Consider the following 110,770-nt stretch of genomic DNA (forward strand, 5'->3'; position numbering starts at 1 on the left):
CAAAATTTATAAAAATAAAGGTTCTCATAGGCCATTTTTTTCAAAGTGTATCTCTGTCTAATCGATTCGGAGAAGAAAACAAAAAATGTTAAAAAAACATCTTTCTTGAGACTTAACTTCTTTGGCAGCCCATGTCGACCTATACATAATTTGTTCCGTTGGTCATTTATAAAATTGAGAATGATAAATGGGGAATGTGTCAAATAAACTCGTAACATATACCAGGATTAAATTTGGTATTTACGCCAGACGCGCTTTTCGTCTTCAAAAGACTCATCAGTGACGCCCGAATCCAAAAAGTTAAATAGGCCAAATAAAATAGGAAGTTGAAGAGCATTGAGGACCAAAATGCCTAAAAGTTTTGACAAATACAGAGACAATAATCAGTCCAAAGAGCAGAAATCCTATTATCATTATGGTCTACATTTTATCTATAGTTTATCACATATGTTGTACTGATATGTACGTTTTTGCATGGCCAATAATAGCCGGAAGTCAAGGTTGGTTATCAGCCCTCGGGGCCGATATCGATATCAGCCCTCGAAATCCATATCAAGCCCCCGAGTTTAACTTCCGGTAAACTGTCAATCAAAGACTATTTGTAAACAAGTTGAACACAATGAAAAGAAATTAAGAAAGTTACGAATCTGCTGTAGAAGAAAAAAGTAGAAATCAACAGTGAAAATCACAAAAGTTCCCGTAAAATTTTGACGTCATAAAGAATTTATAAAATATATGACGCCACACTGGAATGAGTAGCGATATAGGATTCTTCTTAAGCATTTTTAACATTTGTAATGTAACATTTTAAAGTCGTTTAATATTTGCAATTCTTAGAATTAATATATTTATTGTTAATCATTTCTGAAACTTTTCACAAAACGTTGTTTACCTACTGTGATACGAACTTTTTTAAACTCACAGTGATACATTTTTTATTTTATTTTCGTTAAATATCTTTTTGATTTTTGATGAAATATCAAACATAATTTGGTGTAAGCTATTTGTTTTCTCTTGCTTAAAAATATGTGATAAATAGATTATTACATGTCATTTTTCATATGGTCCCTGGTATCAGCCCACGACCCATATCAAGCCCTCGGGCTAAAGCCCTCTGGCTTGATATGGGAGTCTAGGGCTGATACCAGGGCAATATGAAAAATGCCATGTAATAATCTATAAATATTTTAGGCAAATAAAGGCAACAGTTGTATACCGAGGTTCAAAAGTCATAATCGATTGAAAGAAAACAAATCTGGGTTACTAACGAGAAAATCGAGGAAAACACATCATTTATAAGCGGAAACAAAAGAATAACAAAAATACAAAACCAAGCGCCAACACACACAGACTATAACTAAGAACCAAATACCATACTTACAGACTGTTACAAAGAACCAAATACAATACTTACAGACTGTAACAAACAACCAAATACAATACTTACAGACTGTAACAAACAACCAAATACAATACTTACAGACTGTTACTAAGAACCAAATACAATACTTACAGACTGTTACTAAGAACCACAGACAATACTTACAGACTGTATCTTAGAACCCAAGACAATACTTACAGACTGTATCTAAGAACCATAGGCAATACATACAGACTGTATCTAAGAACCATAGGCAATACTTACAGATTGTATCTAAGAGCCATAGACAATACTTACAGACTGTAGCTAAGAACCACAGGCAATACTTAAGGCATGTATCTTAGAACCACAGACAATACTTACAGACTGTATCTAAGAACCACAGGCAAAACTTATCATGCTTATGGCATGTATCTAAGAATAACAGACAATACTTACAGACTGTATCTAAGAACCGCAGACACTACTTACAGACTTAATCTAAGAATCTCAGGCAATACTTACAGACTGTATCTAAGAACCACAGACAATACATACAGACTGTATCTAAGAACCACAGACAATACTTACGGACTGTATCTAAGAACCACAGACAATAGTTACGGACTGTATCTAAGAACCACAGGCAATTCTTACGGCATGTATCTAAGAACCACAGACAATACTTACGGACTGTATCTAAGAACCACAGGCAATACGTACGACATGTATCTTAGAACCACAGACAATACTTACGGACTGTATCTAAGAACCACAGACAATAGTTACGGACTGTATATAAGAACCGCAGACAATACTTATGGCATGTATCTAAGAATAACTGACAATACTTACGGACTGTATCTAAGAACATCAGGCAATACTTACAGACTGTATCTAAGAAACACAGGCAATACTTACATCATGTATCTAAGAACCACAGACAATACTTATGGACTGTATCTAAGAACCACAGGCAATACTTACGGCATGTATCTAAGAACCACAGACAATACTTACAGACTGTATCTAAGAACCATAGACAATACTTATGGCATGTATCTAAGAACCACAGACAATACTTACGGACTGTATCTAAGAACCACAGGCAATACTTACATGCAGAATGTATGTAAGAACCACAGACAATACGAACAGACTGTATCTAAGAACCATAGACAATATTTATGGCACGTATCTAAGCATGCTAAGAACCACAGACAATACTTATGGACTGTATCTAAGACCCACAGGCAATACTTTCGGCATGTATCTAAGAACCAGACAATAGTTATGAAAATGTTATTGAGGTCAATATCATCTGTTGCGATAATAGAAAAATATCCTTATTTTTCGATTTTGTACAAGTTAAAACCATTTTTAAGCAATATTTTGTACAGGTTATAACATGTATGAGGTACTTTTGTACATGTTATAACTTGTATTTTTGCATTATACAAGTTATAACATGTACAATATTTTTGTACATGTTATAACCTGTACAAAATCGCAACTTGTACACGACATATACATTGAACATAAGAAAGAAACATACATTTTGTGTAAATTGTGGTAAAAGTTTTGTAAATAGACTAGTCCATGTATGCCAACAGTATGTAATCAACGAATTCGATAGACTATTGTATACCAAAAGAAGAAGAAGAAAAAAAAGAAACAATTTGATTTAAATACAGGTCAATTTATAACTTGCTTTGGTTCATCGAAGTTAAGAACATAGTAAACTCACAGATTTATATATCAATTAAATTGTTCTCGAATAAAGGACGAAATTCGTCATCATCACAATTGTTCCAACATTCATGTAAAATATATGCAACTGGACGTACACTAATAATCCCCAAGGAATGTGAATATTTTCTAGGAAAACTATTGAGTATCAATTTCGGGATTTATTTTCTTTCTTGATATTCAATGACAGCAATTTAAAGAATAAACTGCTTGTCGGATATTTGTCCGCTTTACAAGTATTCTTGCAAGTTGAACAGACTTATAATAACATTCAAAAATAGGGAAAGATAACATTAAATTCGTTGTCTTTTAATTTTAAACATCGTTGATCAAATAGTTATTTAAGTATATATATACGTTGGGAGACGACGATTATTATAGTTGTCTCAGATTTTAATAAGGACGTTCCCCATTATGAATAAATTTGGTTGACGTTTATCACACTTGAAAAGAATATCTATTCGTAATTTTTCGATTCCATTACAAAAATATTTTTTTCTTTATTCGTACATATTATATTCCGCTTCGGTAGAGTTATCTTCAGATAGTTTCATATATTAATTAATACATGGCTTTCAAAAGTCTAAATGTAAGTGTTCTCGTACATTTTTTCGCCTAATAAAGACAAATAAAAATGATTTAGTAAAGCTATTTCTAATTTCTAAGTCCCCCTTTTTTATGAGACATAAATCAAGGACAAGACTTGTATATCATTTCATTCTGACATATGAATTAAGTTTCCCGTCTTTAACCGAAAATTGTGTATTTCTTAGTAAATTAACTTATTTGAATTCAAATAAATAATAGCACCAAATATAATTAAATAATTCCACGGCGACCAATTTTTATTTGTCACCAACTTGAATATGTATTTTTAATGTGTGTATTAAATGCTACCACTGATCCGAATAGACAGTCACACCTGGCAAGGTGTGCCCTAGAGGCGTGGTTAAATACCGAAGTGCAAATAACAATTTACCTTTCAACAAGCCATCTACGAGTATTGCCACAGAACCGTGAATACACACATCGTATAAACCTAGCCATAGCAGAGATAGTAAAAGGTCAATAATAGTACACCAACATATTGTCTTTACAGATTATTGTACTTTAATTTGTTCACCTTATCAGTCCGAAAATGCATTTATTAAAAATAAATTTATAACTTTTTGTGTTGTCTACAAAAATAATTCGAATATATACGTTTAACATAGATAATTTATCTCACGAATGAGTACAATTGAACGTCTGTGCGTTTTATCTTCTTATTATCGGATGGTTATTAGATAAAGCATAAGTCATCGGCGCGCTTACGATTACGTTAAAATATGATTAAAAACCAAGACTTTTAATGATTGTATTTTAAATCCCGGCATGCAAAAATCAGGAGAAAACGTCACGACCTACAGGAAGTAGTTGATATTTTTTCATTAATTATTGAATTTCTCCTTTATTACTGCACATATAGCGATAAAACTTTGTGAAAATATATATTATGTCATAATGAACATATTTAAACCATAAGTAAAAAATCGTGAATTTTCCCTTTAATAACAACTGCCATATTCCTGACTTGGTACAGGACATTTTAAGAAAAATGGTGGGTTGAACTGAGTCATGCCAAGTCGCTCCACTTATTAAAAAGGAAGTTATGCCGTTTAATTCATGCCTGCCAACTCACCCCACTCATAAATAAAAGAATGTGCAGAATTAAAGACTACCAACAAGCCCCACTTTTATAAATAAGGAATAAAAGAATTAAACTGTAATGAATTGAGGCCTACTAATTGGCCCCACTTGTGCAAACGTAACAAATGCATCATGTTTTTCTTTTCTTTTCTTTTGGTTAAAATAAAGCAGAAAGAAGTAAGCACCAGCATTTCTGTGACGATTTTTATCCAGGTATCCAGGTAATTATATTCAATGATTTATTAGATAAGTCAAGAATCATGTGATTTTTTTAAAGGCATGACTGTAATATTTTTTCTGTCTATGAAGAAATAACATAAAAAATTTGGTGCACACTGAATAACGCGCGTAGCGAGTTATTTAACAGTGTGCACCACATTTTTTATGTTATTTCGAATAGACAGAAAAAATATTAATTCTAAATTCCATATTAAACCGTAGAAAACCATGAAAAAAACGTTGATGACGTCATGGTCACATGACTAAATTATGTCTATTTGACTCCAATCTCCGGCGCAGAGTTCATATCCGTTCCATACATGCTCCGCAATACTGCACTTAATATTAAACAAGCTATTGTCTGGTAAAAAGAACAATGCTTCTTTTTTACCCTTTTTGGCCCATATTTCCTGCATGAATTGGGTAATTACCTCCAAACTCAATCCCAGCCTTCCTTTTGTGATATGGAACCTTATGGTAAAATGTCAGATTGATCCATTTACTTACACACAAGTAAGTGGTCAGAAACTACAAAAATGCTTTTTTTGGCCACTTTTTGGCCCTTTTAAAATTCCTAAAATTTTTGCACCATAACCCCCAAAATTAATCCAAACCTTTTACTAATGGTATTAAACATTGTGGTATAATTTCAGAGCAATTGAAATACTTATACACAAGTAATTATACTAAAAGTAGAAAAATGCTTGTTTTGGCCCTTTTGGGCCCCTAATTCCTAACCGGTTGGAACCATCATCCCCAAAATCAATCCCAACCTTCCCTTTATGATATTTATGGTATTGAACCATCTTAATAAATTTCATAGAGATCCATTCACTGAAACTAAAGTTATTGTCCGGAAACAAAATGTGTATTCGGAGGACGAGGACGACGCAGACGACAACATCATACCATTATACGATCCCAAATTTTTTTTTGCGGTCGTATAACTAGACATTGACCAATAAAAACTGAAAATTAGGTCAAGGTCAGAAGAACCATGCTAGTCAGACATGTACAGCTTACAATCCTTCCATTGAGCTAACACCGCCGCCGCCGCCGCCGGATCACTATCCATATGTCGAGCTTTCTGCAACAAAAGTTGCAGGCTCGATAAAAATGATTCTTCTTGTCTCATTTTGGGTCAGATATTGAAGGTCAAGGTCAGATGAACCATGCCAGGCGCAGACATGTACAGCTAACAATGCTTCTATACAACATATAAAGTTGACCTATTACTTATAGTTTAAGAAAAAACAAAAACTTAACACTGTGCAATGAACCATGAAAATGAGGTCACGGTCAAATAAAACCTGCGCGACTGACATAAAGATCATAAAATATTTCCATACACCAAATATAGTTGACCTATGGCATATAGTATTTGATAAAAAGACCAAACCTCAAAAACTTAACTTTGACCACTGAACCATGGAAATGAGGTCAAGGTCACATGACATCTGCCCGCTAGACATATACACCTTACAATCATTCCATACAACAAATGTAGTAGACCTATTGCATATAGTATGAGAAAAACAGACCAAAACACAAAAATTTAACTATAACCACTGAACCATGAAAATGAGGTCAAGGTCAGATGACACCTGCAAGCTGGACATGTACACCTTACAGTCCTTCCATACACCGAATATACTAGCCCTATTGCTTATAGTAACTGAGATATGGACTTGACCACCAAAACTTAACCTTGTTCACTGATCCATGAAATGAGGTCGAGGTCAAATGAAACCTGTCTGACAGACATCAAGACCTTGCAAGGTACGCACATATCAAATAAAGTTATCCTATTACTTATAATAAGAGAGAATTCAAGATTACAAAAAATCTGAACTTTTTTTTCAAGTGGTCACTGAACCATGAAAATGAGGTCAAGGACATTGGACATGTGACTGACGGAAACTTCGTAACATGAAGTATCTATATACAAAGTATGAAGCATCCATGTCTTCCACCTTCTAAAATATAAAGCTTGTAAGAAATGAGCTAACACCGCCGCCGCCGCCGCCGGATCACTATCCCTATGTCGAGCTTTCTGCAACAAAAGTTGCAGGCTCGACAAAAATGATTCTTCTTGTCTCATTTTGGGTCAGATATTGAGGATGTCCATCATTACTTCTTTGTTTGTCCAAAAAACACATCATGTAGAAAAACCTTATTCAATAATCTTAATTGGCTATCCGAAAACTTTGTTTTAGATCAAAAGAAAAAATTAAAAAAAATATGAATTTGTGGACACTTGGAACTTTCGAACGAACGAATATTCAAATTTTCAAACATGTTCAACATAAAAAGGTCAAACAGATTTCTTGTGCCTTCTTAGATGTTATTGTTACTGGCACAGAACATGATCATCATCAAAACACACGTCATCAACACAGAATTATATTGTATGAAGATCTAAGACATGCACTTTTTATTGATATATTGTGTCATAATGATATGTTTTTAAACTTGTCTGATGAAGAAAAATGTATATATATGTTTAAAAATACCAATATTTGTAATATTGTTGCCAAAACCTGCAATAACATTTTAACAAGGAGAAACAGTATTTTATATCATTAACTACTGTATTTGTAGTATTTTATAAAACGAATAAGTATTATTTGTATTTTAATAGTCTCTCATAATTCTTTTAAGAATGGCACATACATGTATTTAATTGTTTTAACTATGTTTACTGTATAATTAATTTTATAATTGTATCTTGTTTTAATCATGTTGTATGTGGTGAGACTTTAATAAACTATTGAATCTGAATCTGAATCTCTTCAAACTTTCTTTTTTCTTTTTTTTCTCTCTCTTCTTTTTTACCTTTGATAGATAGTTATTATATTCTACAAACTATTTGCTTTATATGCATGTACATTACATGTATATAAATATACTATTATTGTAAATTTATATTGTATTATGGAGAAGACTTCATATGTATGATTTTACTTGTGTCTAATTCATTTTGCTTTAAATCAGGAAATAAAATGTTTAAACTAAACCTGTTGCTTAAATTATAGTTAATTTATTATTTAATTATGTATAATTAATATAAAATAAATTAAAGACAAACAGACCAAAACACAAAAACTTAACACTAAGCAATAAAACGTGAAAAGAGGTCAAGGTCAAATAAAATCTGTGAGACTGACATTTACATCATAACATATTTCCATACACCAAATACAGTAGACCTATTGTTATTGCATATAGTATTAGAAAATCAGACCAACACACAAAAACTTAACTTTGACCACTGAACAATGAAAATGAGGTCAAGGTCAGATGACACCTGTCAGTTGGACAAGTACACCTTACCATCATTCCATACACCATATATAATAGACCTATTGCATAAAGCATAAAAAAAAATCAGACCAAAAGCCAGTTCACACGCTGGTTCTTTACTAACCATTAATATCTTATTGTTAGCCCTCAATATAAAGCTTTGTTACAAGAAAATGTTTCGCTGTGCAATATGTTGCAAAGGTACTTATTTCAGTGAAAATAGGTTTAAGTAGAACTTATTCATTGATTTCTTTGAAATATGTACATATTGGTCTTAAACTAATATCACAGGAACTTATTTAAAACTCTTAATATTAACTGGAACAAAATTCATGGAGCTATGATATTTGTTCCGGAACTTATTTCATATTTGGTCTAAAAATTAGTTCCGGAACAAATTTTACAGTGTTGGAACATATTTTCTGTGATATAGGTTCCGGCGGAACATATTTCCTATGAAATTTGTTTCAGCGGAACAAATGTCACGCCGGAACATATTTTTTGTTACATTAACACTTACCTACAGAGGTCGTATTATTATGTCTGTACCAAAAACACTGTTATTTGGCTCCAATGTCTCTCAATCAGAAGTTGTCTTGAGTGACAGTTCTGATGTAAATAACAATAGAAGTTATCTCAACATTCTGAACATTTGTGCCTCTCAGCCATATTTTATTTATTAGACTAATCTGGCATTTTTATCCGAAAATGATTTATTTTCAGACATGTCAGCCATGTTGGTTTGCATCTGGGGTCATCGGGCACTATTTCTAATCATTCCATACACCAAATAAATTAGACCAATTGCACAGTATAAGAAAACAGACCAAAACATAACCAAATAACTATAACCACTGAACCATGAAGATGAGGTCAAGGTCAGATGACACCTGCCAGGTGGAAATATACACCTTAAAGTCCTTCCATACACCAAATATACTAGACCTATTGCTTATAGTATCTGAGATATGGATTTGACCACCAAAACTTAACCTTGTTCACTGATCCATAAAATGAGATTGAGGTCACATGAAAACTGTCTGACAGGCATGAGGACCTTGCAAGGTACGCACATACCAAATATAGTAATCCTGTTACTCACAATAAAAGATACCAGTATATAATCATTACAAAAAACTCTATAAATTTTTTTTTCAAAAAGTCACTGAACCATGAAATGAGGTCAGATATGTGACAGACGGAAACTTTGTAACATGAGGTATCTATATACGAAGTATGAAGCATCCAAGTCTCCCAACTTCCAAAATATAAAGCTTTTAAGAAGTGAGCTAACACCGCTGCCACCTCACTATCCCTATGTCTAGCTTTCTGCGACAAAAAACAATGACGACTAACCACAAACTTTGAAAGGAAATCTGGCATTGAAAGTCAATTAAGAAAGCAAATGCCAGGAGAAGGGTTTGAACTCACAACCTCAGTGTTGACAGGTTAGTAATCATTATTGCAACATGTATATAAAATGATCTTCTTAGACCAATCAGCCATTGAGGCATCTCTGAGGAAAGAGTAGGTTTATTGCCATGAATTGTCAGCGTCCACAATAAGCAAGATGGAGGGTTTTCAGCAAAAAACATGGTTAATTACTCATGTAAGAAACATGCTATTCAATGATTGTTCTTTTCATGCCTATGTTTTTTTTCTTTTATATTATTTCATACTTTGTCTAGGTCTTTCAAAGCAGACTATTGTATGGGTTTTGCTCATTACTAAAGTCTTTACAGTAACCTGTAATTGCGTAGAACTTGTAAGTCATTTGATCCATGGTGGACAGATGTCTCACTAACATTTATACCACATCTTATTGCTTTCAGAAACCTATCTAATTGATCAACAGTTTTGTTTCTTCTTGCATGGTTTGGATTTTGCTCGTTGTTGAAGGTTATACATTGGCATTTGAATCGCATCTTTTTTTTATGTTAAATTAACGACTGGATATTCCACTCATATTCACTGAGGATAACTACATCATAAAAGAGATAAATATAGTTCTTCAATGGTACCTAAGCTCTCAGAAATCAATTGGACATTTGGTGCAGTAATCCATTCCTCTTAAAGGGCACTAGCTGTCAAATTCATGTTCACCAATTTTAATGAAATTCACATAGTTGATTTATAACAATGTAAAACATTTACCCAAACTATCAAAAGTCTAAAATAAACAATTAACAGGGCACGGGCAAGAAAATACATAGGTTCATTTCGTGTGTGTTTTAGTATAGAGGACATCTAATTAACTATCAAGTTGACCTCTAACGTCATCCGATTACCATAAAAGCGATGTAAACATAAAAAGAGATATAAATAGACTAAGCAAACTCGTGCTGTTTGATTTTCTATGTCTTTAATTTCATATTATAGATGAACAAGAATGTGTCCCCAGTACACGAATGCCCCACTCGCACTATCATTTTCTATGTTCAGTGGACCGTGAAATTGGGGTAAACCCTCTAATTTGGCATTAAAATTAAAAAGATCATATCATAGGGAACATGTATACTAAGTCTGAAGTCGATTGGACTTCAACTTCATCAAAAACTACCTTGACCAAAAACTTTAACCTGAAGCGGGACAGTCGGACGAACTAACGGACAGATGGACGGACGCACAGACCAGAAAACATAATGCCCCTCTACTATCGTAGGTGGGGCATAAAAATAAATGTTTATCACCGTGTTAACTTGTATAACAAAGAGTTTTTGTGGCTCGAATCAGTCAATCAAAGGATTTACCTTTGTTTCACTTTCAATGTTGACATTCTTATCCTTTAAATAACTTTACACATTCAATTCACGTGTTATCCATCTCAAGGTATGGGGTTAAATTGAAGTTCACATGAATGCAGATTCAATGAGGTCCAATTATTCACTTGCAAGTGAATAATTCAATATTTTTTAGCTTATTTTGACAAAATTAAACCATACCAGCTGCTAAAAGCAAATTATTATTTCACTATTTCCATTTCACTAATGATTGAGCAAAAAAATATGTATAATAGATTTTTTATATATCTCGTAGCTAGTGCCCCTTTCAGTAGACTAGATTCTTTTTACAATTATAATTTGGATAAGAGAAAAAAACAAGAATGTGTCCACAGTACACGGATGCCCCACTGGCACTATCATTTTCTATGTTAAGTGGACCGTGAAATTGGAATAAATTCTCTAATTTGGCATTAAATTAGAAAGATCATATCATAAGGCACATGTATACTAAGTTTCAAGTTGATTGGACTTCAACTTCATCAAAAACTACCTTGACCAAAAACTTTAACCTGAAGCGGGACAGACGGACAGACAGACGGACAAACGGACGCACAGACCAGAAAACATAATGCCCCTCTACTATCGTAGGTGGGGCATAAAAATTTAAACCCAGTAATGCAAATTTCTTAACTGGACCAAACCAATTCACCCAATGTCCTGCAACTTTGGTAATGACTATCTGTACTTTAAAAAAAATATTCTGGTATTTTCAGATATATGTTATCTCAACTGCTTGAAAAATAAATAAAGAGTAATAATTGCTTCATAATATATTTTTTTTTATTAAATTTCCTTCATCAAGAAATTTACACATCTTAAATTATTTACATTTATATATCTATTTATAACTCGTGAATAAAAATTTGTTTCAACAATACAACATTTTAAATCTTTCAAATTCATTAGCAATAAGCACTCACACACATCTTTTCTTTGTTAATGATTACAACCACCTATAAAATGTCTGTTTCATGTAAAAAGGGAGACAACTTTTATGTTCAAAAATTGTCAACCATCTTTTATGACAGCATTACATAATCAGGGAATTCCCGCCCATTAAACATTTTTTATAATTCTTAATGTATGCCAACTTTTTTAATCCCTGTAGTTAGATTTTATAAGATTTATAATTTAATGGTTTAAAGTTAATCTTAAACAAGTTTTTTTTCTTTTACTGAGAATAGGAAAAGCGATATATATCAATAAGCATGTTTCACCTTACCAATGTACTGTACCAATACCTACATTTTATTGGTTAAACTTTGTACAAGCTACATGTATATATATTTTGTTTACTGTGAAATCAAAGATGCAGATATATAGCGTTATGTCTCAATTCAAAAACTTTATAAATGCAAAAATAAGACATTCAAATCAAATCAAAAGTCTACTGATTCCTTGCATTTAAACTGTGTTTTCAGAGAGATCTTTATACTTTACCAATAATTTATAATAGTGAATAATTATCTAATATGAAAGATGGATTAATTAAATCATTCACTATCAGATGGAATATAACATCAAAATCTAAGACACTTTACAAATACATACACTTAATTCATTCATTGTAACATACAGTATCTTAAAATTAAATACACACATATAATATGACATATTTACTTTTTTAAATTAAATGTTAAGAATCTTTTTTAAATATCTTTCATATCTTTTTAAAATATAACATGAATTATAACGCCATGAAAAGGTAATTCATTGTCATGCAGTTTTAATTCATTACTTCAAATGATTTAAATGTCAACTTTAATTTAACAAAAACATCTGACAGGAATTTCTACAAGAGTTCTTTTACCAACATACTACAATTTTACAGAAGAAAATTATACTAATGTGCCTCTGATTTTAATACTGTATCTACTTTTACAGGAAAACTTGTATATTGTTTTCTCCTTCTATTAGAACATGTCTTATTTGCCCAATACTGAAAAATAACTAAAATAGTAATTGGCAATGGAAATAAACATAACATTCATCACAATATTAATGGATTTAACACTAAGTGAAAAATCAACACACAATAAATAAATAAGAACATAAAAAGTCAACACAATTTTGGATTAAACTACAAATAATTAAACAATAAAAAGTAATGAATTCCAGCTTCTTTTTGTTATTTCTCTGAAATTTAGAATTTAACACACAGTTCATAAAAAAAACAGTTGATAGACTAGAGGATAGTGTCTATAATAAAATTACAGCTAATATTCTAATGCTTGTAGAGTTAAACTTTGGTTGGCTGCTTGCTGTGTTTGTAAAAAATGCTTTCTCAAGCTTTAATTTGTTATTAAGATTGCCATTTTCAAACAATATGTTTAGGCATAGATAAACCTCTATATATTATATTTATATTTGATTGGACATTGTCCTTATAACAATTGTCCAATATACAAACAAAGCAAGCAAGCACACCAAAGTTTTACTCTACAGGCATAAGGAAATTAGCTGTAACAGAAGAGAATACATTCATCCTTCCTCACAGCCTTGTTCTTATGGACTCTACCATGCCATCACCTTAGTCTGTGAGATGTTGAATGGAATTATGATACAATGAAATGACAAACTAATAGTCACTAACATCATTTGTTATAAACTACTTTTCCTGTGTCTTCTTTTCCTTGATATTTTTTCTTCCCATGTGAAAATGGTAAATATTTATATTTCAACATATGCTGCAAGAAAGAAAAATGTAAGACATTAGTTGAATATTTGACAACTCAAATGTTTTGCTTCATTACATTTGACTAACCTATTGTGAAAAATAAATATTAATTGTCTCTTAGTGAAGAAATTTTCTTGAAATATCTTGAAACATCATTTGTTTACATTTTTACACAACTATCTTGTGATTTGCAAGGAAGAATTATTAAAGTCTATAAAAGTTGAATTAGTTCTTCTGTTTTTAGAAATAAAACATACAAGATCACCCCCAGTTTTTAGCCAGGTTCGTGTCGCTTAGTCTTTTAGGTTTCTATGTTGTGTCTTGTGTACTATTGTTTGTCAGTTTGTCTTTTTCTTTATAAGTCTTGACGTTGTCAGTTTATTTTTGACCTGTGAGTTTGAATGTCCCTCTGGTATCTTTTACCTCTCTTTCTTAACAGCTTTTCATTTAAAAAAGTAAATAAATTTCACTGGTGTGGATTATTTTAAAATACACAGCTGGTTGTGGAAAACAGATAGTCTTATACAAATGTATATGTGTAATTTTTTTTTTAACTTTCTTAATTCAAATACAAATTTTACTCTTACCTTAATTTGTCTTTTCATGGTAATAACAAATAATAAAATGAAGTACATCACTAATATAGGCCAGAATACTGGTATGTTTAATGCATCAAAACATGTACATAGCATCGCAACGGTGATGGATTTTACAGCACTATACCTGAAAAACACAAAAAGATAAAAATATAATAATATAAATAATTTATTAATAAAAGTTTAATATTAGGTAAATATCTTTTCCAAATAGCATATTAACAAGAAAACATGTGCATACCATTTCTTTACAAAGATCCTACACAGCTTTAATATCAAATGTTTGCAGAATAAGCAAGAAAACTAGACATGGAAATGAACAGAATTCTTTGACTGTATCTACAAATCAATTTGGCACAACTTCTACACCCAGTTACTCAATGACAATTGTAAACGGGCTCTAGGTTGTGCATTTCTCACTGAAAACCATTTTTGTTACTCTTGACATAAGTTCAATAACTTTTGAAAAATTAATTACCAAAATCCTCAAATTGGAAAAGAGTTCACTTTCATTATCTTTTAATCGTTAATAACAATGTATAAAATTGTTCACAACTCTTTCCTATTAATCTTTACAAAAAAAACCAACATCTAATGAAAAAGCAACATGTTTATTTGACACCCTAAAATGTATCAAATTTTATAATAAAAAACAAATTGTTCATCATAACATTAAGACAGGTGGCTTAAAATTAGTTCCAGAGATCCCCAACACTTGGGACTATGACTGACAAATTTAAGGTCCACCTTTGAAAAAAATTACGGTCAGATGTTAAGATTTTCATTTCTAAATTAAAGACATGTTTGCAGATCAAGCAGGGGAAACTGACAAAGAAAGTTCAGAATCCTTTTTCTACCTGCATTTACTTTTGCACAGTTTTTTAAAATCCACTTACTTTATAAAGATGCAAGTGGATTAGAGGCTGTGCCTGTCACTTTTTTTTTTCTTTTTTTTTAAATTATTCACAACTTTCGCTAGATATACTTAACCACGAAAAGATATAATGTTATGCCTCTATAGTTAGATGGGCAGATGATTTAAATATGGTGTTTGTTGGATTGTTTCTCATGGTTGAAAATATTATTTGACAGGCATGAATATCCCACAAGACCCACAATGTTTTGAACTTGTATGCTAAAGTAAGAGAAATAAGTTCTAGATAGCACATTCACACATTTTCTAACCAAATATCAATCAAAGAAATAATATCCACTGTTTGCAGAATAAGCAAGACAAGAGTGCACACGCTGAAATGTCTCGCCTTCTATACTAATCATTGATATTATGTTGATAGTCCTAAGTATAAAGCTAAGCTTTATTACAACTGTCACATAAACTTAACATTAACCAAGATAACTAAACAAAGACCAATGAACCTTGAAAATGAGGTCAAGGTCAGATGAACCATGCCAGGCAGACAAGTACAGCTAACAATGCTTCTATACAACATATATAGTTGACCCATTACTGATAGTTTAAGAAAAATAGACCAAAACACAAAAACTTAACACTGTGCACTGAACCATGAAAATGAGGTCACGGTCAAATAAAACCTGCGCGACTGACATAAAGATCATAAAATATTTCCATACACCAAATATAGTTGACCTATGGCATATAGTATTAGATAAAAAGACCAAAACTCAAAAACTTAACTTTGACCACTGAACCATGAATATGAGGTCAAGGTCACATGACATCTGCCCGCTAGACATGTATAGCTTACAATCATTCCATACAACAAATATAGTAGACCTATTGCATATAGTATGAGAAAAACAGACCAAAACACAAAAATTTAACTATAACCACTGAACCATGAAAATGAGGTCAAGGTCAGATGACACCTGCCAGTTGGACATGTACACCTTACAGTCCTTCCATAGACTGAATATGCTAGCCCTATTGCTTATAGTATCTGAGATATGGACTTGACCACCAAAACTTAACCTTGTTCATTGATCCATGAAATGAGGTCGAGGTCAAGTGAAAACTGTCTGACAGACATGAGGACCTTGCAAGGTACGCACATATCAAATATAGTTATCCTATTACTTATAATAAGAGAGAATTCAACATTACAAAAAATTTGAACTTTTTTTTCAAGTAGTCACTGAACCATGAAAATGAGGTCAAGGTTATTGGACATGTGACTGACGGAAAGTTCGTAACATGAAGCATCTATATACAAAGTATGAAGCATCCAGGTCTTCCACCTTCTAAAATATAAAGCTTTTAAGAAGTGAGCTAACACCGCCGCCGCCGTAGCCGCCGCCGCCGCCGGATCACTATCCCTATGTCGAGCTTTCTGCAACAAAAGTTGCAGGCTCGACAAAAACTAGACATGGAAATGAACAGAATTCTTTGACTGTATCTACAAATTAATTTAGCACAACTTCTACACCCAGTTGCTCAATGCTAATTGTAAATGGGCTCTAGGTTGTGCATTTCTCTCAAAACAATTCTATCATTCTTGACAATAAAAGTCATGTAGTGTCTTGTAGATAATTGTCTCTTGAAGAAATTGCTTTGACAGACATTGATCCCATTTAAGAGCTGGACATTTATGCAAATTCATAGGTGAAAAAAAGTTAATTAATTAGCTCATTAACATTTTTTAGGAAATATAATACACATATAAAATCAACTGTTTGCAGAATAAGCAAGAAAACTAGACATGGAAATGAACAGAATTCTTTGACTGTATCTACAAATTAATTTGGCACAACTTCTACACCAAGTTACTCAATGACAATTGTAAACGGGCTCTAGGTTGTGCATTTCTCACTGAAAACCATTTTTGTTACTCTTGACATAAGTTCAATAACTTTTGAAAAATTCATTACCAAAATCCTCAAATTGAAAGAGATTTTTTCTTTTATTATTTGTTAATCGGTAACAACAATGTATAAAATTGTTCACAACTATTTCCTATTAATCTTTTAAAAAAAAAAAAAAAAACATCTAATGAAAAAGCAACATGTTTATTTGACACCTTAAAATGTATCAAATTTTATAATAAAAAAATAAATTGTTCATCATAACATTAAGACAGGTGGCTTAAAATAAGTTCCAGAGATCCACAACACTTGGGACTGATAAAATTAAGGTCACTTTTGAAAAAATTAAAGGTCAGATGTTTAGATTTTCATTTCTAGATTAAAGACATGTTTGCAGATCAAGCAGGGGAAACTGACAAAGAAAGTTCAGAATCCTTTTTCTACCTGCATTTACTTTTGCACAGTTTTTAAAATCCACTTACTTTTATAAAGATGCAAGTGAATAAGAGGCTGTGCCTGTGTGTAACTTGTGTTTTTTTTTTTATTATTATTCACAATTTTCACTAGATATAATTAAATAGGAGACAGCAAACTGTTAAGACTTCATATCAACAGGGAAATGATTTTAGTGAAGTGTTGTCTTTTGTCTCACATATTTACATTGTATCAGTGAGGGAAAAAATCTGGATGTCACATTCATATATTTTTTAATAAATAAAATCATACACAGAAATAATATCAAATGTTTGCAGAATAAGCAAGAAAACTAGACATGGAAATGAACAGAATTCTTTGACTGTATCTACAAATTAATTTAGTACAACTTCTACACCCAGTTACTCAATACAAATTGTAAATGGGCTCTAGGTTGTGCATAACTCTGCTCACAAACTGTTATGAAGTTTTATCAAAAACTTGAGCATTACTTTTTTAAATCATCAAATTGGAAAAGGTGCTATTTAATAATAACTTGTGACAATAAAAAAAACTTTGAAATTGGTTTTTTTAAGACATCAACATCACAAAACGTTTACTTCACCTGAAATGGTATATCTACAGGGTTTTTGTTTTCTAAATAAAAGTTTGTTTGCAGATCAAGCAAGGAATATGAACAATAAGTTTTCAAAATCCTTTTTCTACCTGCAGTTACTTTTGCAAAGTTTTTAAAATCCACTGACTTTGGAAAAAGAAAGTAGATTAGAGGCTGTGCTTATTATGCATGTACAATATTTTTAATTGAATATATGAAAAGAAGATGTGGTATGATTGGCAATGAGACAACTATTCACAATAGACCAAATGACACAGGAATTAACAACTATAGGTTACTGAATGGCTCTATAAAGTATAAGTAAGAAAAAAGTCTAGATATCACAATCACAGCTTTTCTTAGCAATGATCATACGGATATATTATCAACTGTTTGCAGAATAAGCAAGAAAACTAGACATGGAAATGAACAGAATTCTTTGACTGTATCTACAAATTAATTTAGCACAACTTCTACACCCAGTTACTCAAAGCAAATTGTAAATGGGCTCTAGGTTGTGCACTACTAACACAAATACTTTTATGAATAGTTTTGGTAATAAATGTATAACTCAGGAGTAAGTTTTTTAATTATCAATTTGGAAAAGGTACTATTATTATTACTTGTGACAATCAAAAACTTTGAAATTGGTTAGTTTAAGACATCACCGCAAAACACTAACTTCAACTGAAATGGTATATATTTGAAGAGGTTATTTTAAATATAAGTTTGTTTGCAGATCAAGCAAGGAATATGAACAAGATACTTCCAAAATCCTTTTTCTACCGGCAATTACTTTTGCAAAGTTACTTATTCAGAAAATATGCAAGTAGATTAGAGGCTGTGCTTAAAACTTAATTGTCAATTTATTCTAATGTTTCTAAGCTATCCACATCAATAGGAGCAGAGAAGTTAAAGTGAAGTGTTGGGTTTTTATTGCATTGTTTAAGACATTGCTTTCACAGACATAAATACCAAATAAGGACATTTTTTTTCTTCGATATATAAAGTATTAGTGAGAAAAAAATCAGAAATAGATATAATACCAAATGTTTGCAGAATAAGCAAGAAAACTACACATGGAAATGAACAGAATTCTTTGACTGTATCTACAAATTAATTTGGCACAACTTCTACACCCAGTTACTCAATACAAATTGTAAATGGGCTCTAGGTTGTGCATTTCTCACTAATCACCATTTTAATACTTCTGCAAAATATTTTTATTGAAAGATTTTTATTTTCAAATTGAAGGCATGTCTGCAGATCAAGCAAAGAATATGAACAAAGTTAGTTCAAAGTCCTTTTTCTACCTGCAGTTACTTTTGCAAAGTTTTTAAAATCCACTTACTCAGGAAAATATTCAAGTGGATTAGAGGCTGTGCTTAAATCTTAATTGTCAACTCATTTAAATTTTCTAAGCTATTCATATCAATTGGAGCAGAGAAGTTAAAGTGAAGTGTTGGGTTTTTATTGCATTGCTGAAGACATTGCTTTCACAGACATGAATACGAAATAAGGACCACAATTTTTTGGGGATATATAACGTAATAGCGAGAAAAAATCAGAAATAGATATAATACCAAATGTTTGCAGAATAAGCAAGAAAACTAGACATGGATTATGAACAGAATTCTTTGACTGTATCTACAAATTAATTTAGCACAACTTCTACACCCAGTTACTCAATGCAAATTGTAAATGGGCTCTAGGTTGTGCTTCATAATTATTTTTTTTATTATTCTCGACTGAAAATGTGCTATAACTTTACAATAACTAATTTTGAAGTATCAAATTTGTAAGCTTACCATTATAAATTGCAGTGTACTCCCAGGGTCTTTTAGCATCATGGTAATGTGATGTTATAATCTTAAATATGATGCTATCTGAAGTGGTTTTCTTATAGATTATTAGTGGATGTGATGCTATATTTTTGTAATTAAGATAGTATTTCAATTTCCCCTGTTAACCAGGATGCTAAATGAAATATCTGGGGAGAACACTGATTATTGTGACATTTCAAAATATAGGAAATTGCATGTTTTTGACAATAAAAGTCCCATAACTTCCTACTTCTAATTTGAAATCGTCTAATAAAAATAGGTATTTTCTATGACTCTATAAATTGTGAAAAAAAATGTTTTTTCATGCTTTAAAGAAAGAACTATTCATTCAAAAATAATATAATTGTTCAACAACAATTACAATTTTAAATATTCCATCAAATAAAAAGATCTTTTTTCACAATCAACATGTATGATAATTAGGTTAACTTTTTCCTCTAAATCTGCATGTCCACAAAAATTGTACAATATTTTAATTGAATGATTTTTATTTTCTACATTAAGGCATGTCTGCAGATCAAGCAAGGATTATGAACAAAGTTAGTTCAAAGTCCTTTTTCTACCTGCAATTGATTTTGCAAAGTTTTTAAAATCCACTTACTCAGGAAAATATACAAGGGGATTAGAGGCTATGCTTAAAACTGAATTGTCATTTTATTCAAAAGCTATCCACATCAATAGGAGCAGAGAAGTTTAGTGAAGTGATGGGTTTTGTTGCATTGTTGAAGACATTGCTTTCACAGACATGAATACCAAAAATAAGGACCACAAACTTTTCGATATATAAAGTATTAGTGAGAAAAAAATCAGAAATAGATATAATACCAAATATTTGCAGAATAAGCAAGAAAACTAGACATGGAAATGAACAGAATTCTTTGACTGTATCTACAAATTAATTTAGCACAACTTCTACACCCAGTTACTCAATGCAAATTGTAAATGGGCTCTAGGTTGTGCTCTATAATTTAAATCTATTTTTAATTATTTTCAACAGAAAAAGTGCTTAAACTTTATAATAACTAACTTTTCAAAATATCAAATTTGTAAACTTACCATTATAATTGTGATATTTCAAAATATAGGAAATTGCATATTTTAGACAATCAAAAGTCCCAAAACTTTCTATTTCTAATTTGAAATCAATAAAATAAAAAAGCAGGTATTTTCTATGACACTATAAATAAAATTGTTAAAAAAAATGTGTTATCATGTTATAAAGAAAGAACTGTTCATTCAAAAATAATATAATCCCCAACAATTCAAAAATTCAAATATTTCATTAAATAAAAAGATCTTTTTCAATATTCAACATGTTTGATTATTGGGTTCATTTCTTCCTATGAATCTGCATATCCACAAAAATAGTACAATATTTATAATTGAAAGATTGCATTATTTTCAAACTGAAGGCATGTCTGCAGATCAAGCAAGGAATATGAACAAAGTGAGTTCAAAGTCCTTTTTCTACCTGCAGTTACTTTTGCAAAGTTTTTAAAATCCACTTACTCAGGAAAATATGCAAGTGGATTAGAGGATGTGCTTTAAACTTAAGTGTCAATTTATTCTAATGTTTCTAAGCTATCAACATCAATAGGAGCAGAAGTTTAGTGAAGTGTTGGGTTTTATTGCATTGTTGAAGACATTAATGCTTTCACAGAAATGAATACCAAATAAGGACCACAATTTATTTTGATATATAAAGTATTAGTGAGAAAACAAGAATGTGTCCTCAGTACACAAATGCCCCACTCGCACTATCATTTTCCATGTTCAGTGGACCGTGAAATTGGGGTAAAAACTCTAATTTGGCATTAAAATTAGAAAGATCATATCATAGGGGACATGTGTACTAAGTTTGAAGTCGATTGGACTTAAACTTCATCAAAAACTACCTTGACCAAAAACTTTAACCTGAAGCGGGACAGACGGACGGACGCACAGACCAGAAAACATAATGCCCCTCTACTATCGTAGGTGGGGCATAAAAATCAGAAATAGATATAATACCAAATGTTTGCAGAATAAGCAAGAAAACTAGACATGGAAATGAACAGAATTCTTTGACTGTATCTACAAATTAATTTAGCACAGCTTCTACACCCAGTTTCTCAATGCAAATTGTAAATGGGCTCTAGGTTGTGCATTACTCTCAAAATCATTCTGGACAAAAAACCTGAATAACTTATTTTCAAAATATCAAATTGAAAAGATGACTGTATAATACCACACAATCAAAAGTGAAAACCATATGAAATTGCCTATTTTTTATAATCAAAATCCTATAACTCTTTACTATCAATCTGAAAAATATTTAAATAAAAAACTTTGTCTTTCAGGGACCTAAAATTGTTTAAAATTAGTAAAAATAAACAATTTATTTTAAAGTTTTTTTGAAATATATATAGTCTCAAAACTCTTACACCAGCAACTTCAAATCATTACAAATAGTTTTATAATGGGTTTTTTTAATAAGAAAAACAATCATTCAAAAAAATTGAGTATATATTTAATATCCCAGTTTGTAAAACAGAAAGATAGTTCTTGAACACTTATTTACTTGACAATTGATATCATTGTCACCGACAATACCACTATTCTAATATTCATTACAGAATACATATGCTAAGCAATTTTTGTTTTTCAAATAAATGAATGTTTGCAGATCAAGCAAGGGAAATGGACAAAGTATGTTCAAACCCCTTTTTCTATCTGCCTTTTTCTATTGCACAGTTTTTAAAATCCACTTATCGGTAATTGTAAAAAGATACAAGTGGATAAGAGGCTGTGCTAACATGGCTAACATGTAAATATAAGAAGCTTTTTATAATACACAACTTCTACAAGCTTTATGTTGGTAATGTTTAGAAAAAAAAGAAACTGCTATGGCCTCCATATTGAGAAGGTCTAATTTTTATAGACATCAATATCTATAATACTAAAATTACGAGGTCCAATTTGTCAGCCGTCATCACGTAAAAACGACGAATCACAGAATTCAACTTTATATATAACTAATATAGTACAAAGGTGTAGATTAAAAATTACACCACTCCAGGCCCTTTTGTTTTCCACGTAATTAACATTGCCAATAATGAAGAAGTTCCGGGTCGAGTCCGCTACCGATACCAATAGTATATTCACCTGTTACCTATTACCTTATCTGTACGTTCCGCATCTGACAGGCGCACCACCAAACGTTGTATTCAGGATTAATTATGCTATATACACGGGTCATAACCACAGGGTTGACACTACTAAATTGTCAAATTGTTACCTATTGTAGTATTTTAATCAGTTAGACTTTCTAAGATAACAATACGAATACTAAAAATCTGGACTAAAAATAAGGCGTATAGGTACAAATTTCAATTTGTTAGTGGGCATGAAGTAAAACAGCGAGGCAAAGAATTCAACTTTACTTATAACTTATATAGGACAATGCTGTTGATTAAAAAATACTCCATTCCAGGACCTTTTGTTTTCCAAATAGTTAATATTACCAATAATTGATAAGTTCCAGTTCGACGGGTTCAAACAGAAAAACTTGAAAGCAGAGAAAAACTGTGTATCTTATATTCGGCATGACTTTTAACAGATGACAATACTAATACTAACATAAGGCTTGCGCATAGTTATATACTTTAATTCAATCACGGGTGTGTTCTAGTTACAATTAAATGAAAATCACACTTATAAAATATATGAAAGCATCTTTAAAATGTGTTTAACTTATGCACTATAAACTGCAAGTTTAATTTCAGTACAAATACAGTATTTATGAATATAAATTTACAATCAAAACATTCATTTAAATCATGTCAGTACAAAACAGGCTACTAAGTATCCTTGTAGAATTATGATTCACCTTCAGCAGTAGTGTGATGCTAAAAAAATATGATTGTTTTTTCCTTGCACCTGAAATCATTTCTGGATGAAATTTTTGAAGGAATACTTTCAGATGTCTTGGTTATTTGTGTTCTTGGGTTACTGTCTCATCAAAAGATACCCTTCATTTCAAAATCTTTTACCATGTTTTTTAACAGGAATAATTTCTGATTGTTTCAATGTGTTGTGAGATTTTAATGAAAGTTTAATAGCTAGCTCATTTACATATATTTTTTAGTATGAATCATACATTGATATTGTATGCAGAATAAGCAAGAAAACTAGACATGAAAATGAACAGAATTCTTTGACTGTATCTACAAATTAATTTGGCACAACTTCTACACCCAGTTACTCAATGCAAATTGTAAATGGGCTCTAGGTTGTGCATAACTCACTAAAAAGACACTTTTATTATTCTTAACCGTAAAAGTCATTTAATCTCTTCTGGATAGTTGTCTCTTTAGCAGTCATTTCACAAATATCTCTATTAACAATAGCAATATTCCTTACCAAAATTTAAATTCTGGTAATCTTCTCATAAAAGGTTTAAATTCTTCATTTGACTTTGTTGGTAATGAAGGACCATCCTCTGAAAGAAAAAAAAAATCAAATCTTAACTGCAGAAAATTCTAAGATAGATGTGCCTGTCAAACATGAAATGTTGTGAATGATTTTTAACTTTTAATTTCATATTTAAATTTCAAAAATCATTTGGTAGTTTACTGCTTTGAGTACATGATTTATTTGATACACAGGTTGTTTTTCTTAATATTACTCCATGGCTTTGTTCTTTAATTCACAGTTGAGGCATGACTTGTCAGTTTTCAAATTCCCACTCAAACCAAGTGAGGGGTTGTCTTAAAATTGCGAGGTGTGGGAGTTTTGGTTTGTGGTGAAGGTCTCGCTATGACTTTTAGATGAAGAAAAGCCAATAAAGCATTGCACCTGGTCTTTTTGTGTATTTTGATGTGTTCATTCTCATTACATGTGAGGGACAAATTCCTTCATCCTTTACCATGTTTATTTACTTTCTATGATGTTTGCGCTTATATTTAAATGAAATTGTCATATTGAGTTGTTTCCTTACCTTCATCATCCATTATAGCTGGATCAACTTGTGGCGTTAAGAAAGCTATGAATAAATTGAGTAAGTATATTCCTAAGGCATATGTGATTATATACCACCCCTGAAAATAAAGTCCAACATTTGTTATTTAAATAGAGGTTGTTAATGTAGAAATAATGTTTAACAAATCATATAACCATGTATCTAGTAATGCGTATATAGTTTTATTTTATCCATACAAAACTTCAATATCTGAAGAACAATTTACAAAGGATTTTTACAACTTTTCTACAACTCAAAACTGTTTTATATTTATCTTTTTCAAGACAAGTGAAACCAGCAAGGCGAGCAAGCTCTTGATATCATTGATATGTACCTGATTATGATTGGTATTGAGTAGTGCTGTGTACAAGTAAAGCATGTGAGTTGTAAGTTACATTTATGTATTTCGTCAAGTTTATAGTCATTAATGCACATGTACAGCACATGATTTGTTGGTGTATCTTTATTTGATGTAAATGTAGTATTGTGTTTAATCTGATTTCAGAACAATATATTTTGTCTGAAGGACTGCTCTATATATTAGGATACAGAATTCACTGCCTGGTGGATCAGAGTGTTGTATGAAGCATGCAGTCATGCACTGCAGTTTTGTTTTTAGACCAGTTTAATTCCAATTGAGGGATGAGTTTACTATCTATAATTGCCTCCTCATACCTATAGTATTGTTCTTCACACTTCTAGAACTTTATTTTCATTTGTGATCATTAATTCGAATCAAGGTCATGTGCAATTGTTTTGGACATACTTTTTTTATTTACAAAATACTTTTTACATGTAAAATTAATCTCTTTTTATGTATGTGATAGATGTTTTAATAAATGTCTTATCATCTCGTAAGTAGTCTTTGACTGGAATCTTTTTACTTAATTTTAGGTTCTTTAGACTTTTTGTATATAGATATTGTAACGGATGGTGACACTTTAATGAAATAAGAAACAAAATATTTATTTAATCAAATTAATTCAGTCCCAGCCAATTTTCTTGTTTTCTAATTGGTTGGCATATAATCTAAACATTTAAATCATACCTGTAAAAAGTATACTCTTACACCATACAGCAAAAACCATACGACTAAGAATATCCATCTAGCTGCCAAATGAGGAGTGGCTTTATCTAAATAGCCTTGCTGGATCTGGAAATAAAAATATACATTAAAATTTATTGTATTTTTCAGATGATTGTTCTAATATGTACATGTACCACTTCATTTTGTTCTTTTTAGATCTATTTTTTTGAAATGTTAAGCAGTCTTACCTATTTAAATATAATTTCCTGTCAAGTAATCTTACCAATACATTGATCATATTAATAGCCCTGTGAGTAAGGAATGAAGGAGAAACTAAGAATTGTTTGGTTTTTATTCTCGATGTGCACATGTCAAGAATATACAATAATAGATTTTGTATCATGAGTCACTTAACTAGGAAATCTGTCTGTTTTATCTAAGATTTCTGATTTTGTTTGTACTAAATATGTACAATCCCTACTTTTGGAGGTGTAAAGAAACATGTGAAAATGCATGACCTGTGTCTCCCAAGGGTGTCATATCACAACGGTGCCATATGAAAAGATGTATAAATGCTGTTAAATGTACTTCAGGGAAACTGAACAGTGCCATCTGGGCCCTGGAAATACCAGGAAAGCACTGATAAAAATCATAAGGTGCAGTGTCATTTGTATATATTTCCTCAGATAGAATTTTCCTATCCTTTGACAAAATGAGATTTTACCATGCTTTTTTTTTAAATAATGAAAACAGTTAGTCACATGCTCCTTTTTCAAGCTAAAAGTTGTGCAAAATTTGCAAATTATTCAGGAAAAAAATATTTTTGAGCATGTTGAGTGAATCAAAAAGAATTTTAGAATTAAATATGAGAAAAGATAGTTTAATATTATGCTTTGAGTAAATAATATGCTTTAAGAATGTAATATTAAGGAAAAATGGTGTCACCAACATTGTTTCCTTGCTGCAAGAAAAAAAAATCTTTACCATTCCTTTAAAAAATACTGTTACGAGTTATAGTTCGAATTCTCCCCTTGCAAAGCTTAGCTGAAAAATTAATTTAAACAAGAACAAATATTTTTATTGTAATAACAGTCACATGAACGCAATAAATCACTTAATTTATTCAAATGAACAGTCATACACATTTAGACTCATCTCCCTCAAAACTTGCAGATTTAAGCAATGAACTAAACTGATCGTATACTCCTATTTTACAATCCGAGATGCTGATGGGATATATAATTGATTTACTTAAAGTCCTTAAACCATTTGTAACACTAACAGGTGTACACAAAGCTGCTTACACAAACTGTTAATGATTTCCTTAATAATCAAATCTATATCAGATTTCCGACACAAAAAGTACATCTCAAATATTCATCTTACTGTTACTACTTACCTCCCCTATTCTTTTAAAAAACATAGTAACTGCACCAGGCTGTGAAGGTGGGGTATCAATGCCCTCCATAATTTTACCTGAAAAGATATATTTTTATTTAAATAGCTGTTGATATGATAGGCATTTTTTTTCTTAACTGCAGAAGGTGTATATGTAAAAAATAAACTAAGTTGGGATACAACTTTGTGATGGTCCCTCTCAGGTAACAACTGGTTTGTATTGTATTGATTGTCCTTGATTGACATGGACAATATATATCAACACATCTATAGGTGAGTTAAAGGTAATGACTGAGTTGACAGTATCAAATGCAATTCAAGTGTTTGTTTATTTATACACCTTCTGCAGGAAAGAAAAAATGCCCATCAAAATAAAAAAAAATGTTTTTATCTTTCTGATATGCAATATATACATATTTGACTTTTTTATATCTAGTTGATACCAGGCCTTAAAACTTTCCAAACTACACAGGAAAATCTGTAAACATGTATTTGTCCATTTGTTATGATTAACCTTAATTGTAAGTTCGTCTTCGATCTACAGGTACAATTATATCCGATTTGTTTTGCTCTTATTAGTTATCAAAAGTACCAGGATTATAATTTAGTACGCCAGACGCGCGTTTCTTCTACATAAGACTCATCAGAGACGCTCATATCAAAATAGTTATAAAGCCAAACAATACAAAGTTGAAGAGCATAGAGGATCCAAAATTCCGAAAGTTGTGCCAAATACGGCTAAGGTAATCTATTCCTGCACATAATTGATAATCATGTCCAACACCGAAAAGTAAACATGGACAGTCTATACTAACATGCTAATAATTGATATAGAGTGGGTCTCATTGGGGTCTAAGTGTAACAAGGAATTGACGATTTTTAGTAAGAGTGACACGTGAAATTCAAATTATTGTACTGTGAATGAAGTTTAGACGGACACTGGAAATTACAAAATAAATGAGAATTGCTTATGTACATAGTGTAAGCGCCTGCGGGATACAGTTATCTGACAAAACAGTAAGCGGTATCCAGGATCAGATCCCCACCCAATACACATTATTGCCAATCCCTGCTGTCCCAGAATCGGTCCCGCTCAAACTATTGACGTCATACAACAATCACTTTTTCATTGTGGCCTCATGACAAAGTTAAAATTCAACAGGAACCTGTGTGATGTCCAGTAAAGGTGGACAAATTGCGTTAAGGTGTATGAGGCCCTCCCTAGACTGTCCCTGAGGTAGCCCCAGATTACTACGACGTCCAACAGCTGTTTTGCCAGACAAGCTGGGGACGTGGGAGGTCAGAAATCGTCCCATGTAAAAAAGTTGATATTTGCCCATCCAAAATAGATGAGCTGCTTCGTAGCTTCAGGTGCCAACTAACGGTCTTGGAATTATAAAAATCAGGTATCAATTTGTTCATTCTTCATTTATGTATGTTTCATCTACCTCTACATCTATCTAATCTCTAATATTCAGACAATTTTCACAGTGACCCACCAATTCTGGCATTTTAACTTTCATTTTGAGAGATTGTCATGTGATCACGAGAAAAAAAGTCTGGCACTACAGACTATGGGAGATGATGTATGCAGATGACCCTAGGTCAATATGAATACATAATCTAATACCTCGTTCATTTACAATGCAAGTAATGTAAATGTCTGAGAGCTTCCAAATATTATCGTGGTTGGCACTGAATTCTTAATACTGATCTCCTTTAAAGAATGCAAAAAATCGTGGTTGGATACTAAATGCTTAATACCGATCTCCTATAAAGGAGGTGAGAAAAGCATAAATATTTGCATATTTGAGTCTTGAGGTTGCGAAGCCAAAGTCTCTCGTAACTTGACGTCCATTTGGAAAATAAAAGTAAACATGTCTGAATCGATAGGTCACTGTGAAAACTGTCTGAATATGGGAGAATAATGGGTGGCAGGAACTTATATAAATTAAGAGATGAATGAAAAATTCAGATCAGAGGAACAAGCATTTCAGGGAAAGACTATCATTTTGGAAAAAATACAGCAACTTAAAAAGAATACAACATTAGCTTTCACTGATGGCTCCTGCAAAGGAAACCCAGGTCCATGTGGGGCTGGGGCAGCTATTTTAATATCAAACAGCACAGAACATGTGGAGTTAACACAGCCAGTTTCCAATAGAGGTTCTATTTTATTAGGGGAATTAGTAGCTATCAAGCTGGTAATAGATTTTCTTATAATTCCAAACAACAGAAAAAACACTGAATCCATCAAAATTTTCTCAGACAGCCAATCAGCAATTGGAATTTTAACTTTAAATTGGAAATCAGATAATTACGGCAAAACTATTCATGATATTAAAATCGGTATATTGGCACTAAAATCTGAAGGAATCATTGTTTCCATTGAATGGACCCCTGGACACGCTGACATACAAGGTAATGAACTAGCAGACCAACTAGCTAAAAAAGCAGCACAGGAGGCAGAAAAAATACAAAGTATTCCATTATTTACTAAACAAGATATACAAAAAGGAGCTAAAGACAGTGTTATGTTAAAATGGCAAAACAGATGGGACACCAGTGAAAAAGGAAGGAGATATTATGCATTTCAACAAAATGTTAAGAATACAATTCCAAAAGACAAACCGTCAACTGAAATATATAGAATAACTACTAGTTTAAGAACAGGATATTGCAATTTAAATTCATATAAGTCAATGATATGCCCAGCACTCATCGACAAATGCAGCTGTGGACAAATAGAAACAGTTGACCATTATCTTCTGGATTGTGAAAATTATGAGGAGGCTAGAGAAAAACTCCGCTCTGCACTCTATTTCATAACATCAAAACTAACACTTGAATCAGAAGTACTATTAGCAACAACAGAAAATGATAATTACAAAAATCACATAGAAGATATTCAAGATTTGTTAGGGGTTTTTATTAAAGATACTGGAAGGTTCACAAAATAGATAGTTAAGGTTTTATAAGGGTTAATTATTTATTCTTTTTTTTTTTTTTTTTTTTTTTTTTTTTTTTTTTAATTAATTATTTAATTATTTATTTAGTTTCTCTGCAGTGCCACATCATAAATACAAATGTACTAATGAGTTTAATACAATAGAGACATATAATTACCAGAGTGATCGAAATTACAGATAGAGATTATAGTGTCAAGTTGACACTTCTAAAGACTAAAGACATGAACAAATTGATACCCGATTTATATAATTCATTATTTCCTAGGCAGTTAGTCTGCACAAGAAGCGACAAGCTCATCTATTTTGGACGGGCAAATATCCACTTTTTGATATGGGACGAGCTCGGACATCCCACGGCACCAGGTTGTCTGGCAAAACAGCTGTTGGACGTCAGAGTAATCTTGGACCATCCTTGAGGTAAAAAGTTAAATCATTTGTGTAATTTTTTGCAATTCATTTTTAATATGGTTGGGGCCCTTTATAGCTTGTTGTTCGGTGTGAGCCAAGGCTCCGTGTTGAAGGCCGTACTTTAACCTATAATGGTTTACTTTTTTAAATTGTTATTTGGATGGAGAGTTGTCTCATTGGCACTCACACCACATCTGCCTTTATCTATTGGAAAGGATGTCCGGCCAGTGAGATACCAAATAAGAAATGTCATAACAGTACTTTCTTTAGAAAAAATAATGGTTCATCTGTGTGCTTCTAGGAAACATAATTCCAAAATTGGCAAAAAGGGATAAATGGTTTAATATAATTTACGGTATGCCGGTATCGTGTCTGAAGCAGTTGTTATTATATGTCTTACGTGCTTTTGTTTGGTATTTACCTGGACTAATTTTGTTATCTGGTTTAACCTTTCAAATTATTTCATAAATTATGTATTTGAATATTCTAGAAATAGAGAATTTCGCATATTTAGCCACGTTGCATCCCCAGGTTCATGAACGAATGGATTCCACTTCACTTCCGTTACAACGGGCATGCGCAAAGAGGAAATACGATTTTCGTTTTTGGTCTGAAATACCTCCTCTTTCTGGAGCACCACTGATATTGGCGAAACCAGAGACACACATCATATATATATGTATTGGTCGTATATTACTAGTAAAGTAAAGTAAAGTAAAGTAATCTTTATTTAAAGTCGGGGTTTCGTATATACATAATAACAAAGAACATGAGCTCTTAAGAGCTCTTTAACCGACTGATATTAATAAACAAAACATACATGTAATAACATCAGATACACATACAACACAAACATACAGACATCACATATATATATTAATACATAGATAGCACATGCAGAATAAAAGCTAAGCAAGATATATTAAAACAAATGTCTAATATCAGCACATATATAGTAGCACATAGTATTTATATAAGAGTAGCACATGCAAACTTAAACACTTTAAGCACAAACAAAAGACTGCATGCAGCTATAGCAAAGGTAATGCATAAGCAAAAGAAATAAATGGCTAAATAAAAAATAAAAATAACTGCAAAGAGATAAAAACATAAAAAAAAAAAAACAAACAGCAGGCTTCGAGATCAAGTTATGGGGCAGCAAGTAAGTACATTATTTACAAGAGCTGCATGTACATTTTTCTGAAAAACACCAGGTGGAGATAAAATTCTTGAACTGGCCAAAAGTTGATAAGCTCCTTGCCTCATTTGGCAAGGAGTTCCAGAGTTTTGCTGCCTCATAACTAAAGCTTTTCTTACCATACCTTGTTGTTTTTGGCCGTGGTATATCTGCTTTGCCTTTGTACCTGAAGTTATATGAATTTTCTTTAATATTTACTAAATTATGTAGGAATTCTGGACTTGATTTATTTATTATTTTATATGTCTCTAATGCCATGGTTCTCAATCTTCTGATTTTTAGTGCTGGTAGCTTAGATTGTTCAAGAAGTGTATTGTAAGAGTTTGTGTAGTCGTCATAAATAAATCTGAGTGCTCTTTCTTGTATTTTTTCTATTTTCTTTGTGTTTTGTTCACTGCAGAAGTGCCATGTAAGAGGACAGTAGCTGAGGTTTGACATGATAAATGAGTGGTATATTGTAAGTTTTGAAAGTCTGGTGAGATGAGTGCCAATTCTTTTTAGAACGTTTAGTTGTCGTGCAGCTTTTTTGCAAATATTTGAGATGTGAGTGTTGAAATCCAGTTTAAAGTCTATTGTTACACCGAGAAGTTTCACTTCGTCGTCACATTTTATGTTGAATCCATTTAGGTTGAAAGTAATATTTTGGGTGTGTGTTTTTTTGCCTATGGAAATTGCCTGGAATTTTTCTGGGTTTGCCTGCATTTTGTTGAAAGAGAACCATGAGATTAGGGAATTACTGTCTTCCTCTAAGGGTTTAATAACTGATTCCAAAGTAGTACCTGTTTTTGAGAGGGTGTTATCATCAGCATAGTTGTATAAATCACAGTGTTTGACAAAAAGAAAAATATCATTTATGAAAACATTAAATAATACAGGGCCTAGTATAGATCCCTGAGGAACACCTTTATATATATCTTGCATTTGACTGATACTCTGGCCTATTTTTACACACTGTTTTCTTGCACACACTGCTTTCTTACTGTCAGCTGTCAGGTAAGTATAGTAATTTTTGGACTATTTTGTTGGAGCTTGAATAAGTGACGGTAACCCATATATATATATTAATTTTTTTAAACGGAATGGAAAAAAATGCATTTGGATACGTTTATGATTTTTCCCGCTTAAAATAACTTTAAACAATATTATATAAAAGGGTTTGGATGGGGTTAAATGATTAAAGAATAATGCCCTTAAAAAATGAGGATTAGAGAATAACGGGCAAAAAAAATGAAGATTAGAGAAAAAAGGGGTTACTTTTTTGAAGATTAGAGAAAAAAGGGGTTAATTGTTTAAAGATTAGAGAAAAAAGGGATGAACATTGAATGTTTACAGTATAACAGACCCCCCCCCCATCCAGACCCTCATATAACAGTTCGTTATCTTCAATATTAATGAAGCTGTAACTGTATACCAGAAGAAGAAAAAACCTTGGAATATTTGATAATAGTCCCAGATTATATCATCTCTGTTCAAAATCTACTCTTCATCTATATTTAGTTGTTTCTGCTTTTAACTAGCTTTCAGTAACTGCGAGTATTTTTTTAAAGTTATATTTCGTCTCTCTATTTGTAATTTAATTATTCAAGCCTTGATTATTGTTTGGTATGACCTGAGACTACTATAACACTGTGTTATAGTAGTCTCAGGTATGAATATACTGAAATTTCACTTCTGCACTCGTACTATGAACAACAAAATTGTTTTTTTTTAAATATTCCGTTCTCCATTACCATGATTACTCTACAAAGTTAATTTCATTTACCTGTGTACTTTATTAGGTTAATCCCGATTGTCCCAATTTTTTAAATTTATAAGAGTTCTGATTGTCCCATGCACATGAAAAGTTCTGATCCACATGAAAAGTTCTGATTAAATTGTCCCACATTATTTTATGAAGTAAAATGTTCTTAGATAAACAAGGTAAACTGTTGTTTATTTTGCTACATAAACAGGAACTAATAATTGCACATTAAATATTGATTTATAAAAGTATAAAATATTAATTTTATAAAAGTATAAAGAAATAAGTGTTTTTTAAATCATTAGATAAAAGCACTTTTAATCTAAAAAAATATATTATCTCTGTTTTATGAAATACATCTACAATGTTACGTTATTTATAACAACTTGTTGATGGAGAGAGATGGTTTCACTACATGTAGTATTTGCAATTTTTTAAGGGAAGTCAGAGGACATTATTACAACATTATCAGCACTATTGAAGACTGCTAACACACAATGTTAGATTCACCTGAGCCAACAACTTTCTTTATTAATAACTCAGCTGCCTGTGTAGATTTTTACCAGACCTGCCTTTCCAGGAAATTCCGAATCACTATTAGATATTGTTTTACCAATATTCCCATTGTCTTCAGGACCGTAGCCAGAATTTCCAAAGGGGGGTTACATGGACTCGCGATACAAAATACCCAACATTAACAGTTACAATTCAACTCTTTTTCTGTCGTGTATCCATCGTTTGTCCATCGTTCACATGTCGTAGCTGATGTGACCACTCGAAACATTTTTTTTGACATTTTGCACGACCAACTCGATCTTCCACGATAAAAACAAATCGTACGATCTGTTATGATCCGGGCTTAACAAATTAACTTGTGTACCAAAAAATGAACGAAAAACAAATATATTAAAAAGCAACAAACTACAACAATGAATTACAGGCTCCTGACTTAGTACAGACACATACAGAATTTGGCGGAGTTTAACTTATTTGATGGCGTCAACCCTCTCAATAACCCGGGACAGTGTTGTAACAGTACAACATAAGAAAACTTAAAAAAAAAAAAAAAAAAAAACCTCACCAGATGGATACTAACATAAATAAAGAGTGGACGTGGACGCCTACTTATACATCCCAACAACAAAGAGACTTAATACAGATCTGAGATTACTCGCAATTACCCGCAACATCGCGCTTTAAATAATAAAATTTAACTCAGTGTCTCGAGTGGAGAAATATCGTAATACACTTGTTGCAGTTGTGGAATCTATATGTTCAGTGCATGGTTGTCGTTTGTTGATGTGGTTCATAAATCAGTGTTTCTCGATTCTCATTTCTGTATGGCAGTGTCTGCGCGTACCCGCATGCGGGTACGAATAGCAAAATTGCCGTTCGTAGGCTACGCGTACCCACATCCGGTTTTATAATAAATTGCCATCGGATCGGGAATTAAACGTAAAATATATACAGAAATTATCGCAATTAGTGAATAAAATTGATCAACTACTTAGAAGTTTTGTAAACATTTATATATATGTAAGAGGGGGGATAGGACCTTTATCGGGACTCCGGGATCAGGTGTTTTTAAGCTCGGGATTTCGGGATTGACCCTTTCGGGATCCGGGAATTCTTTTTTCGAATTTGGGGACCTCGGGATTTGGTGTTTTTAAGCCCGGGATTTCGGGATTTCGTATTTTTAAGCCCGGGAATTCGGGACCAGGACCCCTCCTACCCTCCCTCATGTAAGTGAACAGTTTTTCTCGGTTAATAATTTTTTACTGTATTCACGCGGAGGAAAAAAATTCTAAACAAGTTCGACAGGAAAAATTAAGGCCTAATACATTATTTCTGATAAACAAAGGCCGATACCAATAATCTTCTATGAAAGCTATTTTAATAAATAACAAAATGTTTGACGAAAATGTAAACCTTCAGCGCATCAAAAAATATTTTGCCTCTGAGGCGTGGAAGCAACTTAAAATTCGGATATTATATATTATAGGACTAAAGTTTACAGGGACTGTATATTTCATTTTCAATCAGTGTGCATTTAATAACTTATAAATACAATTCGAAAATATTATTTGTCATACCCTTCACTCGTTCTACTCGAAATCCCCATATTATCGATAATTTCTGTATATATTTCACGTTTAATTCCCGATTTGATTGCATTTTATTATGAAACCGGATGTGGGTACGCGTAGCCTACGAATGTCAATTTGACTATTCGTACCCACATGCGGGTACGCGCAGACACTGCCTTTCTGTATTGATTAGACCGTTGGTTTTCCCGTTTGAATGGTTTTACACTAGTCATTGTTTTGGTGGCCGATATAGCTTGCTGTTCGGTGTGAAATTAAGCTCCGTGTTGAAGACCGTACTTTGGCGTATAATGGTTTACTTTTACAAATTATGACTTGGATGGTAGTGTCTTATTGGCACTCATACCCTATCTTCTTATAAACTAACTAATACAATCAATATCAAATATCTATATGTAAAACTAAAACGGAATCTCGTAGTACAACAAAAACATAGTATTTTGTATTATATATGTCTCTGACCAGTGTTATGGAATAGTATTCTCAGAATAAATTTATGTGGCATTGTCGTCGTTATCATGTGTTCTGATGAATAGATATGATACTAGCCGGGAACAGTATAATATCTAACTATATCCAGGAGGGATGTACAATTAGCACCAATTGGAAAACCGACCGCTGTCGAAATACCAAACCTGCAAATATGTCGTCTGACAAATAAAAGCATTTTGATGGCGAACTTGTTGTTGGAAAAAGCATTGTTCTTAACAAAGTAATATGTCTAATGTTGTATCTTGTGTTCCAATTTTTGTAGAAACTTCTGTTTCATTAGACGATGCAGTCGGTCTGACCAACTGAACATGGGAAAACTTAGTGTAAAACGATGATTAGTGAAAACTTTTGATATTCCTTTGGAATTTTAAACATTGTGATCGAATATTTTAGAGTAGATCTTCAAAAATATTAATAATCCAGTTCCTATAGTTTTCACCTTTTTGAAAACGGCCCGCAAACTGGCAGTTACATGAAAATCATTACTTACATAACAAAATGCGAATTTCACGAAAATCAAGCGCTAAATGTGTGAATATTTTGCACATTAATTTTCACAAACTATTTCTGGGCTCAATATAAGTAAACAGCTAGCATCGTCAGCAGCCGCGAAAACTATTTGTATAAAGCTTCCTTAATATATTTCAAGGAAGAAAAACAACGGATGCTTCATACATTGTACACTGTGACAGATGCATCAAGTTTCCGTCTGTCATATGCATATGCACATGATTTTCGTGATAAAGTCCACATGCCAGACACTTTAAGCAGAAGTTCAACCATATTTTGAAAATGGAATAATTGTGTGATGTACATATAAAAAAGAAAATTTGGTATGATTGCCAATGTCTGTCTGTTTGAATATCTAAACTTGGAACTAATTTTCATTATTCGTTGGTTAATGTCATAAGTTTTTGTGATATTGTATGATTTTCAGATGCAGATAGTATAGGGAATAGGTCAATTATATTTGGTGTTAAGAATGATTTTAATGTGTACTTGTCTCACTCTGTTTTCCAGAATTCAACTGACATTGCTCTCATTATCAAGGTTCATAGGTCAATGCGAAGTTAAGTTTTTGTGTTCGTCTGTTTCTCGTATTCTGTAACAAATAGGTCATCTATATGTAGTGAATGAAAATTTTGTAAGGTTTACTTGTCCGTCTGGTATGTTTTACCTGAACTTGACCTAATTGTCATGGTTCAAAGATCAGTGATACGTTTTTGTGGCCAAGTCTGTCAGTCTGTCAAAAATCGTGAGCTAATATTGGGTATACTATTCCCAGGTTATTGGCAATTATTCGTCTAAGGGTTCAAAATTGCAGTTCCAGTAAAATGAATTGTTCTGTATTGTTGACTGGGAGGAATTGACGATTTTGTGTTCCATGCTCCATTAAGCCCACAGCTGGTTTTTCTTCACATTGAGCCTACCTTATTCATGCAGGTAATTTCAGAAGCATGGGTATATCATGTCTAAATTAATATGATTCTGTTATGCTTGTACTCTTCTTTAGTGTATGTTCTTTTTAATATGTATCTTTTTATTTGTACAGTCTACTTATGTCTATAGTTAAATATTTTGTACATACAATAAAGATGTTTTTTTGGGTAATGCTTGGTCTTGGGATTTTGTCTCCTTGATGTATTCATATTCTTCATAGTTAGTAGATATAGGAAGATATACTCACTATTTTAACATTTAAACAACTGTTGGTTCTTATACACAAGTTAAGCATATGCATACACCAGTTAAGCATACTAATACACTAGTTAAGCATACTAGTACACCAGTTATAAGCATACTATTACACCAGTTAAGCATACTAATACACTAGTTAAGCATACTAATACACTAGTTAAGCATACTAATACACTAGTTAAGCATACTAATACACTAGTTAAGCATACTAGTACACCAGTTAAGCATACTAATACACTAGTTAAGCATACTAGTACACCAGTTAAGCATACTAATACACTAGTTAAGCATACTAGTACACCAGTTAAGCATACTATTACACCAGTTAAGCATACTAATACACTAGTTAAACATACTTATACATCACTTAAGCATACTTATATACCACTTAAGCATACTTATATACCACTTAATGAAATTGAGAAAGGAAATGAGGAATGTGTCAAAGCAACAACAACCCAACCATAGAGCAGACAACAGCCGGAGGCCCCCAATGGATCTTCAATGTAGCGAGAAACTCCCGTACCCTTAGGCGTCCTTCAGCTGGCCCCTTAAAAAATATGTATACTAGTACAGTGATAATGGACGTCATACTAAACTCCAAATTATACACAAGAAACTAAAATCAAAAATCATACAAGACTAACAAAGGCCAGAGGCTCCTGACTTGGGACAGTTGCAAAATTGCGGCGGGGTTAAACATGTTTATGAGATCTCAACCCTCCCCCTATACCTCTAGCCAATGTAGAAAAGTAAACGCATAACAATACGCACATACAAATTTAGTTCAAGAGAAGTCCAAGTCTGATGTCAGAAGATGAAACAAAAGAAAATAAATAAAATGACAATAATACATAAATAACAACAGACTACTAGCAGTTAACTGACATGCCAGCTCCAGACCTCAATTAAACTGATTGAAGGATTATGTCTTCATCATATGAATATCAGGCAGAATCCCTCCCGTAAGGGGTTTAGTATCTTACTATCATAAAATATATGAGAAGAACATAACCCGTGTCATGCCAACAACTGTTTTTTAAATAAATGTGTTTAGTTCCGATGCAAATACCCTATAAGTGAATCAATATTAAAGCCAAAATATGCAATCTTTAATGACCTGACAACAGTATCGTAACTAACTTCTTAATAAGTCTGTTTAAAGGTATTGTAAGCTTTTGAGGTGAATACTGACATTTTTGTGCTTTGTAAAGAATATTACCATAAAAGATTGGATGTGAAACACCTGAACGTATAAGATGTCTGCATGTTGAGTTATATTTAAGAATTATTTCCTTATACCGATGATAAAATTTAGTAAATGTTTTGACTTAATTGTTTGTGATATCGAAAACCCTGGTGTAATAATTTTTCAGTAATACATAAATTTCTCTTGCTAAAATCAAATACTTTGTTACAAACACGAGTGTATCGTACAAGTTGAGATATATAAACACCATAAGATGATGATGTTCCCTAAAAATGGATAATTAACGATAGGAAATGAAAAATCATCTCTTTTATCATAAATTTTTGTATTAAGCTTCCTGTTAATGATATAGATATCAAGATCGAGGAAAGGGCAGTGGTCATTGTAAGTATTGTTAAATTTTTGTATCAAATGTTGTTTCGATGGGTCTTTGCTAATTTTAGTCATAAATAACATATTTATATTTATCAAAGTTGTACATATATCGATGCTAGTTGTTATGTTTGGTAAGGAACATGTGTTTATGCTATTAAAAGAAAGGTCTATTTGAAAGATTGGATATATAAAGTATGTGGGAAGAATTCCATGCACGGGTGGTTTGCTAGTAGTTAAAGTCATTCGAGTCATTGCAGTCAGGTGCTTTAGATGCTTTTTTCCAAATAAATAATTATAAAAACTATTTATTTACAGGTTGATAGTCCAAGAGGAGTCAAAAATATTGATGTTGCAGTGCCAGTTAGAGACAGACAATTTTCATAATTCTCATTGATATAAAATGAACTACGTGTACTTATTACCTGAATAAAAATTCACTTGAATTTTGCAAGTGGCTACTCCCATGTGAGTTTTGTATTATATTAATAAATGTTTTATGTTCAGTTGAGGTTACGAATTATAACATAATAAGGTATCATTTTCCATTGCTTTCATAAATTTTTGAGGAAATAGAATCAATCATTGACTAAAACACTGATAAAATACTTTCTTTTCAATCAAGAGAAAGTAGAGGGTACATGGAGTATTTATCTACCTCTAAACAAAGTTTGGCCTATGCTTCTGTTAAATGCAAAAATTGTTTAATGAGAAAATAAGGCTGCCTGTTGGGGCTGCATTTATTATTTCTTCAATTCCACGTGAGATTTTTGTAGAATTCATTAATCATATTGCCAATGGGTTAGGTTAAATTTTGTCTAAAAGATTAACACAAAAAATAATTGAAAATGTGATGTACTATTGTGTTTCCAAGGGAACTATTTCTACCTGAATGTCAGCATGCAGAGCTTTATTGTCAACATGTTTGCCATGCATCCAGTTTACATTAAAGAGAGTTATTTGCAGAGGTTTTCCCAATCACCAATCATAGACTTATTTCAAAAGGCCTATGGTAGCATAGTTTTTCATTTAATCAAATATAAAGGTATTTTTTGGTCAAGGGATAGATCTTGTACAATGATTTCAACATGCCAATTTTTAGCTCACCTGGCTTGCAGATTATCTGTGCAATTTACAAAGGAAGTTTTTTCAAAATTTGAAAGGATTTGGAACTGGGAAACTTTTCAAACTATCCCAATATATTGTTCACTGGATAGAAAACATGGAGGCTTTGTTGGCATATAAGTTCCCATTGAAAATTTATAACAATCTTATTTCCTGAAATGACTAGGCCAAAGTGCAATGAAATTGGCAGTAATGATTTATACAATGAAGTTTTTAATATATATAAGCCAAATATGGTTTTATTTCCCAGATATCATTAACTTAACATTGAAATGTAATAGGTGACAGTTTAAGTTTGAGGTAGTTTCTGGTCATATTGATTCATTGTTCAATACATATGCCAAATTATGGTTTTAACCTAGATTTCATGGTTCACTGAACATAGAAATGTAATAGGTTAAAATCTAGTTTCAGATAGTTTCTGGTCCCATCAATGTGAAACTTCACACACATGTTTATATTGAAGAAATGTTTGTTAAAAAATAGATATGCCATATCTATACTATTAAACGAGAAGACCTCATTTTTGGTGTCGCTTCTCTTCTTTCCACAATAAATTAATCAACACGCCTCTGTGTCCTATGGGTACAGTGCATAGTCGCATTTGTCATCCATTCATATGATTATTCAGATTGAGTTATTTTAGGAGAAAAACGGAAAAAAAGGCATCCGGATATTGTCCCGTCATTGTACGAAATTTTAAGTCAGATTTGACTTCCGGTTTGCGTTTTTCTGTATACTTTGAACATACATATACTACGAATAAAGTGTATTTTCAGAATTTTATCTCCTAACATTTTCAAGTTTACTATCCACGGCGGTCACAGAGTTTATAAAATAGAGAGGGTCTGTATACTATATCAATGATCACCATAGATCGATTAGTAAACTTAGAATTGAAAGTAAATACGCTTTATTTATATAGTAATGAATGTTCATAATATACAGATAAGCGCTAAAATTATTCATGTGAACTTTTGATACAGTCATTAAATCTTTTACAAAATTCATTGATTACAAAAAAAGAAGATGTGGTATGATTGCCATGTTGAGAAAACTCTCCACAAGAGACCAAAATGACACAGAAATTAACAACTATAGGTCACCGTACGGCCTTCAACAAAGAGCAAAGCCCATACCGCATACTCAGCTTCAAAAGGCCCCGAAATGACAATGTAAAACAATGCAAACGAGAAAACTAGCGGCCTTATTTATGTACAAAAAATGAACGAAAAACAAACGTGTAACACATAAACAAACGACAACCACTGAATTACAGGCTCCTTAAATGTTCATAACATACTAAATGTATATTCATATTGAAATTGATAGAAAACCAAAAATTGGGAACTTTGGAAATAAAGGTGGAGGGTAAAAAAAACCCAAATATTGGGAACTTTGGAAATAAAGGTGGAGGGTAAAAAAAAAACAAATATTGGGAACTTTGGAAATAAAGGTGGAGGGTAAAAAAAAAAATTTCCTGTCCCCAATAACCTATGACTTATGATACTTTTGCTGAAATTCTCCAGTCATTCCCAACAACACTTTACATACTACTACGCTCTGAATGCCCGCGATTTCGCGGGTGTGTTCTAGTTAGGAATTTAACTAGATTTCTTGATTAAATGAACATTGAAATGTTATATTTCTAGCTGGGTATGATGTCCAATGGATAATATTCTTGTTGTAATGTTAATATAAGAGAAATATATAAAGTCAGATCTTACATTTTATTAAAATATATACCAAACAATTTATATAAAATTACAATACAAGAGGCTGTCACAACGACAGCAAACCGGATTTATTTACATTTATTTGTGTCCTGGCAATATCAGATGATATCATTACTGATGAATGGTGAAAGTGAAAATCATCAATATCAAATTTGACCTCTATTTTGTCATCAGTATCAACATTTTGAAATAATAATATTTGAAAAGCTTAGATTGAATGGTTCATGAGTAAATGCGACAACGTGAATGGAAACGCCATTTTACGATCTTTCAAGAACCATAACTCCTGAACAGTAAAAGTCAAAATCGTCATTATGGAACTTGACCTCTATTTTGTCATCAGTAACAACATATTAAAATTTCAAAAGCTTTGGTTGAATGGTTCATGAGAAAATGCACGGACACGAAGGGAAACACCATTTTTCAATCTTTCAAGAACCATAACTCCTGAACGGTAAAAGTCAAAATCGTCATTATTGAACTTGACCTCCATTTTGTCATCAGTAACAGCATATTAAAATTTCGGAAGCTTTGGTAGAACAGTTCATGCATAAATGCACGGACACGACTGGAAACTCCATTTTTCAATCTTTCAAGAACCATAACTCCTGAACGGTAAAAGTCAAAATCGTCATTATTAAACTTGACCTCCATTCTGTCATCAGTAACAACATATTAAAATTTGGGAAGCTTTGGTAGAACAGTTCATGAGTAAATGCACGGACACGACTGAAAACTCCATTTTTCAATCTTTCAAGAACCATAACTCCTGAACGGTAAAAGCCAAAATCGCAATTATTGAACTTGACCTCCGTATAGTTGTCAGTAATAACATATTAAAATTTTAAAAGCTTTGGTTGAACGGATCATGAGTTAATGCAGGGACAACATTTGATTGCCGCCTTTCAAGAACCATAACTCCTGAACGGTAAAAGTCAAAATCGCCTTTATTGAACTTGACCTTTGTATAGTTGTCAGTAATAACATATTAAAATTTTAAAAGCTTTGGTTGAACGGTTCATGAGTTAATGCACGGACAACATTTGATTGCCGCCCGCCCGCCCGCCCGCCCGACCGCCCGGCCGCCCGACCGCCCGGCCGCCCGCCGTACATCCCCAAATCAATAACCGACATTTTTGTCACAAAAATCCGGTTAAAAATCTAAGAATATATGTTGGGACCTACATGTAATACTGGTACATATATAAATATATATAAATATATAAAATTCTTATATAGGACCTTCTACATGTACATATGAAATTATCATCACAACAGATATAAAATAAAAGTTTGCTTTAAAATAAAATAAAACACCACTTTCATAATTGATAACAGACAATTTATATGATTAATATTTATAAAAAAAAGTACCTACAGTTGTCATGTTTTGAATGTACAATCAAAATCTTGAATAAATATACAGCATCTATATTCTAAGAACAAGAATATGTGATATGTATGAATATTCTCATTTAACCTAGGGAGAAAGACTAGAAAACATGCATTTTTATGCAGACATATTTGTAAGAATAAATCAAACTGGAAAATAATTTCAACTCCCATTTCAAAACAACAGGTTATAAGTGCATTAAGATTGGGTTAATTAAATGAACTGTTTACAAAACTTTTAATTGTTTGAAAATTCTAAAGATTTTCTACCCCAAGAAACGATTGCTTTAGCTTTTATATTGGGCAAAACCTTTCAGAATTGTGGCTCCTAAATGCTCTTCATATTTTCACCATATTTGGTGATTTAACCTTTTTTTATTTGAGCATCAATAATGAATCTTTTGCAGATGAAACATGAGTTTGGCCTACAAAATTATTAGCCAGGTTTCTTTGGTGAATATGTTTTACATTATTCTTTGCCACAGTTTCATTTTGAATATACAATGTACCTGTGCTTTTTGTTGTCTTTATGTCAGAATCATTAGAGTCTAGTATTTTTTCTGAACTAATTTTTGTTGTACAATCTTCTATATAACTTTTGCTGTTTTTCTGACAAAGATTTAAAGGGGGAGGGAATTAACTGATCAAGGTTCGAAGGGGAGGGGATTAAGTGCTAAAAGCAAGTCAAATGGATAGTTCTTGTGCAAGCTAAAAATCTTGTCTTCTGGTTGCAAAATTGGGACACAGATGATGCCCCCACTTGCATATAACTTTATAAATGGGCATAACTAGAGAATGGTAAAAGAGACACCACCTATAAAATCATGTGAATATAAGATATCAAGCACACTATACATAAAAATGTATATAATATTATAAATATGTCATATATTCTTTGTGTCTTCAGTTTCAACTTTTCCATGATTGCTTGACAAGTTCAAATATAAATTATTACAAATTCAGATGAAAAGATAACTATAACAATACAATTTTAAATTTCACATTATTATAATGTTTTGTTACACATATAGCACCTACATATATATAGCAATGTGCACCAAGTAAAATTCTTCTTCCACAATACCTTATCAATAAAAAATATGAAATTTAAAAATGAGGAACATCAGCTTTTTTAAATTTCACTTTTTCAAGCTTTATGACTTTCTTGATATTTTCTTGAGAGATAAATAAAAGCATAAATTTGATTACAAAATGATTCTTTAAAAACATTTAAAAATATATAAAAAAGTTACAAGGAATAACTAATTCAATTGATGTACAAATACATACAAAAAGACAAATTCCTACGTATTCCTTATAAATTTGTGGTAGTAGTAGAATGTGAGTCTTCTACAAACCCAGGGTTATCCACCCCTGTCTCAATAAGCTGTGCTTCGTCATCCACTGTAGATATCTGTGTGTCAAGTGTATCCATGCTCCCCGGTATGTCAAGTGTAGCCATGCTTCCCTGGGTGTCAATGGTAGTCATGCTTCCCTGGGTGTCAAGTGTAGTCATGCTTCCCTGGGTGTCAAGTGTAGCCATGCTTCCCTGGGTGTCAAGTGTAGCCATGCTTCCCTGGGTGTCAAGTGTCCCGACACTTTCAATATTTTTAATTCTGAGTGACCCTGTCTCACTTGCAGAGTCTGCCAGACTGCTCATTAAACTTGTACGATCAATATCTGCTGATACTGCACTGTCCATGCGCTGGAAGACTTCTACGAGATCTGTCGTGGAGGAAACTGGTGGCCAGTGTGTTGACTGTGAAATCTCCTCTTCCAATGCCTTGTACTTTAATTGGCTATTGAAGAAATTCTCTTTGATTTTTTCTTGTAATTTTCTGCTGATTAAGTAGCTATCGCAGAAATATGACTGAAAATTTAAAAAAAAATATAGAAATAGAACATAGAAATGCTGTCAATGTTTTTGACAAAGATGATTATATTACAATGGTTCTTTAATATACACATCATTTGACAATGCTGACAGCCTCACCGTTGTGTTTATCCGGAACACAATTTGTTTTGGTCATGAATTGTTATCTGATACTCTCTGTTTTTACTATACCTTTCACATGGATATAATAATGTATGGTCAAACTAGAATACATTTCTATGGTTGTCAATTTTAATGAAAGTAAATATACAGGTACAAAATTTCAATACTTGCTCTGAAAAACAAAAGATGCATCTAAATGCATCAATAAATACATATACTGCAAAACAGTCTTCTGTGAAAACAAGCATTTTTCATTTCCAAAGTATTAAACAAAATTAAATAAAGAATAAATTTATTCAATTTTATTTGTGCTACAAATGTAAAGAAATTCATTTATTTTCACACATTGTTGTATCCACAATTTTCTACATAAGAAAATGCCTGTACAAAGTCAGGAATATGAAAGTTGTTCTCCATTCGAATGATGTGTTTGCAGCTTTTGATTTTGCCATTTGATTATGGACTTCCCATTCAGAATTTTCCTCGGAGTTCAGTATTTTTGTTGTTTTACATTTTACAAATTTCAAGGGAATTGAAGACAATGATTATTCCAGATTTGTTTTTTCCAGTTGTGGCCCTTTGATGTCAAAATTTACTAAATCACTTATTATTCTTACCTCAACTAAGAATGAAAGAATAAAGTTGATTGCAACAATTCCCAGATATATGAGTTTGTACTCCATGGAAGGTATGTCTGCCAACTGAAATATATATATGTACAAAATAAATCAGTGGAAAACAAAGCTTCAATATTTCACCTGGATCTTTACTGGTATATTTAAAATTTAACTGTCGAGAGTGGATAAATATTGTATTACATGAGATTTGGTGGTGGAATCTGTTTCTCTAATGATTTTCAAACAATACACAGGCAAACTTATTCTTTATTTGGGATGGATCTGCGAAAAGGTAAGTTCTTTCTATGTGACGTCATCAGGCATGGTCGGCTTTTTTCATGCCGTCACAATAGGAAATTTGACGTCATAATCAGATTTTAACCAATGAAGAACTGAGATCAAACAAACCACACGTTGATTAAATTTTTTTATACAATGGGTGCAGAAAGGGATAAATTGACGAAGAATTAGAGAAATGAGTTTATACTCCATGGAAGGTATGTCTGCCAACTGAAATATCTATAATACTAAAATTACAAGGTCAAATTTGTCAGCCGTCATCACGTAAAAAACGACGAATCAAAGAATTCAACTTTATATATAACTAATTTAGTACAAAGGTGTAGATTAAAAATTACACCACTCAAGGCCCTTTTGTTTTCCACGTAATTAATATTGCCAATAATTAAGAAGTTCTGGGTCGAGTCCGATACCGATACCAATAGTATATTCATTCACCTGATACCTATTACCTTATCTGTACGTTCCGCATCTGACAGGCGCACCAACAAACCGTGTATACAGGATTAATATGCTATATACACGGGTCATAATCACAGGTCAAATTGTTACCTATTGTAGTATTTTAATCAGTAAGACTTTCTAAGATAACAATACGAATACTAAAAATCTGGACTAAAAATAAGGCCTATAGGTACAGTTTTCAATTTGTTAGCGGGCATAATGTAAAACAGCGAATCAAAGAATTCAACTTTATTTATAACTTATATAGGACAATGTTGTTGATTAAAACATACTCCATTCCAGGACCTTTTGTTTTCCAAATAATTAATATTACCAATAATTGATAAGTTCCAGTTTGACGGGTTCAAACAGAAAGATTTCAAAGCAGACGGAAAACTGTGCATCTTATAATCGACATGACTTTATCAGATGACAATACTAATACTAAAATAAGGCTTGCGCATATAGTTATATACTTTAATTCAGTCACGGACCCGCGATATCACGGGTGTGTTCTAGTATATATATATGTACATGAATCAGGGCAAAGCAAAGCTTCAATATTTCAGCTGGATCTTCAGTGGTATTTTTTTGTCATCCCTAGGATTGTCAATTTTCCTATCAAAGGTTGGTGGTTTTCTCTAGGCACTATGGCTTCCTCCACCAATAAAAACAGGCCGCCACGAAATAGCCTAAATGTAGTGCTTAAAAGTGGCGTTAAAACACAAACAAAACAAGAATGTGTCCACAGTACACGGATGCCCCACTCGCACTATCATTTTCTATGTTTAAAGGACTGTGAAATTGGAATAAATTCTCTAATTTGGCATTAAAATTAGAATGATCTTATCAAAGGGAACATGTATACTAAGTTTCAAGTTGATTGGACTTCTACTTTATCAAAAACTACCTTGACCAAAAACTTTAACCTGAAATTTGCACTATCATTTTCTATGTTCAGTGAACCGTAAAATTGGGGTCAAAACTCTAATTTGGCATTTAAATTAGAAAGATCATATCAAAGGGCACATGTATACTAAGTTTCAAGTTGATTGGACTTCAACTTCATCAAAAACTACCTTGACCAAAAACTTTAACCTGAAGCCAAAAACTTTAACCTGAAATTTGCACTATCATTTTCTATGTTCAGTGAACCGTAAAATTGGGGTCAAAACTCTAATTTGGCATTTAAATTAGAAAGATCATATCATAGGGCACATGTATACTAAGTTTCAAGTTGATTGGACTTCAACTTCATCAAAAACTACCTTGACCAAAAACTTTAACCTGAACGGAAGGACGGACGCACAGACGGACACACGAACAAACGGACGCACAGACCAGAAAACATAATGCCCCTCTACTATCGTAGGTGGGGCATAAAAACAGTGGTATATTTTTTAGTTAAAATAATTGATGAATGAATACTAACCTCCATAAACTCTCTAAAGAATTCTAGGGGTTCTATGTGTAGCCATACTGTACAGGCCAAACAAAACACTATATTGGCTAGGAAAAAATCTACAATAGAAACATTTTATATAGGTCATATGCTTGGGTGCTGAATATACTTTCATTTTACCAATTATATTTTTGGAATTTTTGAAACAAGGAGTTATATTTTGGGAATTTTTGAAACAAGTAGTTATATTTTTTTGAATTTTTGAAACAAGGAGTAATATTTTTGAAATTTTTGAAACAAGGATTTATATTTTTGTTTTTCAATACCAGTAATTTATATTGATCAAATAAAACAGTTTTACAATAAACAAAGACCAACAAACTTCATGACACCACATTTTTTTCTGAAAAGTTTACCCAAGATGCTTCTGTAAGAGGATCAAAAAGGCAGTAAGCTCAATTCCAAAGGTGAATTTATGTATACAGGTTCTGGCACATTTAGAATGTAAAATTGTTTCTTTACAAGAATGTGTCCAAAGTACATGGATGCCCCACTCGCACTATCCTTTTCCATGTTCCATGGACCATGAAATTGGGTAATAATCTAATTTGGTATTAAAATTAAAAAGATGATACTATAGGGAACATATGTACTAAGTTTCAAGTTGATTGGACTTCAATTTTATCAAAAACTACCTTGACCAAAAACTTTAACCTGAAACTCCCACTTTCATTTTCTATGTTTAGTGGACCGTGAAATTGGGGACAAAAGTCTAATTTGGCTTCAAAATTTAAAAGATTATATCATAAGCAACAAGTTTACTAAGTTTCAAGTTGATTGGACTTCAGCTTCACCAAAAACTACCTTGACTAAAAACTTTAACCTGAAACTCCCACTTTCATTTTCTATGTTCAGTGGACCGTGAAATTGGGGTCAAAAGTCTAATTTGGCTTTAAAATTAGAAAGATCATAGCATAAGCAACAAGTCTACTGAGTTTCAAGTTGATTGGACTTCAGCTTCATCAAAAACTACCTTGACCAAAAACTTTAACCTGAACGGAAGGACGGACGCACAGACGGACACACGGACGAACGGAGGCACAGACCAGAAAACATAATGCCCCTCTACTATCGTAGGTGGGGCATAAAAATAAAATTCTTCACTGAGCACAGCCTGATATGACCGCTGAGGCCGAACCCTGAACAGTTGGTGCAAATTTGGACACAATATTCAAGCTTGAAACTCTCTGAATTTTGATTGTGATAAATTTTTTGACATATAGGTTTCTGACACAAAATAAATGTGGTCAAAGATCTTAAAAATCTATTTCGCAATACTGTTCATTTTGAAGATTTCTTGAAACTTTTCAAAAACTTTGAAATTTGAAAAATTTGGGGGGAAAAAATTTGCCCCCCCCCCCCCCCCCCCCCCCAAAAAAAAAATTTCTTGACCAACCCCAAACGCAATCCAAGCATTTCCTTTGTAGTATGGAACCTTGTAGTATTATTTTAGAGAGATCCATATACTTGAACACAAGATATTGTCTGGAATCTAGAAAAATGCTTGTTTTTGGCCCTTTTTTTGCCCTTATTTCCATCATGCTTGGGGCAACCAACCCCAAACTTAATCCCAGCCTTCCATTTGTGATATGGAACATGGAGGTACATTTGTACAATGCCAGATATATCCATACACTTCACACAAGCAATTGTCTGGAACTACAAAAATGCTTGCTATTTGTCTACCCTTAATTCTATCCAAACCTTTCTTTTGTGGTATTGAACCTTCTTGTAAAATTTCATAGAGATCCATTAACTTAAAATAAAGTTGTTGTCTGGAAACCAAATGTGTCTTCTAACGAGGATGATGCAGACCACATCATAGCATTATACAAACCCCAAAATATTATTCTTACGTATAAAAATTACACTCCTAATAATTCCAAAGTTATTCCCCTTGAATAAAGATAATCCTTATCTGTCAAAAACAACTATTATCCAAATTAAAAATGACTCACAATTAGAGCAGATGGTATTTCTGTATGGCTTTCCTTTAGAAAAGACAATAGCTAATATAATGTATTGGTATGAAGAGATCAGAAATACAGAAGCATTCTCATAGCTTTCATAGGCATCATCTTCATTGTCAACAAATGGTGTAAACCTGAAAATGAATAAACAATTTATTGATCTTTAAATTTTAATAAATCATTTATAGCAGGTTTCAAATACAGGATTTGGAAAAAGTGGGACTGACCGACAAGAAAAATTAAGGGGTGAGACTTGTAAAAAGTTTATACATTAACCATTTATGTAGCCCTATGAGGAATGAGGGCCTACCCCAAATCCTAACATACTTAATCCCTTCCCAATTCCCATAAGGATTAAGATACCCAAATATCTCCTTCAAAAAAGAAATTAACCAGGAATATAAAAACCATCCTTTTATTTTTTATAAAAAGTACCACATTATAAACCCTGAACTACCTGGGCCCTCGGTCATGAAACTTTTGGAGTCTAAGTATGATTTTTGTGTTTAAAATGTTTATGACCTCAAAGCCTGGTTATTAATTTTTAGTACTTGTCTTTTAAACGTACACTGTAGAATTCCAGACTTGTACAACATCTCACTTACCATGGTTGTGTCTGAACATTGAGGTAGACAAAAACCTGAGCTGCAGCCTGTATCCCTGTCTGTAAAATTAGAGTCAGGATTGGTCCAATACTAAATAGGTTAATCAGTGGTGGTTCTGGATGTAATTTATCATAGGCCCCTGTGGCTCCAACTGTATAAAAAAAACATTTTTTTATTAATTGTTTTAAATTCATTGACAAAACTAGCTTCCAATGTTTATAACTGTTTCATGTTTGTAGGACTAACTTGGCACAAACAGTTATCAGAATCAAAAAGCTAATACAAAAGTAACCCACTTTCCAATAGATTTTCAGCAAAAAATTATCAGAATACTTGAGAATTATTTTAAATCTAAAGAATACAGTATTTAATTAAAAATCTTCTGTTGCCCACAGTGGTATACTATTTTATCTTTCTTTCAATTAAAAAAAAAAAAAATCAACAATATTCAGATATAGGATGTTACCCTCTTGCCCCCATATATATCTTCCTTAAACGTGAAGACAAATCAGGGGTTACTTTGACATACATTGTACATTTATTCAAGTCAGTGAACTGTGATATATAAAACAAGAATGTGTCCCCAGTACACGAATGCCCCACTCGCACTATCATTTTCTATGTTCAGTGGACCGTGAAATTGGGGTAAACCCTCTAATTTGGCATTAAAATTTAAAAGATCATATCATAGGGAACATGTATACTAAGTTTCAAGTCGATTGGACTTCAACTTCATCAAAAACTACCTCGACCAAAAACTTTAACCTGAAGCGGGACAGACGGACGAACGAACAGACGAACGAACGAACGGACGGACAAACGAACAGACGGACGAACGAACAGACGGACGGACACACAGACCAGAAAACATAATGCCCCTCTACTATCGTAGGTGGGGCATAAAAAGGGTTATGAATTTAAATATAATGCACTATTTGCACATCTGACATCTAGACATTATTTGTTTTAAATAACCTACAATATATATAAACTTACATGTTATACTTAGAGTTGTTAGTATAAACAGATCTATATACAGGAATTCAAAATCTGTCAAGTTGTTAGAGATCTGGAAAACAAATGCTGGATTAAATAATTTACTCGTACATGATTGATAGCAGAACCCATTATAGAAATTTTGGTAAGTCAAGATAACTCATGAAATTAATGGTAAGCATCCTTAAAAATAAACACAATAAATATGATATTTATATGTAAAACACATGTTTTTTTAATAATGGTAATCTTTATAAGGTATATAAAACTAAAGGCTCTAAAGAGCTTGTGTTGTCACCTTGGTCTATGTGCATATTAAACAAAGGACACACATGGATTCATGAAAAAATTGTGTTTTGTAATGGTGATGTGTTTGTAGATCTTTCTTGCTGCTTACAATTATCTCTATCTACATTTTTGTATAATGAACTTGGCCGAGTAGTTTCAGAGGGAAATATTTTGTAAAAATTTACAAAAATTTACAAAATCTGTTAAAATTGTTAAAAATTGACTATAAAGGGCAATAACTCCTAAAGGGGTCAATTGACCATTTTGGTCATATTGACTTATCTGTAGATCTTACTTTGGTGTTAACAGTTCATCTCTATGTATAATAATACTCAAGATAATAACCAAACATGGCTAAATTTCCTTAAAATTACCAATACAGGGGCAGCAACCCAACAACGGGTCATCTAATTCGTCTGAAATTTTTAGGGCAAATAGATCTCAACCTGATTAACATTTTTACCCATGTCAGATATGCTCTTAATGCCTTGGTTTCAGAGATATATGCCAAAAACGGCATTTTACCCCTATGTTCTATTTTTAGCCTTGTCAGCCATCTTGGTTGGTGGGTAGGGTCATGGGACATATTTTTTTAACTAAATACCTTAGTGATGATTGTGGCCAAGTTTGGTTAAATTTGATCTTGTAGTTTCAGAGGAGAATATTTTTGTAAAAGTTAACGGACGACGATGGACGACGAATGCCAAGTGATAAGGAAAGCTCACAAGGGCCAGGTGAGCTAAAAAAGAAGATGTGGTATGATTGCCAATGAGACACATCTCCACAAGAGACCACATGACACAGAAATTAACAACTATAGGTCACTCTACGGCCTTCAACTATGATCCATATCGCATAGTCAGCTATAAAAGGCCCCAAAATGACAAATGTAAAACAATTCAAACGAGTAAACTAACTAATACTCATCAACAACAAAAAATAGAAAGACTTAAACACAAAATGTATGAGAGCATAGAAACAAAGGGACCTAAAGAGACTGCCAAAAATGTGCATATTGAATATCATGACTTTGAGCTCTCCATGGCCAAAATTATGAATCTGAGTTTGGTTCTAATGTTCTTATACTTTGTGACCATAAGACTTGGATAATAAATTACGAACACTGAATTAAGTCAAAGGCCTTTGACTGAAACTCCAGACTTCAGTTATAATAAGAAAATATCGTTAAGGGGGTTCGCGGGTCTAAATCATTTATATAGGATTTCTCTATATTTTTCTATAAATGAACTTTATCTTATAGTTAATAGAAAAATAAAATAAAAAAATGGGGTCACCGTTCATTTGCGCTCACAATCTGCCTTCGAAAGAAGCATACATCTTTGTAAAAAAAAAATTTTTTCTGTTGACCTAATAGGAGAAATAAAGGTAATATCGAAATAAAAAAAGAAATTTATTACAGAAATCGCTCAAATTTTAAAATAATTTAGTTTAAGTACAGCATATATCGAAATTATATTAAAAAATATAGGTCACCGATGAGTTAAAAGAGATATTTAAATTTTAAAGCCAAAAAATGGCATTTTTCCTCCAAAGGGAGATAATTTGGAACTTTTTCAATGATGTTTACATTTTAAAAGTCATCTGGGGCCAACACGAATTAATTGTTTTGAATGTTTTTTGTACCATATGATAAAGTAACAACTACAAAAGGTAATAAATAAAATTTGTAATGAAAAACAATTGTTTAATTTTTTTCTGAAATTTTTATACCCTCGAGCCTCCTTAAGAGTATTATAAGTGCACCATTGCAATCAGACAATGATTATATAGACCAATGCAGTTGATCTATTACTCATAGTGCTGTAAATCAAATTGTATGCGTAGATTCTTTTTTCCCTTTGAAACTTTCTACCTGCTTTTGCAGCGATTTATTTTAGCAATTTTGTTATTTTACTTGGGTATGTATTCAATCAGTGAGGCATGAAAATTATTACAAGGACAAATTTATATTTAGGAATGGCTAGGGAAAACTGAATGTTAGCACCATAAATGGTTATATTAATAACAGAACACCTACTTTTCTGATCCCTTACATTTGAAATCAAAATTTTTATAATAATTGATATAAAAACTCACCCAGCTGAGAATACAAACTGAGGTAAATTCTGTCAGACTAAAACACGCTGCACATTTAAATAATCCCATACATGTCTGCCAACATGCTCTTCCCTCTCTGTCACACCAGAAATACATATTTTAGTCATCAGCCAAAACATTAATTTAATTTAATTTTTTATGTCTTTCTCTTCTTATTTTTTGTTTGTTTCATTTTTGAACTACAATACTTGTGGCAAAATAAGATAAGAGTTATAAAGGAAAATGCATACACCTATTTTTTGCAATAGATCCAACATTATCAGTTTGTTTCAGCAACAATTTGACAAGATGTTATGATAATTGTTGGACATGCGACTTAAAACTATTCAGATATTGAATCGTATAAAAGGACTGAAGTGATTATATATCTTTTATTTCTTATTATATTTTTCTACAAAATACCCCATAAAGAGGCAAAGTCAAAAAAATCCCCAACAAATGCACAAACTGTTCAATGTTGAGTATAAGGGAATCAAAGTCTGCTAATCAATTTTTTCAATACAAAAGCACTGCAGCTGTAAAATATTTTTGATATCCAGGATCAATTGCCTTAGGTTTCATACCTAAATGCAAAATTTAGGTTATAGTTACCCAAATATTGCTACACAGCATTTCAATATAACTTAAAATTAACTTAAAATCGAAATAATTTGATCAGTTGTCAAAAAATAGGTGTTTTGTGGTCAAAAGATTTACTGAGATGCCATTCCATGAGTTTGATACTTTTTTTTTTTAAGTATCAATTCAAACCATGCAATATCATGCACCAGAACAAGGATAACAACATGCTGCAGCGGTATATTAACAGCCTGGGTTTCCATTACAAGTTACAACTGCAGGATTTTAAAGAGAAAACACAAGTGTGAGCATAATTACATACATATTGTACTTACTTCAAAGAACCTGTTCATTTTAATCAAAGACAAATACATGTATATGGAAAATGAAATAAGATGAGTAAAATTCCATGAACATGAAAAATTTCCTAATGAATATTACAAGAATAGACCTTATCGCTATTTCCACCTGACCTGATAATCTGTCCCACTTGAACTATTGACGTAATACTACAATCACTTTCCCATTGTGGCTTCAGATATTTTGTATTATGACGTCGAAATATTATGGAAACCTGCATGTGTGATGTCCAGTAATGGCGGACAAATAGGGATAAGGTGTATATTTAATGAATGGCTATTATTCATTTTGAATTTATTGAACCATAAAATTAGTTTTTGACTCTTCGCATTGAATAATCCGCAAAGCTATTCATTATACATAAATTTCTATCAAAAATAAGGCTCAAAGAACTTTTTATATTATTTATATTAACAATAACCATGTACACTCAGAGTGGGCGTGTCACCATAAAAATTGACAACATTGAAAATAAAAGTAATAATTTTAACCAATCAAATACAGTAAATACACCAAATTTATTTATTTAAATATAGTCTCAAGAACATCTTTATAATAATGGATTTTCACTTGATCAAGCACTGTTATCATGTTTAAATACATTTTTTTTTAATTTCGAATATTATAAGCATAATAAACAAACATTTTTTTCTAAATTAAGCTCAATAATATCAGATGATTGATTAAAAAGGATATATTACTGTAATTTCTTGGTTAAAAGCACTTTAATGCAGTAAGCAGTGTGGTTTGACTTCTTTGACCCTTTTCCCACCCTTTCTATGAAACTGTTATCATTTAAAATAAAATACCACTGAATACATATTTGTCACATTCTTTGCAAAAGAAATTCCTATGGCACTTCCACCTCATTTCTACAAATATTTTTCTTTTTGAGATACATGGTAACATTTGTGGAACTATCTTTGTTTTACCATAATTTTGATGTAGTGCAAATTACCCTCCAACAAATGTTAAAATATTCAATAGAAAAAAAACTATGAATATCAGTAGCAGGAATTTGGATAGGCTGGTGTTAATTTCTTATTGACTAATGTTGTGGGATGATCTGTATAATATAGGTATAGGTATTAAAATCTGGTTATTACTTTCTAATTACAGCTGTTTTATTTAATTTTCTCATCAAGTTGCTATCTAGAAGTTCTGATGGTTGCTCAATTTGTTCAAATTTGTATGATTTTTTTCTCTTTTGATATCGAGTACTTTTAAATAAATGTTGTAAAGAATAAAATTAATCAGGCTGTGAAAAAATATAATCTGTTTTTGCCAGAGTTATAATGTTTTCTCTCTATTATTTATCAATAATTCCAAGAATAGGGCCATTTGCCTTCAGATAAAAAAATCTACTTAATTTCTATCTGAAATTACTGCAAACCCTCACAACCATTCATGATTCTTAAAATGATTAAAAGAAACTAAACTGCTTACATTTAGTTGGATATTATTTTCAGTATGTAAATACATTTCTGAGTTAAATTATGATTAAATAAAAAAAATCCACCTCTAACTCATCCCTTATACAGTAACTTTCTTTAACAACTTGATGTAAAATTAAAAGAAGACAGCTTTGGTGCACAAAAATATTAACGACTTACCCAATATAATATACAAACTGTCAGAAACTGGATCAAACTGTACATCGCCATATACTTAAAGATTCCAGATGATGTCGTTAACGCTGCTCGACCTTCTCTATTGACGGAAAAAAAGCATGCTAGCAGACATTCTATATAGAAGCTATAAATGCTTATAAGCAGGATTGACAAACACAACATACATATACATCTTGAGAACAGTACCGGTACATGTTTTTCGTATTTAGAAACATTTGCACCAGAATTTTAAGTGGAAATTTTGAAGAAAAAAAAAATACAAAAATAAACAACTAGATGTGTCAAAGCGACACGAATAGCCCTGTCCCAAAAAGTTTTAAAATCTGCAATTTCAATATAAACACATGTGGACACAAACATGATGGTAGTCTCACATATCAAAATTCATCTCAAAATCTGGAGGGGAATAGAGAAAAAATCTGTATAACTGTGATTTTCAACAATTTCTCAAAGTCCAAAGCCCGTAATTTCGGCAAAAATTAGTGGAGCGGAACGAAACTTAAACTTGATCTGTAACTCATCATGGTTAACTCACATACCAAAAATCAGCCCAATATCTGAAGGCGTTTAGAAAAAAACTGCGTATAATGGTCGGCAAAAATTAGTGGAGCGCTGAACGAAACTTAAATTTGTTCTGTAACTCATCATAGTTAACTCACATACCAAAAATCAGCCCAATATCTGAAGACGTTTAGAAAAAAGTCTGTATAACTGTGATTTTCAACAATTTCTCAAAGTCCAAAGCCCGTAATTTCGGCAAAAAATAGTGGAGCGGAAGGAAACTTAAACTTGATCTGTAACTCATCATGGTTAACTCACATACCAAAAATCAGCCCAATATCTGAAGGCGTTTAGAAAAAAACTCTGTATAATGGTTTGTTGCGGAATGAAGGAAATACGGAATTACGGAAAGACGGAATTTCGGACAAGGGTAAAACTATATGGCACCGACAACTTTGTTTCGGGGCCATAAAAATGATGACGGTACATAAATTATTATTTTTTTTAATAAATTAATCAGTTACCAATCCAGACACAAGACATAAGGAAGGGATAACTGAAATTATAAATCCTTAAATTTCCTTATTTTGTCATTTCACTATGCGACATAACTCTGACAAGTTCATAAACATGCAGGACAACAATCTCCAGTCATATATCTTGCAACTAGGATTGTAATAGAACAATCTAAGAACTTAAGAATACATGCTTAAGCATAACCTTTTACCAAGGATATAGACTTATTTTCATTCTGTCAGACTGATTATGTAAACTTTAGCTGTTTTGTCTGTACATGTACCAACAAGTTTACAACATGTTTTAAGAGATACTTTATTGAGTTATCTCAATTGCAATGAAAGTATTTCATACCCATGCAAGGGGACGTCATCATATGCTAGATTTATTCAACCTATATATTTCATAACCTTTAACAATAAATACATTAATTGGATAAAATATGGAAACTAAACATATTGATGATATTGTTGGGTTGCTATATCTCATTGATGATTACGCCTTTTATCTTTTTATATACATGTGTAATTGTTATAATAATCCATGTTCATAATTCTTTACAATGCATGTACAAAGTATTCAAAAACTTTTTTATTTTCAATTTCATTTAAATCTATATTTTCATTGCAATATATTAAAATTACAATTAAAATAAAGACAATATTGGACAAAAATGTGAATGATTTTGACTGTAAAGTGAACATACCTGATAAGTGTAGGTACACATTCTATATTAGGTTTTTTAGAGGTAAAAGGGGAGGCAACTGAAGCCTCTGCCTCAGAAAGAGATATCCCTGCATGTGCTGTCTTCAGGGCCCCACAATCATTGGCTCCATCTCCACACATACCAACAAAGTAACTGAAATTATAATTCATATGTAAAAAATAATGCTCCTCCACCTTTTAAAAGGAATCCAATAAGCAAATTGAATTAAAAATGTTATTATGCCTTAAATTTTGCATGTGTGCTATATTTTTATATGTGCTTAATTTTAGTTGTGCTTTCATTTTTGGCATGTTTCGATATGTATTTTAGTAATGCTTTGCATGTATTTCGATATGCCTGTGCTGTTTCTATGCATTTAAAATTTTGATGCTTTAAGGTGGTACCCAACACGTTCACTAAAATTAATTTGGCTCGTTTAATTTTCATAAAATTTTGACAAAGTATTTACTTTGACCCTTTGACAAAAATATGAAAATTTCAAAAAATTTGAACCAACTGTTTTATCAGAAAAATTACACTGGTTATATAGCAGTTTGAGAAACTCCTATTTTGATCATTGAGATGCTTAATATTCCCTTAACTACACAACGTTATTAAAACGTTTAGCTGATTTTACAGAGTTATCTCCCTGTAGTGTTAGGTACCACATTAATATATCTTGTCTGCATGTTGTGTGTTTTAAAGTTGTGACTTGTATTTATGTTTATATTTTATATTACGTAAAAAGCTCTCAAGAGTTAAGCTTTTTCATCACATGATAAAATTACCACATATTTTCTTTACTCAAAAACTTACCCTAATTCTTGTAATGTCTCTATTAACTGTCCCTTTTGTTCTGGTGAAAATCTAGCAAATACTGTTCCCCTTACACATAACTGCAATATAAATACAAATGCTAAAATCTAGGAAATACTGTTCTAGGAAATCACTACAATATTATTTCTTGCTTTTATTTTAAGCAATAGATATCTTGATCTACATTCATCTTAAACTACAGAATCTCATGCCAAATGGTTTGTACAAACATGTAGGTAAGGGGACATAACTCATTTTTTTCAAAGAAATTTTCACCAACCTTTTGAAGGAGATCATCGAAGTGTGTCCTTACTACTGACCAAGATCGACCATCAATAGCAAAATGGAAATTATTCCCATCATCCCTGGATAAAATGTCAACTGCAACTTCCTGTAATGACAATTCACAGTACAGAATTAGAAAAATGATGTAGTTGAGCGTTGCACCTCCAAACAGATTACTTTGGCAATTGACTTCCTTTTGATCTACCACACCCCCTTTCTTTATAAGTATGTCTATGATTTTTTTTTATAAATAAAAGGGGAATCAAAAGGAATACTTATCCAACATGGCTTTGGGTTTCTATCTAAAACACAACTTTAATAAGACATAAATAAAAATATGACCTAACGTCTGGTGAAATTTTCAGCGTAACATTGTTACTCCTCAGGCCAAATAAAAATATATGTGTGGTTCCAGTTACATACTTTTAAAAAAATAGGGTCGGTAGGTCGGCATTTTTTTTTTTTTTTTTTTAATTTTTATTTTTGAATGTCAAAATCCGGAAAAAAATCGTGTGTTTACCGAAATTGTTTCCGGTATTATACACGCCACAACCGGAAGTCCACCATTTTTACATGTGCTTGGTTGTAAAATAAACAGTCATGATACTTTTTAGTTAATTTTGTTGCATTCTGTTATGAATTGTTGCATTTTAGCCATAACAGATACTTGTGATGGAAATTCAGATGACAGAAATGTATAAATTTAATTATTTTAATTCACAATCCTCAAAATTTGATCGTTTGAAAATTTATTTTTCAGAAGTGAAAAAAAAGTTCTAGGGTCGGGGGTTTTAACTAGGGTCGGTCGGGTTACTGGAACCACACATATATTTTTATTTGGCCTCACAGAAGTTCCACTGAAAACTTTGTTATTTACAATGATATATTATTTGTTCCAATTAGAACAAACATTTTATACTATCATTCAGTGCAAAGAATAAATTCCATAATATTTCTGCCATTTGGAACTAATATAATATAGGAACATCTACTGCAAGACAAAATATGTTTCTTTGTGAAAGTATTTGTTCATATGAAATCATAATTTGTCAGGACATTAATTCTGAAAAACCTTCCACTCTTGAGAAAACATACTAATCATTATACATGAACAAAAAGGTCAACAACATAATTTCTGCTGTAATACTTAGAATAAAACTACATATATTTTAATCAAAAGACTAAACAGTGTCAATTAAGATTTCAAGGTTGCTTCTTCATCTTCATATTATATATTTTAGTGAGTCAGAATTAACTTCTAAAAAGTCACATCTTAGTCTCTTCTGTCAGCGATACATTATCATATACAATTATGAATCAAAGAGCTGAAAGCTCTGAAGAAAAATGACGCCACTGTCTCTAATATTGGGATAGTTTTTATGCAAGTCTTGATTTTCACATACCGTAATTAGTTTAACAATGCAACATGTATCGTGAGCATATAATTGATATTCGTATATGTGTGTGTGTGTGTGAAGTGAAGGTGACAACTGGCTGGTTTTTTAAGACAAATGAATAGGTCAAGACTAGCTGAATTGTACAAATAAATACCGTAGAAAGGCTTGTATATTTCTCACTGGTACATAGTCTGAATCCGGGTCCGTTCGCTTCCATTCATGTTTGCGCCCACTCATTTTTACCCCCTTTCACTTTCACACCCTACATGTTCGCACCCAATCTTAATTGGTTTTGTGTTTAATAACTCTGTAAGCAAGTGTTTTCTTATAAGTATAATTGTTGTCATTGTCTCAAAATAAAGTGAGACAGCAATTTTGTTTTTGTGTTGAATAAATCTTAATCATGTTTTGGATAGGGTATTGCTAAAAATAATAATAATCCTTTCTAAATAAAGTGGTATTTTGTCAACGTTTTATTTTGTGTTGAATAACTCTTAATCATGTTTTGGTTAGTTATTGCTATAACTTGTTTCATTGACTTGTTTCAAAATGAAGTGAGATTCTGACTATGTTTGTTTCTGTGTGTTGAATAAATTTTATCATGTTTTGGTTATATTAGTGGATTGCTATATTTTGGTTTCTATGTTTTATTGTTTCGTTGTTTCAGATCAAAGGGACCAAGCTGTTAAAAACAATTATCTTTTGGTTTTTTCCTTTAAAATCTTCAATGTTTTACTCATACCAAGCTATAAATACATTCAGTATTTACACCAAAGCAATTTAAAACAACAACCATGATTTTCCAATTATTCAACTTGAATTTGAATTAAAATTGTCAAAGAATTCTAGTCAAACCGGCACCTAGTTAAATTGGCACATGGACAAATCAGCACCTGGTTAAAATCGACACCTGATATAGTCAATTCGTCACCCATGTTAAATATATATTTTTAACAGTATTTTAAGCAATAGGGTAAAAATAAGAAAGGGGTTGCCAGAATTTTTTTCAGTATTTAAGCAAAAAGAGTTAAATACTAACTTTCACATTTTTGGGTGTTCATGTACATTTTGTATATATTTATTTTTCTCAACTAAATGACTTTTTTGGTGTATTTTTAATGATATATATATATGAGTAGTCCAAATAATTATTATGTCTGGCAAGGCTTTTTTAATTTTATTCTGGAACACCTTCCTATGACCGCAAGGCTATGTTAATTTTTTTCTAGGACGCCTTCCTACGAACGTCGTAGGAAGGCGTCCCAGAAAAATAATAAAATAGCCTTGACAGACGTCATAATTATTTGGACTAATACATGAGATATTGGGTATTTTTCTGCATTATTTTAACCAGTTGAGCATTTTACAGGATTGTTGGTTTAATGCTGTTTAAACTTTACTGGAAAAAAACACCTTAAATTTGCTAATTATTTGGCATGAAAGTTTGATTTATTGAAAGGGACTCATAGTTTTCCATTTTATTTTAATAATCCAATTAGACAAATTGTCTTATTGTTAAAACAACAGCTTTGGTAAGGGCTTCGTTGTTTACTTTCATACACTTAACATATTCACTTTCGTTTCGTTGTTTACCAAAATACACAACAACATATTCACTATGTACTTGGTAACAGTAATTAATTAATTGAATAGAAAATATTATAACAAATATTATTGGATGCCGAATTGACGTCGAATAGGTGCCGATTTGACTAGATGCCAATTTAACCAGGTGCCGACTTGACTTGTACGTTTCAATTCCTCTGCGATCGTTTGCGGTATTTTCTTGAGAAAACCTATTTTCCATCATCAAAGAGAAGAAGAAACTGCTTTAAAATGATTCTGGAACGCTTCATGATTGTTAAAATAAGTTTAATTCACTCAAAAACAATTTTAAAACTTGCGATGTTTAAACAGGAAGTTTCAAAAGCACGTGTAAAAGAAGAAATTAACCGGTGAGAGTGGAAATCCGTATATGACAGATATCCCTATAGTACGACTTTGAAAGTAAAACAGTTCAATCCTTTTGTAAAACAGTCTTTAATATACCTATCACATTAATGTTTGAAGGGTCTTTAGCTTATTCAAACCATATAAGTCGGTATGAAACACCAAAACGGAATGAACAATAACCGATTACGTTTTGTAGTTTACAAATTCTAAAACTGGTTCCCGTCAAACTACAACACTTTGTTCGAGTGTAGTGGAATACAAGCAGAAACCAGTGTAAACTGGGTCCTGGCTGATTTAATACTACACAATGATGCATAATGATAACACAAGCAGATTCCAGTTTGTATGGAAAATAGTAAATACGAAACCAAGCGCGGTAGGCAGAGAAATGTAATGAAGTTCAGGTCGGCAGTTATGGAACAATGACTGCGTCATTTTCCAAAAATGGCAAAACTCCTTGAAGTTTTATTGAGATATATAGTTGATAATTTCAGATTTTTCAGTTAACAGTTACAAATATTATTCACTGGTAAACATAATTCTGGATTTTAAAAGTTTTCTGCACAAGAGTTATCATCAAGATTTGTTCACTAACATATTGATAGTGAATTGTAAATCAGCTTGTGAATAAAATTCTTTTGATTTCTTTTAACTTATGAATTGGTTTTGTATGCAGTGATCTTCAACAATTACTCAGTTCTTAACATTCTTCAGATTTAGTAAATTAAGTCTCACTCAACTATTTTAGGAATGGACTATCCCTAACCAGATTTCCCTGTTTAAAAATGGGATGGTCTTTTAAATGAACTATTCCATATACAAATGGAATGGTCTTTTGAATAGGCTATTCCATTTTGTTGTAGGCTATTCCATATGAAAATGGAATGGTCTTTAGCTATTTCACATCAGGTTTCACTGTTTGACAATGGAATGGTTTTTCAAATAGACTATTCCATATGAAAATGGAATGGACTTTTAAATAAGCTATTTCACTGTTTGAAAAACTTTTAAATAGACCATTCCATATGAAAATGGAAAGGACTTTTAGATAAGCTATTTCAATTCAAGTTTCCCTGTTTAAAAATTGAATGGTCTTTTAAATAGATTATTCCATATGATATTTATAATGGACTTTAGCTATTTTTAATAGTTATCCCACGATGACCCGGTGTGTCAGTGTAAGATCACTCCGATGGCCGGAGGCCAGAGGGTGATCTGACACTGACACACCAAGTCCCAATGGGATAACTATTTTACATCCCAGCTGTTTTAGATTAGACGAAAAACCATTTACAATTCATAAAATCTAGTTTAGAACGCCACACAACCATTATAATATACTTTATATATTACTATATGATGTATACCCTTTATGACCCCCGAACACGATAAGTAGATATCAAACAATGTCAAATCGCCCCACTGGCCAATCGGCCCATACTATATCGCCACTTTATAAAAAAAAATCGACCCACTCTTGTTTACCGACTCGCCCAACTTTTGAAAAAGTGTAAAATCAAATTTAACAATCAGTCTGACAACTCACTTATTAATGAAAAGGGTTTAAACCCCACTGAATAAAGGTCTGCCAACTCGCCCCACTTATAAAAATATCTTGCTTCCTTTAAGTATGTTAAATTACTGTTAGTTCGTACCCAGTCGTCCTGGTGTAGTGGTATGTGTCGTGGCTTGGTATAATGCTAAAGGTCTTGAGTTCGAATCCCAGCATATACACTGGATTTTTTTCTACGTGAATTTAGAAATTCCGTTTAATTAGTTATAAGTTTTATAGTAGATTCGACATTCCCGCCAAAATGTTATAGAACAAAGGAAAGCATGCATAACAAAGAAACTCAAACTGGGGTGATCTGGTAGGGGTGATCCGGCTCAGATCACCCCTGTTAGATCAAAGGAGCTGGGATGTAACATCAGGTCTCAATGTTTGAAAATGGAATATTGATCTTTTAAATAGACTTATTCCATATTAAAATGGAAAGGACTTTTAGAATAGACTATTCCACATCAGGCTAATGGAATGGACAATTAAATAAACTATTCCATATTCCACTGTTTGAAAATTATGAGAATGAATGGACTTTTAAATACACTAATTCATACCAGATTTCTTTGTTTAAAATTGAAATGGATAAAACTTAATTATTCAGAACCAGATTTCCTTGTTTTCTAATGCATTGATTTTTCGTGGATGAACCATTTGCCATCACATAACAATAGAATGATTTTAATAAAAAAAAATCTAATATAAAGTGAGCCATGAAAAATTACCAGAAATATCTACCCACCTATTCATATAAAAGTAGATAAAAAAAATCCTCCCAGATTGACCTGCATACCCTGTTTATGGTTTACATTTAAAAAAAAATACCAAGTTATTGCACTCTTTTTTAGTGCAAAATTAAGAAAATGTCTAAAAAAAAAAAATTTATGTTGAAAAGAAGGCTAAAGAGAAAATTATAGTTATCTTTGGAAAATTGCATTTATTAAATATTTTAGAAAAAAAATTTAAGAGCATTGGAGGGTGATGGTAAAATTATAAAAAATTATTTAAAAGTTGAAAGTAATTTTTACTTTGTTGTTACTACTATTCCTCTTTCCTTAATTACACACATCATTACTTTTCATATTTTTCAGTAGACACATGTCTTATCCTATTAATTGGGAAAACACCAGCATAGCCAAAATAATTTTAAACCAATCATTCATAACTCTTTAAAGGCATTTTAAAGCCATCATTTATATCTCTATAGATTGGAGGTATTCATAAAGCCATCATTTATACCTCTATGGATTGGAGGTATTCATAAAGCCATCATTTATACCTCTATGGATTGTAGGTATTCATAAAGCCATCATTTATACCTCTATGGATTGGAGGTATTCATAAAGCCATCATTTATACCTTTATGGATTGGAGGTATTCATAAAGCCATCATTTATACCTCTATGGATTGGAGGTATTCATAAAGTCATCATTTATACCTCTATGGATTGGAGGTATTCATAAAGCCATCATTTATACCTCTATGGATTGGAGGTATTCATAAAGCAATCATTTATACCTTTATGGATTGGAGGTATTCATAAAGTCATCATTTATACCTCTATGGATTGGAGGTATTCATAAAGCCATCATTTATACCTCTATGGATTGGAGGTATTCATAAAGCCATCATTTATACCTCTATGGATTGGAGGTATTCATAAAGCCATCATTTATACCTCTATGGATTGGAGGTATTCATAAAGCCATCATTTATACCTTTATGGATTGGAGGTATTCATAAAGCCATCATTTATACCTCTATAGATTGGAGGTATTCATAAAGCCATCATTTATATCTTTATAGATTGGAGGTATTCATAAAGCCATCATTTATACCTCTATGGTTTGGAGGTATTCATAAAGCCATCATTTATACCTCTATAGATTGGAGGTATTCATAAAGCAATCATTTATACCTCTATAGATTGGAGGTATTTATAAAGCAATCATTTATACCTCTATAGAAGCAGATCCTGTTTTAGACGTCTCCTGTTTGTATTCCTCTGCATAAACAAACTCTATATAAGCTTCAACTTTGCCTGATTCTGGATAACCTTGAACTAACACAATCTTCTCTTTGGGAGGAACCATACCAATCTCCCTAGCAACACTTAAAGCTGTTAACATGTTGTCTCCTATAAATAAGGTGTAAATGTCATTATTCATAACAATTTTTCCCCTCCTGATAAAATTTCAGTAGAAAGTATATCAAAACAAAGTTAAAATTGTACAATATGACAAAATGTCTGTTGTCTATGAATAAAGTCCCATAACTCTGAAATTAAGGTAAATATTAGCGACTTATTAAATCTCTACATTGTCAAGTAGATCTCAGTAGTGCAGTATTCTCTTCTAAAAATAATTCAACCAATGTAACAAATCTATGAAAATAAACAGCAAAGAACAATGTCTAACAACATTTACAAATGTTAATTTTTCTCAAAATTTGTTGTACTAAAAATGGCTTTTGTAATGGTCAGCAACTATGTACATTCCTTGCCAATTATAAGTCAATTAACTTACCTGTAACCATAACAGTTCTAATATTAGCCTGCCTTAGCTGTGTTATAACAGGTGTAGTTTCAGGCTTTACCCTGTTTTCTGTTACCAAAAATCCCAGAAAGGTTAATCCCTTTTCAACTTGTTCCCTGTTAATTGAAGTTTTCAAAATTGCTTTTTAAACTGCAGTATAACATTGGTCAAAATTTACATATAAAATTAACAGTAAAAGGTTTCTATTTATTAAACAATTGCTAAAATCTGTTTAACTTCATCACTATTTGTTTATACTTTAAACATAGTATAACTTGAAATATGGTATCGACATATTCATATTACTCTATGATGTTTTTTAGTTGCTTTTTCATGACACGTCATATCCTTTAATTCATATGTAGAAAACCAGAATTTCAAATAAAAATACAATTGGCAACAACTATTCAAGAAGAATTACCTTTGAATTCTTTGAATTTTAGTATATTTAAGCTTAGCTGGCAACTGTCTCCATGCAAGGGCCAGAACTCTGTACCCATGCTGTGTATACTTCATCAATTTGTCATGGTAGTCATTAGGAACTGAAATATATATGGTTCATATAAAAATATGTGTTGTCAATACATTTGTACCATGCATTAGCTTCTAAATATGGAATTCTGAAAATATGTATGCCAATTCAAATTATTCTTCATTGGCTAGAGGCATAGGGGAGGGTTGAGATCTCAGAAATCATTTTTAACCCTTCCCCATTTTGGCGCCTGTCACAAGTCAGGAGCCTCTGGCCTTTGTTTGTTTTGTGGTCTTTTTTAATTTATGGTGGATCGGGACTATTCGACTGCGCATAATTTCATGCATGAATTACAATGCACACGAAAAGTTTGTGTCGTAAATTCGATATTATTTTTTTTTTAATATTTTGATTGATTAGAAATGTTAAATCATTGTAGTTATGTCACTAAAAAATATAATTGTTATTATGTGTATCTTTGCAAGGCCCAAAATGACATTTTACCCAATTTCACCATTTTACCGCTAAAATTTGGGTTTTAAGGCAAAATATTTTTTTCCCTTATCAGTAACCTATGTTTTTTATTTGCTCATTCTTTGAAGCTATTTTTCATCTTTTTATATTACAGTTTTGGACTAAGTGTCATAGAACGTTTTTTTGATATTCCAATAAAAATATGTCAACACTTCTATTTTCCCTTTCATTTCATTGAAAAATAGTCCCTTTTACATACCTGTTTAAAAGTAAAATTTTGATCTTAAATGGTCCGTGACCCCCTATTTTTTTTTCAACCAATTTTATTCACTTTCTGTAAAGAATAAAATAACAAAAAATACGGCACTTCTGGTAGAAACTTCCAATAGGCCCGAGCCACCTTAAGTTCATTTATATATTTTGGAGTTTAGTGTGAAGTCCATTTTCAATGAACTAGTAAACAGGTTGTTTAGGGTCCAGCTGAAGCCTGCCCTCCAGGTGACGTATTTCCTCACTGTGTTGAAGACCCATTGGTGGTCTTTGGCTGTTTTATACCCTTTGGTCAGGTTGTTGTTGTTGTCTCTTTGACACATTCCCGATTTCCATTCTCAATGTTAGATACAAGTCCATTTCATGCAGCACTTAACTTAAAGATAAGAATTATAAAGTATACAAACGGTCAGAAAAAAACAAAAAAACAAAAAAACAAAAATGTGTCCATAGTACATGGATGCCCCATCGGCACTTTCATTTTCTATGTTTAGTGGACCGTAAAAATGGGGGAAATCTCTAATTTGGCATTACAATTAGAAAGCTCATAACATAGGGAACATGTGTACTTAGTTTTTAGTTGATTGGACTTCAACTTCATCAAAAACTACCTTGACCAAAAACTTTAACCTGAAGCGGGACAGATGGACATACGGACACACAGACCAGAAAACATAATGCCTATAAATGGGGCTTAAAAAGAAATTGAACCAGTTAAGAAATAGAAATAAAAGTAAGACTTTCCTTCGTTTTCAAACTCAAATTATATATTCATTTATTAAGGAGCCTTCCCTGTAAATACAAATGACTTGAAAAAATAGGCTTCCCCATTCCAACTAAAGTAAGTTGACTTACCTGTATCAGGTTTAGACAGTTGAATTATTTTCTCTGGGGCTCCCTTGGCAAACAGATCAAAATGTTGTGATCCTAACATTCTCACTATCACAGACATTCTTTGTAGGCTGGAGGAGAATGTAAACTGACGAATAATTCCAATCTCTTTCTGTAATGGCTGTAAATAAATGAATGAAACAATGAGAAACCTTGCCCTTATACATTTGTATTGAGCTTCATAAAACAAAGTCGTACTGTGGATTCATCATTTTTCAAGGGGATCCAATTATTGTGAGCTAATGTATGTGTTCGTGAACCACAAATTAAAAAGATTAAAAAAAGTATAAATTTTCTATTTTCTACTATGTAGACTTTGGCAAATACACAAACTCCAATATGCATGAAATTTCTTTCATGGCATTACAATAATCAGACTTTGAAAAAAATGAATATTAAATAAATGGCAATATTTAGCAGTTTTGGAGAACTTGTACTTTTTCCTGTGTCTGAAAATCTTTACCTTAAAGTGTTGGTCAAAGGATCTTGATTCATCAGATTTTGGCCTGACTATAGTTGGTGCAATCATGTCAAACTTGGATGAGTCTTCCCCTTCCTCGATAAGTTCCCATCCTGTAGCTTCAAACATGATCAGATCTAATGGGTCACCACTTAGAACACCCTCTATCCGAGTCAAAGAATGGCAGGTTGCCATGGCAGATATAAAACTGTCATTGTCTACTTTACTTAAGTCAGTGTACTCCTTGTCCAAACTGTATTTGAAGAATAGACAGAATAAACATAAAATGTAAGATGTAATTGTGAAAAGATTTTCTTTCTGAGTTTTGTAGTTTAATATATAAATTCTGTCAAATTTTACTAACCATAGAATTGCTTTCTCAGAGAAATGTTAGCAGCAATAACTCTTAATTCAAATTTGTTTATTAAAGAGAGTATATAGATAGTTGTCTCCCCTTTTTGTCTTTATAAATCAAAATTCATGTTACAGATTAATGAATTAAAATAAATACTATATCTTTCCAATGTTAACACTAAAGTGACTTACTTGTCATTTTCCACTGGAACAACACTATGCATATCCAAACCATCTTCTGTGAGGGTACCAGTCTGAAAAAAGTTCTTTCTAATTCAATCTCTAGGAAATATACTATAAGAAATGTGGTATCAACTTTATGGGTTTTGCAGTTTAAAAAACATAACGTTATACATAATGTAATGCAAATATTCCACAAATTTAGACATTTCAAAGTTAAAGCATACAATAAAAACCCTGAAATATGCAAATAATCTGAGAAATTGCTACTGAATAGTAGTAGTTTTGCAAAGACTTATTGGACACATAAAAAACAGGAAACTTTACAACAGCAAAAACATGCTTTTCTATAAAAGCACTTACAACAAATAAATTATTTTAGAATTTCACAGTTCAAGCAGTACTAGCCTTTGGATAAGACTTTATTGTAAGATGGTGATTTGGTTGGAAGGGAGACAATTGTAGAACTTTTTTTCATATCTATTGAATTCTTGAAATTTAATGCCACCACATTTTTATTGTCAACAATTAGCAATGTTCAGGTTAAAAATGACAAGTAGGTAAACTTTCATTAGGTGCTATTCATTGAAGATTTTTTTCATTTTTAGCAACATAATCAAAATGTATCAAATCATGGATCTTTGTAATCTCAAGAAAACTTGCAAGCAACACTAAACACCAACTCACCTTGTCAAAACAGAAAGTATTAATACTGCCACTGACATTGATACTTCTAGGACTAATGCAGTATACCAGTTGTTTCTTCAATCTGTACTGAGCAAACACAATCCCAATGGTGAGTGCTGCTGGCAAAGCAGGTGGCACTGCTATTGTTATCAAGTCAAGGGAACGAATTATAATGTCTGATGGATGTTCTCCTGCTTGTACCTGAATGTAAAAAATACAGATGAAATAAAAAAACTTAGCCATAACTTTTACTGTCTATAAGAGATATGTAAAAAAAATGAAAAACATCTTACCAAAAGATATTGAACTTTTTTGGCATCTTGAATTGAAAAATCAAAAAGTATTATAATCTATCAAATAACAGAAGTTTATTAGACATTAATCTGACAAATATCAGTACATTTATTCTTAATATTGAATTTTGTTTAACATATTTGCAAGTCTTATATATCAAACTTCTTAAATCTAGCAGAACACTGCAAAAACTACCAAATTAGCCTCAATTTAAGATTTTGTCACTACCATTAAGATACAAACATAATCTTTAACCAAAAAGACATTTTGCTACATAGTGTATCTATTTGAAGGTGATAACTGATTATTTATATTGCTAATTATTTTTTAACCAGAGGATATAGTATGATAAAAATCAAAATGGAGATGTTATATAGTGTCTTTAACAATATTAAGTGGGTAAAATTACTAGATTCAACTGGTGTCAATATATATCAATTAAATTAATTTGCATTGAAGTCTATGGAAAATCTAGAGGATTCTTAGCCGCATCACCTCTCAACATTGTTTACATAACACAAATGCTAATCATTGATTGGTCAGTTACATGTTGTGATGTCACTGCAGATCTGAGAATAAAGATGTTAGCTAAAGTATGTTAATATCTTTTTGAGTAAAGTTGTTACACATTTCTTTTTTGTCCAAAAACTGTGTTCAAAATGACCACATTTGGTCAAATATGTCAATTTCAACATGACATCATTGTGATACACGATTACACTTGAGCAATTGTTATATAAACAGAGGCTGATTTAGGGGGCAGGGAGCCTGGGCCCCTCATTTTGTGGGAAAATATTGTTAATTATATAAGGAATCACTGAAGCATGACTGGAGTGAGCCCCACCTTAGGCAGTCAGTGGGCCCCCACTTATATTAATTTGTCACTCAACTCTATGGATATCTTACCATCAATACAATAGTATAGATAAATCCTATACCAGCAATGGCTGCCAGTGCTCCAACAAATATATATGTATCTCTGTTAAACTTGAAGTCTACTGGTTTAGGATACATGATGGATCTTACCAGTTCTCCTTTAGCTGTTGTAAAACCTAATAAGAAATGAATATTCACATTACTGTGGATTCATTTATTTTCCTTGGTACCAATTTTCATGGGTTGAGGAAAACTTGCATTTTTCATGGATTTATAATTTTGTGGTTTTGAGAAGTCTGCATAAAATCAATAGGACAATTTGTAACTTGTTGAAGACCTGGTTTTGTGGTTTATCTGTAAACACAAAATCCACGAAAAATATGTATCCAACGAATAATAACGAATACACAGTAACCATTTTTATCAAATATTTATATAACTGTAAATATGATCTGAAAGCAGGGTTTTTTATTATTTTAAGCCATAAGTAACAATGTGATGAAGCAGTTTCGTTTTTTTTTTTTATATAAGCAGAAACCTCTTAAGGGATAAAGATTTTGATTAAAAATGATATATACAAAAAAATGGTGTCCCAAATAAGTCTTTTTAAATTAAGTTATTATATGTATTTCAGTAATCCATCAGCATACCAAGAACAACAACAAAATAATAACTGGAATATAATACAGGGAGATAACTCAAGAAAATTAAAATTTATTATCAGTCCAATAAAGGTAAAAATAAGTAATTGAATTCAAATTTTCTCCCAATTCATTTTTAGATCAACTCTTTGCATAACTGACATTTTTTTAAATCTTTTTAATTCATAATAAAAATTCAATTGATTATATCAGTATGACAGAAGGTAAAGAGAGGGTGGTAAAGGGTTATTTTCGTGCAACGTGTTTTGCCATTTTTATTTCACGTGCAGCCGTGAAAAAGGTTCGTTATTCACCATGTTTCGTGAAATCGGTAAAAAGATCAACGTGCAAGACATATTTAATTGTTCGTTCATCGTGAAATGGCAACTTTATTTCGGGTTCTTCCATGCAGATACCCCCCCTTTACGCCCCTCTAAAGAAGATATGTAAAATGTATGACATAAAGCATTTAGACAAATTAGTTCACTGTGAAAATGTTTTTATAACTAGACATCATTCCATCTGATGATGCCCATGGAGGATTGTAAAATTCAACAAATGCAATATACCTGTTCTCAAGACAACAGCTCTAACTTTGTGGGTTCCATAGTAACGAGTCTGGATGATATGAGTTCCACAAAACAAAACATGACGGGAATGTTCCTTAATTTGGAAAAAAATATCTTCTTGAGATTTAGACATTTTAGGATTTGGTAATGGTGTCTTTGTAACTGGAACACTTTCACCTGTAAAAATGTAAAAAAAACATTTTATCATTTCATTGAGATATGCATCTAAATATGAAAAAACGATCTTCTCAGGGAATCCAAAAATGTAAAAATTTAGAACTCACATCAACAATAGTGTATACATGTGGTTTCTTTTATTTTGAAGTCAAAAGCCAACATTACGGCACAGCCATTTTGGGCTTTATAGAAATTAGCACCACAAAGAAGAAGCTTTAATGTGTGAAACATGTTTTTATTAATAACAATATTAACATTTGCTTACCCTTCTGAAGCACTGAGGTAACTTGGTGTTGTGGGGTTGGTGTTGCTCAGTCTTTAGTTTCTATGATTGTTTTTGTTTGTCTTTTGGTGGTGTTTTGTTTTTGCCAAGTTATTGTAATTTCATTTAATGAGTTTGATTAATCTCTTCGGTATCTTTGGCCTCTCTCTTTTTATTAGAAATATCAATAACTCTTCACTCTCAAGTAAACATTAGAACCCTGCAACAATTCCTACCTGTCAGCATACTTTCATTGACAATACAATTCCCAGCCACTAATACAGCATCACATTGCATGATACACCCATATCTAGGTATTTCTATAACATCACCAGGGACCAGATCTTCAGAGGAGATTTCAATATATTCTGCAAAAAATGTACAGTTTTTATTTAAATTGTTTTAGATACAGAATATAGAAAATATAAAAACTTTCCAAATAGAAATCAAACATATTTTCCACTACCAACATTTTTATTTTTTTAAACCATCCATCTCAAGCATTACTGGGATTCATTTCCCTGTTTTTCCAATTATGGATGTATCCATTCAATAAAAAAAACATGTTTTTTTTGCTCTTGAGAAATCCCCAAAGCTCAATCTGATATAAAAATAAAGAATGTCATTGTATTAAGTGACTCAGTCACCATTCTAGTAAAATGAAGGGGATGCTGAGTTTAAAATTTTATGTTACTGACTGGAATATAAAACAAGGAAAAGGAAGACAATCCTGCTATCATTCTGCTCAACCAACTTAAATAATTTACCTTATTAATACATAATATGTTCTTCTCTTGTTCATTCCTATATTCCATATTATAAACATTTTTTAAGTTCAAAGACATTTCTCAACAAACCATAAGCAGCACAAATCAATAACATTTAAAAGATGCGGTATTCAAGGAATTGTTGTTCATCCAAATTGAAATCTAACTTTTGCACATTTTCAATATTAGATTAGAGCAAGTGATTGTACTAGGTGTGAACTTGGCCACATTTGTCAGATGGAACTTTAAAGTAGCATCAACAATATACTCACCATCACCTCCTCTACAAACAGTAACTATACTGGAGGAATGAATGGTGTTTCTCAAAGCTCTTTGCATCTGAAAACAAAAATAATATATTGATTGAATACTGCATTCACTTTTAGAATGAAGATTACATTACTGAGCAAGATGTGCATGATATTACGACATTTGTGTCACATTATCAAAGAATCATTTAAGTAAGATACACACATCTTACAGTCTTCACTTAAGTTAAGAGAGTACTTGATTCTAGACATTTAAATGTTTTAATTTTTTCTAAACAGACTATCTTACTCAGATGGTTAAAAGAAATAGGAACATCTCTGTCAAATAGAAATAAAGAAGCTACAAGTAAAAATGCATAACAAAGTTATAGCCTTCTCATTGTAAAATAAGACTCCTATTCCTATATGAAATTCCTAAGAGAAGCAATTTCTTTGTAATTTAAAAGACATGATAATAGTATTCATTGAGTACCATACAGAGCTACTCAACAATGCAACACCTCTCCCCTTTGACTGATAATGATGACCTCAAACTTACCTGTCTGGTCTGTATAATGGTGACTGTTATATATATGACAGACATAAGGAGGATTGTGGATGCTTATTTATTGTTAAAATTGGTTATCTGCAGAAAATTCCACACCTTTCCAAAATCACTTATGATGATGATGATGACATCAAACTTACCTGTCTGGTCTGTATTATGGTGAATGTTATGGATATGAAAGATACAGAGATGATAGTCGAGGCATAATAATAGTATTAACCAGTGTTCTACAGAAAATTCAGAACTAGTCAACACCTCTCTCCTCTACCACTAATAATAATGACCTCAAACTTACCTGTCTGGTCTGTATAGTAGTGACGGTAATGAATATGACCGTGTGAGGACAATAGCAGAGGCATAATAATAGTATTCATCAGCATACCATAGAGAACAACCAAACTATTCAACACCTATCCCCTTTGACTGATAATAATGACCTCAAACTTACCTGTCTGGTCTGATAAACAGTGACTGTTATGGATATGACCGACATGAGGACAATAGCTGAGGCATAATAATAGTATTCATCCGCGAACCATAGACAGCAACTAAATAACTGGAAAATGTAGAATGGCGACAACACCTACAAAATTTAAATTATTCAATAACATATTTGCATATATTTTTTAATGGTAAAAATGTCCTTGTGCATAAGCTTTAAGTTACAGTACTAATGTTTCTTACAATCAGAGGACCAAAAACTGTTATTATTACTATTCTTGGGGTACTAATTTTCATGGATTTTAGAGGTACTGTTGAAACACAAACTTAAATGTTCAAAAAAAATTATTTTTCTAAAGACTTCTATGTGGACTTTGGCAAATCCACAAAATCAACTATCCACCAAACCACAATTTTCCCTTATTCCACAATAATAGGTAATAATGAAAATAAACCAATCATAGAACTTCATATTCTAACCAACTACCTTATTCCACAATAATAGGTAATAATGAAAATAAACCAATCATAGAACTTCATAGTCTAACCAACTACTATGACAGCAACAAGTAACTCTTTAAAAATACAACACAGAAACAGTTTGTTCATATTTTGTTTAAATGACCTTAAACGTTTCTTATAAAAACAATCTTCAAAGTATAGTTTTAAAATGAGAAAGTGAACTTTCAGATACATCTGAATAAAAAATTTAAAAAAAAACAATTTAAGGAACAAAATTTTATCCCATCTGCTCTGACTGTTCAGTAGAGGTTTTATTAATAATTATCTATGATTAAATAAAACTGTGTAGGAATTCACAAGACGATACCCCCTTTTGCAATTTTATTCTCTCTCCTTGATGCATGGATGGATGTATACAAGGACTAATGGATTCCTATATACCTCCAAAATTTGTAAACATTGTGTATAAAGATCTAGTTATCTGGATAGGTGATCTTAAAATAAAATATATGATTGTGAATTTTTTTTATGACATTTTAAAAGACGATATGATAAACATACTGTGTATATATATAATTCTTTCTACACAGGTAACTGTAAATATCTTTGTATATAAATATAAATATAAATTTCATTTTACAACTGTATATAAATTACCACATAAAATTCTGTGCATGTTTGCATTTAATTCATAAAAAAGAGAAATCTGGTCTATTCCGGTTTAATCACTTTAAATTCATAAATATTATCTGGGACAGATATATGATATGTAATAAAAGGTCAAAGATGGACCAACTTACATGTAAAAATGTTAGAAGGTTAAAACATAGACTGTTTGAAATTTGTAATTTAAACAAATTATCTGAGATCATTTTATCTTATCTTATTTATGTACATCTTATTCATATCTTATCTACTGGAAAGCGCAAACTATGATATTTTGCAGATTTTGAATTTATTTTATATAATAACTTTGAAAAGAAAGACATGGGGTCTGAAGTATATGATACAACAAATCCATTAACAAAATTGTAAGCTTTAAATCCTCCCACGCAACAATAACTACAGGTACATGAATATCTTTTAGAGAAAAAAATTGCCATAAGTTGTAATATATTCTAATGCATTTTATTGCACTGATCTACTTTATTTTATTTGTGTTATTACTTTTTCCCCTATGTATATAAATTACAGTACATTTAAACTCAAAATTGTTTAAATGTTATGATATATGAACTTGAAGTTATTTCATGTTGGATGACCTTGAAATTTTTCTGTTTTGTTGTTTTTTTTTAAATCTTACCTCTTTGAAGAGTAATGTAATTATAGGTGTCACATGGATTTGAATAGAATTACTGCCATATACATTTCTCCTGTAAAAAATAAAAATAGGATATAAAGTATGTCATAAAATCACCCCCTCCTAAGAATCATAACTAAAAAGCTTCTTGTTAACATCAAGGCATGTTGCATTGTCTGCTCTTTGGTCAGGTTGTTGTCTCTTTGAAATATTCCCCATTTCCATTCTCAATTTTATATTTCATTTAATGTAGTACCTAAAGATTACATTTTAACTTAAGACTGATTATGCAGTCTCATATATATTTTGTTTGAAAAAAAATAACACATCAAAGATACCAGACTGATAATTTTCTACTGAATCTGAAATGCATAGATGCTGATTAAAATGCAAAAATAAAATGTTCTGAAACCATTGTACCATCTGATCAAAATACAGATCCTTTGTCACAGCTTCACTTACAAAAATCTGAAAATTCACCTTTCTACTCTCTGTTTTGATGATTTGTTGGGGTCTTCATGTTTCAATGTAATGAGATATACCTTCAAAAATTTAGAGACAGAGGTTTCATTGGTTAAACTGCTAGCTTGTAGATCTTTGTAAGCAAAGCATTGACAGGATCTGTATTTTAATCTGATTGGGCATTGTGTATTACTGTACTATAAGGAACTTACCTTTGAGATTGTTCTAAGTGACTAAGTCCCAAAGCTTCGTGGAAGTATGAGCATCTTGTTGAATGGTCTAATCCCCTGTTAAATAAAAAGTGGAGAGTTACAATAGACATAAGAAAAAAATCCATCTTCAATCAAAAGTTCCTAATTATCATAGAAATGCAGATAATTTACCAAACATGACAGTCATGCAAAATAGTTGTTGTCAAATTACAAACATTTTGAAGGGGTATTTATAAAACTATACATAATTGTTTCAATACACCCTATTTTAATCTGATAAAGATATCCAAATAAAAAAGCTAGGCACAAATTTTGATAAGGTCCTGTGAGAAAAAAGAACATTAAAAGACCTAAAGTCTACTTATTCCAGTTTAAAGCTAAGAGATGGTATAACTGGCACTTTCTCTTATATAATTTAGTTTTGAACTCAAATGAAATATAAATATTATAAAGATTTCATGTGCTTGACTTTAACATGGTCAAATACAACCTTGGAACTTGGGGGTTTGGCTGGCAACCTTGCAATCCATATGTCTCAATTAAAAGGACTTGTGACCTTAAGAAAGACAACAGCAGATAGCATACAACCATTTCCCTTCAGTGTCTTTAAGGAACATAACTCTAATAAATGGAAAGTGTATCCATGGGACACAGATATTGCCCCTGTTTGCATATAAACTTATAAAGGGGCAGGAATAGTGATGATTGACACCCAAGTTCGATTTTGATCGAAGTTTTGTGGTAATAAGCATTGTGTATAAGTTATATAACATTTTTGTTGAGGCACACTAAAGTAAGAGAACAGAAACCAATTTTGGCACATACAGGTGTTATGGATGGACAAGAGGTAAACCTTAATACCATCTACATTGAATCTGCAGAGAAATTATAAATTTGAACTACCAAATGGTAAATCCAAATTGTCTTGTAAAGTCGTTTTTTCAAATCGCTCTTAATTAAACTGAATGCAAAAAAACTGTGTACAAACTAACTTTGCCTTCTCAAATTCCTGAGAATTTGTGTTCCACACATATTTCACTTTCTTTGTGATAAAAAATCGAACAAGACTCTGCTCCCTCTGAAAAATACAAAAAATATGTTATTTGTTAAAAATTCACAAAAGTATTAGTTACTTTTTATAATAATTAACAAATTGTTCATTAAAAATATCAAGAATTGATTTTACTCCAGTATCAAAGACAAAGTTATTGAAGGTAAGATGGTTCACAATCAAATGTAAAGAATCTTGGATAGTTTTTATGTAATATTGTCAAACAAATCAATAAAATGATAAACTGCAATTTAAAACTTTTGTACTTCAGGGTATTGAATTAACATTTAAAAATTCTTAATATAATCGTAAAATTTCTGCAATTTTTCATGCATACAATATTTCATTGTTATTCTTTTATTGTCACTGTCAATTGAGTCAAAGTAGGTCAAGGCTGTACCTGTAAAAATTCCTAGTGTTGCTTTATGCAGGCCTGTATAAACCAGAATTATCATCGACTTTTTGTTTTTCAAAATTTTCTATGTTATCCTTGAACAAGGAAAAATTCATATAGTCATATATCAAGAATGTAAATTTCAGAGCAGTTTGTTTTTTTTACTTATATATCTGCTAATTTGTTGAAGATGCACAAAGGAGTAAGTTCGGTAAGGGCCGTATTTGGCCTGAATTATAAAGTTCATAGTTCCAAGACAATAAATATTCTAATTTACCTTAAAGACATGTGAGAAAGTTAAACACAACTGTTTTTGTCAAAGTTTAATTCTAACACGTGGATTATTAGATCCCAAAAAGGTCAAGATAAGGGACTTTCGTGAAATTTGACAAAATCAGCTGGATTTCAACCAAATTAAGGACCAGGAAACATAGAGCGCAGGCATTGACAAACTTAATATTCAAATAAGACATGTTAAATGTTTTCACAAACATTATTTTAAAAGATCTTTGTTGTCAACGTATGCGCTCTATGTTTCCTGTACAATAATCTATGGAAATTTACCCATTTTCATTGATTTTTCGTGAAAATCAATATGAGTACAATTTGTGACATCATAATGAAACGCAGTAGCGTAAAATTTTCAACAAAATGGCTTATTTCCTATCTAGTCACTGTATTAGCTATAGTTTATTGTGATATTTGTTAATAAATCCGAATTTGAAATTTAAGCTAAAAAAGGGGGCCATTTTAGGACATTACCGAACATACTCCTTTTACAATATACAAAAAGTTTATGCATTTAAATCCCACAAATAACAACCCCAGAATATATCTACAGTAATCTTTCAACTAATTAACATGAGATTATTACATTGTTTTTCCTATATTCAGCCAATGTATCAATTAGATTTCAAATAAAAAAAAAAAAAAAAATTCAAGACAAGAATCTTGAACTTAGCAATTTTAGCAAGCTCTTTAAAAGAAGTAAGCATTAGCAAAGCAATAACTTTAAGCATTTCAAATACATTAACTCAAGGTTGAAAAATAACCGTCAATTTGATAATCTAAAAGGAAGTACATGTACAGTGAAACAGTGTACCGGTAGATGGAACCATGATCAAGGCACTATTGAGAATGAAGATTTTGTAGAAGACAGGTACAAGAGTTTAGTTTCACAGGTTTTACTGTAGATATAAGCAGTTCATTTAAAAAATCATCCAACAGATTTTCTTAGAAACCTTGGAAGAATTCAGTATAATTGTTTTAGAGGTCATTTGAAAATTGCTACCTGAATTATAGAACTATAGCAGAACGTTACTAAAATCTCTGATAAACAAACCATGCGTATTATTGTAAAAATCCTGTCACGATTGTCAAATCTCACCCAACACAACTAAGCACGAACACTACAAGCTGCACACATATTCAGTTTAAAGTCACAGTGAGATTAAATTATCTGTACCATATCTTAAATACTGTGGATTCATGGTCTTTTGTGGAAAACAATTTTCTTGTTTAGAGACATATGTTTGCAGACTTTGGCCAATCCAAGATATCAAATATATATGTTGTGTACAAGATGTAGGTTTGTACAAATTATAATTTGTACAGAATTTTTGTACAAGTTATCAGTTTTTATGACCTCCTGAACAAAAATGGATGATGCAAGCACACAGTCTTTTGCTCCGCATATTTCTGTTAATTTTTCACAACTTCGTGATACAGTTTAATACTGAGCATTGATATAAAAACATTATAAGACCTCACAAAGATTTTGTATAGATATGAATATATTATAATTTGTACAAACTTACATCTTGTACACAACATATATATTTGATATCTTGGATTGGCCAAAGTCTGCAAACATATGTCTATAGAAAATTGACACCTCATTGAGCATTTAAATTTATGGTTTACCATGGCCATAACACATACGTTCCACAAAAAATCGGTATCCCATAAATAATAATGAATCCAAAATATATCTCATGTTATCATTAAAAATACTGCAAATAAAAATAGATGCATTTATTCAATTTGCACACAATTAAAAGTTTATTTATGGTGGGGTTTTTGTTTTATGTAAAATATAGTACAAATTCTTTAATTACCAGATCAACACTGTTCAAACATTCTAATAAGACTTCAAAGCAATCTAGCAAAAATAAACCAGAAATCCTGAATGCCCAAGCTAACACGTTTTATAGGACAGTTGTTTGAATGACATTAGTTTTTAACTTTACCTCGTTCAACTGAAATAAAATTATATTGTTTAAAGAAAACTTTGCTCATGAGGGATAGTGTTTTAACGGGCGATATCTTTTTGCGCCAAAAAGTAACTCATTTGTGCCACAACTTAATTGCGCCAATACTTCTTTTGCGCCACATAATTTTCAAAACTATAGGTATCATTTGCGCCAATGAAATAATCATCTAATTGCGCCAATTTTATTTATTTTTATTTATATATAACAACTAAATGATTGACTTCCATCCTCCTATTTTTGGGCTTGGGTCCGGCAGTTTACCGACTGTCGGAGTTAAAGTCATTTTAATAACGAAATGTATGCTGAATTAAAACGTTCACCCGTATTAGACAGTTAAAACCATATAAAATGTCTCTGTTCATCATTGAATTAAAGGCTGGTATTTGTAGTTGAGAATAGACACATATTCCTTTCTGCTTACTTCTCTACTCATTAGTTCTTTACAAATGCCTGACGGAATTTGTGTTCTTCAACAATGATGACCGGTTTTCCTCTATCAGACTCTAATTTTTGAATGGTATATCAGACATCTTGACTCGTGAAAAAATATTCTTTTACTAAACAATTTATTTTTTGGTGAGTTTTCTTAAATTTGATAAGTGTTCAGTTAAATCTTAAGTGGAAAGGTTAATTATAATACATGTATGATATTGGTAAAACATGTACATGTATGATATAGGTAAAAAATATTTACAGGTAAATCTGGCGCAATTTCATTTCATTTATTGGCGCAATTAATACCATCAAAATAAAAGACAGTGGCGCAATTAATACCTTTTCAAAACTGCAATTGGCGCAAATTGATTCTGCCCGTTTTAACTTTACCTTGGTCAACTGAAATAAAATCATATTGTTTAAATAAAAGTGTGAACATGAGTTTAGTTATAATTATTTATATATCTGTATATAAGAGCATAAATATTATTAGAATAAATTATTATAAAACATTAACAAACTTATGTTATTGTCCCATATTTTCCTAAATTTTTAAAATGATGTGGTTCTAAAAATTTGATGGATTTAAAAGAAGATCTGCATTGCAGGTTGACCTGTATATTCAATTAAAAAATATCAAAACCAAATCAACAAAATTGTACCTTTATAGCGAAAATTAAATAATATTGTAATGGGGCGATATTGGTACTAAATTTGTTTACACTTACTACTACATCTCCCTGTTTAAGTGGTGTATTTGGTAAATGTCCTTTCTTATAGGATATACCTTCTATTTTGGTCTCATGGTGGTTGTTTGGGTTTTGGCTGTAAAGAAACAAATACATAGTGAAATCATTTAATAATAAATTTCACCCCCATTTACAGCTCATTTCATAATTCTTGTAGATTAAGACTTTGGTTGGCTTGCTTTGTGTGTATAAAAGTTTGCTAAAGCATTGTAATTAAAATTGACATCTGTAAACAATATAGATTGGTTGGAGTAAAACCTATTAACATTGTCTTGTAATGTTTACACATTATTGTCCAAATCCCATAACTCCTATAACTAGAGGCTCTAAAGAGCCTGTGTCGCTCACCTTGGTCTATGTGACTATTAAACAAAGGAAGCAGATGGATTCATGACAAAATTGTATTTTGGTGATGGTGATGTGTTTGTACATCTTACTTTACTGAACATCCTTGCAGCTTACAATTATCTCTATCTATAATGAAGTTGGCCCAGTAGTTTCAGTGGAAAATGTTAGTAAAAATTTACAAATTTTATAAAAATTGTTGAAAATTGACTATAAAGGACAATAACTCCTTAGGGGGTCAATTGACCATTTCGGTCATGTTGACTTATTTGTAAATCTTACTTTGCTGAACATTATTGCTGTTTACAGTTTATTTCTATCTATAATAATTTTCAAGATAATAACCAAAAACAGTAAAATTTCCTTAAAATTACCAATTCAGGGGCAGGAACCCAACAACGGGTTGTCCGATTTATCTGAAAATTTCAGGGCAGATAGATCTTGACCTGATAAACAATTTATCCCCCTGTCAGATTTGCCCTAAAGGCTTTGGTTTTTGAGTTATAAGCCAAAAACTGCATTTTACCCCTATCTTCTATTTTTAGCCATGGCGGCCATCTTGGTTGGATGGCCGGGTCATCGGACACATTTTTTTAACTAGACACCCAAAAGATGATTGTGGATAAGTTTGGATTAATTTGGCCCAGTAGTTTCAGAGGAGAAGATTTTTGTAAAAGATTACTAAGATTTACGAAAAATGGTTAAAAATTTACTATAAAGGGCAATAACTCCTATATGGGTCAACTGACCATTTCGGTCATGTTGACTTATTTGTAAATCTTACTTTGCTGAACATTATTGCTGTTTACAGTTTATTTCTATCTTTAATAATTTTCAAGATAATAACCAAAAACAGTAAAATTTCCTTAAAATTACCAATTCAGGGGCAGCAACCCAACAACAGGTTGTCAGATTCATCTGAAAATTTCAGGGTAGATAGATCTTGACCTGATAAACAATTTTCTAATAGTCAGATTTGCTCTTAATGCTTTGGTTTTTAAGTTATAAGCCAAAAACTGCATTTTACCCCTATGTTCTATTTTTAGCCATGGCGGCCATCTTGGTTGGTTGGCAGGGTCCCTGGACACATTTTTTAAACTAGATACCCCAAAGATAATTGTGGCCAAGTTTGGATAAGTTTGGCCCAGTGGTTTCAGAGGAGAAAATTCTTGTAAAAGATTACTAAGATTTACGAAAAATGGTTAAAAATTGACTATAAAGGGCAATAACTCCTATATGGGTCAACTGACCATTTCGGTCATGTTGACTTATTTGTAGATCTTACTTTGCTGAACATTATTGCTGTTTACAGTTTATCTCTATCTATAATAATATTCAAGATAATAACCATATAACGGCAAAATGTCCTTAAAATTGCCAATTCAGGGGCAGCAACCCAACAACCGGTTGTCCGATTCGTCTGAAAATTTTAGGGCAGATAGATCTTGACTTAATAAACAATTTAACCCCATGTCAGATTTGCTCTAAATGCTTCGGTTTCAGAGTTATAAGCCAAAAACTGCATTTGACCCCTATGTTCTATTTTTAGCCATGGCGGCCATCTTGGTTGGTTGACCGGGTCAAGCCACACATTTTTTAAACTAGATACCCCAAGGATGATTGTGGCCAAGTTTGGTTAAATTTGGCCCAGTAGTTTCAGAGGAGAAGATTTTTGTAAAAGCTAACGCCGGACGACGACGGACGACGGACGCCGGACGCCGGACGCCGGACGCCGGACGCCGGACGCCGGACGCCGGACGCCAAGTGATGAGAAAAGCTCACTTGGCCCTTTGGGCCAGGTGAGCTAAAAATTGGATATGATCAACACGTCGGTATAATATCCTATAATGGTCAACAACACATAAAGGCCAACAAACTGATCCCAAAAGTGCTGAAAAAATATAAATTCATTATGTTCAGCAGATCCTAAAAAAATTAGACAGAAATATTTGTTGGACTTAAAGAGGGAATGACAGACAAATAGATGGACAAGGTGAATGCAACATGGACCCCAGTTTGTATCCATAGATATGTAGTAACTACAGCTTTCACCTGAATTTAAATCAAAGTTCTATCAAGATTTGGAGATAATTTTAATGAAATTTCATAGAGTCAACCAATAAAATTTAATCCATAAAAAACATCTCCTGCATAGATGGTTTACAAAATTGCCTGCTCTTTCAAGTGCCTTTCTACATTTGTTTTCAATTTAGTAAACAATTAATTTTTACCACTACCTTTATATTCAAATGGAAAGACAGCCCATTTTTCGGTACTAGTATTCATTGGTGCATGTACCGGTATGTTAAAGTATTAAATGTTATTTTTGTCGTAGGTGTAAATATGATAGAAATGACAGATGAATAGATTTTGTAAAATCTGCATTTTTTGGGGGTTTGAATATATAAACTTATCAAAGTTGTCACTATGGTTAAATTTTTTTTTTCAAACCAGATCAACAGTAAAAATTCATTTATGTTTTTTTTTTAATTTTTTGCATTAATCTAATGATGTAATGTACATTAAACTCAAAATGTGGCAAAATAAAAGAAATATGTTTTTTCAACAATTTCAAAAAGTGCAAGGGTACTTAGATCACTATGTAAATTAAAGAAATTTTTTTTAATGTCCCCTGTGTTGCACTTATTTAATATTTCCAAAGAGTATAACTCGTTTAAAAAAAAATGATCAACTACCATTATAAAACTTATCCGAGATATTGCTGATAGTAACTTATAGTATAAGTTATATAAAAATCTAGCAAGAATTGTACATGTGATAGTGCTAACAAGGCCATTTTCCATAAATTTCATATTTCAAAGGGACATAACTCTTTTCAAAAAGTCTATCATTGTCAACCATTTTAGAGTTTGTCCGTGACAAAAAGCTATGTACTGTATGTGGTTGATATATTTATTTTTGGTGGGTACAAATTTTTCATGGATTGCAGAAACTTTCCTTTTCCTTGATTTCAAGAATTTGCAGAATTCTGCATACAACATGATAAAAATTTGTAATGTATTGAACATTTACATTTTAGGTTCATCTGCACCCACAAAAATTGGTTTCTTATCAAATAATACTGAATCCACAGTAACTGATTACTTACACATCCCGTCCATTCCTCTCCTTCAATTTAACCTTAGCCACAAACCATTGATTGTACTGGTCCTATAAAAAAATCAAATTTAGTTAAAACATGTTGAATATGACACAATTCATATTTTTAAAATAGCTGTATAAATAAATATTTCATTTTATTTTAAGCTGCCTGTTCTAGTTTAATCTTTCTTTTCCTCAGAACAATATAATACAAGAGATTTGCAACTCCATTAAATGGCCATGTAATCTATTGAAATATCAAGAGACCATATATTCATGTAGCTCTTTCATCATACTGACGTATTTATTCCTTCTACATGTATTTACTTTTTCTCCCAAAATCATCGAAAAAAATTTCACAAAATATTTTTGAGATAAAGATTTATGAACTATGTCTATGAAAGCAAAGGTTGACATCAAGAACTAGAGGCTCTAAAGAGCCTGTGTCGCTCACCTTGGTCTATGTGACTATTAAACAAAGGAAGCAGATGGATTCATGACAAAATTGTATTTTGGTGATGGTGATGTGTTTGTACATCTTACTTTACTGAACATCCTTGCAGCTTACAATTATCTCTATCTATAATGAAGTTGGCCCAGTAGTTTCAGTGGAAAATGTTAGTAAAAATTTACAAATTTTATAAAAATTGTTGAAAATTGACTATAAAGGACAATAACTCCTTAGGGGGTCAATTGACCATTTCGGTCATGTTGACTTATTTGTAAATCTTACTTTGCTGAACATTATTGCTGTTTACAGTTTATTTCTATCTATAATAATTTTCAAGATAATAACCAAAAACAGTAAAATTTCCTTAAAATTACCAATTCAGGGGCAGGAACCCAACAACGGGTTGTCCGATTTATCTGAAAATTTCAGGGCAGATAGATCTTGACCTGATAAACAATTTATCCCCCTGTCAGATTTGCTCTAAAGGCTTTGGTTTTTGAGTTATAAGCCAAAAACTGCATTTTACCCCTATCTTCTATTTTTAGCCATGGCGGCCATCTTGGTTGGATGGCCGGGTCATCGGACACATTTTTTAAACTAGATACCCAAAAGATGATTGTGGATAAGTTTGGATTAATTTGGCCCAGTAGTTTCAGAGGAGAAGATTTTTGTAAAAGATTACTAAGATTTACGAAAAATGGTTAAAAATTGACTATAAAGGGCAATAACTCCTATATGGGTCAACTGACCATTTCGGTCATTTGACTTATTTGTAAATCTTACTTTGCTGAACATTATTGCTGTTTACAGTTTATTTCTATCTTTAATAATTTTCAAGATAATAACCAAAAACAGTAAAATTTCCTTAAAATTACCAATTCAGGGGCAGCAACCCAACAACAGGTTGTCAGATTCATCTGAAAATTTCAGGGTAGATAGATCTTGACCTGATAAACAATTTTCTAATAGTCAGATTTGCTCTTAATGCTTTGGTTTTTAAGTTATAAGCCAAAAACTGCATTTTACCCCTATGTTCTTTTTTTAGCCATGGCGGCCATCTTGGTTGGTTGGCCGGGTCCCTGGACACATTTTTTAAACTAGATACCCCAAAGATAATTGTGGCCAAGTTTGGATAAGTTTGGCCCAGTGGTTTCAGAGGAGAAAATTTTTGTAAAAGATAACTAAGATTTACGAAAAATGGTTAAAAATTGACTATAAAGGGCAATAACTCCTATATGGGTCAACTGACCATTTCGGTCATGTTGACTTATTTGTAGATCTTACTTTGCTGAACATTATTGCTGTTTACAGTTTATCTCTATCTATAATAATATTCAAGATAATAACCATATAACGGCAAAATTTCCTTAAAATTGCCAATTCAGGGGCAGCAACCCAACAACCGGTTGTCCGATTCGTCTGAAAATTTTAGGGCAGATAGATCTTGACTTAATAAACAATTTAACCCCATGTCAGATTTGCTCTAAATGCTTCGGTTTCAGAGTTATAAGCCAAAAACTGCATTTGACCCCTATGTTCTATTTTTAGCCATGGCGGCCATCTTGGTTGGTTGGCCGGGTAACCGAACACATTTTTTAAACTAGATACCCCAATGATAATTGTGGCCAAGTTTGGTTAAATTTGGCCCAGTAGTTTCAGAGGAGAAGATTTTTGTAAAAGTTAACGACGACGGACGACGGACGACGGACGACGGACGACGCCGGACGACGCCGGACGCCGGACGCCAAGTGATGAGAAAAGCTCACTTGGCCCTTCGGGCCAGGTGAGCTAAAAATGGTATTGGTAGAACAGATGTACAAATATCTGAATCTTAATGACTTCCTAATATGAGTGGACTCCCCAACATCAAATATTGGATTTGCGTCTGTTGAAGGAGTTATTCAAATATATTTCTGAATTCTTTTTTAGAAAATAATATTTTAATAAAGACTTTTATGTCACCAATGAAAAATCAAGAAGGCTTTTTGATAGTTTGAGATTTAGCCTAGTTGCCAATCTATATCTCTAATGAAAATCTTAAAAAGAGATAAGAAGATGTGGTATGAGTGCCAATGAGACAACTCTCCATCCAAACCACATAATTTGTAAAAGTAAACCATTATAGGTAAAAGTTTGGTCTTCAACATGGAGACTTGGCTCACACCAAACAGCAAGCTATCAAGGGCCCAAAAAATGACTAGTGTAAAACCATTCAAAAGAGAAAACCAACTGTCTAACAACTGAACATCAGATTCCTGACTTATACACATATATAATATAGTATTTCTTTGCATTTAATGCAGTTGTATGGTGCAATAATACATATTCATTCAGATCAACCTCAGAAAGTCAATTTTTAACCACATCCTGAAATAACAATATCTATTGTCAAGTGTTAAGTGATGGATGCACTTTTAATTGAGGATTAATAATTAAATAATAGCATGTTATTATGTTATTTATTAGTGTCATGGTACAAGATTATTTATTGCTTTTTTATAAGTGATTTGTGGTTTTTAACATTAGGTGCTTGACTAAACAAGCAAGTTATATGCATTTTATGTTGTACTCTATCAATTCTGTGGTTTTTAACAATTTCTTTTTTTTTTATATACAAATAAATATATTCCAGCACATATAAAGAGGTGTTGGTCTTTAAAAAAAAGAATTTAATCAGTCACACTAAATTCAGTTCAATTTGTAAATAATTTTTGAATTGGGATCAACCTTAAAACTATAAGGAAAATCATGCATAAACTATTGGAGGTACATGTGAGGGCTTAATGGTGTAATATTAGGGCTAAAAATATGTTACGTTTTTGGCCAATGGCAAGTCAACATTAGGGCTAAATTTTAAAATCTTAGATTTTATGTAAGTGAAATAAGTTTTAATTGCACTTTATAATGTTGAAAACAATATATAACCTGCATTTATAAAGTAGTTAAGATATAAAAAGGTTTATTGTGATAATGTCTGATCTCATTTGTAAACTCAGACAAGCATTGTTTTACAACTGGTCATGACTGGATTTATCTATATAGGTTGTATTTCAATAAGTAATTTCTAACTTATAATTTATATACATTATATATATTGACATAAATAAATTTTATATACCTGAAATTTAAATGTACAGGTTGAACAAAATTAACAAGACCACATGTAAACTTGACTCTGAAATACTTAGCTCAAATGATACATCTTGTTCACGCTTATAATTTACCCTCAATGCATTGCACTAAGGCTGTAAAGTGTCATGCAGCCTAATCAATTTATTTTTTTTACATTTAAAACATACATTTTCTTTTTAATTTTAATAAAGGATACATGTAGGAGGTAACATTTATTAGATAGCAACAAAGTAGTATTTGATGGTTGAGTGTTGTTTGCTAAATGTCCAGTGGCAAATATTTGATACATATTTAGGGGAGTAACAAAAACAAACCTAAAACCATACTCACTAAAACCACAAAAAACATGTCTTGTGCAAAGGAAAATAGAAAATAACTCTTTTGTGGGCATTTTTAATTAACCATACCTAACAAGATACTAGTAGCATAGAATCAGTTTCATCTGTATAGATTAAATCTTACCTTCAGCACAACAACTACTGCATGTTTTAATAAACTTTTCTCATGTGTGGCTGCTATCATCAGATGTGGGTACCAGAAGAAAAATAACCGTAGTAAACCTACTGTCAAGAAATATAAAATCCACATGAAGATTTCTTTCCCTTGGTTCTTGGCATACCCATAAATTTCCTGTCAAAAATTTTAAAAATGCAAGTGTTACGTGTAGTTCAAGAAAAAAATAAAATTGTTAGTCTGAAATCTTAAATGCTAGATTTCATCATTGTAAGTAGTTCAGAAATAAAATGTACTAGCTAACATATTTAACCCTGTCACATTCTGTGTGTGCCTGTCTCAAGTCAGGAGCCTGTTATTCAGTTGTTGGTTGTTTTACTGTATATAATATTTCTCTTTATTTGTTGTTACGGACATAAATTAGAACATTGGTTTTCTCAATTGAATTGCTTTCCAATTTGTTATTTCTGGGCGTTTAATAGCTTAATAGCTATGGGTATGTGATTTGCTCATTGTTGAAGACTATACAGTGATCTTATAGTTGCTAACATTTCTAGCGGATAGTTGTCTCATCAGCAATCATACCATATCTTCCTAATTTCAGAATGAAAACAAAAACTGCTACTAATAAATATATATCTTTTCTCTACACCCATAAAATGTAGCATTATTATTTGTTATGAGCAAAAAACTCATACAGATCGAATCCAAATTTAAATGCTATACTTATTACCACCTTATATTATATGACCTTCCAAGTAAAAGAGGGATGAAAAATACCAGAAGGAGAGTCAAACTCATAGATAGAAAATAAACTTACAACTCCATGGCTAAAAATAAAAACACAAACAGACAAATAATAGTACAGAAGACACAACATAGAAAACTAAAGACTAAGCAACACGACCCCCACCAAGAACTTGGGGTGATCTCAGGTGCTCCGGAAGGGTAAGCAGATTTTGCTCGACATGTGGCACCCGTCGTGTTGCTTATGTGAATACAAATCCGAAAATAGTCTAATTCGGTAGGTCACATTAGTGAAAAGGGAAAGGGTATTGTAGTAACAACATACCGGTAATAGTTGCAGGTAGTATTTTGTACTCTGATTTAAATACATGTACCAAGATACCATGTCTACTTCTTGAGGTATTCTTAAGGGAAATAATAGCTGAAGGTAGTATTTTGTACTCTGATTGTACTACAAATACTTTAATACATGTAAAATGTTTATCAACCAAAAGCTTTCAATCGTAACATAAATTTTAAGTTTATGAGTATATGTTGTTAATTTGATTTAAATAACCTTGTCAAAATTCTTATCAGACTTTTGATCATCTTACAAATTTAAGATGTATCTATATGTAAATGCACTGAGACTGATTTGGTCTCTTATGGATAGTTGTCTAATTGACAATAATATCACATCCTCGGTGGATATAAACAATACCTACCAGTCATATAAAAACGCTAGGATGAATATTTATTATTTAAAGTAAATGCTTGTACGTCTAAGTGTGATATTTTGGGAATCAACCAAAAAAAATGAATCTTAATCTTAATTTAATTTTCAACATACATACAACAATTAAAGTAACATCTAACACAAATCAATATCACATATACTACACAAAAATCTGACCTACTTATGAGAAAGGCAGTTAATATTATCTTAAACGTTAACTTTATATTGACATACACATTTGTACTATTAGTTTCAAGCTAATGCCATCAATGACAACATCAGAATGTTTGCTTGTCACATTGTTTTGGAATTTTTTATAGATTTTCAGAATCCTCTGGTTTTATCTATTTGAATTAATGCCTTACAAATTTGTCCAATAACCCCTTTTTTTTCTTTGTATAGATATTTTACATGTATAATTAATTATAAGCCATTTGTAAAAGTCTTATAAAATCTTTATAATTTTTAATAATTTTTGAAAACCTAAACTTGTAAATGATAATACTCTGAAAAATCAAGAGAGATTATTTCCCCGCCATCTTATCACAAGAGTCTGATTGCACAAGCTGAAATGTCTCACCTTCTTTACTAGTCATTGATATTATGTTGATAGTCCTAAACATAATGCTTTATTACAACTGTCACATAAACTCAACATTAACCAACAAAAATAAACATTGACCAATGATCCATGAAAACGAGGTCAAGGTCAGATAAACCATGCCAGGCACACATGTACAGCTAACAATTCTTCCATACAACAAATATAGTTGACCTATTGCTTATAGTTTAAGAAAAACAAACCAAAACAGAAAGACTTTACACTGAGCAATGAACCGTTAAAATGAGGTCAAGGTCAAATAAAACCTGCACGACTGACATATAGATCATAAAATATTTCCATACACCAAATATAGTTGACCTATTTCATATAGTATTAGAAAAAAAAGACCACAACTCAAAAATTTAACTTTGACCACTGAACCATGAAAATGAGGTCAAGGTCAGATGACACATGCCAGCTAGACATGTACACCTTACAATCATTTCATACACCAAATATATTAGACCTATTGCATACAGGAAAAGAAAAACAGACCAAAATACAAAAACTTAACTATAACCACTGAACCATGAAAATGAGGTCAAGGTCAGATGACACCTGTCAGTTGAACATGTACACCTTACAGTCCTTCCATACACCGAATATACTAGACCTATTGCTTATCATATCTGAGATATGGACTTGACCACCAAAACTTAACCTTGTTCACTGATCCATGAAATGAGGTCGAGGTCAAGTGGAAACTGTCTGACGGGTATACCTTGCAAGGTACGCAAATACCCAATATAGTTATCATATTACTTATAATAAGAGATAATTTAACATTACAAAAATTCTTTTTTTTAAGTAGTCACTGAACCCTGAAAATGAGGTCAAGGACATTGGACATGTGACTGACAGAAACTTCGTAACAAAAGGCATCAATATACAAAGTATGAAGCATCCAGGTCTTCCACCTTCTAAAATATAAAGCTTTTAAAAAGTTAGCTAAAGCCGCCGCCAGATCACTATCCCTAAGTTGAGCTTTCTGCAACAAAAGTCGCAGGCTCGACAAAATAACACAAAATGCACTGGTTTGTCACTGACTCACATTTCCCTGATCGGTAAAACCAGGAAATCATGTCAAAAACATCATGTGACATTTAGTTTTAAAAGTTCATATCCTAGTTAATATGACATGTATGTACAAAATTCAAGTTGTTGTGATCTCAACTTGAGGGTAAAACTGTGACTTTTATGTTTATTTTTTGAGAAATTACATACCAAAAAAAATATCAAAATTCAAAATGGTGGCTTTTTTTAAAAAGTTACGAACTGGTAGAATGTGGAATTTACCCCTTTAAAATATTTGTCAATGTCCAATGAAAATTATTGTTACAAACGAAATGCATTAGAATGCTCTTTCTATGGCAGATATTTGTGTTGATGGTTTCCTTTTGGAACCATAGGGTAGGGCTTCATTAAGTAGAAATTCAATTCTAACATGTTTAAAAATTTCAACTTGGGGATAGAGACTGTGATACATTCATTAATTAATCCTCACATCGTTTTTAATAAATGTAGGTGACTTAAGTCTCTGCTTTAATTATATAGTTGGATTGCTATATATCTATATAAAAAAAGAAGATGTGGTATGATTGCCAATGGTACAACTCTTTTGCTATAACTATATCTATTTTATCGTATAACCAAATTCATTAAATTATGAAATCAGGATAAGTCACCTATTTTTGGTCGGAAGCAGTTGTACTCAACCAGATTAAGTCATGCACTAAATTATGATAGCTCAGTATCTGAGAACATAATTCATACAGATATAAAACTTAAACCTATTTTTCCCGCCCAACTTTGATCTTATTTTCATGCAAAAGAAATTTCACTGTCATGTGTCATGCTTAAAAATTCTGGCCAATCCCACGTCACATCTAAACCCTAATAAGACCCACTTTTGATGTTAAGCTTTTTTTAAGAAACCCTAGACTAAGGTCCAGGAACAGATAATCTTAGCTGTAAGTTGTAAATATCCTTTAATTTAAAATTTTTGGGTCTCCAGTGCTCTTCAACAATGCACTTATATTTTTCTTTATTCAAGCGTAACTTATTAGTCTTTTGTAGACAAAACAGGAGTCTTCAATCCTAGTATCTATAACGAATCTATTTGCTGAAGCATAACATGCAGATTATCATGGCCTACAAATGTCAAGATGTTAATATTTAAGTTGGTTTCTGAGGAACAAAAAACTTGCCAATAGGCGGATCCAGGGGGACCCTGGGGGTTGCTCCCCACCCCTTTTTGGTTGATTATATAGGGAATCACTGAAGCATGACTGGAGTGGGCCCCCTTAGGTCAGTTAGTGACCCCCCCCCCCCCCCCCCCAGCCTGATGAAAAATTCTGGATCCGCCACTGATGCCTAACACATCAAAAACTCCTCTGGAATTTGACCGTCTTTTTCATGCTTTACTGAGGCCATGGGACAACCTTATCACCAATCAATATTATAAAATGTATGGTATTTACTGGAGAAAGTACATTTATATCTTGTAAAACAATGTACCAGGTCGTATAAATTGATAAATTTCTTTGACTTAAATGTTTTCTTTTAAATTTGCAGTTAAATTTATGCAAATTCAGCAAAATATGATTCACTTTGTCAATAAAAAAATTTAAAATTCTAAAATGCTTAATGATGTATCAAAAACTTCTCAAATAGTAAGGTTCAGTAGAAGTTCATGGTCTACAATAGAACATATGTCCTTGATTTGGGTTTAAAACATCATATTTTATAAGCTCAGTTAAGTCTTAGTCTTCATCAGATAGTTGCAAAATGAATTTCAATCCATTGAACTTTTTACCTCTTTGTTTTAGTTTGAATACTTTAACATGAATGATACAAATATATTGAAAATTCATTGGTGCCCTTTGGCTGTTGTCTGTTCTTCAGTTGAGTTTTTGTCTCTTTGACATATTCCCCATTTCCATTCTCAATTTTACATATATATATATACAACTCGTCTAAACATCAACCCAACAATGTTAGATCTGTAAATTTGCTTTCACATTTTAAGTTTTTGTTCTTCCCTCGTCGGGATTCAAACCCATGCTACTGAGATATCGTGACACTTAATTGCCTGCACTGTAGCCGTCCCGCTAGACCACACCACCACCTGGGCTTCACAATAATAAAGCTTTCAGTGTTCTTGTGTTACCTATTCTCTTCAGTTTTAATCTAGCGTCGTACTACAGTACATGATATATAAGGCATGGAGATGTTATTGTTACAGACCAGCTCAATTATCTATAGTATAGGATCCTAATAAATATATATATATATATATACGAGTCTAAATTGAAAACTACGTTCAAACCTATGATTGCATTGCATAAAAATCGCAATTTTTATATGTGTGCATGTAAAACAAATTTCGATGTAGAAGGGTCTAAATTATACAGCACAAACAACATTTTCCAAAAGACCAAAAAAGTGAAGAAGTATATTTAAACAAAACACATTTGACTAACAGGTCGAACAACTGATGTTCTTTAACCCTGCTGACTGCCATTGGTGATTGCCAAATAAAATTGATCACCAGATGTAACAAAATGGATCTTAATATAAATTTAATACTAAACAGAAAACAATTAACTTTTGGCCACGATGTTATGCCACAAACATAAGGTGTTAATATTTTTTTGTACACCAGATCCGGATTTCGACAATAAATGTCTCTTTAGTGATGTTAGGGATTAAAACGGTATTTGGAAGGCCATATAAAATGTACCCTCATTTTTAGATAGACTCTTGAATTTTAAGAGTCAATATAGGATGAACGGATCATATAAACCGGAGGGAAAATATGATACAAGCCATATATATATATATATATATATATATATATATAACAAAAACTTTGGATTTGCCTAAACAAAAATGATGACAATCTGGACTAGCATGAAAAATCCCAATCAAAAACACTGAGAGTGCATTAAATCTTTAGTCTTAATATTGACAAGCATAAGTAGTCATAGACATGATAAGAATAAACCAATTTCTCAAACTTCATTTTTATAAATTCATATCTGATAAATTTTAATAATCTATTAAATTTCATAAAAACTAGTTTTGTGACTTCATTCAAAGAGTTCTCGACTTTGATGGTTATAGTTGATCTTTATAAGTTCTGTATGGTTAAAATGCCTCATAAATTTTGTATATCTTTAACATCCCCCTTCCCCTCCCCAACTTTTGAATCCAACCTGGTGAAAGTTGATGCAGACATATGAAGAATATGCAGTCAAATGTTTTACTTCAAACTCTTTATTTTAACTGCACTGGACAATGGATCCTAGATGACGTTGGATGAGAAAAGCTGACACTGACTTCATATAGGTTGTGGGAAGAAAAATATAGGCCCTAATATTAAAATATCATATCAAATTTTTAAGCAATCTTAAGAATATAAGCCACTGACTAAATCATAAAATGTATACTGTTCATGCATTGCTAACATGTTTATCTACTGAGCACATTTAAACATTAACTCTCCCGGACTCTCCTATATAAATAAAAATGAAGATGTGGTATGATTGATAATGAGATAACTCCTCCACAAGAGACCAAATGACATAGAAGTTAACAACTATAGGTTCTACCTTCTATATTAAATCATATTAATGAAAGTTACCATTTGATCTTCTTGATATGCATTAACATATAAGATGCCATCTTTTAATGGAGGTGGTCCAACTCTTCCTGCCTTTATTTTAGCTGGTTCTAAAACATAATGTAAAAGTATGATCAAATATCCTACCATCATGTACAAGTATTAAAGAGCACTGTCACTTTTGATTGAGGATTCAATAACAAAATCAGTTAAAATAAGACTTTAAACTCTTTCATGAGGGTAGGAATGCATTTGCCGTCAGGCGTCAAACAGTCATTTTTGGCTACCTTGATTTCGTCAAAATATCCTTATCGTCTAAAAGAAAGTGTACATTTTATCGTCATACACCAAAAATTACTGTTAACGTCATTTGGCAAGAACTTTTACCGTTATTCGTCATGAAGGTACTCCCATTACGACCCTCTTTCATGGACATTCCCAACTGTAGATGAGATTTCAACACAACTATTTAATGGCCAATTAGAATCTATATTAGTATAAAGTTGTCAAACCTGAACTTCATTGACACCATTTAGTCCAGTCTTGCAATTTTTAGTGACCCCGGGGCAGTGACCCACCCAATCATCTATTCTATTATGATGTCTGGAAAGGCTATTTCAATTTTTTCTGGGACGCCTGGGGCGTAGCTCCATATTCACTGTCACGCCATGGCATGCACATCGTGGGGTCTAAAAAAATAATTTACCCCAGAAAATAAAACAAGAGTGCACACGCTGAAATGTCTCACCTTCTATACTAATCATTGATATTATGTTGATAGTCCTAAGTATAAAGCTTAGTTTTATTACAACTGTCTCATAAACTTAACATTAACCAAGATAACTAAACAAAGACCAATGAACCTTGAAAATGAGGTCAAGGTCAGATGAACCATGCCAGGCAGACATGTACAGCTAACAATGCTTCTATACAACATATATAGTTGACCCATTACTTATAGTTTAAGAAAAATAGACCAAAACACAAAAACTTAACTGTGCAATGAACCGTGAAAATGAGGTCACCGTCAAATAAAACCTGCGCGACTGACATAAAGATCATAAAATATTTCCATACACCAAATATAGTTGACCTATGGCATACAGTATTAGATAAAAAGACCAAAACTCAAAAACTTAACTATAACCACTGAACCATGAAAATGAGGTCAAGGTCAGATGACACCTGCCAGTTGGACATGTACACCTTACAGTCCTTCCATACACCGAATATACTAGCCCTATTGCTTATAGTATCTGAGATATGGACTTGACCACCAAAACTTAACCTTGATCACTGATCCATGAAATGAGGTCGAGGTCAAGTGAAAACTGTCTGACAGACATGAGGACCTTGCAAGGTACGCACATACCAAATATAGTTATCATATTACTTAAAATAAGAGAGAATTCAACATTACAAAAAGTTTGAACTTTTTTTTCAAGTGGTCACTGAACCATGAAAATGAGGTCAAGGACATTGGACATGTGACTGACAGAAACTTCATAACATGAGGCATCTATATACAAAGTATGAAGCATCCAGGTCTTCCACCTTCTGAAATATAAAGCTTTTAAGAAGTGAGCTAACACCGCCGCCGCCGTAGCCGCCGCCGGATCACTATCCCTATGTCGAGCTTTCTGCAACAAAAGTTGCAGGCTCGACAATAAAAATACAAACCAAGCAAATTAGAAAACAATACAGTATAACTATTTTAATAACGTCACAATGATATGTCCGTACGTATATTTTGTAAAATCAACCCTGACCGAAATTTTTTTAAATTTATTAGCGTGAATTTTTCTTCTGGTACATACTCACCTTAAAAAGCAACGTAAACATGAGCAGTTCAAAGCGTGACAAGCCTAAATGGCAAACTTTAGACAATTTTTTCACCAAAACGCTTTCATATTTTTTCATATTTCCAACAAAGTATATTAAAGTCATAAGAAACCTCAAATTAAAAAAAAAATATGCATATGTTTTTTTATAACTAAATGGATAGTTTTCATTATACAACTTATGTACATAAACTTTTTTCTGAGGAAAATTCTTTAATTTGTCCACATTTAGAAAAAGTTTACTTATTTTTCCGTATGCATAGTGACCTGAGCTTAACCATGCGCGTAGCTACGTTTACGTCAAAACGCCCGGGCGTACACTTGAATTTTAATAAAAAAAAATATTTTAATCAAAAGAAAATAAAAAAAAAACTTGTTAGGAGCACATCAGCTTTATAATTCTTTCTTCATTGGCTTGTAATTGCGGATCAAATTTACTTTTCAGCCAAATGGTATCATATTATATATTCGTTTATTTTCTGTCAAGTCTGAATCTATACTGTGAGTACTATACTCATTTTCCTTTTGTTTAAAGCACTTCATCATCTTCGGAGATTCGTTTTGTGGTTTACAGTTTTGTCGAGTCTGTGACATATGTATAACGCCAAAGCAAGACATATTGCAATCCTTAATTTCGTCGGAAGTGTCAATATTTATGTTCAGTATGTTAAACTTTTTTTTTAAATAACAATAACTTTGCCAAACCTTTGTGAAATTTTACGGAAGTTGAATAGAAACTGTTTGTGGTCAAATGAGTAAACTGACTGAAAGCATACTATTGTTCATGCAGTTAATTTTCCCGTGATTTACGGACAAAATAAACAGGTACTTATAGTTATAGTCTGGGGTTAACACTTTTTACACAACAAATTCTTTGTCAAATCCAATTATTTTGAAAATTTAACAGAATGCAAGCATTTTTTAATATTTGGGTTTGAAGCAAAGTTTTGAAAGTGAATGTGTTAATTTATTTTTCAATATAATCAGACTGTATGGCTTTTTTTTAAAATTAAAAATGCATAAACCTTTAAAGTTTGTCACAAAACTTGGGCTGAAACTAATATTCAAGATCAAGAAAAAATATCTCAAGAAAATATTCGATTTTTTTTTTATATCCTGTAGTGTACTGATAAATGGATTCACTTTTGTTCGGGGAAAATCCCAGACGGAACCAGGTTTCCACCGAACCCTTTACGATATTTAGCTTTTCACCTGAACATGTCTGAAGATTTATTATAATATGTTCATTTACGAAATTTGGACACAATTTTTTTTCCCGCGTGCTTTACCCCACGACTCTTTTTAAACATATTTTAAAGTTACTGGTTTTGACATTTTATCTAAATCCAATTACCATATTATATTTAAAATTCACAAAATGAATAAATTAACATAACTAATAAACCATTTTGAATCTAAGTATGTTGCTACTGATGAGTTTTTGATAACAAAAATGGTATCCATTCTCGATAACTCGTTGGCTCCTGGCAATTTAGCTCCCTAACTCTGTCTAACCCACTCCCAGCAATTGTTTGACTTGGACCTGTTTGGGGTCCTCGGATCCCTTGCCAAGGTTTGGGCGTACACGTAAAAATGACCTAGCTACGCCACTGTTAACCCTCCTCGTAAAAATCTGGTGGTCGCAATACGCATGGATCTGTCATTTAAATAAACAATTCTCTGATTGTACATCTTAAACACGTGATCAATACCCATGCTTTTTGTTATTTGTTTACTATAACATGTATAAGGTGACAATCGGTAAACTTCGGCTTCAAAACACGGCATTTAATGAGCAGCCATATTTGTTAAATCATAACAGACAGAGAGAAAAAAAAATGACGATTATACGTTATATTTGCGTAAAAAATGAGAAAATCGTGCACAGAGGACTAAGTTTATGATATATACATGCATTGGTAAAAGAATTGGATAAACATTTTTTTTTCACCACTCACTCGTTTCATATGACTCTAACTCTATTTCAAAAAAAAAAAATACAATGGGCGTCGTTGAACTAACAGGGCTACAGGGGTTGTAAACCCACGTTTTTGTTTGGATAAGGGTTGTAAATTTCGTACATATTTTTGGCAAAAAATGTCCGATTTACTTTTGTTCCATTTTTATCTTGACCCTAAACAATTTAATAAATTACAGTAACTTTTATATGAGTTTGACTGTCCTTTGGGTTCTTTCACCCCTCTCAGTTTTATATGTAAATTAGGATAACGGTAATCTGAATTCCCTCTTTAAATTATTGTGATATTATGAAAGGCTACTTCATATTGTTCTGTTTTGACACCTTCCTGTCAAAATAAAGAGTCAACGCATTCAAATCTTCAAGAGAGAGGTTGTGGATTCTCTGTCAAATCCTACCTAGTGATTAAGTGCCGACAACTTAGTGTCAAACACTTGATATCGAACATTAATCCCACATTGTATCCGTCTATTGATACAATACTGTTTGTTCTCCTAACAATGCTCATTGCTAGCGCTACAGCTGAAAGGTTGTTTATATATATATAGCGTACTGAAACGTTTGAAAACGTACATCTGTTCCACAATGAGAAATGACAGATAATTTGCTTTGTGTTTAATGCACATCCGCTGTGATTTTGAGGTCAATTTTAAAAGACAGGGCCATGGACTTTTTTTTGCAGCTAAAAAAAACGAAGGGCAGATTTTTGAAAATTATTGATGTTTTTCAATAAAAAATGCTATTCAAATCAATTTCAGTACCTCATAATGCACCATTATGAGTCTAGCCAACAAATAAATCGGAGTGGGGGGGGGGGGGGGGGGGGCAATCCCACCCCCAAACACCCCTCGTTGGAGTGCACTTCCAAAGGTCCCAGCTACCGCCCAGAACGCACACTAAATTATGGCGCATATATGAGTTGAAACGCGGAAAAAAATAATATAGGTTATAACACTAACAGTTAAGAATGTATTTAAATTTTCGTCACTATAGTATAGAAGTCTTGGTGTCAGTTGATCGTTTTTTTTAAGGTGACACCAAATTAGCATGATTACTTTAGTATGTACATGTCCTGATATTGTTGCTTCAACACGCTTGTATTGAAGAGATCATTTGAGACTGGGGAAGGAAACTATAAATATGATTCTCAAGTTCGTGCAAATGAATTTTTTGTTGACAAACAGTCAATAACACAGCGTATCACAGTTGATAGTTGATCTAGAGACATATAATACAATATTATTGCCTAAAATCATCCGAAAATTTCAGGCAATAACTTAATGCCAAGCGTTAAACCAGGGGCGGATGCAGGAATTTTCGAAAGGGGGGTGCTAACCCAGGACACCCAGGGCAAAGGGGGGGTGCAAAACATATGTCCCGATACAAATGCATTGATCGGCAAAAATAAAGGGGGGTGCGCACCCCCGGAACCCCCCCCCCCCCCCCCCTGGATCCGCCACTGCGTTAGCTTATTGCCTAGGATTTAGGCTTAATGCCTAATTTCGCTTATTGCCGCTGACATATATACTGCTTACTCTTTTAGCAACATGTCCTACATGAAAAGATCGTTTGTATTGATTTAGGAACAGCTGAGACTACTACATAGCTGAGACTACTATGTAGTAGTCTCAGAGTAGATCAGAGTACAGACAGTCAGTCAAATAACACTTTTGTTTTTCGATATATGTAACAATAACACAATGTAACCGTAGCCTCAATAATTATTGTTACATTCGTAATTAATCGGTTCCTTACCCAACTTTGCCATCCGGCAATTAGTCTCCGATGTAACAATAATATTATTGTTACATTTCCATGTAACCGTAGCCAGTGCCATATATATACAGGGTTGCATATAAAAGTGACATACTAATAGACTAGCTGGAATATACTTAAACAGCTATACTTAGTAAAATAGTCCGACTTATGAACTTTAAGGAATGGTGATAGCATACAGACGAAATGTGTTGATATTCTGACTATTCCTTAGGAGTGTTTCCCTTAACCTATCAATGTGGACTTTTAGTGTACTCAATTTATTTTTTTATCAATTTTCTTTCAGAAACATTGTTGTGGCAATTTGACAATTGGCAGACTGACACTTAAGTGGTTAAATTTTTTTTATGAGGAAACGATTAAAAAATGAAATGTAGATTTTTACATGTAAAGGTAATCTTTTTTATGATTTTTACAAAAACTGACGAAAATTAACATATATTTATTAAAAAAATAAATGATGTAAACATATTTGTCGGATAATTATCATAAAACTATTCGTCCATTGCCTATTGACATCACCTACCTGACTGAATTTACATATTTATAGCATGTATCGTTAATTCAAACGGACTATGCGGTATTGTATGTAGGAATTACAGACTGTCTGAATGCTCCTATTAATTAACTTCACATGCATATTCACCCCTCATCTTCTTGAAATAGACAGGACAAGAGAATTATGTAAAACCGATAATTCGATGGGAAGATTCAAATTGTATAACTAAAATAATCCTTGATAATAAAGTTCATTTATTTTGTTTTATTTCAAACGTGCGCAAATTCCTGTTATATCTTTATTCAAGTTAAAATGCATATAAATTTAGAGTTTTGTAATAAATGAAATAAAAAATGCATGTAATAGAATATTTCACAGATGTAAGTTTCTTTTTAAAAGAAGCGAAATATATATATAAGTGTAGTAAATGTTCCAAAACATTGCTTACATACAACACTCAACATTGACCACAATAAACTCCTTTTAAAAAAGATACTATTATTTCTTGCATTTAATTTTTTTAGTTTCCGTGACCAAAATACTAACTATTACAACATCCGCAGATTAAAACATTAGCTAAACTCACCCATGCGCACAAATTACAGAATTATGCAAGGTCACATAAATAAAGACAGCAAGTGTAAAGCTGCTAGCGTGTTTCAATTATGTACTGTTTAAATTAGCGGAAGACAAAAGTACAAATGTGACAATTTTATTTAACATAAATCTTAACACATAAGAGGAAGCTAACAAGCTTTGTCATAAACATATTTATACGAAATAATATTACAAAAGACTTACTGCTCATTTCGTTCTCTCCTCATCGAAAATATCCCATTAACCGTTGATCGACTTGATTCAAGTTACTTATAAATGTTCATTACATGTCAAACCGAACTTTTACCTTTTTTGCGTAAATAATAACACCGTATACAGGTGAACTTTTGAGCGTCAAAGCGTAACTTTATAAACATAACAAAGAATAGATCAAACCCATTATCAATATATAGCTGAAATATAGATTAGCCCTTAAGTTGACCCCTGTTTGACCCCAGTCTAAAGATCAGAAATGGAGGGCATGTAGTCGGTGCCTTTTTAGCAAGAGGTATGGCTCAAGTGGGAGAAGCCTGCACCTTTATTAAAAATATGTTTTAAATGTTATCTGCGAGTATTTCACGTCAAGTTGACTGACTATGAAATAAAGTATATTATGATGTATGCGAATCCCGGTTCTTCATTCGATGTTCAGGTGCTTTTTATGATTAAACCACTGCTATTCCAATTCGTAACCACTTTAATGATAAATACGCTAACCATGAATATATCTTAGAAATATACATCTTTATAATATGCAAGTGTGGACACAGATCGGTGTCGACAGTAATATGATATGTTTGACTGTGTTTTCTCCACCGCGTTTTTTTTATGCATTTGTTGAAACAATTGTCATCACTAGTTTCTTTTGTTTTTGTTTAGTACATAGATAAGGCCGTTTGTTTTTCTCGTTTGAATTTTTGTATATTTGTCATATCTGGGCCTTAAACAGATTACTATATGGTATGGGTTATGCTCATGGTTGTAAGCTCTACTATGATCTTTTCTCGCAGTGCCATTAGCTATTACCTGTGTGTATATCATCCATGGTTGTAATTGCCCAATTTGATATCACTCTGACCGACGTTCCACTTGGCCCACAATGTTAGGATAAGATTAACACCCTCCTTCTGGTGGTGAAAAACTGAATGCATGGACGTTGTAGCGGCTCACTCTTTATCTATTTACAAAAAATGACACATAATATCATCGATGGTGGCAGGAACATATATATTTTAGATATACTGTTCCCATATTGTGGTAACGATGAAAACAATAAAAGAAATTATCTATAAAAATTGACAAAGTAAATAAATCGATGAACTCAAACTTAAATTTTGTAAATAAAAAAAAGTACGACCGATATCTAGATGAATAGTTGAATATATTAACATCAACAAACATGTTTATCCCGCCTGTCAAGAGTCTGCAATTCATTGGTTGTCGTTAATTGCTGTTTATAATATATTTTTTGGTTTATTGCTTTTTACATAATTCAGACCATTAGTTTTCTCGTTTGAAATGTTTTACATTTATCTTTTCGAAGCCTTTTTTTAGATTACAATGCGGTATGGGGTTTGTTCATTGTTGAATGCCACACGGTGATACATATGTACATATAGTCGGTTGCTAACTTCTATGTCATTTGGTCTGTTGTGAAGAGTTGTCTCATTGGCATCTTACCACATCTTCTTATTTTTATATATTAATCTCGACTTACAACCTTTGACATATGTTATAACGTGATTCATGGGATCATTCTCAGTACCGTCCATTGAAAGTCCTTGTTCAATAACAGTTAAAGAAACAAGTAACAAGCACTATAAAACATGGACTTGTGTAGAAAAACAAATGACTAACTTTTATTTTTCATGCATATTATGTGTGTCAAATCATGAGAGTGTATTAAAAAAAAGTACCCTTCTGAAGGGTAAATGTTACTTACTGAGGAAATTATAAATAATCGCATTTTTTTTTTTTTTTTTTTTTTTATCGTATTTTGTTTTGTTTATTCGTCTAAGTCGGGTTGCAATACATATTTTAGTAAAGAATAGAGAATGGAAACGGTGAATCTGTCAAAGACAGAGACAACAACCCGACGAAAGAGCAGAAACCGCCCCAGGCTTCTATCTTTCTGTGTCTCATATTTTTTCGCATTTTCGTATTGATGTTTTTGTTGCATATACGTGAATCTCCTTATTTGTAAAATTGTAGTGTGCGTGTATACTTTCGGTTTTGAATGTCTTGGTCAATATCATATACCATTATGATCTATACCAGATTGTAAACCAATAAAACAAAGATTGATTAATCGACGTACCTTGACCCCAAATGATTCCCGTTCTACATATAGAAAAGAAAGGACAATTATCTAACAACTTATTTATTTTACAGGTGGTCTAGGTTTTGTATTAAGGTATTTTAATATCCGTCAAGGACGAGCTTTTATTTTTCATTTATCCATATCTAACAGTGGATGAAACTAGGCCAGTTTAGGTTTCTGGTGTTTTTACTTAAAGCCTTAATATATTGATCCCTTATCTTTTTAACTATCGCCATTATACTTTTTCACGTGATCTTTGATCTCCTGCAATGTTTCTCAATTTCAGAATTGGCACATTCGCACATCAGTGCTTGGTTGCAATGTTTCGTAATTTCAGAATTGGCACATTCGCACATCAGTGCTTGGTTGCAATGTTTCGTAATTTCAGAATTGGCTCATTCGCACATCAGTGCTTGGCTATTTTAGACATCCTACATTAAGAGAACATTTTAAACTTCTGCGCCTTCGAGTTCGAAACAAAAATATGCTGAGTCATTGTACCTATACATACGAATGTATAAAAAGAATAATTTTACATGCAAAGATTATTGTATACAAATCAAGCAGCAACACCAAGTCTATCGCTAGCACCTTCCGAAGACTGTCATGTAAACAGCTTATAAATCAGTAAAATCTCATGAATATAATTGTTTTAAATTACATGTCATATAATTATAGAAATGATAACCTACATTATAGAAACCCTCTGATTATTATCTACATATATGTATAATATAAAGATATAATATAATACTTACTGAATGACACAACAAAAAATAAAAATAAAAATAATTGTATCCTTCGAGAATCAATGTTACGTATTCCTCAAATGACAAAAACAAGACATTCACTGTCCTTAACTTATTGATTCACTCGTAACATCAAAAGTATTGGACGATCTAAATATTTCACTTTATCTCGTAAATAATTCAAATATTTATACAGGTATACATGTAGTTTTATCTAACTGTCAGTATGTGCTGAAAAACAAAATAAATTTTGATAAGAAAGTAAGGGTATACTTGTTAACGTTCAACAGTCTAATTTTAGAGATATATTGTTTACTCTTTATTGTCAAGAAGTTCGTGAGTGAGTGCGTCCGTGTGTTTTTGTACTTGGAATTTTAGTGATATCTTGCTTTCTCTTTACTATCAAGAAGTTCGTGAGTGAGTGCGTCAGTGTGTTTTTGTACGTGGTATTAATTATCTAGACATGAATTGTTTTTAAATTACATAATTTGTCAAATCATGGCCTTATATAGCTGACGATTTGAATTGGGATTTGCTCATTGTTGAAGGCTGTGTGGTGACCTATAGATGGCCCGAGAACACAGTTATTTCGTAGTGCATTTCTTTTAGACAATAAATTCAAATTAAAAAAATCGCACCTGGTCTTTCTCAAAAAGATTTTTACAGTGTAGTGTACTACCAGTGAGACAAATAATATTAAAATTATAGAAACTTCTACCAGCTATATAAAACTCAAAATATTGACAATTCTGTGTTAAGGGGGTGTAAAATTCAGTTTGACAGCTTCAGACGTGATAAAATTTGACCTTTTTGAACTGGACCAAAGATTCAGCACCCAAATTTTATTAACATGTAAATACATCCCCCTACTTAATATTTCATGCATCTAATATCCAGAAATAAATTGGGAAAGTGTATCAAATAAAACATGCAAGTTATACACTGTTTACACTAGGGACAACGAAAACCAAAGGACGATAACTGGGTCCTTGGACCAGATAATAAATTATGTGATATTTAATCTCTCGTGGAGAGCTGTCTCATTGGCAATAATACCACATCTCCTCTTTTATAAATCATACCTCAAGATGATATTTTAAATTGTAAAATATCAGTGCATAACTTCAAACAAAGTCCTGTCTCCTCCTCCCAAAAAAACCTTGGCTAGAGAATATGAATCAACATGTGATTGCGGATAAGAAACAGACATGTAGGTAGTACTTTTACCAGCATGTGTAAATAGATAACGAATAGAAATGTTTATACATTTACATGCCTATAAATGTACTACTTTTGAAACTTTGATAAATAAATAATAACGGTAAATTCATACATATAGTAGAAAGATGAATATTCAAGGCCTAGAAAAACGACTGAAATAACATGGCATTAAAAAATCAACATGCTTATGTTGTTCTCTTGGTCATTCTTTCAGTATCGTTTGCAATATTTTCATAATGACATAGCTCGTATTGCTCTATGAAACTGTAGTGAATGTTTTTGTAATTTCATCCCGTTTTTACCTGGTGCGACTTTCCTTGAGGAGATTCTTGATTTCGGGAAAACTGTTTTAACATTAGAGTTGTTATACGCAATGGATATCTATATTTTTGTATTCAATGTTAGTATTGTCTTACCTATATATACTAGAACACACCCGCGAAATCGCGGGCATATACAGCTTGTGAACTGTTGCAGGATGATTTTTTGTAAAAGATATTATGTATGGAGAATTACATAGAAGGTATACCTCCCTTTTTCCAAAGTCCGATATTTGTTTCCTTTCTGTTAAATTCAATTATATTCGTGTTTCTGGCCTACGACCACAATTATTCTTCTCCTTTGCTACAATGCTTCTTTTGGTAAAGTCAAATCAAATTAAAAATTTGCACCGTTTCAAACATGAAATAAATGTAACTGCTTATATATAGACCATTATTAGTCTAAAAAATATGCTTCTATGAAAATTCATCAGTGCTTTTTTTTTTGAGAGCCTTATTAACATGGCAATTGTAGGATTTGAATCATGTATAAATGACTAATACCGACTAAGGCTAATTTGAGGGGTGGTCCTGATTCCGAAATCCCGGGCTTAAAACCATGAAACTGAGATGCAGAATTTAAAGAAATTCATATCCCGAAATCGAAAAATATATTCCCGGATCCCGTAAGGATCAATCCCCAAATCCCGAGCTTAAAAACACCCGATCCCGACGCCCCGAAAAAATGACTGATAACCATGGATCTTCAGAATGCTAGCACTGCTGTACCAATATATTGTACTCTTCTTCATCATGTTCTTAATACATCATTGTAATTTGAAATTAATTGTTCGGTTCAAACTTTCGGAAAAAATTTCAAACTAGACCTCAAAATCATATTTTAACGGTTGGCTGACCAGTACAGAATCTATCTTGACTATTTTTTTTTTATCTGTGTTTAAAGTTTTAGCTGTAATAACTTTAATATCGTTTCAATAATAATGCCATGTAACTTTCAGAATACAAGATTAGTCAACAACAGCAGGGAAGTCTAGTCATTTTTAAAAGAAGGGGTTCCCAAACCAGGATGAAGAAGGGTGTGTGTCCAACCATCTGTCTCCATTTAAATGCCGCATGATTGATATCCCCCAAAAAGGGGTTCCAAGTCCTGGACCCCCCTGGATCCGCCACTGAACAACTTCCTTGTTCTACCACAAGTATACTGAGCATATAAATTGCTGTACGGTGTGACTGGTCTTGTATTTGACGGCATATCTATAATTGAAGCTAGTCAAATTGGGTCTTCTTTTTTTAATCATCTGTGTTTTATGATTTGAATTGTCGGACTATTATTCTTACCCGATTCTATATCACTTTTGTATAATAATCCCACAATTCGGTATGGACTCACTTACTACCAGTTTTAACAAATTAACTTAGAAGCAGGGACTTTCTATACTATAGTATAGAAAGTACCTGTTAGAAGTTACAAATGTCAATCTAATTGAACCGTATAGTTATCAGGATAACTATAGTTTAATTATATCAGATACATATTTAGAATGGTCATTGTCTGCAAAATATTGTTTAAAAACTGATTGTGATAGTGTTAATACTCATAAAATGTCACCAGGTTTCATATGGTCAGATGACTCACCAGCTCTTTTTCAAGATGCCCTTTTTACGGCAGAAATTCAGCAACGACTTGAAAAATTCCTTAAACTTGAGCCTATCAATTCCCAAAATGCAATTGATAGCGCATCTCTAGAATTGACAGACATTATTAAAACTGCTGCCAATATTTCCCTTAAAAGGCGTAAAGCCCAAACGGGTAAGGGGGTTAAACACCAAAAGTGGTTTGACTGTAATCT

General features: G+C 32.1%; 3 protein-coding genes and 2 non-coding genes across 9 annotated transcripts; 1 reads left to right on the forward strand and 4 right to left on the reverse strand.

The window, feature by feature from the left end:
- Positions 1–11,861: 11,861 nt before the first annotated feature.
- LOC139501241 (protein RER1-like) lies at positions 11,862–31,413 on the reverse strand. The gene is made up of 7 exons (XM_071290263.1): positions 31,254–31,413; positions 27,457–27,533; positions 26,079–26,183; positions 25,010–25,109; positions 24,433–24,511; positions 14,368–14,503; positions 11,862–13,790 (listed from the first exon to the last, which is right to left on the reverse strand). The coding sequence occupies exons 2-7, from the start codon at positions 27,523–27,525 to the stop codon at positions 13,698–13,700; spliced, it is 582 nt and encodes a 193-aa protein (XP_071146364.1). The 5' UTR covers positions 27,526–27,533; positions 31,254–31,413; the 3' UTR covers positions 11,862–13,697.
- LOC139502377 (small nucleolar RNA SNORA35) lies at positions 18,239–18,369 on the reverse strand. The gene has a single exon (XR_011658816.1). It is a non-coding gene; the product is annotated as a small nucleolar RNA SNORA35 (small nucleolar RNA).
- Positions 22,685–22,824, reverse strand: LOC139502378 (small nucleolar RNA SNORA35). Its single transcript, XR_011658817.1, has one exon. It is a non-coding gene; the product is annotated as a small nucleolar RNA SNORA35 (small nucleolar RNA).
- Positions 29,414–30,415, forward strand: LOC139500285 (uncharacterized). Its single transcript, XM_071289027.1, has one exon. It carries the CDS (start codon positions 29,414–29,416, stop codon positions 30,413–30,415), a length of 1,002 nt encoding a protein of 333 aa, XP_071145128.1.
- A 13,652-nt stretch (positions 31,414–45,065) lies between the features above and the next one.
- Positions 45,066–105,520, reverse strand: LOC139501235 (polyamine-transporting ATPase 13A3-like). 5 transcript variants are annotated; one of them, XM_071290235.1, is made up of 30 exons: positions 105,376–105,520; positions 97,680–97,768; positions 90,978–91,145; positions 86,940–87,001; positions 83,465–83,561; positions 79,576–79,661; positions 78,584–78,658; positions 77,913–77,982; positions 76,155–76,289; positions 75,163–75,229; positions 74,360–74,491; positions 73,685–73,861; positions 72,505–72,650; positions 71,305–71,505; positions 70,630–70,691; positions 70,087–70,336; positions 69,588–69,744; positions 67,938–68,058; positions 67,508–67,632; positions 66,941–67,119; positions 60,066–60,176; positions 59,786–59,865; positions 58,970–59,122; positions 54,677–54,773; positions 52,292–52,364; positions 51,296–51,446; positions 50,679–50,824; positions 48,691–48,779; positions 46,515–46,598; positions 45,066–45,771 (listed from the first exon to the last, which is right to left on the reverse strand). In XM_071290235.1, the coding sequence occupies exons 1-30, from the start codon at positions 105,392–105,394 to the stop codon at positions 45,217–45,219; spliced, it is 3,957 nt and encodes a 1,318-aa protein (XP_071146336.1). In that variant the 5' UTR covers positions 105,395–105,520; the 3' UTR covers positions 45,066–45,216. The 5 variants fall into 5 exon arrangements, with proteins under 5 accessions (XP_071146336.1, XP_071146335.1, XP_071146337.1 ...); XM_071290234.1 differs by lacking the exon at positions 54,677–54,773 and adding an exon at positions 57,229–57,325; XM_071290236.1 differs by lacking the exons at positions 54,677–54,773; positions 105,376–105,520 and adding exons at positions 57,229–57,325; positions 104,554–104,674.
- Between the last annotated feature and the right edge of the window lie 5,250 nt (positions 105,521–110,770).

Source organism: Mytilus edulis, chromosome 13, assembly GCF_963676685.1.
Source record: "Mytilus edulis chromosome 13, xbMytEdul2.2, whole genome shotgun sequence".
Classification (NCBI taxonomy): domain Eukaryota; kingdom Metazoa; phylum Mollusca; class Bivalvia; order Mytilida; family Mytilidae; genus Mytilus; species Mytilus edulis.

What these genes read in the sequence shown, in the direction of transcription:
- LOC139501241 (XM_071290263.1), bottom strand. Translation starts at nt 27,525, where the DNA reads ATGGAGGGCATTGATACCCCACCTTCACAGCCTGGTGCAGTTACTATG. An exon ending in AGCTATAATGGATGATGAAG is followed by an intron (nt 24,512 to 25,009) that starts GTAAGGAAACAA and finishes TTTTTCTTTCAG; the next exon opens with AGGATGGTCCTTCATTACCA. An exon ending in CCATGAAAAGACAAATTAAG is followed by an intron (nt 13,791 to 14,367) that starts GTAAGAGTAAAA and finishes TCTTTCTTGCAG; the next exon opens with CATATGTTGAAATATAAATA.
- LOC139500285 (XM_071289027.1), top strand. Translation starts at nt 29,414, where the DNA reads ATGAATGAAAAATTCAGATCAGAGGAACAAGCATTTCAGGGAAAGACT.
- LOC139501235 (XM_071290235.1), bottom strand. An exon ending in CTGTTTATCAGACCAGACAG is followed by an intron (nt 75,230 to 76,154) that starts GTAAGTTTGAGG and finishes TTTTGTTTTCAG; the next exon opens with ATGCAAAGAGCTTTGAGAAA. An exon ending in TTCTTTCATTCTTAGTTGAG is followed by an intron (nt 45,772 to 46,514) that starts GTAAGAATAATA and finishes TTAAATTTTCAG; the next exon opens with TCATATTTCTGCGATAGCTA.